This window comes from Pyxicephalus adspersus, chromosome 2, assembly GCF_032062135.1.
Source record: "Pyxicephalus adspersus chromosome 2, UCB_Pads_2.0, whole genome shotgun sequence".
Classification (NCBI taxonomy): domain Eukaryota; kingdom Metazoa; phylum Chordata; class Amphibia; order Anura; family Pyxicephalidae; genus Pyxicephalus; species Pyxicephalus adspersus.
In genome coordinates, this window is record NC_092859.1 from 47,276,326 (window position 1) to 47,416,006 (window position 139,681).

Below are 139,681 nucleotides of genomic sequence, written 5' to 3' on the forward strand. Positions count from 1 at the left end.
ACTTGGTATTGCAAGATTTTTTTTCCCCTAATGGGTAGTCCACTGACTGTTACATCACTTTTAGGAACTGCCAACATTTGACCTCAATCAGGAGCCTTAGACATCACCCTAACTGCTATGCCAACACATAACCAAGGTACTTTTGCAATGTGAATAGCACATGCACAGGATATAGATGTCTGAAGTTGGTAAGGGTGTAGGTGACATACCGTTCTATTCAAACACTGTTTCCAGTGCAACCTACGGCAACTTCAGGACTTAAAGAGTGGTTTTAGGTAAAAAGTCAGTGCAAAAATGGATAGCATTTTTCACAGACATTTCTTCTATATAACATGATTTGGGTAACATATGATAAAGGTAAAAGCTTTTGTTTTACAGGTCCTCTTTATATATTTTACAGGTCCTCTTCGGAAATAATATAAAATAAAAAAACATAAAACAGGGCTAGTGGGTTATCACTGAGAGACATTATAAGGGATAAGCTACTATTGCTGCTCTATTTACAGCAGATATGCAGATCGAGGGACTGCACATCAGGCTGATCTTTAAAGGTTATGGCAAGCTGATCACAATATCTTTATTGTGTAAGTGTCTAAACTCTCTTTTTATGATTATATCCAATATGCCAAGCAAAGGAGATGTTAGAGCAGTGGGTTTTACTTGGGGGATCCATACTCCTTAGGAATATTGAAACCAAGCCCTGTGTCAGAACATCGGGACGAGAATACAATATTTCACTGTACTGTGCAGATCGCCTTTTTTTAACATTCTCAAACTTGCATTAGCAAAATATAATGAAAAAAATATAATACAACATATAAAACAGTTACATTTTCTTGTTATGCACAGAAAGTCCTCAGGACTTCAGTGAGTGATGTTTCTTCTGCTCGGCCCTTTCCTGGAACAGCATCTACATCTGGCAGAAGGTAAGGAAAAATTTTAAACTTTTAGAAGTTGGTGATGTATCATATGCGTATTTCTGCTCTTATGTCTTGACATTGTAAAGAGTAGGTGATTTTTTTTGTATTGCAATAATACAATGTCAGGGATGTATACAGGCTTATATATTTTTTTCTTCTTGATAGGCTTTCACTGCCATGGCATGATGATGATTTATTCCACAGTATTAATGATCCAAGTTGTAAGGTAAAATCGCTATACCTTGTGTTCTTGTAGCAAAGGACCTGGTATGTGTTATATAGTGTACTATGTCTTTACTTCCTGAAATCTTTGTTAAAAATTCTCCCTGTCAGGGTTATATTTAAAGAGTAACTAAACCACAATACAAAAAGGTTTTATATTGCAATTTACCAGTCCTTAGATGTAGTGTCTTTAGTTTTTTGTTTCCATGGTGGTTCTCTTAATTTTCACCTGGTAATCGTGCAGATTATACTTCCTATTTTAGGGTGGCTATCCTAACTCATCCACTGGATCTATGGAGAAATCTGTTTTTTCTTAAAACAGTTTTTTTAAAACATTCTTAAGCTGACATGTATGTTTCTCAATTACGTGGAGAACAACATATTTAGTTTAAAAAAACAAGCCTAAAAATGCAGATAGAAATATTTCTGTTTTTCAGTTTAGCTGACAAGAAGTGAGCTTCAAATTGATCAAGTGATATTTTTTAAAGCCCTATGGAAACTAAAGGATGACTCCAAGATGAGCCAAGATGGCGCAAAAGTCCCTACATTTTTTGAAAAAAAAAAAACCCAAAAAACTACCTCATTGCTAACAGCTGGACCTATGGTCTTTTAAAAGATGGTATAAGCTTAAAAGAATTAAAATTAATAATTAACAAAATACTTCTATCAAATTTTGTGAATTTGCCTTCTTGTTATAACTTTCTTTGACAGAATAAATAAACATCTGCAATTTGATAAAGTCTTCAAACCAAATTGCTTGCATGATCTTCTAGAATTTTTTTTTCATTATCTATAAAGATCCTAAAAAGATACTGAACAGTTACCAGAAGCTTAATAAAGTCAAGGAGCCATATATATCATATGCCATTAATGTGGCAATCCAGGCAAAACCATTTTTTAATACATCAATTTTTATTTGAGGATGTAAAATATAAAGGAACACAATTACAAAAAGGTAAATTAATTAATGTGTTTAAGTGTGAACAAATAGCACAAGCACATACCAAACTGAGAAAAGATAAATAATGAAATACAATGGTTTAGTTTCGACAACAGAATCCATGAGTATAGTGGGTCATTAAATAACAGTCTAAACGTACCAGGAGATCATTAAAAAAGAATTAACAATATTCTACTTGGTGAGAGACAGTAGGGTATCAATAAATGCTCCTACACCACAAAGACAATCTGACAGCTCATTGTTCTTTATTTAAAAGGGTCACTATGCAGAAATAATGGAAAGGAGGCTTCTACTGCTACTGGTGATACAGGCGTCGTAAAATTAAGAGTTTTAAAAATAGCCCATTCTGGAGAATCTAAGCACATAATTGGCTACCGGACTCCAAAATCTTTCTGCCCAATCAAAACAATTTTTACATTTGGATAGCATGGGGGGCTGTTAGAAGCTTAATTATTTTTAGGGAGTCACTCTTACTTTATATTCTGGTGCACGTAATTTCAGAATAATCTCCCTATAGGGAAATCTTTACTAAAAATCCTAAACTAAACCTTAAAATCATTGAGTTAAGCACCTGGGGGATGATGGTTCTGCTTGGAGTAGTTAGGAGAATATAGTTGAGACTGTGGGTTTTAAATAATTCATAAACTTGTGTTATATGCTTTCTGATTAGGGATCTTTGCTTTGTTCCCTCTTTACTTTTTAAACTGTAATGCCATTCTCTCTGATATTTTTTTCACTATTGTAAACATTAGTGCATTCTTAAAGCTGCTTACATACTGTCTTCATTTTATCTAAATGAGGAATAAACAGGCCAATATACAGCCCTGGACTTTTCCAGGCTTGCAGAGGAAAGTAAAAAAACTTGTTTGCCTGCTTTCTCTAATCCCAGGCAAACAAGTTTATTAGCATACAGTACATAACACGTGGATACCAGTAGCACCTGTGCACTTCCTTACTCGCTACCTGGAATTGAGCTAGGGGGAAAGTCTGGCAATTCTTGCATTACCTGTGTGCAGCAATGCACTACCACTTCTGCTGCACTACTAAATAGTACTGAAGCTGAACCTATCAATAAAAGTACCAACATTAATCCAGCCTTATGAAGAAGAAGAACATATATACTTAGTGTACATTCTAAACAGCCCATGTCCAAAGACTTCTCTAAAGTCCTTTGCAATTCTGTTGCCAGTCCCCAACGTGCTTACAGAGTAACCACCCATTATTTGTATTAGGGCTTTTAGAATATTTGAATCTGTTTTATTGACTATAATAATCATATAAAGTTTCATATACATAAAAATATATGTATTTAATTATATTTGGTTTTGATTTTGGTTTTATCAGAGTTTTGCAGTGCATTGCCTGGGCTGGGTGGAAATACCTGAAGAAGATCTAGCACCTGGAAAGAGCAGCATTACTGTTAACAATTGTATTCAACAGCTGGCCCATACTAAATGTGACAGTAGTGACACTTCCTCAAATGAAGTGAGTTTCTATTTTAGACTATAATACATTAGTGCTGAAGTTATTATATGTTATATGAGCTCTATTGTCTTCTGAAGCTAGGAACCCCCGGATGTTTTTTTCCCAGAAAGGTATTGTGGAGACATTAGTAAAAGTCCATTACTTTAGTTCAAAATGTGGTACACCAATCAAGGAAGCTAATCAAAGAAATCAATGAACTCCGAATGTCACCAATAACAGAGAACAACTGTGATTATTATATTGTGAGTTCCCTGTAAAATACTACATCTAGCATCCAGATAGCACCTCTAAGGTTTGCCGGTAGTAAATATCGTGAACCATATGCTCTGTAATTTCCAATTTGCTCCTGTTAAAATAGACAACAACGAGCATGAATAAAGTGTGTTTGAGGATCCAAAGTCACTACCTTAATAGCAAAGCAGTAAAGTAGATTGGGCGCTACAGTCTGGATAAAAATTTAAAACGTAGTCTGAAGGCTTAATCCAAATTTTTTGTCTGAAGAATACTTTTAGCAGCACATAGTTACTTGACAGTTGACACAAGGAAAAAGGGTATACATGGTCTGAGCTATTTATGATTTCATCAATAAAGGCTCAATGTGTAGAAGGGCCCATTGCATTGCTGGCCTGAGTTAGTAGTTGGTCAACAGCAATGGCCTGCCAATTCTGTAACCATTTTAGGTGCCATAAGCAGCCAGCCATTCAATGTTGCACTGCTGTCCTTTGTAACTACTTGAATACCCGCAGCCATGAATTATAACGTTAAGGGTACTGAGCTATCGTGGTTGGAAAAGTTGTTGGCTAAGACAGTAGTCATCCTAGTGACTTTTATTCTTATATGGCAACGTGTAGGCCTCAAACAATTGTTTTTCTACCTTCCAATCTGATCACCGCTTCATCTTCTGTTCTGTAAACACGTTTTGGTTTATGTACTGCATATTTACATTTTATATACGCCTCTAAAATATCAGCAAAAGGTCTACCGGTATTATTCACTAGTTTTTTCTTCCAAGTAACACTATTCAAGGTTCTTAGCCGTCGCATTTGGCTTATAAACAAAAGTTGAAAATTGTAAAATTTTTAGTTCCAAATTACTTAGAATTTTTGACAAATAACAAATGGCAGCTTTTTGATATTGATATTTACTTTAATAATGCCTTATGTACAATAAGCTACACATGTTCATTAATAATGTATGCACGTTTCAACAATTCATTTGTATTTTAGGGGGAAAATATGGTGATGATTTTAAAAAAAGATACAATGAGCTTGGTGGATCCACTAGATCACAGTCTGATACACTCGCAGCCTGTCATCAACATTCGAGTCTGGGGTGTTGGCTGCAATAATGGAAGGTACTATACATATTTGTTGGTGTGAATAGTAATTGCCCTTCCCTTAAGTTGTCAGAACCGTTAGAAAATAAGGTTCAGTAGACATGGGCCCTGAAATACAACTAAATTCAGATTGTATATGTAGTTTAAAGTTATAGTTTCTGTAGGGCTTGCTGGTTTCTTTGCTGTCTGTGCCTCCAGTGTAATGAACTTCTAAGATCTAACTTATTCCTGAGATTGCATAAGGTTTTAGGAAGATAGATGAACATATGTGCAGACATCTCTAGACAGCTTCAAGAATCCAATATAATACAATTTAAAATCTTTTAAATACACTAAAACTTTTCAGAATAAAAAACCCAAAGGAAATACTTTTTTGGTCAGCCACGTTTACCATTTTTTAGCTGTTCTTAGCAATATTTTCATTGGTTCCTTTATACAGCAGCAGAAACTTACCAAATACCTGCAGAAGTTTACTTAAAGTACCTTTGAAAGTTGGTCAGCACCCTTTAAAAGGGTATGAAATATTTTTAAGCCATCCTTTTTGTTTTCAAATAGGTAAAGCATAGCTACTAAAATGTATTGATTACAAAGTTTGTAGTTTTCTTAAACTTTAAAATTAATTTTTAAGATTATTTGAACATGCATAAACATTGTCATAGGTACTGCTTAAAGCCCCTTGTTATAATACCATCAACAGGTTCAAATGCAATGTAAACAACCCTTACCTTTGACCAATATGGAGGTTGTGTGGAAGTCAGGATCCAACTTTGAAGATCGTATTCCAAGACTTCATTAGGGCACAAGAAGAAAAATAGACATATGTGCATTTGTATTTCTTGTAAGGTTTATTTGCTGAAACTTTAAACTATAGAAAGATTATTTTAACATACATAAATACTGTCAAAGGTACCTGTTAAAGCACACTGACCAGTTGTTTGGTACCTCTGCAGTACCCCATTTTCTCCAAAATCCAAATGCAGGATGTTCTCCAAAGTAATCATTTGAAATTAAAAATTCCTAATAACTGCAAAACTTTTATCATTTTAGTAATAATGAAAAAGAGCACGGATGCCAAATTATAACATCTGATGATGACTGATGAAAGATTATTATTTGTTTGGAAACAGGTCAATTGCAATAACATTGCTCAAACATTAAATATAAGATTTTATGCTCCCAATTAATTCCAAAAGGTATTGAAGTGACAGAGAAGAATTATGATCCTGTTTACCAGTCCAAACTAGTAAATAAGGTTTGGCAAGAATCCACTTTCTTTGCCAAATGTACATGTTGAAAATTAAATTAGTGGCAACATCAATGTTTCAGGAGTTTTTCCTTATTTTTTGCTTTAAAATGTTTCTAATGTGTATAAAATAAAAGTGTATAAGATTTAGATACTGATGTTGCAGTTTTATTTTTCTAAATATTTTTTTTTTCTTTAATTTCTTACAATAAAGTGATATAATTAATCAATTTTTTCACTAGCCATTCCTCCAATGATAAACACCAGAATATAAAACAGTCAAAGTGCTAGTTCTTATGATATATTGGGTCTGAACAATTTAAACTATCCAAAACTGGAAATGATAGACTATCTTGGGTGAACACAGATGATCCAGCAAACCCAAATGGATTTAGTCCAGAATTGAAAACATTTTTCCAAATAATAGCAAATGATTTTAGGAAATCCAATCCAGGTTTGCTGAATTACCCATGTTCACCTATGATAGTCTAACTTCTCCAGTCTTTGAGAGATTCAGTAAATCCACCTCACTGTGATTTATTAAAGTCAGGAGAGGATACACTTACATCAGTGAACCTGGGTGATCCAGCTCACCTGGAATAAATTTCCTAAAAGTAATTAGGTATTTGTTAGCAAATGTTTTCAATCCTGAACCATATCCATTCCAGGTTTGCTGGATCACCCAGGTTTATTTATGAAAGTGTATCTTCTCCAGCCTTGGTGAACTTTTATAAATCCAACCCATTGTATGTAGTTTAACAAATTTTGTTAAAAAACATAAAAGCTTTTAAACATCTGTGGCTGTGGCGGGTCAATGCACTAGGTAATGCAGAACCATCAGCTGTTAGTAAATTGATCAGCTTCGGGGCTTGTGATTCTAATTAAAAAAACTGTATACCGCAATGCCCATGCATTCTGGTTACACTGGAAAACCTGTAATTCTTAATATTATCTGTGGCATCATCAGAATTTCTTGTAGAACTGCTAAATTAATTTTTTGGAATCTGTGGACACCCTTGGCTGATCATTCTACAGTTGTATAAAATAACTTTAAACCTTCATTAAAACCAAAATAATGCCAAAATTGAAGGGACGAATTTTATAAGCCATAAGGATAATTGAATATAAACAGTGTATATAGGAAATGTGGTATACACAATACCTGTGTTATGGGCAAAATGTGCTTGCACACTGTGCTACATATTATTTCCGCTAATTTCTTAATGCAGCCAGTGGGAGAGTCAATCATGTGTAACACCCAAAGAAGGAAGAACAAAAGATGCCACGCTACATTGCCTAGCACCCCTACATTACAGGAAAACCATGTGTCTGCATGAACAGGCAAAACTAGCAGTCATGGGTAGTAGGCGCTGAGCAAATGTAATCTCTCTATGTTAAAAGGAAATTAGAAGTCATGAAAGGTCATGTAGCTGCACATCTACATGCAGGCACCACTATACAATGTGTTGTTTAATTTCAAAAGTTCCAAAAGGTAATAGTTAAGGTAATTCTCACTCTCAAAACACTTTCTACACAATTATTTGAAAATATTAAATTATCACAAAAGAAGTATATGGGATGCCCATTGCGGCAAAAAATGCAGGAAAAAGATACAATGATCTAACCTTGCTGCTGTGTTTGGATTTGTATATGGGAAAGGATAGCATGGATGTAAATCTTATAACCTGCTATGACGGTAGTTCCATCATCAAACAGGACTAACAGTTGTGAGTTAAGGGTGGGGGCTGTCCATGAACATTTTATTTTATAATATGTGCTACAATCCCAAAATAATTCAGGCTTTAGGACCTAAACAGGAAGGAGTTAAATGTTGGGTTCTTTTGTTTGGTTACATGGAGGTAATCGTCATGCAGTTGATTAATGGTTTTGTGTAAAATTGTCTTTGTGACATATGCAATGTAGAGAAGTAGATATATACCTACAATTTCCTTGCTGTGCTCAGATATTTACAATGTCTGAGACTGCAGTAGTTAACTTCCAGTATAGGATTTTGACCTGTCCACAGTACATGAAAAGAAGATGCCCACAGGGACCTGTGAGCTATTCATAGATTCGTCTATTGTCAGAATGAATCAAAGTTCAGAGGATCCTCCAAGAGTATACACAGTGAGATGAATTATAGAAGTATCGAAGTGTCCTTCGAAGTACAGCTGTTAAGTGCTCCATTGCCTTTAGAGACAGCAAAACACATGAATGAGCATGATATTTTCCTTTTTCAGGTCTATGTAGCTCCTTTGGGAAAATAACCAAGAAAAGCTGCATTATAAATGGGGAACTGTAAACAGCAGCCAGAAATAGACCAACATTACCTCGTCCATGGCATTTTCACAAGCTATGTTTAGTTCCACTTTTGGGGTTATCTTGTATTAAATGTTTAAAGCGTAATGCCTTATACTGTATTCCTTTGTCAACTTTTTAATATGTGGTTTTCTCGTTTATCCTTATTGGCTTTCCATCTGTGAATCCTAAAGGGACAGGTAAGCAGATTTATTATATATAATGTTAGTAATACACTGTACTTAACGTGAACATACTTATGTTTTCTGGCCAAGTGGGAAAAAGCAACAGGTTTACTTTAAGAGGAACTGAATTTGGGTAGTTCTGGAAAAAAAAAAGCATGGGATCAAGGACTAGTTCCCAGAACTGCTTATAGACCCCATACGGCCTATCTTTTCCACATTACTGACTTACCATTTCTTGTTCCGAACAGAGTTTTCAGATGGAGACATATCGGTAGATGCAAAGTTTGCTTTTTCATGTCAGAGCCTCCAGAAGGGTGACAGTGAGGAGCACAGAAGTGACATTTTCAGGGTACTGCTTAGGCAAGACTAGCGTCTTAAAATGTTTCCTATAACATAGCAAATCTTCATTATATTGGCCTGATTTATTAATGCGTTCCAAAGCTGGAGAGGATACATTTTTATCAGTGAAGCTGGGTAATCCAGCAAACCTGGAATGGATTTATTTAAGTCATTTTCTATTTGTTAGCAAATGTTTTCAATCCTGGAACAGATCCATTCTAGGTTTTTTGGATCACCCAGGTTCACTGATAAAAGTGTATCATCTCCAGCCTTGTAGAGCTTTAAAAAATCAGGCCCTATGTTCCACCTTAAATTCTACCATCCCTAGCAGCACATACCTACCTTCTCCTGCTGTCTTATAGTGTAGAAAAGGCACTATAAGACTCAAAGCTTACCTATGCAGATAACATCCTTAGAAATATACAGACTTGGCTTCTCAGTTTTGTGGGGAAGCATAACTTAAGTTTCGTCATTCTAAAGCTACGTACACACTTCCAATTATTATCGTCGGAAAACGAACGACGAACGTTCCTGCACGATATATATGAACGATCGTATAGCACCGATACTGCACATAGAGGTAACGACACGATCGTTCGTAGATATTGTACACACAATAGATACGATCGTTTAAGCGATAGAGGAACTATGTGCACGACAGGAAAGTGAACGGACGTTCGTTCATCACGCATGCTCTGAACATGGACGATCAACGAACGACCGTACACACGAACGATGTTCAACGATCGTCGTCCAATCCGATCCGCCGGTCCGGTCGTTCGTTTCCAGCGACTTTCCTCGTTCGTCGGCGTCGTTGGTTACTTTTTTACGAACGATTTTTTGCCCAATCGATCGTTCGTCGTTCGATTGGAACGATAAAAATTGGAAGTGTGTACGCACCTTTAGACCTAGTTGACCAGTGGTTCCAGTGGGGCTTTGACGACCTCCAAGCCTTGAATTCTTTGCTTCCTTTGTTTTACATTGGAACACTGTGTAAATCATTGAGGATGTGAGCCTGGGGCTGTGTAGTGTTGTAAACTTTTAGAAACATTATATTTGCTGCTATTGCTTACGTCTCTTTTTTTTAAATTGTCAGCGGTCTGGCTGTCACAATGACCATAATGGCTTCACTTCTTACGGAGTCACCAAACTAGAAATAGTATTGACTTTCTAATCACTAATTCATCTTAAAAATTAAAATGATATTGAAGTCAGAGACAGTGAGGCACTTTGTATTCTTAGAAGGTGAGGAATAACAGATTCCCTTACTACAGGTTCCATCCTAGTAATTAGAAAGCATCTGAACTGATTAAAAAGTTCTCTGAAAAATGCAAATGCACTCTATTTTGTGAAAAATCCCTATAACTGATTCTATTTACACAAGGTATACAATGTGTTTCCTAACATATACTTAGCAAAGATGTATAGTCATATTGATATGGACACAAAGTTATTAAAACATCATTATATATTAGAAATATACATTTGATCCTTTTTAACCTTTTAAATAAATGTTGATATAAGTGAAATAAAGGAGTTCAAGTGTACAGAAAGAAAGGTAAAACTCCACTGACATCAATAAATTACTATTGTACTTTTGTACATGTTCTTTATCATTCTTCAAACTTACTCTTAGATGTCTGCTATTATTTATGTTTGGCTATGTTTATTTTAGGTGTATCCTTCATTAAGTTAATATTATATATTCATATATGCAAATTAAAAAAAACATTTGCATGTTGTGATTTTGTTTTTGGACTAAAACCTATTTCCAGGATGGAAAACCCCTAGACTAGGGAAGTCTTCTTCTTTTACCAGTCAACCATTACAAAACTTACTTGTACTTCTTTATTCAGTCCTAGTATTCATCCTTTGTAGACTATACCATCATAAACATGTAGTCCTCTCTAAAAGTGATTTTGTGTATTTCTATGTAATAATAAAATGTTACCCTGAATCTCATCTTTCCTAGGATACTACAAAAAAAAAATGAAATGCGTTTATTTAGCATTGTTGAGAGCAGTGACATTGCTGAATGACAAATTAAGAGGGATTTATAAGGGGTTTTAGCTTCCCCCACTCAACAGTCTAGCTTTTCTTCTTTATTTGTGTCACATATTAGCTCATGGCATCTACCCTTGGCTATATTACAAATGTGTTTTTCTTGCTGATGAGTCATGGAAGTAATACCAATGATGCAAACTTGAACTTTATGTAGCTATAAAAATACTGCACAACTGCAGTACAAAAAAATTGAACTCTTACTTAACTGATAATCATATTTTACTGCTTCCAAGAATATTCTGATTGTTTGAAGTTGATTTGGAATTATCCACATACTTCATCATACATTCTAAATAGCTATAAGAAGGTAGCATCAAAAATTAGTATATGTCATGTCTGAATAAATTGCTGACAGGGACCACAAAAATAACAGCAGGAGGTAGGTTAAACCACTGAACTATCCAGGTAGTGAGCCTAAACAGTCCTGGGTGTATGGTGATAGGAAATGCAGCAATCTGCTTATAAATATATAGAGGGTATAGTCTTTAGTTCTGAATACCAGTTAGAAACTATCATTATAAATTATGTCCTAGCCACCATGTTTGTTCTATCCTCATTTCCATCTTGTAGATCACACTTTAGGAAATTTCTGCTTTCTCTGTTGTCACCCAGTAAACCATAACTTACCCAGATGTAACTTTAACTAACTCTGCCTTTTGTTTTTTAAACTTTTGCAAAACCAAAAAATAACCAAAAGCAACCAGGCAGTAATTAGCACAGTATAGTTAGACCTAGCAGTTTAATATTGGCTTCTGGACTTCAAGTGGAAGTGTGGTCTATAGACTCTGCCCTAGGTAGGTCTGCCATGCTAACTCTCCAAAAAAATGTGGTGGGTGACTGTAGTCTGGAGTATGTGAGGTAGCAAGAATATTACTTCTTTGTGTTGACAAGCATCGGAAGTGAAGTATCAACTAGAATAGATTCACTAGATTTAGCAAAATTAGACTCAACCAGTTTTACTTTTAGGTTGTACAAAATAAAATATAAAAAAATCAAAGAAAAAGGAACTTGACTTTGCAGGTATGCTGTAAAAAGTGAAAAAGGGGTGATCTTAACCTCTCCAACACTTTTCACATGAACATGGTTATTTAAAATACTCTAAAATACCACTAAAGTAGGTATCTTTCTTCTGTTTTAGAGACTTTGCTTTTGTAGCTAATGACAAGGATACCTGCATGCTGAAGTGTCATGTATTCCGTTGTGATGTCCCAGCTAAAGCCATTGCCAGTGCGCTCCATGACATGTGTTCTAAGGTATGAAGTCTCTGAGCCAAAAAATATAAAAACAGGTAAAATAGATCAGCTTGATGTACAAAAATTCATATCAAATTGTGTGTGTGATTTTAAACCTTTTTTTATATATTTTAAACCTGATTTTATATATAGATAGATAGATAGATAGATAGATAGATAGATAGATAGAGAGATATTTAGCCTATACATACATACTTTGTGCTACACATTCAGCAAAAAAATGTATGAATCTTATGTGTGTATTTTGAGTGAAAACGTTAAAAATAGACCACAATGTGTTCACTTTGTGACTAATATAATAACAGTTGACTATAAAGAAACAGAGTAATGGTCTCATTAGCTCCCTCCAGTGGCTAATGAATGGAAAACTTAATGCAAGAAGAAGGTGAAGAGAAAACATATTGAAATGACCTAAAGCTAACTTCTGAAATAATAATTTATGACTGGCAGCTAAAGGCTTACTTGTTATTAATGCAATCATTTAGGAGTAGGTGGCCATTAGTTGGAAGATTCATCCCCTAGTTTCTTTTTTCTCTTATGGACCCTTTTACATAGGTGATGTAAAGTCTTTTTTTTTGTTTAATAAAAGTAATCATTGTTACTATGATCATGAAAAGCTAGCCCCATGGCTGTCATGCTGTAGCAATTGTCATAAAGCTTTCTTAGTCAATTACCTTAAACTCCTAACCTGCACCATTGCTCTGGATCAGATTAAACTATTGAAGCTATTGGATCAACATGACAACTGTTGGGAACATAATACTACATAATTGTTTTACCTATGCGTTGATGTCATACTGACCTTCTTGCTTTAATAATTTAGTTTACTGACCCTGAACATGTTTGCAGATAACATATTTGCAGGCTCAGCACATTTCTTGATTTGTATTCTTGTTCCAGGTCAGTAAAGCTCCATTCACACTATGTATGGTTCAGTGTGGTACTGTGGTTTTCCCTACATATCTGGTCTCGGCCAGAAATGGCCTTTTTTATTATTAGAAGGTCACTTATAAGATTTATTTACATTAGCCAAACCTATAAATCTTTCTATCAAGTGTATCCTCATAATGGTGCTGATTGTAGGCTCAGGTAGGTTTTCTTCATATCTTTTAGTTTTGTCCTTAAAACGAGCCTTTCTGGCAGGCCTTGTCTTGCAACTCATCTCCACTCATGTTAGCCCTGCAATATATATCTTTGCTTTTTAGGAGTGCTAAAAGCCTTGGCCCCTAATCTAGCTGGAGGTTAAGAGAGGTAGGTGATGGTAGTCCCCTGGGAGATCAAACAGGTCAAGGGACACTCCTTTAAAAGTATGTCAAAAATAGAGAGAGACAGAGGGGGTTTTATGTGGTCAAAGGTATTTATTATCTGTGATTGTTCGCTTCCGGTACATTAGTATTTACATTGTGGATACAGTGATCAACAAAAACTAAGATACAAACATATAGAAAGTATGTATACAATCACATTAAACACAACTTACAGTAACATATTGCTTGAACAGCATGGTAAAGTATTGAATGTTCACCTATATACATTATGAACAAAATGATTGGTGCAACTAGACAGAAAAGCTTCTAGTGTAAGTTAGCTTTCAAGCTCAAATCAATCAGGAAAGAAGGTCTCTTTAACCCGTACGCGTTCCACCTCTTACGGCTTCTTCAGGGTTAATGGAGAGGCCATGAGCGTAATATCTTCATAAGAAATTACCCAAAACCAGGTAATCCATGCTCTAGAGGGAACAGAAGAGTCCAAATGGAGGAATAATTGTTAGAGGCAGTGGTTAGGGTTAAATTGTACACCCAATTCCACCGTATGAAAGTAACTCAGGATGTCCCTTTTGTCTCAATGATATTGTGATACAGCATCCTGTGGGAAAGATTGAAGATGTTGAGGAGCAGAGCAGCAGCTATTGGTATCACTTGAGACTGCTACAGTCCACCAATAGCTCCTGCTCTGCTCTTCACAAATGGCAGACTTATATTTCTCTTATGATGAATTTACTTTAACTTTTTTCTTTTAAAAAAAGAATATTTGTTTAACATTTGAGTGCTGTAATATGCAAAATAAAGATTAGACCTGTTTCCTACTATGTCTCTGCAATGTATTTATGTAACGTTGGGTTGGTATGCATTGCATTGGGGCTTAATTTGCTGCCCCCACACAAAAAAGTGGATGCTGCTCCCTTACAAGTACAATGCACAGCAACACTTGTGCATTGCATTAAAAAATGCATTTCAGCTTAAAAATATGTGTGTTAACACAACACAATAGTAGGAACAGACCCTCAATGATGGGTAAGTATTTATATAGCTAATGCATAAGTTTATATACCCTAGGGACACTTTCTGGTTGTATTGTGAATTAAATTACTATTAGCATATCCCAATATGGCATTTGGAGGTGTGCAAACCTTTGTTTTCTGAAAATATTTGTATACCATCCCTGTAAACTGTTTAAATATTTGTGTTTAAAGTATAGTAGAGATATACAATTTTAAAGTTCAATGTCATTCTGTCTTTACAGATCATGGCGGAAAGAGCTGTGGCCAATCACACAATCACTCGTTCCGTTACCTTAGAGACAATTTCACCTGAAGACTTACCAGTGCAAGGTTGGGAAATAATTAAAATGCTCATAGAAAATATCTGCATTGTAAGCAGGGCAAAACAGTTTCACTATCTATAGCACAACTTACAGGTGTAAGCACCGAATATTTTTCAATGCTTAGTCCAGTATATTGGTGACATTTGTTACTAGTTTGAGCTAAAAAGTTTTAAAAGGGTTTTGTACCTTTATTTTCCCAATTTCCCCATTGGCCTGCTGACCTAAATAACTGGGAACAAAAAATAGTGGATCCCCAAATCTTGATATCTAGGTTTCTTGATATCTATTCCTGAAGAAAAAACAGGATGCAGACACCAGTAAGAACCCTTTCTAACTCTGACCAAACTAGAAAAAGTTTTGTCTAGAGCCCCCTTTTAGCCAAGGTAAACATGGCATAGGAAGATTCTTTAGATTCTTTAGGGTTACATGCTAATGGTATTTGTATGTGAACTGCATGTTCTTCGTTAAGCCCACTTAAAAATGTTTTATCTTAGTACAAACTTAAGTTAATGTTAGAAAACAAATGTGTTATTCCCTCTTATTAGGACTGGAAAGATGCCCAACGTTAATGAGCGAACATTTGCTTCAGCTTCACACTTTGTAACACAAACAGATGGACATTTTATTTCATGTGTCTCAATTTCATATATTCATCTTCATGCAGTTGCCTATAATGCCATAATGGAAAAATATATTAATGTAATAATGTTTCCAATGTTTGGAGGGAGCTACATTTATGCCAGTGATTTTGACAGTGTGGACCACTGGCAGCTAAAATATGGAAGAATGCAGAATGTTACAATACAATGCAAGCATAAATTAACTTTGTTGTTTTTTATGCCATTCAAAGTTAGATCTGCTACCAAAAACAAAGGGGTCTATTTATAGAGCAGCAAATTTGACAATTACACATTTGAAACATTCCCATATACTTCTAGGTCCATGTCTTTTAGTGGCAGTGATTGATTCTCCACCAGGGAATGTTTTGGTGATTGACAGATGTACTACTTTATAATCTTATTAGATCCCAGACTTTGCATCTGGTAAGAAATGTAGGAATATAGATGTAATAAAGCTTTGCCATGTGATTATGGGTGCAGGGTGCAACTACATCTTCATCAATGTCTCTAGCAACAGCAATGAGTGAATAGGCAGGTTATACCCGGATTCTACTGCTTCTCCTCAATATGATCAGAAAAAAGAAATGTTTTTAAACATCCCTTTTACCTTTAATCTGAAACTAAACAATACCTGCATCTCTCTGCAATTTTGCCCAGTGTTAATTGTCAATTTTTGCTGCAGAAAGACTTTGATATTTATATCAGTTACCATGACCATTGGATTATTGCCATCCAATCTTTTTTAATCTGAAGCTGTCAATTAAAAAATTTATAGCAGAACACCAATTGCAGAGGGGGATTTTGAAAGACAGTGTTTGAGGTTAAATCTATTACCTGAGATAAGTATCAGACCAGGTTAACCATATCTTGACTCAGATCCAGCGGCTGCAAAGGAGACCAGGATGTGCCCGGCATCCTATACTTACTTGCATATGACAGGTAAAGCTGGAAATCAGGCAAGTAAGTATGTTTTATTGCAGGGGACATCACTCTTTCTGCAATGAAGACCTACTTGATCACAAAGTGGAACTCTTCTTTTGGGATTCTTTTTCTGATTGCCACCTAGTCAAAATGCCTGACTGTATGGTCAGAAAGGCTTGGACACAAGCACTATGCATGTCTGTACATACAATCTGTCTCCTAAGGAAGGAGCACTAAAGCACCTACCTATCTACAGTCAGTCCCACACCTGTTCAGGGATCCTTCCACTTCAAAGATAGGCTCTAGTCCTGTTACTATCCACATCCTTACACAGCCGAAACCCATCAATCTGTCACACTTTCTAAAAGAATGTTTTTTGTTTTTTTTTAAAAGCTAAATTTATAGACTCATGTTTTATATGTTTTCATTTTTTATATATGTCTTAATATTTGGTTTGTTCATGTTTACAGAGCATGAACAAGCCTAATAACATTGGGTTTCTAGCCTTTCACTCTTCACCTGCTGGTTGTATGTAATGCATATGAAATATTCCGATACAGTATATAATACCCTAACTGAAAAGAAATAAAAATAACATTATGTTAATACTGAACATAATGAATAAATAAAGAAAAAAATATACATTTACTTTAAACTTGTGGATGGTTTATAGACTTTTTAGACTTTATAGAGTAGAATAGAAGCAGTCATACAAGGACATACAACAGCCCATCCTCTTATGAACTCATGGTAGATATAAAGCTCAGACGTGGCGCTAATCCATCAATTAATCGGCATATTGTCATACATAGGCCCTTTGGATGTGTTTTTAGCAAACAATTCAACTACTGAAATGTTAAAAACTCCTCAATGGTCAGAGAACCTTTGTCATATCATCAGCAGAAATGTATCACATTTCTGTAGCCATAATATATTTCACATATAAAACAAAGCCTTTGACTAAGATATATTTCTCACTATTTTCAGCAAAGTATTTGTCTTTATTTGAACAAAAAGAACTCAGAAAGCTAAAAAATGCCCTGATGGAAAAGTAAAATATAGTAATGAACACCCTTTGCTGTCTTTCCACAATGATAGTCAGAATAAACCGTTGTTTAGTTAATGGATGACAATTTCACATACTTTTGTTTGTTCTAGTTGATATTCTGGATACTGTGCGGGAGTCCATTCAGAAATATGAACTGCTTTTCATTGGCAGCCTTCCCGTCTCAAAACCAATGGGTGAGTTATTATAGAGACTGTGCTGCATCAGCTCCTCCAGGGAGCAACTAATAAATACTTTGTAAACAATGTATTCTTCTATTCTTACCCTCTGCGGTGTAATGCTGTATTATATTTTCCTGTGGAAAGGTCTACAATGTAATTGCAGATGAAAACTTATAAGCTTTTTAAAAGTTAATATGTCCAAATTTAAATGCTGCACTTTAGCCAGATTTAAAACCACACATAATAATACAGTTCTGTATTTTATAATACTGTGTAAAGAAGAAAAAAAAAACAAGTTTTTTTTAAGCAGGTTATCAATTGGAAAAGAAAAAAATCTTCAATAAACTTTGATAAAAATCACCAATTTATTTCACAATAGCATCTAAAGAGCTATATCAGTTAAAAAAATCTAATGTACCCTTGTGATAATAAAAAGATCCTGGCGTGATTGATTCCTGTTCATGGAATTATGACTGCTTCTTCTGAAGCATAATGTCTGAGGAGGAACATGCATTCCTAAATCAAAAACGATCATATACAGGTAAGTCACTTTGAAACCACTTACAATAGTTATAAAAAGAGTACATTAACTTATCTGCTCCAATGACTAGTTAATAGAGGTGGGCAATCCAAAGCCACAGACAGGGATGGAGAGGCTTGGAAAAAATCAGGGAGTCAGATAAGTAGGCAATCTGGCTATATTATCATCTATAAATATGAATATTGTATATATAAATATTGTTCCAAAATGCCTCTCTGCAACTTGATGACCTTCCTTTTTAATAAAGTGACTACTCACAAGCTTGACATTGAGAGCAGGAAGCTTGCAATAAGTAAATACTGGGTAGTTGGATACATGCTATTTGTCCTAATTTCTGATGTTGTCTGGAAAGCCTTGTAATAAATTTAACCTTATTGTCTCCCCTATTCAAAGTGCTGGTCCTAGATTTTACCTATTGGTATGCTTTTTTTAAGATTCTTAATAACCCTTACAGCGTAACCCATGTTGAAAAGCTTTAGCTTCCTTTTCTAAGTCTTCCTCACTGGAACATTTGCAATGTATTCTCAAAACTTATAGTAGTATGCAGTACTCCTCTTTAAGGGGTAAGGTGAGCACTATCTGTGTTCTGTATAGTGTTTTCTGCCAAGGATTTTCAAAACAATCTGGATAATAAAACAGAATTTTGTAACGAAATCTTAGATTTATTATACTCTATAGTAAATTTCAAGGTTTACTTATTTCTCTCAATCATTTCTCCAAAAAAAATTCCAGTAAAATGTTTTCTGCACCTGCATAATAACACATGGCAGAGGTATACATTGCAAGGTTCTCATTTGAAAATAGCTCTCTTTCACAAAAGTTTTGCATATGTGGGAGCACATTGTGTCCCTATTGCAACCCCCTGTATCTGGAGGTTGGAAAGCAATAGAACATTAACACATTCCATGTGAGTATTGCAATAACCTAAGTATGAATTCATTGAATTTCCAAGTAACCTGACTGGCCTCATTCAAAAACATTTGTTTTAATATTTGAATTCCCTTTGGAGTTTGGAGGCCTTATCACAATGTTATTATTGTGGCGTAAAGTTTGTAACTTTTTGTGTATTGGAGGCATATTCTCCCCAATACTGGATTTAGGATTAATACTGAATTTACCATTAAAAGGTTTTTTGTTTTGTTTTGTAGGGAGTATATTGTTTTATAAGATTATATTGCATAAATCGTTGTAAATTGTTAAGGTGTTGATGTTTTTTATTGTATTGTTGTACTTTTATATTCTTTGTGTTTCTAGGTAACTGCACATATTGGGCCTGATTTATTAAAGCTCTCCAAGATTGGAGAGGGTACACTTTCATCAGTTATTCTGGGTGATCCAGCAAACCTGGAATGGATCTGGTCCAGGACTAAAAACATTTGCTAAAAAACCAAATGACTTTTTAGAAATCCATTACAGGTTTGCTGGAACACCCAGCTTCACTGATGAAAGTGTATGATCTCCAGTCTTGGAAAGCTTTATTAAATCAGGTGAATTGGGCCAGATTTATTAAAGCCCTCCAAGGTTGGAGAGGATACACTTTTATCAGTGAACCTAAGTGATCCAAAAAACCTGGAATGAATCTGATCCAGGGTGGAAAACGTTTGCTAACAAATAGAAAATTACTTTAAAAAATCTATTCCAAGTTTGCTTGATCACCCATGTTCACTGATAAACGTGTATCCTCTCCAACCTTGGAGATCTGTATTAAAGACCCATTGTGTTTTGGTTACTATATTATATATATACTATACTTTAGATGCTTGCAGGGGGGCACAAATCCATGCCCATCACACTGTGTGTATGTGGTGGTCGTGGTTTACTTCTCTTTTACCTGTGGTACATATCCTATTTGGTTAGGATTAGTTGCAGCTTCTAGCATCCTAGAAACCAAGGTCATACCAAGGTCTTTTTCATGTCACAGGTGTACATAGTATCACATAGTGATTTTTTAATTTATATTCTGTGGATGCAGTTCTGAAATAAATTAGTGTTTTTTTTTGTCTATTGTAGATTATTTGTTTTCCAACTGAATTTACCAATGCCTAAATTACCCCTTGTTTTTATTTTCTTTATTTACAATGTTATTGCCTTTAGGGTGTGGCACAAAATGGGTACCAATAGAGAGTACCTCTTTATGATATGTTATATACTTTACTAAATATATATTTTTAAATGTAAGCTGCATAGGTATCTAAGGCTTAGGCTACATGGACTGTTTCCCCAGCGTTCAACCTGAGGCTTTTAAAGCCCATGTTTGAAATCCCCATGCATTCCAATAGGCTAATCTACACCAGGACTTTTCCTTCAGGCACGCTTATGAGCATTATCCTAAACGTTGCTTGCAGGGGTACATAAAACCCCTTACTTGTATGTGTTTGTGTAACTAAAATCACAGAGCACTGAAGGTGAATGGAGAGCCTTGCCCCCATTTAACCCCTAGTGCCGGGGGATCCCTCACTGTCAGGAGGAGTCCCACGGCTGTGCTCATGTCATGATTGCAGCCGTGGGAATCATCCTTTCATTGGGATAACCTGTAAAAAAAAAGTTTAGGTACACAAACACACACACATTTAATAAAATACTTTAACATTAAAGACTCGTCCAATTTTTTACACATATTTTAACACTTTCAGGGAATGAGTAAGGAGTTTTATGTACCCCTGTACTCATTCCCTGAAAAGGTTAAAAGGTAAAATTTTTTAAACGCTTATGTAAAATTGCAGCATTTTGCGGTAAAACGCGTCATAGGCGTTTATAAAATTTTTTTAGCATATTAAAGTCAAGCTTTAAAAAGATTTATATACGTTTTTATAACCGTCCATGTAGACCCAGTCTAAGGTCTTATGGGCATTGTCCTCTGTTGCAGTCCATTACGGCATAGCTCAGAGTGAGAGATGAAGAAAAACACAAGTAGCCAATCAGTTCATGTGCTGAAAAGGATAATGGTAGGAGGAGAAATTAGAGTAACAGCACTATGGGCAGAACCTTTAAATGCAATAGTGTAATGTAAATGTTTTACAGGACAGCCTATCCACCCAAATATAGGATGCCAATACCTAAGCAGCAGTACTGTTACTTAAGACTAAAAAGGGGTTTATTAAAACAGATTAACATTAAGTTTGTGTGTGTAATCGCATAATCCTACTTTACCTTTTTAGTTAATATTTGTTTAGCTGAGGAGAGATAAAAGAATGTTTTAGATATTTTTATTTCTTAGCCCTGAAAATAATAAAATACAAAAGTACTGTAAATGCACACTTTGTAAAGCCTGAGTGGCCTCTAACTACTGGTGTAAAAGGATGTATTGAGCCATTCTGCGTATCAGACACCATGTTGTCTTGCATTGATCCAAGCATTGTCTTCATTCAGGCCTTCCAATCCTTTTTATTTGATCCAAGCATTGTCTTCATTCAGGCCTTCCAATCCTTTTTATTTGATCCAAGCATTGTCTTCATTCAGGCCTTCCAATCCTTTTTATTTGATCCAAGCATTGTCTTCATTCAGGCCTTCCAATCCTTTTTATTTGATCCAAGCATTGTCTTCATTCAGGCCTTCCAATCCTTTTTATTTCAATTGATTGTGATGGTGGATAGTGATAGCATGGTATCCTGGACAGTGGCTGAATCCCTGGATCTTCTCCATTGTCTATCAGCCATTTGAGCAAACCTTCATTTATAAAAACTTGGTGTAAGTTTTTAAGAATGCAAAATGTATTTAAAAGTCTGAGAAGTCCATAATGCTTCAGACAACACTTGCAAATAGTAGGGGAGTGCAGTCAGATAGACTGAATTAAGGTCATATGAGAGGTTTCCTCCCCTACGGACACATTCATCCTTAATTTTTGGTGCTTAAAATGTAAAATGCATCTATGAAGCACACAACTGCTTTATAAATGTGCCAGGTTTTTTTCTATGCAGGTATGGAAGTACTGAATGATTCTATAGAAAACATGATCAGCACTACACTCAGGGAACATTGGACAGCTGCTGTAATTGAAGTGACTGACACATCTGTGACTGTACACCGGAGAGAGGTAATTCAGTTTAGCATTTATGTTTTTTTATATACAGTGGAAATAATAATAAGTGTAAACACCCCTGGTAATGCTAGATTTTTGTCGTGAAAAATGAGACCACAAAAAATCATTTCAATACTTTTCCCAACTTTAATGTGATCTATAACTTGTACAATTTAATTGAAAAACAAACAAATCGGTTAGGGAAAAAATATAAGGAATATTAAAATTACAATAAGCTGGTTACATAAATGTGCAAACCCTTAAACCTTTACTTTAGAGGCACCCTTTGATTTAATTACAACATTCAGTCTTCTTGGGTAGGAGTCTATCATCATAGCTTAGCAATTTTTTGCCCACATTTTTTGTAAAAATACTCCAAGTCTGTCAGATTGCAAAGGCATCGCTTGTGCACAGGCCTGTTAAGGTCCCCTCACATATATTCTATTGAATTTAGGTGTGGGCTCATTCCAAAACTTTCATTTTCTTCTCGTGAAGCCATTTTTTAATTGATTTGGATGTATGCTTGGGGTCATTGTCATGATGAAAGGTGAAATTCTTCTTCACCTTCATCTTTCTAGCAGAAGATTGAAGGTTTTGCGCCAAAAGTGAACTGTGTATAATTTCCTCCACCTTGACTAAAGCACCAGTTCCAGCTGAAATAAACAATCCTAAAGCACTATACCACCACCATGCTTCAATACAAAATGTTGTTTTTGCCCCAAATGTACCTTTTGAAATTGTGGCCAAAACAATTAACCTTTTAAAAGAAGTACAACTAAATTTCATCATAATATTTTCTTGATATTATACAGCAGTAATGAGAACAGAATCTTAATGTTATACAGCAGTAATTAGAACAGAGTCCTAATATTATAAAGCAGTAATGAGAACAGAACCTTAGAGTCACATGAGTCAGCACCTTTAAGAAATTCCTCCTCCTACTCTACCAAGCGTAATTCTATCAAATAAATTAATTTGTAATTGGAATGTTTTCAAGATTGTGGTGAAAGAGAATAATGAAGTTGCACTGCAGATGTCTGCATTGCTTGTATAACATTAACATAATTCTGAGTTTATTGAATGTTCCTCGGCTTGTTCTGAATACTGTATCACGTTTATTAATTTAAAATGAGTGATTTTTCTACAGTCATGTAAAAAAGTCAGTACACCTTATAAAAAATTTTGACTTCTTCAAGATATTTAAACAAGAAAATCCTTGATCTTCATTAGAATCTTAAATAACCCCAAAAATGACTTCAGGTTCCTTGCAGTTGGAGTCTATAACCACCTGCCTAATTCACCAATGTTTAAAGTGGGACCTAAAGCGGAACTAAACTAAAAATAAAAATATCACACACCATTAATCCCACGAACCCGTCGATCCATGAAGGGTTTCTTTGATTGGGTCCCATGTCCTCATGGTATCCTTCTTCAGCCCGGCGCAGCCATTTTCTTTAGTCACCTTCCTTCTTCTTCGTACATCACCCGATCTCACACTGTGCAGGAGATCGGGTGACGTAAATGAGGGATAAAAGAGTGCTGCTCGTGCAGTTTAAGCTGTGATTTGTCAAACGAATGCATTATAGGAAGTGCCACTAGGTGCAGGGCAGCCCCAGCTAAATTAATTTTTTGCTGGGGCTGATCTGAAGCCTAAATTTGAGCTGTTAAAGTAGTTGTGGGTGTAGAATTGGGGTTTTTTTTAGGCCCTAGAGCATATATGAAGTTAAAATGTAACTGAGGGACAGGAGCTGGCAAATAAGTAGCACAGCTAATCCTACTCTTTACCTTTACTGTATAATTTTTTGTTTTACCATCTGTTTTACCTTTCTACCAACAGAACTGAAAGGGATAGTTGGTAAGTTCAGTTTCCACTACCTCTGCAGTCTTGCAGCCTTAAAAATATTATTTAGAGCAGTGGTCCCCAACCTTTTCTAGCTTGCGGACCACTAAATGCATGGTCTCCGTACTGCGCATGCGCGGGGGAGCCGTGTGTAACTCAAAGGGGAAGAAACTTCCTCCAGAGTGAGGTCATGATGCCAGAAACAACCCACTCTCCCATCGCTGGTCTAAGCCTGTGATGGGAAAGTGAGTGGATTGTGTCCACTGTCCGCAGCCTGCGATCTTTACAGGTCCCTTTCCATTAGGGCCAGAGCTGCAGACTATATCGCCTGTACAGATTGCAGGCTCTGGGGGTTGGGGATCTCTGATTTAGGGGACTGCTGGAATAACAATATTCTCCTATTTGACTGTTAGCAAAGGCATAATCTATAGGGTTTTTTTTATATATTATACTAATATGGTAACAGCTGTAAATTGTAATTTTTCAGGTAGCTGAAGAAGAGCCTGTCTGGCAATGCTCAGTTCGGTATGTGACATTTATGGGTATTGGTAAAGATCCACGTACATTTGCAATAATCGTGGATATAGGCAAGCAGAGTTTCCAGTGTACAGTATTTTGGTGTGAGCCAGATGCGGGACATGTCTCTGAGGCCGTACAAGCTGCATGTATGGTAAGTGCTGTTCAGATGTCATGGAAAGATTACTGACACTTGCCTATAATCTTTATTTTAAAGAAAAAAGACTCCGACTAGTCATTTAAAAAATATTTCTGTAAGATTATACGTGCAAATATGTACACTTATTTGTGTATAGGTTTTTTGCCTGTACAAGTCTTACTTGTGTAGACATTGAAAAGGAGTGAGACTGCTGCTGGGCCCACCTTCTTGGATGTGATGTGAATAGCCCCAACAGATTCAGAGCTGTCATCCAGGTTTCACTATGTAGTATTCCCTTGTACTCCTCCACTACATGAAAAGGTTCTGTATGTAGCAGAGGGGGTGGGGGAGGGAAGGGCTTGGATCAGAAAAAAAGAACAGTTAGAAGAACAGAGGGAGGGAGCTATGCTAGTTAATTCCTTTTGGAGTAGTCAAATTTTCTAGTAAATTCAAGGGCACATTGCAAGTGAAGTTTAAAAAATAAATTATATTAAAAAAAAATAAATTATATTTAAAAAAAACACTCGAAAGGAGGATTTTTTTTGTGTGATTTTTATGAAGTTGGTGACATGGTCTCTTTAAAGTTTAAGTCAAGGACAATGCTGTAGCACTACTTGTCTCTTATCAGTATTGTCACAGTGCATGCCCGCCGTTCATTTGAGGCCTACATTTGCAGTAAAAAAATTACCTTAATTGTTAAAATAATTGAAATTGACTAGTTCCCTAATCATGTGCTTCTTTATTTTTCATCAGGTTCAGTATCAAAAATGTGTGGTAGCATCATCATCACGGATGAAGTCCAAAGGTGGGAATGGCAAATCCCTTCTGAAAATAAAGAGGACTACATCTGTGGACTCTCCAATTTCTCCTTTTAACTTGTCAGGTCATGGCTTTCAGAAAAATGGGGGAACAAGTAAAAGAAGAGGAGTCATGGCTTTCTTTGAAGCATTTAAGCAAAAACATGTCAGGCATACCCAATAGACTAGAAAAGAAATACAGGGAAGATAGCTTTTTTAGTTTTTTTGCCTGTTTTATAGATATTTTAGAAAGTATGTTCTTTCTGTAAATTCAGAACTAACAATTGTTTACTATAACCTAATTCTGGGATAATTCCAGGTGCTGAAATTCTTCTGTGCTATATCTGTAAAGTTACAAGCAGGTAGAAGTGTTTGATGAAAAAATGCAGTATGACACTAAAGATAAATAATTAGCATGGAATTGTATATGCACCCCAGTGATGAGTTACCAATCAGATTGCAGCTTTTGTACAAATAATAATGGATTCTGATATCCAGTCCTTTATGTAAGCTATAATACCATGATCCAATGTGTAGGGTGCTCAAAGAAAACTACTAGGGCAAATGAATAACTTGGTTTTAGGAGGAGCGTGATTAGGATAATCTGTAAGTAAAGTTACACCTACCTCTGAGTTTACCACTGTAATCTTCCTCCCATTGCTTTTTTTGTGCATTAGCTCTAGTGATTAAAATAAATTGACAGACAAACGGTGAAATCAGAAGCAAGAGAGAGAATGCTGAAGAAATTTGGGATTTCACATATTAGCAAGATTACCTATAATCAAAAATATATAGAAGCCTACAAAATGTAACAAGTATAGCTCAATAAGCAACGTATAGTATATATAGCACTCGAAGAATCAATTGGGTACTTCAGTAACCTGAATTCTTTTTGTTTGCTATGAGTTACTGTACTTTGTTTCTTGCACTATTTATTCATAAGAACCTTTATATTCTACGTAGACTAGGGATTGGTACAGTATATATTTTTTTAGTGCTACCGTCTACCAATTTTACAAAACCAAAACAGAATCAATTTGCAGGACTTTAAAGGCTCCAATTATTGGGTATATTGGACATTGTTAAGTTAAAATATGATTTATTGTGTAATTAAGTATTAAAAAGCATGTTGTCTGTTACAGAAACTTTGTACATCCAACCTCACAGTATTTAACACATTCCCAACATAGACATCCTCAGGACTGATGAGACCGGTATATCTGAAATCATATCTGCCAAGTATTAAAAGCAAAAAAAAAAGCCACAACAACTATCACAATCTTTCAAGATAGCAAATCTAAAAGAGGAAGCAGACCAGGCAGAGTCCAGCATCTACAGGACATTTCAGGTTGTATGTAAATTTTTAGGAAGGCCAAATCATAAGGTGACTAGATGTGTTAAATTATCAGGGCTTAAAAAAATGTGTGATATACTCCATAATTAGTGCCTTTACCGTCCTGAAAATGTATTCTATTCATAATATACTGGTTTATTCATAAGCCTAAATGTGCCCTAAACTACCACTGCACAAACCAAACTTTTTTTTCAAAGATCATCCACTTTTCAAAAAAATAAAAAAAATAAAAATATAAGCTTTGCAAGCCTTCTACTAAATTGAAATCCCTACATGTATTCCATGCAGCATAGAGTATTGTATTAGAATTTAAGGATTTTCTGTGTATAGAAAAAATATCCTACTTTGATGCTATACCATCCACGGACTGCCAGCACTGCAGCAAAAGCAGACAGTGCATATTGGGACCAATAGGATGATAATGAGTTGTCATATATAAAGTAGATATAAAATCTATTGAAAGTATGTAGTAAGCTAGGTCATTTAAATGTTTATCCTCACTTTGTGTTCAAGGAATGAACTGCACTGTAAAATATGCTTTAATTGTAAATATTTAATAGCACCACTAGTTTATCAGTGGATCTGTTCTTAATAAATTTGATGCATTGACAAATTAATTTGACAAATGAAATGAATTTCTCATGTCATACATCTGAAGTGAATGTTAATATAATAAAAACACATCTCTTATACAGTACTATCTGTCTGAACATTGATAGAATCTGTCAACCAAAGAATGATGGTTTTTAAAAGACATTGGTGGACATTATTTCTTTTATTTTTGGACAAATGCCCCTGTGAGAGCTCCCAAATCTCCCTAATTCTGCATAGTGTAGGTGGTTTGCTAAAAGTTAACTGCTGGAAAGCATCTGCATACACATTTTAAATACCTTTATGGCAACTGTTGCTAAAATATTTTTTAAGTCAATCTTGTGATTCAAAAAGCACTGTGTGACAGCACAGCCATTACCTGAACCACCACTTCAGCAGCTGGGTAAAAAACACAGCCTTAGCTTGCTGACTGGACACTAGGCAGCAGCAAAATGAAAAGTTATCACTTGTCTCTCCCCGCCTATCACAATGATCCCTGCCACTCCATCTGTAATAGAGCATGTCTGGATTCTAGTAAGCCTACAGTAGCAAAATAAATAAACACAGGTATGTACTTACACTATCTGCATTTATAAATACATTTTAGTAAATACAAATATGCATTTATTTAAAGTGTATGTAAAGTTTCTAACCTAATTTGCTTAGATTCCAGGCAATGCAATAGAAACTTTCCCCCTACCCCAAAAAAGCCACATTTCAGATACCCTATGTGGATCAATTTTACAACATAGTCATGTGACCTCCATTAGAAGTCAGATGTTTGATGAGCTGGGTGGTACTAAACCTTAATACTTCATATAGTATGCATGGCTGTACAGGTATTTCCTCAGACAACCAGGAGATATACCCTTCTCCTTTCTTCAAACATACCTGTCTGTCCGCCATGAAAAATCGGTGAGTATTACGGTGGGATAGGCAGGCCCAACACATTCCCCATCCCAGGGGGCACTGTAAGAAAAACAAAAATATGCTTTACTTTTTTCTGCAGCACAAAACCCATTTCCCTAAACCTAAACATGGGGGGGACATATCTGCTATCCACAATCCTCCCCTGGAGTCCTGTACAATAAATAAATATATATGAAAATGGAATTACTGTTAAGGCTTTTGTTATCACATGATCTTTTTGCTTCCCCAGGCACTTTTATCACTGTTTTCATTTGAAGCTCACCATTAAAACTGTGTTAAACAGATACATAATTTATTCAGATTTTGCAACTTCAAGCCTCTGCACCTACTTTTAATAATAATTCCCGATAAAAGTCATTGTATCCGATTACTGAAGATCATTATGAGATGGCTGTTTTCAGCCTACGTTGGCAGTAACAATGCTACATTTTATGTGGCAGCTTGCCTCGTCAAATTAAAGCTAAGCCTAATGATGCAGAAAAAGCACTTAAATTAATTACTGTAGAAAAAGTATGTATGACAATTCATGTTATTTATTACCTAAAGGAACCTGTTTTACATTTTTAAAGTAGAATTAAAATATCTATTTTCTGCATTTTGACTGGATGCAGTATTGTACCTAGATTATTCTGCTGCATTGACTTCCATGAGCCCCCCACTGACCTTCCATATTCTAAATTACAGGCGGTTCAAATAAGTCTATGCAACTGACTAGATAATACTGAAATATTAAGGGTCTGTGGCTATTGTAATGTAACAATTGCATTTTGCTGCAGAGGATGTGTGTAGGCTATATAGAAATTAAATTACAGTTTCAGTCCACTTGTATGTAGACCAACCTACAGTCCTATACAAAGTAGACAGTAACACAGCCCTTGTAATCCTGGAGCAGTATACCATCATGTATCCATCTCCAATGGACAGGTGGGGGAAGCCAATTGGAGCTCCTGCACAAAGTATGCTTTTCATTGTTTAGTGGAAATCAATCTCTTGTACATGCAAAGCAATTCAACAAGTTTGCTTTCCACCTCCTAAAGCAAGCAAAGGTAAGTTATCCATGCTGCTGATAGGCAGAAGTTCTTCACCTACTGACAAACCTCCCATGTATATCATATGTACAATACACTCAGGCATTCACGCTAATCCCTTATTGATCTAAATTTGAACATCTGTAAAGTGGAAAAATATGTTAGCACAAAGTATAGTAAGTTGTTCTAATTATTCACTAGAGCTGTTAGAAAACTGTCTACACCTGCAGCAACCAAAAGTTTTTATTTTTTATTGAATTTGCTTGGGCAACTGTACCCAATAAAAATAGGTTTGAATTTGTATAGATTTTCATTAGATGTGTTATCATGCTGTTAGTTGGCTAGTTTATAGCTGTGCTTACATTCAGAAGATTGGGGTCTTTCAAATGAATCAGAATCAGTTTGTGTGCACAAAAACATACCTGTTGAAACATATTTGTACATTAAAAAAAAAACTATTCATGCAGCAAATTCAATACAAACATTTTAGAAGTTTAAGAGCAGTGAGGACCTTGGTGGTATAGAATGCCCTCTAAATTGGCTAGGATCCACCCCTATACTGACAATATGTGCTGGAAATGTGGATCGGCTCCTGGTACGTTATTGCAGCACATTCAATACAAACATTTTAGAAGTTTAGGAGCAGTGAGTCCCTCGGTGGAGATGTGGGTCGGCTCCTGGTACGTCATTGCATATCTTTTGGGAGTGCCCTTCTTTGTCTACTTACTGGTCTTCTGTGGCAGACCTTGTCCATAAGCTCAAGGATATATTATTATAATAAGATAAACCCGCTTTGGCGTCACTGCATGTCCCTCATATGTTGAAAAAAGCATACAAAAACTCTTTATTACGACATCTTTTGAATGGTGCAAAGGCATGCATTCCTGTAATGTGGAAGTGTGACAAACCGCCAACCCTTGGCACGGCCTAAGGTGGGTGGCGGATGTCTACCATATCAAAGACCTGATGACAGCTGGGACGGAGCAGACCGATAAATTTATCCAGACCTGGTATTATTGGGTTCAGTTTAGTACATCTGCAGAGTATGGTAGATTGCCGGTGACTCTTCTAGTGAAGAGTGAGTTATTGTGGCTGATTCATCAAGCAAAATCGGAAGCTCGCTCGCGCATTCGTATTCGCGATCCGAAATCGTACGCCGTCGCGCAATTCAGCAACTGAAAGAGCTCGCGGCCGGAGTCCATTAAAAGTCACTGTTCCCCTAAAAAATCATTCTTTCTAATGGCACATATATTACCCTTAGCCCTAAAAAAAAATGTTTGTGCTGTTCAAATGTTTAAAACATGTATGTGCGCCAAGAAAAAAAGCATATTTTATAATCACTTATTTCTTTTCTGTTAGGCAAGAGTTAGCTTAACAGATCCTCCCTAATCGCGCAGCTGAAATCTAATCGCCTTAATTGGCGGATGCGCGACCCCTATTGCCCATTTTGTTATGAAGGCAAGCATCCGGCTTGGCAGTGAGATGCGACTGAACGAGCGCATATGACTCCAGCCCGCAGTAAACCAGCTCGATATAACGGCGCGAAAGTACGTGCGACCAGCGAGCGCGGATTTCATTGATAAATTAGGCCCATTATGTTTGATTGTAAAGACCGAACTGACACATGAAGTTGGGACATCCCTACTTTTCTTCTCTTTTTTTCTTTTTTTCCTTCTGCAAATATTTTTTTATTTATAATATAAATAAAAATATTTATAATATTTCTCTTTTTTTTCTTATTCCATCATTGCATTATCCTAATGTGTCTGTGTTTTTGGCTTGTGTTTTCTCGTGACATTGTTTTCATATTGGTTTTTTGTACATTGTGTAACATGCCATTTAATTGTCATGTAAACCTCAGAATATCTCAATAAAAAATTATTTTCAAAAGTAGCAGTGAGTCCAAGTTTATCTTTCAGTTAGCTAAGAGCAGTCTGTGAATAGGTCCAGAAAATATGGACAAGTAAGAAACGGTCCATTACGTCAGTAAATCAGACTTGTCCCATCTCTATCCAATCTTCCGCAGGCAAGTATAAATATACTATACAGACTAATTCTTAAAAAATGTGCAATACATTAGAAACAATTTTGAAAAGTGATGGATCTAGCAATCACTGGTGTAGAAACAGAGGTTGCAAAGTTATCGATTGGGACTGAGCCTCATACTATATTCGGCCCACCGGGGTAAAATTTAGAAGGGTTAGGCACAGTGTGGATGAATAGAGTTTAGTAGAGATGGTTTGGAAGTATTTAATTTCACTTGTAAATTTTTAGAGATTTACTCCATGAAAAGATTTGGGGGATTAGGTAATTGGGTTTAGGAGTTAAAATACTACAGGGTTCAGTTTATTTTAATGGAACTTAGTATATGTAGGGGCATTACATTTAGCACATAAAGTTTCGGGTCTGTAGGGGTGACATTCCTCCTAATATCCAGCAATATAAGTTGCATTATTGCCACTGACCACCACACTAACATACTGTGAGCTGTGAATTTAGTACAGTTGACATTCAAAAATCTGGCAACCTCTGGACCGGAGGAGTGCCGGATTTTCCAAAATTCTGGAAGTTATTACCTACCTGGCCAGGCCAGCCTTCCTCTTTCAGCACCCGCAGACATCTGGCACAGTACCAGGGAGCAGGCAGCAGGGACGTCTCAATGTGTATCTAGTGTAGCAAGACCTAACAGCGCCATAATAACATAAGTGGCCAAACTGTGTACTACAGTCCATGTATTGTAAATGCGATCTAAAATTCATGCCTGAAAACTGAAGGAAACGTATTATCGATGGTTGGATTTTCAATTATCAATTCAGTTGTAATTTTAGCAGGGGTTCCCTGCAGACCTGAAAAAAATATTTCAATGGTTCCCCTATGCTAAAAAAAAACATTGATTTAGACCAGAAAAGGATAGGGCTACAAGGTATAGGGGGGAGAGAGCTGTGCTAGAGAAATCATTCTTCCTGAAGAAGTAAAATTTTTGAGCAAGTTCAAAGCACATTGCAAGGCAATAAAACATTTGTGGGAAAAAAATGAGCCAAACAAGTATTTAGAGTGAACTTAAAATTAATATAAAAACTGACAAGCTGGTAGGACCTTTATCTCAGAAAGGGCAGGCAATGTGATGTCTACAAAAACTTACCTGCTTGATCCTAATTTTTTAAAATAAATTTACCTGTCCTTGTTCCTTCATGGGTGCCGCTATCTTCCCCATGCCATGATTCAGGATTTTTGGGCAGGCTAAAATGACTTAACTTGTGGGGGTAATACCGGGCAGCCAGAGGTACGCCAGGATACCCTCTGAGCTGGGCATGTGCCAGCATACACACGTTTAGTGTACTCCTAGATTGTAAGCTCTTCGGGGCAGGGTCCTCTCCTCCTGTGTCACTGTCTGTATTCGTCTGTCATTTATAACCCCTATTTAATGTACAGCGCTGCGTCATATGCTGGCGCTATATAAATCCTGTTTAGTAATAATAACAATAATGTTTAGTGTAAGATTATTTTATTGCAGGAGGGCCATCACCTTCTCCTTCCATAATAATGAACCTGTTATTTGCAATTTTTTATTTTTCTGATTTTTCTGTGTTTTTAACCTCAAATTTTTTAAACAATATGTATTTTAAATTGGAAATAGCTGGAAATGTAATGGGGGAGCAGTTATTTGTAGTCCTGCACTGTCCCTGTCAGTGCTAGATTCTTCGCTGCTTCTGTAAATGGAGAATAATTCAGCAGCACTGTAATCACTTTGCCTGCACAGTGTTTTGATCGTTCGTACAAATAAAGCTTTGAAGAAAAAAAAAAAAAAAAGCAGCCACGAAGCAGCAGTGAGAGAGTTCCTGGAGAGGGAGGGAGACATGGCAGAGCTGTATGTGAAGCCGGGTAAGAGGATATGGGGGGTAATATGTGTTATGTACATAGGATTGTTAGAGCTGAATAATGTATATCAGGATAATTAGACTTTATTGTACACGGAGGAGATACTAACAGGCATGGTACAAATATTAGGGGAGTGTAATAGAAGCCCCCTGACCCCTGCAGTAACTTCCCCCAGTCACAGAAGGGAATTATTATGTATTTATTATGAGGTGAAATGTTTGTCACACCCAGCAGTGTCCCCAGCTGACCTGTGTAAGAAGGTGTAACACCTCACCCAATAATAGGTAATCAATGCCTTCTATGTATATACCCTTATATAGACCGGGTGAGGGTGTAACACCTGGTACTGGTATGGAGCGTGGAAGCAATAGATCAGCAGCACATCTGTTAGGTTGGAAGTGATCACCTTTGTATATCTGACACAGGGTCCTGCATGCCTCCATACATTACACTGGTATGCAGGTTTTATAAAGCAAATGTTTTCTGCTTACAGAGCACAGAAAAAAAAGTTTGGGAAGTTTAAAGCGGAAATAAACTGAAAATAAGAAAAAAAATAACTTTACCTTTGCATATCCCTCAATCGTGCTGGAGATGCCTTCATTAGGGTCCGGTGCCGTCCTGGTGCTGCCGTCTTCTGGGTACGTCACTTGATCTCGCACTGCGCAGGAGTGAGATTGGGTAATGTAACCTGCTGTAAAGGGGAAATAAAAAGTGCCAATCTCACGCAGTGAAAAAGAATAATATTTTTACTTTATAATAAGGGGTTGTCTACCCTTTCATGTAAATTAACAATAATGTAAGATCTGCAGTGGGAACAAGCGATCAGCTGACATCTCACCGCCTGCTGCGCCTGTAACTTTTTACAGTTTATATAAACCCTAAACATTTCCCTTGTTTAATTTTAGTCTGTAAAGTATGCATTTTGCCTTCTTTTATAAGTATAGGAAATACCGGCTAATCCTGCTGGCAACTTGTCCACATGGTTCTCCATTCTCCCTGAACTACTAATCACCTTCCATCTGTTCTATGTCAACCTAGGACAGGTGCTGCTCCCCCATAGACACGGTAGTATGAGCGAGCTTTGTCATACAAGGACATACCGGTATTACTGACAGGATATCCAAGTGAAAATTGGAGTGTTCTCACCTGGCAGGATCACCAGTTGAAAATAAAGTAAAAAAGTCTGCAAAGGAAACCAGTGCAACTTCCACATTGAAGGACAGGGAAACAACAAAATATCACATTTTTGGGATTAAATACTTTTTAACCTCTTTTCGTCACTGAAAGCCCCGGGCTAGAACTGCTTGTGGCTTTATCCAGGGTGCTGTCTTGGTTATTATAAGAACAACATCCAAGTCTGCTGTATGTTATATTTAGAGCAATGTTTTGTGTTATGAAATATTCAGTAGCTATGGTAACACTGTGTGCAGGTTTCTAATTTTATAAATAAGACCTGACACAGAGAGCTGATAAAGTATGAAAACTGCTGGAAAGAAAAATTCATCATTAAAAAAGAGCTTATTGCCACTGAGGCTTAGGAAATTACCATGAAAAGTAAGCTTCATGTGTTTTCATTTGTTTTGGTATTATAATAAATATATGGAGAATTTCTTGTAGGTCACACAGCGATTGTGTGATTGATGTCACATGCTTCTCTATATACAGAAGTACAGAGCGTTTTCTTCAGCTCCCAGTAATAAACATAACCGTGGAAGAGCTGAAAAAAAGTTTTTTTTGTTATTTTATGAGGGCAAGAACTGTTTTTTTTTTTATTACAGGTGTAAACTGGTAATTAAATCCTACATATATATATATATATATATATATATATATATATATATATGTATAACTCATCAAAGTATAGGAAGTGTCTTTTCATATTTCATTCATCTGTCTTTGTGGCAGTGAGTAAAACATCACGGCTGACATTTTCATACAAGTAAGCCATGAAAAAAACAGATTGTGTACTGTGGTCTAGAGGTTGTTGGCTGTCAATCCCCTGTACAGGCTCAGGAGTGTCTCCTCCTGCTGGTTCATTGGTATTTACTACCATAAAAAACAAAAATGTGTTACATGTTTTATACTTAAAGAACTGTTCCTATTGTTTTGTTCTAACAGGGAACCAAGAAAAGGGCTGGAATGACCCTCCCCAATTCTCATATGGCTTGCAGGTGTCTGGAAGTGGAAAACGAACACTGCTGAATAAACGAGTACCAGCGCCTTTACAGGATCCCCCAGCAGGTAGGACACGAGATAAGATTTACGCTGTGTTCTTCCTGTAAGCTTAGTGGGCAAAGAATATATTACTTCCCTAGAGATCACTACAAAGTTGTCTATTTACTGGTGTTAAGGTGACAATATTATTAAAAGATACAGTTTTTAGAGTGTATGTATGTTTGTATGAATACATATTTATAGTGATAACCCTGGGTCATTATGTTACAAATAAGTGAAATATATTGTTTTTGTTTTATTTTAGTACCCTCAGGGCAATCACTTTCGTCTTCCACGCCTCCAAAGATGCCACCAGCTGGTTCAACAAGCAGTATTGGTCCTCCTCCAATAGGACAAATCACAACACCCCTCAGAACAGACAACTCAAAGCCAAGTTCTAGTCAAAGAGAATCGGAGGTTCCTGTAGATGTAAAGGACATTCTGGCCCCACTTCATAAGATCCTCCAGGCCTGCAAAGACGTAATAAAGGTGTTTTCTCATGATTTAACTGGGAACTTCCCCATATAAAAGAATGACACTGATTCTTTATTACAAAACTTTTACTATTCTTATTTTTCTAGCTGTTAAATTGTTCAGGTATTGCTAAAGCCTATAGCAGAAGCAGTGTGAAGGAATACATTACTTCCTCACTAACTAAAGACAGCCTGAGGAAGAAGAAAAGGGGGAGAGGTGATTGTAGTGTTTAGGATCTACTTGTATTGTCAGCTCTGTTGAAAAGTCCTGATCTGAGTGACTTCCAGGTCTACACACCTGTATAAGATTTTCCTTTTATGATGTTATATTTATGTAGACTGAGACTTTGGGACATGGGGGGCATTAGATGAATGTGATTTACACATTTCACCTTTCATTTCTGGGAACAAGACGTGGCGAAATAGCTTACAGTTTATTATGCATTTTAAGTAGGTTCGGGAGTTGTAGGTTGAAACAATCGCTTTTAATAATGGACAGATATTGTCTGCATATTTACCAGACTGTTCCTGTACGCATTAGACATACCAGGATGTAAATGTCATGTATCCTGTTACAAGTAATTGCTGTGTACCTAACGTAGCGCTGTCATTACAGCATTTCATACAACTAAATAGCATGTATTCCTAGCAGTACGTCAAATATTTGTTAGGTAATGACTGCAGTTTTCATTTATCTGTATGTATCATACACACGGTCCCTTACATGAAACTTTATATCATTAAAGTCTGTAAAGTGGTGTGTTTGATATTATGTAAGGATCCATGTATAACACACTGTGATATACAATGATATACTATAGCTGGTACAGTAGAATAAAATCCCTGTGTACTCAGGGAAAGAAAAGTTTTTGTAATAAGTAGTTTTGCAATTTTTAGCATTTTATTTCAAAAAGCTGTTATGGGAAATCCATCAGAGCTAAGCTTCTTATATTCATTTTAGTTAGCCTTCTCACTTAATCTTCGGGTTTAATAACTTTTGGTTCTCCTGACCTGGAATTATTAAGCATTCTGACATCTTTGACTTGTTAGAGGCAGCCAAGGAACTTGAATTTTCAGAAGATAAAAAATTGCATGAGACAGATAGATTTAATCCTAAAGGTCAGTTCCAGCTATACAATAAATGAGCAAAATCTTCTAGTGACCACCACCTGTCACTGTGAATATGTAGAAAGATACGCTGTCTAGTGCTAAAACCGGAAGAGAAACATACTCCTCTGTCCTAGCAAATGCTTTAAAATTAATATGTGGATATTTTTTTTTACAGAAACAAGTGTTTCTTGATATAGGCAGGAGACTTGCCACCCTGGAAGAAATGTGGAGCAGTGGAAAGCTATCAAGTCCTGTGCAGAGAAGAATGGTATTATTAGTGAAAGGTAGGTGCCCTGTTCACATAACTCTTCTAACTTTTTATAGGTAATTAGTTTAATGAAAATACTAATCATATAAAGTGTTTATATGGTGTAAGTGATTATAACTTGTAATGTGTTTAAACTTTTTACTAATATGTGTTCGTGATTGCAAAAAGGGGCAAAACCACAAGGCAGAAGTTTACTGGGTAAATTTATTTTTATTTGCATTTTAAAGGGTTCAAAATTAGAACAGTACAGTTATTGGAAAGAACATATATAAATGAAATATGATATGAAAATAGAACATATAAAAATGAAATAAATATGTAAATAGAGTAATTGTACATCCAATAAGGACCATAGTAAGAAACACATTTGATATAAAACAATAATAATACCGGGGGAGGGGGTTGGGGAGCTGGGGGGGGGGGGGAAAAAGGGGGGTGGGGATACCTGGGAAAAACGGAGATACTTGTTTTTGTTTCTCCTCCAGGTTTTCCCCAATTGTTCACTATATAAGAGTGGCTGTCCTGTACTGCAGTGAATTATCTTTTCCATTTTCTCTGGTACTCATTTCAGCTATTAGTCATGGGAAATGATAGAAGACACCTTGATTGATCCTAACTTTTTTTTTTATAATATTTTTAGAACTTGAAAGTCAGCATTGGAATTCTGCTGATGAAATACACAGATCTTTGATGGTAGATCACGTAAACGAAGTCAGCCAGTGGATGGTGGGAGTGAAACGCTTAATTGCTGAAGCAAGAAACTTACCTCATGGGGAAGCATCTGCAAAAGATGAAGCTGCAACAGAAAACACTGACAGTGTCCAGCAGGACACATAGGAGGCGATTTTAGTACACAGTCATATTGCTATGCAGTCTATCAACAGTATCAAATGACTTTTTTCAGTTGATATGTTTTTATGGTATTTTTTTCTGGATTTGAAGGCCATTTTTGTTCCATGGCATCTTTTAGTTATGACAGCCATTTTGAGCAGTGAAACAATGTTAACAGTTAAACAGCTTATCGGTTAAACAGGAATCATAAATAACCGGGGCTGTCTATTGCTCATCTTCCACAATGGCTCCCTTCACAGTGCACTTTAATTGCCAAGTTACTGTATTATCTGAGCCATGAATGGCAATGAAGTGGAAACTGATAATACCTGCAAAAGGTAAACTTTTGTGCAGTATTATTAAAGCAGTGACTATTATCTTTATCACCAAATCTTCAGCTACACAATCAGTACACTGAATTTGACATCTTTTATTTGACAAATAGACCTTATGACCTTATGGTGTTTTTTTTAAATAAATTTGGTTATATTCGAAATCATATTTTGTGATGTTTATATACAAAAAGTTTAAAAAAATCAGTTAATACAAGATAAAGAATACTGCATCTTTGTATTACATTAAAACATTCAAGTTGTAGCTCGCAACATAATATATCTCACCAATATGTTAATATTCAAATCACCACATCTATATTGTTTTTTTTTTGGTGGAATTTTGCACTCCCCTGCATATCCCTTTGTCCTTCTACTGATATTTCAGGGCTACTTTCTATACACAAGCAGACTGAGGGGATTAAACAAATACAGTGAGCAGGAAGATCTACCAAGCAACAACTTGGAGTCACAACCAATGTATCAGACATGTTCTATGCAATTTGGACTGCCCTAATTGGATGTTCTACCCTGATCTATGTTCCAGCTTTCTCCGGAATGCCTCTTAACAAATCATAGCTGTTTATTCAGTAGTTGCTTAGGATTTTTAAAAAGCTATTGTTGGCTTTTTGTTTTAGCCTTACTGTTATTTGCAACCTCTATTTATTATACAGCGCTGCGTAATATGTTGGCACTTTTTAAATCCTGTTTATTAATATTAATAATAATAATAATAGTGTAAAGTTTGGCTCTGTATGTGTGCTGCATTGCCACATACAGAATCAGCCACCATCATCACACTGGAGTAACATCATCAGTGACCATCCAAAGGGGATTGTCATGGAGTTGATGGCGAAAAGGGTGGATTCCTGGGACATGGTGGTGCAGCGCACCTGCAAACGATGCTGCATACTTGCTAATTATGGCCGAAGCTCACCACCCACCAAGTTCACTTTTGCTTTAAAAGTTAGTTAACATTTCACCTTGTCCCTAAAAACTAAAGTAAATAAACCCTTTAGTCTCTCCTGAATACTACCTTGGGGAAATATGTATAAAGCAGTGAATGTAATTTTTACTAATCCTCTGATTAATTGATAGTTGTTATTTAAAACACTCCCCTGACAGTTTAACTTGCAATGATTGTCCAAAGTCAGATTTAAGGTGCGTACACACTTCCAATTTTTATCGTTCCAATCGAACGATCGATTGGGCAAAAAATCGTTCGTAAAAAAGTAACCAACAACGCCGACGAACGAGGAAACTCGTTGGAAACGAACGACCGGACCGGCGGATCGGATTGGACGACGATCGTTGAACATCGTTCGTGTGTACGGTCGTTCGTTGATCGTCCATGGTCTGAGCATGCGTGATGAACGAACGTCCGTTCACTTTCCTGTCATGCACATAGTTCCTCTATCGCTTAAACGATCGTATCTATTGTGTGTACAATATCTACGAACGATCGTGTCGTTATCTCTATGTGCAGGATCGGGGCTATACGATCGTTCGTATATATCGTGCAGGATCGTTCGTTTTCCAACGATAATAATTGGAAGTGTGTACGTAGCTTTACTGCTCTTAAAGTGTAAGTAACCCCTTACAATGAACTTTTGTTTTGCGTCTGTTTATTATGCTATTAAGACTGTTACAGGATGTGTTTTGTAAGTGCAAATAATACCAGTCTTGTGCACTCATCATTGTTATCAGCCCTGCCTGTTTCACCTTTGTGGGCTACAGAACACTTCCCCTTTCCTCATCTCCATAACGTAGTCTTAACATACACTTTCTGTTTTAGGATGTTTACTCTGATTCTCCATAGGTAAAGAATGGTTTTTGAGTCTTGTCACCCTATGACAGGGAGAGTGTTACTGGTAGGATTACTAGGTGAAAATAAAGGGAACACAATTTTAAAAATGGTAAGCTGCATTATATTTTGTTACTGACTTTGAAACACTGTAAAAACTTTAAACCCTAATTCAACATTATATAAGTACTTCAGAGGTATGGCCACAGTAATGTCATAACAAATAGTATTTAGCAAATTAAAAACACAGTAGTGCGCTTTACAACTTTGGTGTAGCAGTATTTAAAAGGGTACTAAAATCTTGCCCATTCACATGCGCTGTTGATGTGGCCAACCTCTCCACCAATCAGAGTGTTCCCTGCAGCTCCAAGATAAGATTCGCTTTTTGATGATTTCTGATCTATCAAATTTAGTTTATATTACATTTTATGTCCAATTCCCTGCAAAAAAGATGACTGCCTGCCATAGTTGACTTTGCTATTGTTCTAAGGGACATGTGGCAAGGCTAAAAACAGGGTAGTTACTGTCCTGTGCATTTTTATCCTCCATAATTTAGTTATTTGAATTTCACAATTTTGTGGGGTAATTAATTGGCAAGAAGTATGCTTTTCCCAAATGCATTTGCCAGTTTGGCATCTTTTGACATCCTATTTTTTTAATATTTTGTTATAGTGTATCTAACCAAAAGAACTACCAGTCCCTAAATGTGGGTTTTATTAGATTTGTTTCTGGCTAGGAAAGTGCAGCGTTGTCACCCCAGAACAAGACTACAGATGACTTGTCCTCTACTCAGGGCAAAGAGAGTGCTGGGAAAATGTTATGTTAGCTATAGAGCACAAGTAGATATCAGCCCATTGGTAAAGTTTTGAGATTCATGTTGGTTTTAGCAGAAATTAACACTTTGTTCTGGAGGAGTTTTTAATGTTTTTTTTTGTTACTAACTGAAAATTTTTTGTTGTCACATATAGATAAAATTGGCTCTCACATACTAACGGTTGAATATTTTGAGTCTACTGAAAGCCTGAAAACATTTTGAAATCTGCGGTTTCTTTAAAAAAGTCAGGTAGAGGTTTTGAAAGGCAAGAATGCCTATTCACTGCAGTTCAGCTTACACCTGCTGTTTCCTTGATCATGTTCTTATTATTATACTTTATCTCATCAATGTATTCTTGTTCAGGGTAGATAAGGAAACCTGTAAACAAACTATCTGTCCAGTATGGATCATAAAAAAGTCCATTCTGTTCAGAGTAAAATATCTGAAGCCACACTTCATCTCCAGCTTTCAAAGGAAGAATGGTGGACCCTGATGCTATGTCGTGGTTCCCAGTGTTGGCATCAAATGTTTTTATTTTGTATTGACCATTGTGAACCAGTCCAATAGCCAAGTGCTTGTTTGCCAAAGTAATGTCATATGTGAAGAAATAAATACCAGGAATGCTGCATATATACTTCCCACTACTGGCATTGTAATGTCCTCCTTCATTCATAAGGACTTTATCAAACTTGATAGGTAGCCGTTCCTTGGGGTAACTTTTGGTGACAGCCACAGAAAATGCAGACTTCGCTTTTTTTGAGCCACAAGTACATGGGCCAGGCATCCCTGTATCCCCCTTCTTTCCTTTTGGTCCTTTATTTCCTGTTTTCCCTGGTATCCCAGGATCACCACGAATACCTTTTGGACCTCTTGGGCCAGCTCGTCCAATTGCTCCCTGCTTCCCCTTACCACCTTGTTTTCCTGCATTTCCAACTCTGCCAGGGGTACCTGAAGAACACAGAAGAATACTTTTTTATTGCATTATTTTATGATAATTTACAGCCTAATCCAAAAGTTCTGGTGCTACTGTTAAAATTATACCCTGAATTGGCCCTAAAGGCCAATTCACACCAGAAACACTAGTATCCATTTTGCTGAGGTATGGCAACACATCCTAGCACGTGAACTAGAGAAATCCCCAGTGTACACCAAGTAATGTGTTAGCTTGCTTTTGGTGAAAAGATTGCATGCTGCATTTATTGTAGTTTAGTGTATTGGAAGGTCCACATCTGTGCAGAACTGTGTCTCCACAGTGTCCTGGTGAAATAAAACTGTATCCAACCAGAAATGCCTAATATGGCTTTTGAAACAGAAACATGTTAACAAACACTGGAAATTGGTGGCATACCATCATCTCCTTTTTCTCCTTTATCCCCATCTTTTCCATCTTTGCCATCTTTTCCTGGAAATCCCATTCTTCCAATGGTACCAGTGGATCCAGGATGACCCGGAACTCCAGGCGGTCCAGGAGGTCCTGGCATGCTACAGAGCAGCTGAGAGTTGTCTTTGGTATATTGTAACTCTCCTTTAGCAGAACTGGTGAGCAGGTTATTGGCTGCACATGGAAAAGTCCAAATCAGAAGCACCAGTGAAATCATTGTTTAACCCTAGATGTGATGAGAGAAAAGGCAAAAATAAACCCAGGGAGATTGCAGGAGTATTATTTCTGGGGGTAATTAGCATGGCATGTATAGTTAGCTATCAGGCATTTGTTGCATGGAACAGATATGTTAAAAAGTTTGGTTGATTGGTGTGTCTATTATAAATGATTGAGGAAGGAGGGGTCACCATGTGTAAATTATCAATTGAAAGTATTATTTTAATGGGAATATACTGGAACTGGAATCTGTCAAATTAAATGCTATTTTCTGGTCATTAAAGGAAGATCCAAGGAGGAATCGGGATAGGTAGTATTGTTAACTTATGATGGAAGACTGTCAAAGTGCCAAAATAGTTCAAGGGACAGATGCAGGTCCCACCATAGATCTGGAGGGGGATTTCCCCAGATTACCCCCATGGAACAAAAGCTTTGAATGTGCTATTTCTATGCAATAATATTATCAGTAGCATCCTCTAGACCAGAAGTGACGTGTATGATCTAAAGGTAAATCTGTCAGGGTAGTAAGGGGGAAAAAAGTTATTTTCATGGGCTAAAGGGAGTTATTTGGGGGCTTAATTATACAAGTTTTGTCCGTTTCTTTGTTCAAATCTGTTAAACAGCCTTGGTAAACAAAATATTTTGTGAGAAATTTTGAAGTTAAACTAAGACACCATTGCATCACATTAATTTATTCCCTACCTCAAAGCTCTAGGAGGTAGGGAATGTACAATATGATAGGTAAGGGAATTTGATGAGGGCCATTTATCAAGGTAAAGGTGGGGGCTTTTAGGCTTAATGAGGACCTTACTAAAAGCCAAAGTTGTGTGACAATTAGAGAGTGAGAGCAGCTCTGGATAATGATTTTCATTTAATTGCGTTAGAATTCATATTTTCCGAACTGCTCAGAAGTTTCGATCGGGTGTCAAGTCTTCCTTAAATGCATAACTTTTGATCTTGTGGATGACAGTGGTCATTTTTTCAAGTATGCTTTGGGAGCATAGAATGCATTTGGTCATGTTTAGCACACCAAAATTTATATAGGCAGTGTTGAAGACAGCAGTAATTTTTTTTTACTGCACACAAATGTCACATATAGATAATAAAACAGTAAATACACAGGAAGCCTACCTATAAAAAGTACGGTAAATGCAGAATTTTACACAACATTTCTTTTTCTGTTGTTACAGGATTCTTTGGACTTTTGTTACATTTTAATTAAAAAAAATTTAGACTATATTTTTGACTATATAATTTTGACAATTTTGACTATAAAAAAACACCTATTAGAAACCAGTTGAAAATAACTAATCACAAATGTTTACCTAATAATGCTTGACCAAACATTCTTTTTAATGGCTGTATGCTCTAGCATACATTCTAATAAAATATAACTCCAGGCAAATAACTTAATGTGCAGAATAAAAAAATACATTTTCCATTCCAAACGATTTGAATATCTGTCCATCCATTTCTAGAGTTTGTGGAATAAACCACTTACGGTTAAAAAATACAGGGTTCTCTTTCCAACCTCAGCATAGCAGAAGCCAGTTAATGAGGTCATATTCATGTTTTCTTTGCTGTCTTTTCCTATAAATCCCCAATCTGAATTCATCTGTATGGGTATTGCAATTGATACCCCATCAAACTCAGGTACTTATGTACCTAGGTACACTAGCTGCATTTTAAAGTAAATCTGATGTAATGATAAATACAAGGCTAGTTGTTTTTTATAGTGCCATCTACAGATATATTACAGGTGCATAACTTTTTTATTTTTTTTTTAATGTCCCCATGTATGGTTGACTGCACTCATTTAATCTATTAAACTAAGGTATTTTATAATATAAGCAGAAAGAAATTATAGGACTGGTGAATGCAAAGATGTAAAATTGGGTGGGTATGAGGTTAAATATACATTATTTTCCATTATTTTGCTGCATACTTTTGTATTTCGCTTTGATGCTGGTACTTTGCATTTTGGCTACCGGTGTGTATGGGAACTAAAGCCTAAAAGCAAAGATTATTGTTCCTTATAAGCAGCTCTGCTGAACAGGACGAGTGGGTCATACTACTTATTGGTAGGTGTAGAACTCTCAGTGAGTATACAGTAATTGCTTGCTTGCAGTGATTGCCCTGGATTCACTGTGGTAGATCACTAAAAGGCTGTCTGTGGACAACCGCTGTACTTGCCTATGATAGAGGGCATAATGGGGTGCCTCCCACTTATCCTTTCCCTCCCCTCTCTATGGATCTGAACAACAACGTCTGTACCGCAGTCGTTCATTCTAGTGTTGCTAATAACGATCATTAAATATTTCCAGCAACATAAATTCAGTATAAACGTGTTCATAACTTGGGAGTTTCATCAATTTTTCCAATTTAAATTGTATTATTTGACATTGGGAAAAAGTCTGATTTTTGTTAATAATAGAATTACCAATCATGGGAGCCTATTCATTTTGTCATTTTCAAGGTTTTTCAGAGACAGTTCTTTTTCTGTGAATGACTACCAACAAATACAAGTTTGTAAACTCCACTACTTAAAACAATACTTTACTTTTGTTAGCTAATAACTCATCCCAATGGCTGTGAAGCACTTACGCTCTGTACAGATTTCAGATGATTGTCGTTGGAAACAATCTTTTGTGATTGTTTTCTGTGACAGGAGAACAAACGTGTGCTGTACACACAGCAATGTTATGTTCAATGGAGAGGGCAGGGGGGATGATGACCAAGTGGCACCCAGCTGTGCTCCCCTCTATAGGAATGCATAATGGATATTCATCACCCCAGTGTGGTGGGCCGATAAATGATGTTGGGGGACCATTTTACACATGTCAAATTCCCAGAGACAAACAGTTTTTCTCTGGTGAGAATCATCTGATGTGCGGAGGAAGCTTTAGGTAGAGCTTTGTTTAATAGATAATTTACCCTATTTCTAGAGGCTAAACAAGCACTGACATGTAATATAGTAAAAAAAGGAAGAAGAAGCAAAACAAATACTTTCTTTTCTATTTCTTTTAAATCATCTCAATCAATTATCAGCTTACATAAAACACTTGACACTGGACAAATTTGGAATTATTCCAGAAAGCAAATTTATTCTTTCATCCAAATCAGTTGATTTTCACTCCAGCTGTTTTCCATGAACTGGCCTTAACTAACAACATATTTTTGCTCAGCTCCAAATACCAAATTAAAACCAGAGACACAGACGTGTCTGTACTATATGATGTGTAGGCCTTGTCAGGGAAAGCCTACAATGAAACTAAATTTTTCATACTTGTAAGTCTGCACACATGTAGGACACTTGGCAACAATTTCTTGGCAGGAAATTACATTTCACTAAATAGTATACTTTGAAACCAAATACAAAAAAGGAATTCAGTGTTAATTATTAGATAATTAAAATTTAATTGAAGCCAAAAATGTTGCACACATGATTCCATGTCTGTGGATATAAATACACATAGTAAATAAAACAAGTGGAAAGACTGAAATGTAATTTTTATTTTGTAGTTGTTGATCTTATACACAAATTTACTTAAACCTTGTACTTATTTTTATGTTCCCACATCACCCATAGTGTTACTGAGTGTTAGTGATTTAAACCTTGTACTCATACTATATTCTCCTAGCACTCATATGGGTCTATTTATAAAGCAGTGAATCTTACATTCACTAAAACATTCCTTGGTGGAGAATCAATTACTGAAATTAAAACACATGAATTTGGAATATTCTGTGCCATGGAATGTTTCAGTGAATGCCAGATTCACTGCTTTGTAAAAAGATATCATAGTGTTACAAAGTTTCTTGAAGCATGTACTTATACTATGCCCCCCACCAATCATTCTGGTCTGAACATAGACACATTAAAGGCTCTCTCCCCCTCAAATCCATGTAAAATTGCTGGTGCCTGGTGTGGTGCATTGGGAATGCATTACCACAATATGTTTAATGCATTTTCTATGAGAGCGTTGTATTGCTTTGCTCTGCTTTGCTTGAACACTAGTGCAACAGACCGCTTTACATTTTAAGAAATTAAATAGTGCCATCAATGGAGACTTACAAAGTGTTTTCAGTTGATAGCTTCTTCAAGGCACACATTGGGCTGAGTTATCAAAACTCTCCAGGACTGGAGAAGATAGCCTATCATGAAAGAACCTGAGTTTGAAAACATTTACCAACTAATAGCAAACGATCTTCAAGAAATCCATTATCCATGTTCTCCCATGATCGTCTATCTTTTCCAGCCTTAGCCCGCTTTATTAAATCAGTTCCAATGTATTTGAAGCAAAAACAGAGGAGACTGGGCCTAAGATGGAAAAAGAAGCGAAGGAAATTTGTTATTTTCTGATGTCCTTTTGGCAAAAATGTACTTTCTGCTATCCTTTACCCTAAACCACAGCCCTAATAAAAATGCATCAACATGGTAGATGCATCAATAAAGTGTCATAGCACACAGTTTAATAAAGAATTATGTGCAGAGCACGTATTATTTGTTCTGTTACAAATGCAGAATATACTTGTTGCTAAACTAAAGGACAGGAAATCAGCAAATTAAAAGTCCTTCTTTCATGGTTATAGCTGTAAGAGAAGGTATGACTGCAACTTTTTATTTACAATTCCAGAGCAGATTGTATTGTATTTGGTTATTACACTTCCCATTTGAAATGTTAATAAGATGCACATGGGGCAGGTATTGACAGGCTAGTAGTATCAGCTCCTGTATTAGCACCTTTTATCTGAAATTTCAAAACCTTTATATTTGCTGCAATGGAACCTATTTATAATGCAGTGAACCTAGCATTCACTGAAACATTCCTTGGTGGAGAATATTTTAGATCCAATAGCAGGAATTACTTCTGCACCAAGGAATGTTTCAATAAATGTCAGATTGCTTTATAAATAGACCCCTATGCGTCATTGGTTTGTAGTAAACACATAGATCTGGACCTAGTGTAACTAAATTTCACAAAGGTTCCAACTAGAGATGGTCAGATAGTTCTGCTCGGAGCTGATTTCGCTTTTAGATTCTATGTGTTTTTTGAAGCCTTTAAATCCAGCAGATGTTGTTAAACACAGATAAACGGTATCTTCCAGTACCATGTGTTTCAATGGCAGTAATTAATTCCCACCGGGGAATGTCTGAGGGAGTGTCAGATTATACAGAACCCACAAAATACATAGCAGATCTAATCATTTTATCTTGGCAGAGCTGATAGTGCAATCTGAAGAATCAGTCCTTACATATAACCACACAGGTTTATAAAATCTTGATTCATATTTCCTTCTGTTTTACATACTTTAAATCTGACACTTGACTATAAGAGACAATTTTTACCTGTCAAGCACCTGTCCTCACATGCTGTGCACTCAGAAGATGAATAGCAGCATGTGAGGCCAGGCAGCTATCTGTTTTCATATATGTGAAGTAGAACCTCTGCAAATACTAAAACTTTTAGGTGTAAATGGGCCACTAGACCCCACGTGACCTCTGATCTTCTGAATGGCAGCCCCCCTTATTATTTTTCAGATATGTTCCTTTTAGCACCCCTCTCCTTATCTGATATATAAACATACATAATTAGATTTGTCCTCATTTATACTACTCTCTGTGTCCCTATTTGTACTATTGAAAATTACAAAATATTTTAAGAAGCAACTATTTAACTGCAGAATTTTAATATAAGACATTTATTAGGAATTGTGGCTTTACAGTCTGGATCCAATATGACATTTTCCACTGAAGATGCCAAGAAAAGAATCTCCAAAAAAATGATAGAAGTACTAAACAATTCAATAAATGTATTTTAAAATCTTTTTACAGAGAATAGTTCTGAGAAAAGAAGCAATTTGGGACAATCCACAATTTTAACATAAAAGTATAATAACAAAATTATTATAGAAAGGTAAGTCCCAGAAATGAGAGTGACCTCTAACGTGATAGATTAAATTGTGATAATTACTGCAGGCACAGAACAATGTTTACCCCACATTCCCCAAATCACCCCTCTCTGTACTGGGCTTCACTACTTTTTACACTGCATAATAGGTGGCATACTCCAGACTGCAGCATTGTGCAGGTAAAACACTTAAAATGACATACTATTCATTATGGAAATCACACAGCAATGGGTCTATTGATTCTGAGGTAATTATGCGTTTACTACTTCTACACTAAACGTTGCCGCACGAGGAGACACTTGTGAGATAGATGTAGCATCTCCCTGTGGAAGCCCCCATAGGGAATAGGGGAAACTGAGTGGTACTAATACCCCTCACTGCCACCAGCTGTCAAATGTGCAGATGCTGATTCTTTTTGAACCAGTGCTGCCATGCAAATCCTCGAGTGGCTGGCAAGGTGCCAGCCGCAAGGAGCCGCACGAAACTGAGTAATCAAGCAGCTAGTGTGAACCTGCCCTAAGGAACAAATACATTAAATAACTTAAAAAAATGATGTTTTTTAAAATGTATTTAGAAGAAATAGCAGCTTATTAATAGCTAAGGACAGAAAGGGTAGAATAAGATTGATTGGGGTTTGCTAAGAGTGTATAAATAAATGATTGACCTGTCAATCTGGATGAGATTCAGCTGCTTATTTGTTAGAAGATATAGTGTTTGAAGCGAAACTAAACTAAAAATAAAAAAATTACACTTACCTTTAATCCCATAGATTCCTCGATGGCGCTGGTTCTTCCCACAATCCGGTCCCGCGTTGTCCTGGAATTCTTCTTCATCCCGGAGGAGAGGAAGCACCAGGCATCGCTATCTTCTATCTTCTCTTCTGTCATCTTCTTAAGTCTTCTTGCTCCATCACCCAATCTTACACTGCGCTGGTGCGAGATCGGGTGACGTAGCCTATGTGAAGGGGAAATAAAAGGAGAGCCAATCTCACTGCGCATGTGTGAAATCAGCATCTCTTTCCCTTGGTGGAAAAAATGCCCCTTCTGCACATAAAAAGCAGTGATTCACTTAAAAAAAAGTGTCTATGTAAAGTAAAAATGTTAAGTTTAGATACGCTTTAATAGAGTGACTGCTTTGCTCCTTTGATAACTAGCCAGAACGAGGCTCAAAAGGCTGTGGACAAAAAAACTGCCAAATTGACAGGGGAATAATTCATAAATACAGTCCCAAGTGTATAACAAGAAACACAGCTGGAATGTGTGTATGGTGCTTTAATCAATACTAATATCATATGCTAATCAAATCATCATTGATGATCATTATTTTATTCTGCTGTACATGAACCAGAGTAGCAATAATAACACTGCTATAATGTAACTGTTCTTGATACCACAGACTCTGTTCACAGAAATCTCTTCTTTTTAAATAAAACATTGCCAGCACATACACCCAAACAGGTTTGTGTAGTGCACTTCTATACAAAATCTGGATCTTGCTGCAACATCAAAAACATACACTTCGGTTTAGGTTGTCATTTGGGGCTACTGATAAATGATTACCTATTTCCATAAAGCATGAATGGTGTCACATAAAAATATTGTTCCTTTAAGACACCAAATAATTTTGTGGGGCAATGCTTTTTTAGCACTTTTTTAAAAATATATTGGGCCTGATTTAATAAAGCTCTCCAAGGCTGGAGAGAATACACTTTCATTAGTGAAGCTGGGTGATCCAGCAAACCTGGAACAGATTTGGTCCAGGATTGAAAACATTTGCTAACAAATAGCAAATGCTTTTTAGTGAATCCAGTCCAGGTTTGCTGGATCACCCAGCTTCATGTATGAAAGTGTATCCTCTCCAGCCTTAGAGAGCATCAGGCCTATTTTGTCAATTTAAAGTCCCCCTCCAAATAAAATTTCCTATATAATATCTCCACAAAAAGGCTTCCTTACCCAGTTTCAGAATGACATTTACATCCAGCTTCGGCAAAGTCTCTAGCCTGATTCCCAGCTTTTATTATTTTACATAAATGTGCATGGAATATGTATACAGGGGGGGCATCTAAACTTTTCAAGGCTGTGAAGCAAAATCTAAACACAAATTCCTTCACATAAATGTAAAAAATGTGAAGAAAAAATAAATCTTTTGTTATTCTTATAATAAGTAACTTGACCAAATGGCTGCTGAACCCCATGAATAGAACAGTGGAACGATGAAGTTAATCCTTCTGTGCTGGAAAATAATTGAAAATTTCTGCAAAGATTGCTGTAGATTAAGAAAGATAACCAGCACCATCACTAATTGCCAGGTCCACTGTGGGAGTACTATAAAGTATTTTGGATAATTTAAAATGACTCCAATACCTGGGGCATGAGCAGTAAGACAGGAAGGTAGTAACACTGTGTTGAATTTAAGCTAGCACCTCCATTATGGTACATTAAAGCTGGCATGCTAGAGGTTCGGTTTTAGAAAAATATTTGTCTTTATATAATATGCAAAATAAAATGGTAAACCTTCTCATAATTATTTTAAATACCCCTCCTGAAATTAAAAAAAAAAAACAGACCTCCATATAGCAGAGCTTCTATGCAACAACATAGGAGCAATGGTAATGTCATGGAATGATGATATATTTATGGAAATATGGAAAGCCCCCATTATCAGCCCCAACGGAGTACACGCGGGAAATACTACAGAACAATAATGTGACTCTGGAGACTCACATACAGATTCTTAGAGGTTTGAAGCAGTCTATTAGTTTTGTTTTTACCCAAGATGCACACAATCCAATACTTTCACATTTGAGTGCATCTTGGGTGAAAGTTGCTGGAAAAATTTGCTTAGGTAAAAACACTGATTTTAGACCCCCAAATGATCTGGGTATTTTTGGACTGGGTAGCATGTATTACTTTGAGACAAAAACTTTTTAATTTTTTATAGGGAGCACTGTTACTTTTCAATCCTATATACTTTTTCTAATGGGAACGGGCGTTTGGTAAAACACATTCTGCATCACAATCAGATCACCAGAATTTAGAATTGAAGTTGGGTAGACTGGTACAATTCAGGAACAACTGGCTGAAAAAATGTAAGTACTGAGCAGATAGCCTGGTCTTAGGGTTGTCACCTGGCTGTTTTTTTTTTACCAACCTAGCCAGTAAAAACTAGACTTGTCGCCAATGGTATTATCAGGAATATAGACCTTAAATCTAGCATTATTCCTGCAAAAGGTGGCAGCAATAGCTGTATTTTTTATACTTATTTCAGATTTAATTTTTAGTTTTTATTTAATTTATTCCCCAATTCCCAAAAACTCTTGGAGTGCTTGAGTTATCAGATTCAAAACTTGTGATCCTGGGATGCTACACAATGGGCCTGATTTCTGAGAGCTCTCCAAGGCTAAAGAAGATAGACTATCATGGGATAACCTAGGTGATCCAGAAAACCTGGAATGCATCTGGTGCTGGCTAAAAACAGTTGCCAACTAATAGCAAATGATTTTTAGGAAATCCATTCCAGGTTTGCTGGATCCCTCAGGTTCTCCTGATAGTCTTCTCCAGTCTTGGAGAGCTTTAATAAATCAGGCCCATAGTGTGCACAAGTGATATAATCAGCCCAAACATTTTAAATGGGCTGTCAACATATCACAAAAATCTTTTACCAGAAAAACATACAGAAGATTTGCATCTGTGCATCATAGTCTACACATGATCATGAGAGTCTCATGGAGCACTCAAGTCTAACTGAAGAAACATGTTACGTAGCGCTGAACATTAAATGGGGAATTTAAAATCAAAAACTTGCCTTTCCGAGTGACTACACTTAAAGTGTAAGGGTTAAATGCACCTTTAAGTCTGGGAAGGATGAAAAAGAGCAGGTTTACTTACCTTATCCCTTGCTCTTGCTCCGTGCAACTAGTCCCCCACAGCCTCTTCTAAAAGCTGTTTTGTGCTGCAGTCACAGGCATTGATTTATGTCTATACCTACCATACAGGACCAATAGTATTTTAACTAAGTATCCTAAAGACCTGTCCACACCCCAGAGGTGGCATGGAAGAAAAAACATTTTGCAACTGGGGGAACAATGGATAAGGTAGGTTAACTTGATCTTTACATTCCCCGTAGACCTAAACTAGCACTAAGCTAATGTAGCTTCACTGCAAGGCAAGTTTTTAAAAATTATCTGAGTGTTCATCTTTAATTTAAATTGAAGAATTAACTTTCCACCCTCTAACAATCACCCACAGTTACATTCTATCTCCAGTATACATTCTAAATCCATCCAGCTGACCATGGGCATGTGCTCCTGGTGCCCAGGTCCAGCAACACCCCTTCTTGCCCAATCTTCCCTTTTCACTTGTATGTGTAAATATAACAAAATGTTACAAACCCTGCAATGTCACTGGAAGTCTGAAACAGTTGGATAAAAAAAGTAAAACAGTAATTTTTTGTACAATTTTGATGGATCCAGTGGATGCTGATAAACATCCTCTACATTTTCTGGGCTAAAACATGGGGCAGTGGATACCATAGCCTGTGTTCATTCACAGGTCACTACTGGTGCCATATAAAACACTTGGGTGTACAGAGAATCAAGGCTTTATATTGTTGTCCTATAATACACAGGATCTTATTCTATCAATTCTTCTATAAAATAATTCTAAAGGTCCTGTATAGGGCCATTCTAAGTACACAAAATATTCCAAAAATGATATCACGAATAAACGCTTGTAAAGATTGAATGAGGATCAGCCTGGGAGATCAAGATGTTGAACATCAATAAATTCATCTTTCCCGCAGGAAAAATGTATAAAGAAATCAAGATAAATCTTTTACAGAAAGGTTTTTGAAGGTTTCTAGGGGTATCATAACAATTGCATGTCTAAATCAGTTTCATCGAAACAAGTAAAAATAAAATTTTGATAACTTTTTGTGCTGCAATTTATTTTCTCATGCAATATAAAATACGTATTCACTGTTAAACTGTATTAAATCATATGAAACATGATACTCATCATCTCTGTACAAACTGTGGACAGAATGGGAATGTTAGCAGGCCCTGAAGTCTTATAAAAGATACATGCTGTGATCACATACATGGTCTACTCACGTTTAATCAGCTTTGTAATCAGTGCAGGAAAAATTCAAATGAACAGCTGTACAGTTTTAGAAGTGTCACTGGAGGAGTATGTGAAATTCTTTAGCTGAGTGGGGCGTCCTGCATCTCTGAGCTGTTTTCTGTAAAATATGTAAGCGTAGTCCCATCTGCTGATACTCTCAGCTTTTACTCAGTCTGAACTTTTTCATTTGCTTTTGCCAAAGCATATTTTTCTAATGTTGTCATTGGCCCAGGGCTCTCTTTTGCATGTTACGTCACAAAGGAAATCTAGCCTCTAAACAGATGGTTGTACAGTACATTGACCCTATCTATACTATAACAATGTAGCACAAAGGAAATCTAGCCTCCAAACAGATCATTGTAAAGACTTCCAACACCTAGAAGAGACGTGCACCAATGAAATGCTATAACATTTAGATATTTATTTAGATAGGAAAAAAAATACAATAATGAGCATCCTGAAGGCAGCAAAATGTTCAGTATACCAGTCACTGATCAATACATTTTGAGTCACCCCACTGCTGAAACCATATGATCAGGTAGCATAGTAGCTATATACTCCTTACAATTCAAATGGGTTAAAGTGCAGGCAATTTGTGGTTCCTGGAAATACTTGTGTTAGATTCCAAGTTGTTCCCCATGGAACACTATCAACCTTAAACTCAGGCTATACACAAGTCTTCTGAATAAGCTAGTCCAAAACTAAGCTCTACAATTATAATTTAGTAGTCAAATACCAATATCAGAAGCTTTATACAGATCCTGCAACATAACCTATTCTATAAGGTACAAAATGAACCCTTGCAAAAAGTCTAGGAGACAAGTATTCTTCACCTAAAGCATGGTGGTAATGTTAGAGGTTGTTCTCCAAAGTGCCTTCTGCTACAAAATAAATATAGTGGCTCAAACTTAGAAAAATTGACACATTTAGGACATTTAGGACAGATCTCCTTCACTTAAAAGTAGAACAGCAAGGAATGTTTTTTTTTCTATGACAGCATGTTTTCCAGCTACTTAGTCTATAATACAAAAAGTGCCACGTCCCTTAATACAAATATACAAAAAAGCAACAAAATTATTTGGGACTTCTAAGGCACATGCTCTGGTAAAAATGTACAATTTGGTTTACAAATATTAGAAAAATTATTACCTTATTACATAATCAACAATACATAAATAGTTAAAACCATACTATTAAAAAACAAATTGCTCACAGCAAAAAACAGTGACATTTAAAGTTCATTTACATTGTAATACAAAATTATTTTTAACAAGGAAAAAAAATATATGAATACATGTTTTATCAAAAATAAAGCTTACTTTAGCCTGGATAGTTTCTAAAGTGTATAGAGCTTAACCTAGTTCTGAAATTGGCATAAAACAGCAATGGAGGACATCGGAAACAACATCCAAGCAGCAAACAAACTTCTATTCCATATGTTTGTAGGTTTCCTCCAAATTGGACAACCAACTGCCTAAAACATGAATAATTAAATAACAGCACATTCTTAGAGATTTTTTTTTAAATCTCTTAATAGACAAAGTAGAGTTTCTGTTAGGGAAATTCACCTAAACATTCCCTTACAAGGGTACTAAGGGTAGATTTCTTTTGAATTCTTATTATGTATCTGGAATAAGAAGTAAGGAATGTATATCCTTGTGGTGCAGATCCAAGGCCAAGCTACATTCACATACTCTACAGTACTCTATACAGAAAAATCCATCAGCCCCCCTTCCCTTCTCTTTTCAGCTGTGTTACCTCTCATAGCCACATTTCCCATTCTACCCTTAACCTTCTCTTCACTTACCTTGGATCACAGGATGATGTAGACCAGGAGCCTACACAATATTGCATGGCTTTTCTTAATTGGAATGCACTCCTGATATTGCATCTTCCTACCACCAAGCACCATGGACAGCTACCCTCTGCCATTCAGCAGTCTGGACAGTGAACCTCTCTACCACCCAACATATTTACCCTACAACTACCATCCTATCTCCCTTCTCCCATATGTCTCCAAACTTCTTGAACGCCTTGTCTACAAAAGACTCACCCATTACCTGAGCACCAACTCTCTCCTTGACCCCCTCCAGTCTGGTTTTAGAGTTGCCCACTCCACTGAAACAGCCCTTACTAAAGTGGCCAATGACCTCATCCGAGCTAAGTCTCAAGGCAACTTTTCCCTGCTCCTTCTCCTTGATCTTTCCTCTGCTTTTGACACTGTTGATCACCCTCTTCTAATACAAAACATGCACTCCATTGGTATCTGTGACACTGCTCTCTCTTGGTTTGCTTCCTATCTGTCTGTCCGCTCCTTTCAAGTTTCTTTCAATGGTAACTCCTCCTCACCCACTCTCCTCCCTGTTGGTGTTCCCCAAGGGTCAGTCCTTGGACCGGTTCTCTTTTCTCTGTACACCTCCTCTCTGGGTAATCTCATTTCCTCCTTTGGCTTACAGTACCATCTATATGCTGATGACTCTCAAATTTATCTGTCCACCCCTGACCTGTCTCCCTCAGTCCTGGATAAGGTCTCATGCTGCCTGTCAGCCATCTCCTCATGGATGTCTGACCGATTCCTGAAACTCAACCTGGATAAAACAGAACTCATCATCATCCCCCTGACATATATCTAACTGTTAAATACACTGTTATTCGGCTCTCTCCTCAGGCACGCTGTCTTGGTGTCACCTTTGACTAGGCCCTCTCATTTACCCCCCATATTCAGAACCTTTTCAGGTCCTGTCACTTTCACCTACGCAACATCTCCAAAATCCACCCCTACCTGTCCCCTGAGACCACCAAACTCCTTGTACATGCTCTTATCATCTCCCGTCTGGACTACTGTAACATCCTCCTCTCTGGTATTCCACTAACCCGACTCTCTCCTCTACAATCTGATATGAATGCTGCAGCCAGACTCATCCATCCTTCCCTCCGCTCCTCTTCCTCTGCATCTCTTTGTAGTTCTCTCCATTGGCTTCCATTTCACCTTAGAATCAAATTTAAGCTCCTGTGCTTTGCCTTCAAATCCCTACACAGTTATTGTCCCACTTACATTTCTGACATGGTTAAAAAATACTCCCCCTGCCGCTCTCTCCGCTCCTCCAATGACCTACTAATGACTTCCTCACTCATAACCTCATCACATGCACGGTTACAAGACTTCTCTAGAGCTGCTCCAACTCTCTGGAATGGTCTTCCTCGTCCTATTTGGCTTGCTCCTACTTTCTGCTCATTTAAAAGAGCGCTCAAAACCCATTTTTTCAAACTTCCCTACCCATCTTCTTCTGTCTGCTAAACCCTCACTACTTCCCACCACTACATATCGCCCATCCTATTGTGTGTGAAATTCCCCCACCTACTAGATTGTTAGCTCTTCGGGGCAGGGTCCTATCCTCCTGTATCACTGTCTGTATTAGTCTGTCATTTGCAATCCCTATTTAATGTACAGCGCTGCATAATATGTTGGCGTTATATAAATCCTATATTAATAATAATATTTGTCTCTGCACCCAACATTGCACCTCTCTGCCACCCAGCAATATTTAATAAAATTGCTGTTACTCATCACCTGTGACATTGCACCCCCTACCACTCAATACCCAAGACATTCTTCTATCCAGTACCTATAAACCCAACCAATGCACCCTGTCCTCGATCTTCTTACCCAGCACCCCTGTCAGTGCACACCGCCATCACTATACCCCCTTACTTGATATCCAGCACCTCTGTAACTGGTACTTTTGTCCCCCTACACACTGCTAACCACCTGTTACTTCCTTCTTGGTACCTTTGTTACCTTTACAGTTGTAGGCATTGTGGAACAGCTTATTCTCAAAGAAGCAGTTTCACTTAACTAGGTGAAGTAGTAGGTGAAGAGTTCTTAGACACAAGAAACTTTCTCATTCCTTATTTAATAAACATTGGCGATAAGTGCTCTTCAAACAAAGAGCCTGAAATCCAGCATTCTCCAGACAAATTGGAATAAAGTTGTGACAGGGGTCCATTAAAGAATATTTTTGTCCATGACCAGTCCTCAGGTTGACCTCTGTAGGAAGTGGAAGAGACCTGGTAATTATTGATTCTTTAGCTTAGTTATTTAAACTTCTAAATCAACCCTGCGTTCTAATCTCTACAACAAAGCTTATTGTTCTGCATAGCCCAGGTAAGAATTAGGTGGACTAGATATGTTCCTTGCTAGGAAGTATGAAGAGAACAAGGGAACTTCTGACAACATTTACAGCTATGTTTTGCTGTGTAACACTTTTCTTTTAACTGTACATATCAGAACAAAAAAGGGTTTACTGATGGAGTTTACATACACTTTAATACTGTTTGGAACTTATTGTAACCATTTTGAGAACATAACGCATACAGTTATAAAAAGTAAATAAGATACAAATGAGAATTTGATACAAAGGTGGTTGAGGTCCAAGATGACATCACCCCTAGTAATGGAACCTGGTTTTTATAAACTCCAGTAATAAACAAACACGAATCATAGCTTTACTGAGTAAATACTAATGTCACTGACGAAGAGCAGCACACATTCCCTAAACTCTAACATTTTATAGTAAACCAATCCACTACATACAAGAGCATATTAAATCCATTAATACAGTTTATACACCACCTGACTATATGTAACAATGTCACATCCAGAGAGTTTCTTTTCACAGACCAGCCTGAAGCTCACATACATTTTTATTAGCAGTCATAAAAGTTTAAATAATTTTAATTGTAAAACATGCTCGTTTCACTTCTTAGACTCAGGCCCATAAGGTATCAACAGTGTATAGCTGGTGTTATCAAAGATAGCACTCATAGAGTGGTGACCCTGGAAATCGGAAGTCATCTAGAAGAATTGTAGAAAAAGTGCTAGGACAGGTGGCCATGGGTGAAGTTGAACAGTCCAGGATGGCAATAGTTGGACAAGCAGATGGTAGTACAGTACCAGGTGGAGGACATGACATGCTACATGGGAGAACATAATAAAAGTGAACAAGTCAAATAGGTGCCAAGTCCAATGCTCAACAACATATTCCATCCTTCTACTTTCAGAGCCGACCATCTCCACTGTTGGTTGCTGGCCTGTGGATATTATATTAATAATATCCACAGTCCAGCAACCAACAGTGGAGATGGTCGGCTCTGAAAGTAGAAGGATGGTAAAGAAACTGGCCAATGTAAATGCTAGGAACATCCAGGTCAGTAATTTAGATCAGAAATCAAGATATAGTATTTCAAGCCGGGTCAGTTTCCAGAACAGACACAGTAATAAAGGATATCCAGAACTCATATTACCACTAAAAAATGTCTCAACGTGTATCCGTAACGCAGAACTTTTCTTTGCCCATGCAAGGCTCTCAGTTTGGTAAATGAGTACTGGGTATGGGTGAGCAGTGAGGTAATTCACTTCCTTACTTCTAACCCTGCCAGGCTAGAAATTCATACCCTTATGTAAAAACCACCAAGCTGCATATTCATTTGCACATTGCTTTCTTTTTCTGATCCCCATGGCCACATAATGACATTTAAGCCAAGGTGTGTACATGACCCTGGGCAGGAGTTAACTGAATATTTTACTTTTTTATGTGAAAACGAAAAAAGGCCACTTTAGTACAGTCATTCTTAATCACGGTTCTGCAGAACTCTAGAGTTCCTTTCCAAAGTTGCTGGGGTCTCCTTGAGCTGTGCTTGATTGACCTGATTTTTCCTGCATAGTTTCAGCACCAGGCTGCATAGGGCCAGCACCAGGCAGCATGGCACCAGCGATCCTCTTAGATGCTTGTATATGAATCAACAAATACCAGTTAATACATTAATTAATAACTTATTTACAAGGTCCCACAGAACATTCTCCAAATAGAGTGCAATGTATGATTGGTGGAGTCTTCTGGACATATGACTTTTCATGCCCAAATGGATTTCTGAAGACAAACTGGAGTTGGTCTTCAAAGTTTTGGTTCAGTGATCACATAGTCTTTTTTAGGCTAGGCCAGGCTGTCCACCTCCAGTTCTTAAAGGCTCAAAACGAGCAATCATTTTTTATAAATAGAGTCATTCTTTGTACACCACATCTGTACTGCTGTCACATATTGTGGATCCACATGAGTGGATGGTCCTCAAAGACTGGCTGAACAGCGCCACGCTAGCCAAATATTTACAGAGATATTTCCTGTAAGTTTGTGTGCAGATGTAACATTTCTACAGCTGAAAACAATCTTTTGTGACACACAAAAGTGACACTCGAATGAATGATTGGGGGGGACAAGTGGGAGTCACCCCGCTGTGTCTCCCACACAGAAATCAATAGTATTATTCTGGTCAGTTGTTTAGTGACCCACCATAGTGGATAGCTGACGAACATTGGGAGACTGCTGTATACCAAATGTTAACCCAAGATGACCACGATCATTTGCCAGGGGCAATAGTTTTTTAGCTTGTGTGTAGCTTTAGGCTGGGTACACACGTGCAATGGTTCTCGGCGGATAATCGTCTCAGGGCCAAGAGTCTGATGTGAGTACAGCCCTCGTTGTCCATCATATGAACGACCGTCCTGACGGATCCACGGACGATGGACGAATGATGGTAATGGAAGTGAAGGGGAGAGAGCGCAGCAGGGTGCCGCTCTGTCGTTCTCCCCCTCCCCTCCATAGAGCAGAATGGTTCACTGTTCACTGCTCATTCATGCATCGTGCAGTCGTTAGTCGTTGGAAAGGATTGTGAAAGATCCTTTCCAATGACAATTATTGCATGTGTAGTCTTAGAGAGATGCTGTGGGTGATGGGTGTATGATTTTAGGAATGGAGCCAGGTACCAGGAACAATGCCAATTCTGTGTGCATGCAGACGTAGCAGGGATTATGTAGATAAACTTTAGTAAGGCCATCCAAGCCCTGCTTGCATCATTCTTTGCTGTAGTGCTGAGTATCCACAAAGATTTGTTCCTCTACATACAGCAATGTACATCTGTACTCCTTATGACTGCCCAGCTGAATGAGCCGAGGGAGACAAAGGAGCACCCACAGCGCTGCCTGATCCAACGTAGGCGTTCTCCAAATATACGGCAATCTGAATCAAGGCAATTATTTGAAAGGATATTATTGATGGTTATGTGCAAGAATATACACAATTTACATAGAAATCATTCAGCGTGTACAGACATTTTTATAAGTCTTGGCCTGAGAAAGATAGAGAAATCTATTTTCCACGAGTTTATATAATAGTTTGTTTCCTTCAATCCCTGTCTTGGGGAAACAACTGGAAGTTACAGGAAATCTCTCCAAATAAGGGAAATTCTCCTCCTAGTTGTCAGATTTTCCCTCACCTCCTGTTCTGGTGACAACTGTAAAATGTAAGATTTCCCATCGTCTAACGGTAGTCACCAGGACAGAGAGGTAAATGTATACAATAGGGACACAAAATACAGATCAGGTTTTCTAGCCCTCAGCCTTTTCCCAAACAAAAAGGTTTTGGGTTTCCATGCATAGCCTCCTAAAATAACTCCAGCAGAGTCAGGAGACCAGGGTGGTCTAGCTCACCCCCTGGACTTTTATAAACCAATGACCTAGGGAACATTAGTGTGACACCTATGCTACGTTTAGTCATACACTCATTGGTCCTGAGATCATTTATTGGGTGAGATGTTGTCACGTGCTTAGCGCACAAATGAGGGCAATCCACCAAAATAATAATACGGCCACATTTGCGCATGACTTAAAGCCACGCCCTCTTCCACCAGTGCTGGGGTTACGGCTTAAGGGGCGTGGACAAGCTGCAGTCCTTCCTGTTTGTTGTCGAGTTGTCACTTCCGGTTATTCTATTGTTTCCGGGTCATTTCCTGTCGGTAGTATCGAGTTGTGAGTCGTGTGGCGGAGTGTCCGGTGAGTTTGTGGGGAAATATTACCTTGTGTATATAAATATATTTATCTGTGTGTTGGGGGAATAGCTGTACCTTATATGTACGTGTATGAGGGGCTCTTGGGACTCCGGTCTCTACAGCTCGGTGTATTATCTATATTAGATCCGTATTGGTGGCTGACAAGTGATTGGCTGCCCTCATTGTATACCATTTGTGCCAGGGACAGGCTGCTGGTGATATTGAACCCTGCGAGCACTTTTCAAGTGGTAAAGATTGTGTGTGCTCACATTGTTTGTATCCAAAGCTTTGTTAATGTTTGTGTTAGCAATGTGTAGACATAAAACTGCTGTCAGGGCTTCCCACCTGTTTCCATTCACTTTCTACCCCACAGGTCAGATGTCTGAGGGTTATCTCCTCTTGGTTTCCCCATTGGAAGATTTCCCTTTTTCTTCCTGATGATTTGGTGGTCTCTTATTCATTTGTGCAACACCCTTTTTTTTAAAAAAAAGAGAACTAGACCGCAGAGATGGAGACATAATCCTGCCCTTGTACAAAGCATTGGTCAGACCACATCTGGAATATGCAGTCCAGTTTTGGGTTCCAATTCACAGAAAGGACATTGTGGAATTGGAGAGAGTGCAGAGAAGGGCAACTAAACTAATAAAAGGAATAGAGGAGCTCAGCTATGAGGAGAGATTAGCTGAACAAAATCTATTCTTCCTTGAGAAGAGATGTTTAAGGGGGAATATGATCACCCTATATAAATATATAAATGGTCCATATAGAGAACTCTCTTCTCAATTATTCACTTTGAGATCATTACAAAGAACAAGAGGGCACTCTTTGTGTCTGGAGGAAAAGAGGTTTAAGCTCCGCATAAGGAAGGGATTCTTCACTGTAAGGTCGGTGAAAATGTTGAATCAGCTCCCTCAGGAAGTAGTTTCAGCAACTACTATAGATTGCTTTAGGAAAAAGCTGGATGTTTTACTAGAAGTACAGAATATAACTGAATATTAAGGATTTTGAGTAAAGATAACAGAGACTGTTGATCCAGGGAACATCTGATTGCCTCATGGAATCAGGAAGGCAAATTGTACCAGGGTTAGAGCAAATTGTACCAGTTTTTTTTTGCCTTCCTCTGGACCAACTATGTTCATTGGCTTTTATATCTAGGATATGTTTATTTCCCCAAGTTTACCTTGATGGACTGTCTTTTTTTTTAACCTGACTTACTATGTAACTATTTAGCACTGCCCCTTGATGGCTGCGGCAGTCAAGATTTAATGCGAGTGCAGAGCCTCCCGGGATAACTACGTCACGCATCCCGAGGGGTGTGGGGGGGGTTGTCTGTCTGGTCCTTCTTCGCATGCCCTGAGCTTGGGTATGTGCAGAAGGAGCCTTTTCATCAATAGGGAAAAATATTGCCGATCTCACGCATGCGCAGTGAGATAGGCAAGTTCTTTCCTAATCTATGTCACTCGATCTTGCGCCTGCACAAGTGCATATTCATAAATCGTAAAAAAAAAAAAAAATTCATATTCCTAAAAAATGTATAAGATAATTTAGCAGAGTGTGGCACGGACTCAGATGCTGATTGGTAGTTTTGTATTTATATTAGGTAAGATTTCACTGTTTGTGTGCTCGTGTTTAAATTCCCTGCATAGTTTGGTTTTATTGTATGTCTGAATTACACTATGCTGGTTCTCTTTTCAAACAAATTTTTTTGTTTTGTTTTAGGGGATAACTTCAAAATGTCGGGAGGCACAGCTATCGCTGCGCCAGGAGAAGCTTCTGGCATGGAAGAGCCAAAAAAGATGACGAGGGAAGACTGGAGAAAGAAAAAGGAATTGGAGGAACAGCGGAAGTTGGGTAATGCCCCGGCAGAGGTGGATGAAGAGGGAAAGTAAGTATTGTATTGAAAGCTTTATTTGTATGAACATACTCCTATTATTGAACAGTACTACCTTCTTATGTTATTTCATAGAATGCAAATACTTCTACCTGGCCAGTTTTCTATTTGGAGTCAAAAAACTTCCATCTAGTTTTAAACGAAACATTGGTTTTGCTCAGCATACTGTTGTGACCCACAATAAAACATATATGTATACTATATTTTCATTTCCACAATGTTGAATTGATGTTTAACCTGATAAAATTGATTGCAAAAATATGTAATTTTTTTAATGTTTTTTTTTTTAAGGGACATCAACCCTCACATCCCTCAGTATATTTCCTCAGTCCCCTGGTATGTGGATCCTTCTAAAAGGCCCACACTAAAACACCAGAGGCCACAGTCTGAGAAGCAGAGAGAGTATACAATTATGGGAGATTGGTACAAGAAAGGTGTTAAAGAGGTGAATAAAAAGCATTATTTAAATATACAACTAATAATTTATCTTTTCTAATATTGGAACCAATATTTAGCATTCATTTATTTATTTTTCAATAAGGGGTCAATTGCAACAAAATATCGCCAGGGAGCGTGTGAGAACTGTGGTGCTATGACACATAAGAAAAAGGACTGTTTTGAGGTAAGCGACATCTTATGCTTTTATTACATTAATGGGAATATATATGCGCAGCTGTAGGTGCCAGAGAAGATGAATGTGAAACGTAAATTACTTTCACTTTAATGTCACCTGTCCATCTCCATTTCTTGTTGTAACACATGTGCAGATCTCTCCCATTCACAATAGCTCAAATGGCTAAACCCCAACATACTTTTTTGGTTAAATATATAATTGAAAGTATTGTATCTGTTAAATATAGAAAATGTGCTGATCATACTTAGTTAGTTTGCACTTTGTTTTCTTAACTTGTGCCCAACTTAGAACACCAATGTCCTGTGTTATTTAGACTGAATACATGGGAGATGTCCCAGGGTGGAAACACTGCTGCTCCATAGATGCAGTGTGGTGATGCAGGGTCAAAAAATATAAAATATGTATTGGTATGGTCAAAAAATATAATGAATAAAATATATAGGGAAAAACAAACTAATGCAGCCACCACATCTAGGAGCTGCTATGTTGCAACATAATACATTTTTGTTCTTGATCTATTTTAATATGTTTGCGACTGATCTTCACCACATTTTAAAACCTCTGTATAAGTAGTTGTGTGTTTCCAATGGCTGAAACAACTCAGGGTGGATGCTCCGTGTAGTAGCTGCAGTACTTTATTTACCAGCAGCTTTGTTTTGTAATTGTTCATTTCAGATGTTTTGTTTGCTTTGCAGAGACCTCGTAAAGTTGGAGCAAAATTCAATGGTATGAATATCGCGCCAGATGAGTTTGACCAACCACAGCTTTTGTTGGATTATGATGGGAAGAGAGACCGATGGAATGGCTACAATCCAGAAGAACACCAGAAGATTGTGGAAGAACATTCCAAAGTGGACTTGGTATGGCATTATTGCTTTTCATAATATAAGGGTCTCCCTTTAAAAATAAATTAAACCTTATTCATCATGATGAATCTCATTCATTGCTCATTCAACTCATGTCCTACTTCTAGGCAAAACGTACATTAAAGGCACAGAAACTGCAAGAGGAGCTGGCCTCAGGAAAGCTTTCAGAACAAGTGGTAAGTATTTGTTATTTCATAAGCAGGTCATCTGATGCCTTCTATGCAACCAATATGCTTCAACCTATGTATACAGATCAGCTGTTCATAAATCACAATTTGTACAAAGGTCCATGCTACCAGTAAGGATGTTTTAGCAATGTGAAAAGTTCTTCAAGTTATTTTTACTCTTTACTTAGTTTTTTTATAACATTCTTCCATTTTTAAACTTTCAGTGTTCCCTTTTAGGGAATTTAGACAAAAGTAGATGTTTTTTTTTTGTCATGTTAAAATTGCTGTCTTCATTCTGGTTTATTAGAAATGTAATAGGTAATAGGACTGTACTTTTTTTGTCATGTTAAAATTGCTGTCTTCATTCTGGTTTATTAGAAATGTAATAGGTAATAGGACTGTAAAGGGGTGTCTGACATCTGGTTCCTTATACAGTTAATACATTGTAGGATCATGGCAGCATACATCCCGAAAAAATTGATCCTATAATCTTCATGCAGAAGCATAAGAAGGCACCTGGACTTGCAGGTTGTTGAGGTTAACAGCTGTGACATTCTGATTTGGTTAAAGTTGCAACCTCTTACCCCTATACATGCTATATTGTTTACCAATGTTAATAGGATGTAAGTTATATTTCTCTAAGCTTGACTCTGTATTACCTTTGTCACACATCTTGCTTTCTTTACTTCAGAGCTCCCCAAGACACCAGTGGGGAGAAGAGGAACAGAATACTCAGACTGTAAGCTGTTTTATTCTACTGCAACACAATAGTTTTACCTATGTGGTTAATATGTATACCGTGCTTGATGATAAGCAAGATGAATGTTGTATTTGCTATTTCAAGGAAATGGTACATTAAAAAAGGGCTATTGTACACAGAGCAGAGTTTTCACTTCGTAGATCAATGCTGGTAGGGCCCTGAAATCTCAGTTGAATTCTCTTGGGTACTGTGGATACAAATTCTCTTCATTTATTAAAAGTGATGAACTAGTTTGCTAAAGTCAGCATATATAGCTAAAGTTTTTTTTTTTTTTTTTAAATTCTATTGCATGTTTTTGCTGATAAACATTTTATTACATAATATCATATTATCATCATTTTAGTTTGAGCTGGCTGTTTATCATTTATTTTTTTATTTATTTTTATATATATATTTGTTTATTTATTGGTTGTTTATCAGTGCACCCCATGTTTTTACTTTAAGATGAGCAGAGTTTGTAAATATTTTTGGTAGGTGCTTTTATATGCACTGAAAAGTGTATTTACAAACTGTTGAGAAACCTAAAACAAATTTAAGTGTAATTCCAAGATTAACAAAAACAAACTAGCATCAAACTCTTCTCTAGTATATCCAGAAACTAAATTGGGTGGTGTAACCACTGAAACCACACTCAGACTGGTGTTTAGTATTGTGTAACATTAGTGTTGTGATTTACCAGCCTGCTTCTAATGTGTTTTTGAATACGTTAGTGGCAACACAAATGCTCTTACCAGATGCTCATAATGAAGTTAGGCAGACCATACAGTATATAATCTGTTTGTACAATATTTTAGTCTTAACAAAGAATAAGATGAAGAAAACCTCATAGAGGCCCTTTCACTATGTAGTGTCTAGTCTTCTTGACTCTCGTCCATGTAAGGCTTAGTTTGCATTATGAAACCTTTAGTTAGTTGTAAGTGACTTGAGAAAAATTCAGGTTTGTTTCAATAGGATGAGTTTTGTGAAGTATTTGGAAGTCTTAGGTAAAATCCTAAGACTAAGGAAAGACTATAGGAAATCAAAAATTGCAGACAGTTATGTTTTTATGTAATCACATTTTGGATGACCGAATATTATGCCTCGAAAGCTAATGTCTGGGTATATAAATTCTGTATTAATTTGATAACTAGATCCTAATATTCCTTTATCATACTTTTCAGGAGAGAGACCGTAACAGTGAAGACGAGGATGAGGATAAATATGCAGATGACATTGATATGCCCGGACAAAACTTTGATTCCAAGAGACGAATTACAGTCAGAAACCTGCGTATTCGTGAAGATACTGCCAAGGTAAATTAGGGATGTTTTGTGAAACTTACCAGTAAAACTTGTTGTATTTGTTTGCCTTGGTATTTTAAAGTACTTTTTTACCTTTATAGTACCTGAGAAACCTGAATCCAAACTCTGCATACTACGATCCCAAAACGAGAGCCATGAGAGATAATCCATATGCTGATGCAGGAAAGAATCCAGATGAGTATGTGAATCTCTCCTTTCCTAATTCCCTGCCAGCCTGGTTGTTGGATAACAAATGCAGACATAGTTTCTTTTTTATAAAACATACAGCTCTCCTTTTCCCTATACATTAAGTACAGTCATCATTTCTACTTTATAGTGGGTGTAGCCATCTCCAAACAATATCTTATGTCATTTGGCCATTTGGCAGCTCAGTATCACACGTTAAACCATTGTAAGCCCCCTCCCCCCCACCTGTTCTCAGTTAAGGTATGCAATCCCTTTCACCACTGTACTCTGTTGTGATTGCTGCTTTCCAGTGAAGCAAAGGAAGGAAAATACACCCAGGGAAATGTTGCTTAGCGGGCAAACTCGTGTCAATGGGCAAATATTATTAAACAAAAGTCCGGCACTAACAATATCAGTGGCCCACAGGCCTTCTAGAGCAAGTGGACTGGTTGCAATGTGATGTCATTGTTCCCATGCTACCAGTGTCAAAGTTAATGAATTTTGATTTTGTGCAGTTTTAGCATATTATATAATAAAAACCTGGTGATCACACCACTTTGCTGCTGTATACTTTGTATTTAAAAACCTTTACATGTCTTTATTGTGTTCACAACAATGAGACAACCATAGATGCAATTATGGCAAAGCTTTAAAAAAAATAGAGAGAACACTGATTGAATAATATTAGGACCAACCATTAAAAAATGTTTGTCAGTACATAATAAAAACCTACAAATCTGCATTCAGTTTCCACTGGAAAAGTGAGTCCTCAATAGTGCATATCCGCTATGATTGTATTTGAATTGAGTTACCAGGTTTAGGTGTTTTAGGAGAGAAGCAAGTAAGTTGTTGACCTTTAACAATGTTGATTTCATTTTTACTCATTGATAAATTTGGACTTCCTTTACAGCGTCAGCTATGCTGGTGATAATTTTGTCCGGTACACTGGAGACACAATTTCTATGGCACAGACACAATGTAAGTAATTTACCATCTCATTTTTCTTTTATAGATATCTATACGTTAATAAAATTTAGGGAAAGGAATCCACAATTCAAAAGCGAATGTCTTATGGTGGCAGCCAGTTGGACAAAATTTGTTACTAGTTGTGCATGTTCCCCTGCATTTTCAGTCATTTATTACTATAATGCTAGATATGAAATCAAAAGGCTCATATATATGAAATAAGCTTTAACATTTGGATTTAAACAATTGATTTCCTTTTCTGTCCCTTTGGGACACCCCTATTTTCTTTTCACCTTAATCACGGTTAACTTTTTATCTTTAACATACAGGAAGGATTCTTACCTTTCACTGTCTACTTGCAAACCTCCTAACCAGTCCCACATGTTTACTGTGCATGTGTATAATATGTACATTTTTGTCACTTTTTGTCATACATTCTGGCAGCATCCCTTATTATAGTTCACTTTCAGATTTTATCAGCAAGTGACTTTACTAAAAAATTTTATACTGTCTAGGTAGTATTGCTATAATTCTTATACCTATAGTCCTGTTACAACCCCCGCCCCCTTCCTAATCCAAATGTAAAAAGTTGTCAAAAAATATTTACAACACAGTTGATGATCTATTTTATATATTGTATATGTATGACAGGGTTTGCTTTTTTTTTTTTTTTGTATAGTGTTTGCCTGGGAGGCCTATGAGAAAGGTTCAGAAGTCCATCTTCAGGCTGACCCCACCAAACTGGAAGTTTTGTGCAAATCATTCAAAGTAAAGAAAGAGGACTTTAAAGAAGAACAGAAAAAGAGCATCCTGGAAAAAGTATGGTGGTCAAATTTATGATTCAGATAATTTACTGTTTTTTGCTTTTTGTTTGTAAAACTAAGGGACAAATTTTAAAAAGCAGCGGTACGGCCATCAGTTTTTTTTTTTTAAACCAGAACTGCACGTTTGTTGCATTTTATTGGTCAGTATATACATGCTTGGAAATATAGTACATTACCAAGTGTTTTAATTTTCACATATAGGCTGAGTTTCGGGGGTTTAGGAACAGCACCTTCATGGGACAACATTGGCTGCTTTCCTTTTTTGCTTTTGTGACCATTAAAGCAACTTCAGATAAGCACCATGTTGTTCTGATAATCTGCGTATCTGAATTAAATTGATGGGTGCCATTCATCTTGGTCATTCCAGAACTCTTACTCAGATGACCAAATCGCTGTAAGCAGGAACGTGCTAAAAAGTTCCTAATCTGCTTTGGGATTCTGAAGGTGGCAGAATAAATGAATGGGGTATATGGGAAAAAAAAACCTTTTAGGAAAGTCTGGTCATGTGATCCACCAGCGTCTCATGACCAGCTCTTTTCCAGTCACCGAGCCCTTTTTGTTGCTCAGAGAAAACTACTGGCAGCACTGTGGCCTATATTTTATGATTTTCTAAAGAATGAGACTGTTGCATGTGTGGTTAGTAAGAGCAGATTTTTATAATCACTCTATTGTAATTCAGCTCATAAATACACATTCAAAGTTTACTGGAGACACTGCAGACATCTGAGGGTGAAGTGAATTGAACAATGCAAGAAAAGGGACATAGCTCCTTGTTGGTCCTACCTCTAAACAGGAAAGGAATGCTTAGTATTAGCTGGGTGTTTTTGGAAGTATGAATCTGTCTTTTCTATAATTAGAAGGATCAGCTAATGCCCACTAATGTGATGGTGGAAATTGCCTAGCTTGGTGGCTGTTGCAGAGATTTATCACCATGTCAAGCCACCTACTTCACAGTATTTGTTCTGTTTCTCAGAAACTTCACTGATACTTTAATAGAAAGCACATATAGTATTTCAAGATGTTTGATGACTTTGCTATTGGAGATCAGTTCCTTTAAAAATGGACAGAATTTTTAAGTGTTGCCTGCAAGTGGTTGGAATTATTGTTAATTTTTACTACTATTACTAAGCTTAGCTTCACTTACTTTCTTACTTAAGCTACGTACACACGTCAGATTTTTATCGGGCGAAAATCTGCCGTGTGTACAGTCGGTGTCGTCCATCGTCCGGACGACCGACCTGCCGGATCCACGGACGATGGACGACAGCCGATCCTAATGAAAGGGAAGGGGAGAGCGCGCAGCAGGGTGCCGATCCGTCGCTCTCCCCCTCCCCTCTCCATAGAGCATGAATGGTGCTGTATGTACAGCATCGTTCATGCATCGTGCACACCCTTGTCGTTGGAAAGGATCGTGAAAGATCCTTTCCAACGACAAAAATTGCAAGTGTGTACGCAGCTTAAGTCTTAGGTTCACATACATCAAATGGATGAATAAAATTTTTGTGTTTTGTAGTTTAGAAATTTCTTTATTTGGGTCTCATCACTTTTTTAAGAAGGCCAATGCCATTATAGCCTTAGCAGAAAATATACTAAAATGGAAAAGAAGTAATCAGGTTTTTGTGTTTTACAGTACGGAGGGCAGGAACATCTTGATGCCCCACCTGTGGAGTTGCTTCTGGCTCAGACTGAGGACTATGTGGAGTACTCCCGACATGGCACTGTCATAAAGGGACAGGAGAAAGCAGTAGCGTCTTCCAAATACGAGGAGGATGTTCTTATTAATAATCACACGGTAAGTGTTGGTAGCCCTCTTAGTACATGGATGTAGGATATCTGGATTTGCATTGTTGTCCGTCCTAACCAGACCAGTGGTCATGATGCTACTGCAAAGTGCTTAGAATACATTTACAGTGGCAATGCAAAGTTTTTTTTAGAGTTATCCTTAAATAGTTAAAAAAAAATTGTTCAAGATTCAACAGATATGTTTGTTTTGCTCCACTCTCTATATTAGGGCATTTTTTTTTTTTTTTTAGACTGTCTTTTTCCATGGTAATATAAAATATGCATAGTGCTTCATGTAGGAGGTGGCTAAAGTAAAATTATGATATGTGCAGTCCCTTCTACAATGGCTCTGCATGTAAAATCTTAGCTGCTACACACTTTAGGCCGCTGCGGGATGGTCATTATTTGTACATGAAACTAAAACACTGCACTCCATATGTGGTAATGTAAATGACATTATCTATATTTTGTGCTATATTTTGTGTACTCTGCACCCTTTGCATCCTGTAAACTGTGTTTGTACAGTCACAGCACTAGGGAGAGTTTCAGAAATGCTCAATTTCAACCCCATTCAACACGAACAACTTTGCTAATTTTATTTTCTTTTAGGAAAATTCCTCACAAGCTGATCAGCACTTTGTACTGCAAAGTGGATATTTGCTTTTTGTCTGCCCCCACTGTTAGTTCACACAAGCCCTGTTACCTATGGTTTCCTTTTGGGTGTAAATATATAATTTGTCCAGCTCTAATAAGAGTTTCAATCCTTTTGGGACCTTTCTAAAACCTTGATTTGACCTTAGCAGTGCTACAATGAATAGCTGTAACACTAAGTGCCTATCAGATTTTGTTTTCTCTTATTTGTTACAGGTACAGGTTAATGCCTGTACATAGTTTTATTAAAGGATGTACCTGCCTAGCAATATTACTTGATATCCCCTTATAACATAGTGCTCATATGTCCAGGTGTTTTTTTGTTTTTTAAAAAAATTAATCCTATGTTACCAGGTAATGCAGTAGTTTTATATCTCTCTTTTTTGTTTTCTAGTGTATTTGGGGCTCATACTGGAAAGATGGAAGATGGGGCTACAAATGTTGCCACTCATTTGTTAAGATGTCTTACTGCACCGGGGAAGCTGGAAAAAGCATCAGTGTAAGTGTCCATATTGTTTAGCAGACTTTATACTTTATTGTGTGAAATTAATCTAAATATATATATTCATTCAAATGATGTGTTTCCTAGTACACCTGTGCTTAAAAGTGGCCCTGTCACCACAGGGTTACTTGTAAATAAAGCACAGCCTTTAAAGGATCGATACATTTTGGGCAGTACTTATCTTCAATCTCCAGCACTTTGCTGCTTTCCAGAAGTTGGAGGTAAATTTACTTTGGGTGTAGTAGTGATGTTTGGATTGGATGGTATGATTTGTGCAAAACCTGCAGTGACCGGTAAGCCTTGATTTTAAAGAAACAGAAAATGCAACTCGAGAGGTAAATGTACATTCTCTCATTTAACATGAGGGGGATTTATTTTCAAGTCACTGTGATGGCTGGGTCATTTTAATGCAGAGCAATCTGCTATGTCATTTTCTGTCTTATTTAACAAAAGGTATTATGGCATATTTTAAAAGGAACTGTTAGAAATATATGTAGGATTTAACCCATGGGACAATAGCTGTACCAAACTTTTATGTGAAAATGCTTGCTCCAAAATCATACCTCAGTGCATTGCAACACACGCAAAAGCAAAAATTGGGTCATGGGCTTAAAATTTAAGCAGAAATGTAATGATTTGTCTGACATTTTATTATCTGCCTACCTAGAATACCGATCTGTGTGAAGAAGAATTGAATGAAGCTGAAGAAATGTCTAAACCAAAGACCCTGGTGGAGGTGAGGTTAATTTGTAAAATGTCATTGTGAATGTTTTTGCTCTAATTAGTAAAAGCCAATAATGTATTTTAATTGCTGTGACTGGGAAATAAGAGATGATCCATCAGGCTTGAAGAGTTTAGCTGGTTTATTGTGTTTCCAACAAAGATTAATAAATCATCCACAGAGTTTTGGGGGCCCAATATTTTTAGGTTTTGCTTTCCAAGATCCTAGTCTTTGAAATACTGATTTCAGCTACTCTAAAATTGCCTGTATTTGTGTAATTCCTATAATCTGTTGAGCTTTAGCAAATGATTTTAGCAGGGCTGTATAAACTGATTACCAAAGCTGAGGAATTTGAACATTTTATACATTGTATGTGCACACATTTTGTGTGTCTTAAAAAAATGCATCTACTTTTATCACATTGGGTTGCTGTCATCTTGTCATTTCCCAGTATTTACCAATATTGTGATCTGTGTTTTCTGAAAGAAGAACATGCTCATGTGCTTTTGAGGCAAAATTCCTTAACAGCTGTCTAGATATTATTCACCTTTTACTGTACCTGGTGGAAGATTCTTGCCTATAATGCCTGTCATTGTCCACAGATCCACCAGGAAAAGATGAAAAAGAAGAAAAAACACCGTAAGAGCGGAGATTCTGATAGTGACGGTGAAGAGAAGAAGAAACAAGAGAAACTGAAGAAGGTAGGGTAGACATTAGAATGAACCAATCTAACTGCTGGTGCATGCTGAATATGTTGTACTGAGTGTACATCTTCTGTGTGTGCTCCTTAGATGGAAGTGTATGTATGTGGAGTCAGAAAGAGCAGAGGGTGGAAGCCTAAACACAACGTGCAGTATTTATTCAATGTGAACAGTTAGTTTCCTTAGTTTAACATGCTCAACTACCCTTTTCAAATACCATCTTTTATAAGGTGCTCTGGGTACTTTAGCTGGTTTCATTAGTTCTTAGTGAAACAATATGCAGATGTATCCCCTCCCAAACCTTATCCAACAATACATTTAAAAACTTTGCAGGGTATAAGTAGCTTTTATGCCATTTATCTACTGTATAGTTTTATCATGGTTGTAACTGGCATACCCACATTTTTCTTTGTTTGTGGGTCTCTGAAGGGTCATACCTGTTTTTTATGTGCTAAGGTGAGCAAGGTGTCTATCGTCTAGATCAGGGGTCGGCAAACTCCGGCCTTTAGGCCAGATACAGCCTAGATGGGCCTAACACCCCCTAGCCGATCTGGCCTAATGCCATCCGGCAACCCGCGGCTCCGAAGCCGCGAGTGGCCAGCCGGATCGGCCAGGGGGCGTTAGAAACTACCGCCTCCTTGCTGTTGCTCCCGTTTACTGCAGCCGGCTTTGATATTTTGCGCCGTGGTAAATAGGGAAAGCTCCCTGAAGGTAAATCACTTCAGGAAGTTCCCTGGTGGTGGGTGGAGCCATTAGGGTAGATCCGGCCTAGCGTGCTCCCGCCTACCCCATAAACGGCCTAGTGGCCATAAAACTTTGCTTCTTTTAAGAAAGTAAATTCTTCTGCTAAGAAAGTTAAAGATGGGACTTTCTAAGCGGCCCAGTTTCGGCTGATTTCTATTAGTGTGGGGACTGAGGAGCTTAGAATTATTGTACTCGCAAAATATTTAAACGTCCTACAGGGAAGGGTCTGTAGTGTTGGTGTGAAGTGAACCTTTTATTACTGCAAGTATTGAGCAGCACTTCTGTAGTGAGTCTGTTTACTTCACCTGCATTGCAAAAAATATGTTTGCAGCACCTGTCATTTCCTTTATTTTGTATTTACATCCTTCCAATTTTCTCTCCAGGCTGCATGAAATGCCCTCCCCACATCTGTACATAGTTCCCCCTTCCTTGTAATAAGCAAAATGTTTCTTAGTCCTAAATTTGTGCTTCATTCTGGAAAACTACCACTGGAAGCTTTCAGTAACCTGCAGCTCCCCTAACTTTAGTTATTTGCTGCTGCATATTTGGTTCAGACCAGAATTCTCTGCTGTAATAGTTTGAAGTGCTGAGGCTCTGTGACGTGATAAACTCATTTGTTCAATGAGTAATGTAAGAATCCAGAGTATCATGCTGGTATAAGCAAACTCTGAACAAATATAATTCTGTTTCTATACCCATTTTATTTCCACACACAGGCTTTGAATGCTGAGGAAGCTCGTCTTAAGCAGGTGCAGGAGATGATGCAGATAGATGAAAGGAAGAGAGCGTACAACAGTATTTATGAGACACGGGAACCGACAGAGGAAGAGATGGAGGCCTACAGAATGAAACGCCAGAGGCCAGATGACCCAATGGCCTCTTTCCTGGGGCAGTAGTGGAGTTTGTCTCTGCACATTTTGTAGACTATTGCAATTAAATTTTTGTCTGTTTTGTTGTAAAACATCATAGAATTGTGCAAAAAGTATCTTAATTATACTGTGTATAAATGTATATTTTTGTTCTTAATAAATATTTACGCATAAACAGTTTTCTCCTTGACTAGAAGTTATAATCTTATAATTTTCTTCAGTAATATTTGAATCACTGACCTGGAAGAAGTGTGCACTTGTTCTTACTATTTTTTTACACTCTTCTTCCCTCTACCTGATATAATTATGTTTTTAATAGATTCTGATGGATTTATTAAGTCACTGGTCCTATTTATTGCTTTGTGGTCTCTGAAAGTGAAGCAGAGGTTTATTTTTTTCCATTTTATTGCTGCAAATTAGGTGAAAAAAGTGTAACAGAGTGGCACAAAAAACTAGAGGCAAAACAGTGATAATAAATTACTGATTCTTTATAAACACTACCAAATGCTTTATGTGAGGGTTAGGAAAAGCCAATATTTAGATTTGCAAAATCTGTACTACTGAGCCAACAATGCATACTAAATATCTCGACTTGTTCAGGTTTCCAGTTGAGGTGTTAAGTGTATCCTAAAATTTGTAGGCTGCTCAAAGAAAATGCTTGGCTTAGCATCATTTTATGCCAAAAAAGTTTTTAAACGTTTTGGTAATACATGAACCAATGGCAGCAAAACATCAGAACATTACACAATACAGTGGCTGCAAGGAAATCATTCCCAGGCTTCTGGGAAGGACAATACTATCAGATAAGCTGGTAGATATGTACAGTCAGTACAAACAGTACATATAAATACAATATAAAACAGTAATGTGTTAAAAAAGGTAAGTAGGGGAACACCCAAAAGGGTTGGGATCAGCATTGCTCATCGGTGTGTGCCAACATATGGAAGTAAAATGGCCAATAACTGGATTAAACACAGTTTATATGAGATGTCTTTTTAATGTTCAGACCTAGGAATATCCGGTGCTGGAACAAAAGGAACCTTAATACGTACATCCCTAAAAAACATAAAGTGAGATGGTAAGGAAGTTCTTGGTCAACTGTGCAGGCACATTGTACCACCGTCACAGAAGCTTAAAACTGTTTCTAAGGCAGATAAGTCTTGCAAGCCTTTTTTAGACATGACAATTGGACAAGGCACAGTGGGGTTTACTAAAGATATGCAGCCTGCTCACTTACCTGCAAAGTAAATGTTCACTAAGCTTGGCGAAAAAGGCAAACCTGTGTTTAATTTGACTACTCGATCACATGCAAGGTAAGTTAAAAAAAAAATAATTGCACACAGCAGGCTTTATGAACAGTCTTTGTTTTAGTAAATAAACCCCCATGAATTTTATGTATCTAGAAATTACCACAAACCAAAGCTTATGGTCATGCCAATTCACAGTATGAGATGAGTCTAAATGGTGGCTGTAGGAAAAATGGGCAAATCTTTGTATGAAACTTTGATAGGAGTGAATTTCCACTAATGAGGGGTTTTAGAACAAATGCTTTCCTATGAAATATGTAGGATAGTATATCAAATGAAATGTGTTCATGTTGAGAGTCACAATATTGTTTAAAAAATATATATTGTACAAAACGGGATGCATTTGATGAGTGCTTCTATTACACAAGTTTTATATTTTTTTATGATGATTTAAAGCCATACATCTCTTGGTTATCAGGGGACACAAGGGACTTGCCTAAACTGTGCTCCTCCAGACACTGGATCCCCTGTTTTAGCTTTGTGTTTCTGTGAGTCAGAGGTCCTATTGCCTTTTTTTCCCTTTTATGATTTAAGTCTCCAGATTTAGCTGCTGAAAGGTTCCTGCCTAGCATATATGTCACCTGCAACAGAATGTACTCATTCTTGTTTTGGAATCAAATGCCAATGTAGATTTAAAAGTAAATTACATTTTCCCCTATTCTTGGAAACTCAGGAACAATGGATGGGGGAAGCAGACTGTTTAATGTCCCAATCGTATATGTAATGCCACATCTACTTGTTACTTGTTTTTCTCTGTGCCACATGACTGCAGATTCCTAATGCTAAGGGTTCACAAGGATCTGCAAATCCCTTTTTATGCAGATCATTCAGTAATCTGATTTTAAAATGTTCAAAAGAACTGGAATGATTTGGGGGTTATCAGACAGCCTCAAACAACTGGTACTGGAGATTGGATTTTATCCTCTCTTCATGGTAAGAATGCAACAGCCTTTGGTTTAGAATCTAAATTATTTTATTGTGGAGAACCAGTAAAATACAACTATGTAATCAAAAAGAAACCTAAAAATAAGAGAATAGGTGATGCACAAGGTACAAAAACAACAACAATAATAATCGTTTGCAAAATAATTAAAAAAATTAATTCAATCAATGTTCCTCTGTGTTATCCACAGTCATTCAAGACAAACAGAGCTGAAGGGATTTTATATTTTTTAAACTCACAGATATGTCACCAGCACACATTGGTAGGTTTGAAGACCTCAGATTAATTGGAAATGCTATAAAATCATTAAGCAGGCAAATAAACATGTTTCCTTCATCCACTGTTGAAAGATGATGGAAAGATCATGACTTCTCCATAAATATACTTTTCCTGCGAACACTGTTGGGTTCATTTAGCTTTTTTTAGGTTATTAGCTTTAGTGATGCTAATGTGAGCCAAACTGCAGGACTGAGCCCCACAGGTCTCATAGTAAATATAAAATCAACCTATGGAATTCAGTTCTCACAGCTTGGAACTCATGACTGAGGTTTAACAAATCCATGGTATTTTCTTTAATACTGGAGATACCTTAAAAAATAAAACATGAAATGTATTAAACCAGCACTTCCTATAAATACATCAAGGGATCTTGTTTCCCACTTTACTGTGGAGATACAAAGTGAATAAATGACAAAAACCCATATACAGAGGTTACTTACATATCTAAATGATCAATAGATATAGACAGCCGAAATGTTATTCTAATGTAGATTTTTCCTGCCATGTTGAGGGTATCAAAAGATCAAGATCAGCATCTTATCTACTGTTTTATATTTGTATGCTATTTTCATTAAATTGGAGGAAATCATTTTATGGATGCTTAGCAGATTTTTGATAAAGGGGTGCATCAGACAAGTACCTTTCAGTTTATGGGTTTATTTTAAGGGTCATGCTGCTTTACTGGATTCATTTTCCTAAAATAAAGAAATGGAGAACATACTGTCTAAAATCAGCATTTTTTAAAACCATAAGCAATACCCTCAGATTTGTGTTATACTGGAATATTTATGCCCATCTGCTATAGGTTTTTTTTAATGATGATGAACATTTATGCATTTGAGGTATTGATCACTTGTCTGTTGTTTTTTTAGAGGCAATAGAAAATATTTGGATTGTGCACACATTATAAGACTAGGTAGAGCTCTGTGTGTTGGTCTACAGATTGAAAGGTAATAGAAGCAATATTATCCTTCAGCTGACAAGTAACTGGTCAGTAGGTGAATAATAGTTAATGAATTACAAGACAACCATTCAAGAACTAAACAATGCAAATGGCACACCAAAACTGATACATAGGAATGTACTGCATTTGTGGTGTACAGGACCTTAAAGCTTACTTCTTGGCATTGCAATCACATAGGGCTCTGTTTTTAAAACAGTGAATCTGACATTCCCATAAAAATGCCCTGGTAGGAATCAATTACTGAAACACCTGGACCTAAAAAATTCTCAGGGCATGTTTGAGAGAATATCTGATTCCCTGTTTTATAAAAAAGAGTTTAGAGTTTCTATAAGATGTGTGATGAAGAAAGCAGATAGAGTCATTCTTGATATAGATAAAATATTAGTAAATGATTAAATACAGAAAAAATACAAAAATAATAACAATTGACAGTAATATATTATTTAGGTATGTTCAGTGAACATACCAGTGATAATAATTAATACATTTACAATATCTCATTCTTTTTACTAAACTTGTGCTGTTGAGAAAGATTTTTTTAATAGCAACATATAAAGTGCCGACAATATTATTACTATAATTTTAGGTAAACCAATTACCATGTTTTTTTTATGATAGGTAACGCAGAGTATGATAACACAATTTTAGAAAAATGTAGAAAAAAATAAAAAAAAGTAGGCTTCACAGGCCTTTATTATTTAAAGATGTTGCAAAAATGAAATATATTACATAAAAAAATTATTACCGGTATGTAGCAAAAACATGTTACTGGTACACGTAGCTTAAGAGAATATTACATATGTAATGTATGTGTATATGTATACATATATATGAACCAACAAAGGTCCCCCAACCATCAGAAACTGACCATGCGGTCAGTAAATCTAACATCTTAGTACTAGGACCGTCTGAACCTGAATTTAAAAATAAACGTTATTTAAAAAAAAATATTTACAGTATATTTTATGCAGTTGTATTATTATTATTTTTAAAACTGTTCATTTCTAGGGTTATGAATATGCCAGTGGTCGTAATAAGAAAAACAAAAAACCATAAAACAAATTAGAAAACAAAATATTTGTATGGGATTATTATTATTATTGTTATTAATAATAATAATAATAATAATAATAATATTAAACTCTATTTTTTAAAGCACCAACATATCATGCAGTGCTGTACATTAAATAGGGATACTGGATAGATTTTAACAGGCAGAACACCTCAAACTATATTGTCTTATTTTATCTTACATATTTAAATACTGATAAGTTTGCTATGGCACCTAAAAATTACTATAGAACAATTATTTTCTATGATAATCTATTATTTTTTTTCCCTAATTAGAGAACAAAATACAGAATATCTACATGGATATAAGTAGGAGTCATCTAACCGTGAATACTTTTTTTAACTAAAACCTTGTATCTTTGTAACCTAATGTACATGTGGTATGCTATGATTATGTCTTTCTGATCATCTCATTGCAGGTCCTTTCTGAACATCAGTCCTTTCTTTATCCATAACCAAATTCTTTATTTTATTATACCTAACATGCAGAAAATCCACTTTTTAACCTATTTAGATTGTTATACTGGTTTCTGCTAGAACTGAATGGGTCCTGAATGGGTCAAAACGCACTAGAAAATTTGGTAGGTTTGGATTAATAAAATAATTGGTGCTTCCATGATGGGGTAAAATACATTGTACAGTACAGCAGGTCCATTTTAATTTACTTTGCTTAATCATAATTGTCTGATCATACATCCTGTTAAAGTATTGTGTAAAGTTTAAAAATAAAATGTATTGCCTAGAATCTATAATATACCACAGACAAACAATGGTTTGGTGCTAGACCCCAGTATTTTATATATAATAAATAAATATATAATAAATCCTCAATAGCATTTCATACAGGTAACTCATGTCTACACATTATCTTTCTGTATAAAGAACACCTTTATAGGTTTGACCTAACAAGGCACCTACACTCCTTTTCCTATTTTTAGCAAGATATATTCAGCTACTCACCATGTACGCCTACTGTTTCCTTTTCCATGTTTTTATTTGTCTTTATTTGTTTTTAATTTCCATTTTTGTGCATAATTAGCTTCAGTCTGATTTGCATTAAATAATTAATGTGTATGTTCTGCCCAGAAATCCATAGACTGAGCTATACCAGAGTAGAAGTATTCATCTGTCCTTTGTAGAGGATACTCAGAAGTGTCAGGCTGCAAGTATATAAAGAATATAGCACTGCTCATTTGCATAAAGACAATTTATTCCACTGAGTAACTGGCACGTTTACTGCTCTGGAAAGTCCCTTTTACTGTATATTCCCTTCTCTGATAAAGGAACTTATACAGTAATGTGACTGCATACCAGAGTGCTTTTTAGTGTTAGAGGTCGGCTTAAGTCATGCATGTTTAAGGAAATGTATACCTTTAATTTCTGTCTACAGGATCTATCTATCTATCTATCTATCTATCTATCTATCTATCTATCTATCTATCTATCTATCTATCTATCTATCTATCTAAGACAAACAAAAAACTTTAGTCAATTTTGATGATCTTGACACTTTTTTATTTTCTGTTTCATATTGTAATAGTATTAAACAAGAGCTTTGTAAATAAGTGCTGGACCAGAGGGTGCTTTCAAGGGCCTTTTTTGCTTAAAGAGGAACTAAATCCATAAATTAAAAAAGTCCTGTAAGGAAGGTACCTTACCTGTCCCCTTCTGCAAAAAAATTAGCTTACTTGTCTGAATGCAATTTTGTAATTGTATTTTGCTTTCCTTGCTCTGGCATGGGTTCCTCCATATTCACCTGATCTTTTTCCTGGAGTAGGGTCTGTGGCCATCCTAATTGGCCGGGCCGGGACAACACAACTCATTTGGTCCTGGTGAAACACATGCAGATGAAGACAGCTAAGTATGTTTTATTGCAGAGGAGACATTCTGCAATAATGATCTGACTGATCCCTGATTTTCAAAGCAGAACTTTAGTGCTTTAACACTGAAATTATTATTTAAGAAAATGTAAATGTATTATTTACTTAAAATAATACAAATATTTTAAAACATTAACACAAGTTTTTAAGCCTTTGTATATCAGGGTGATTTCTTGTATAGAGATATAAAACATTGCTTAGGGTAAAAAAAATTTTTTATTCATCAGTACTAAATGTGTGTATACAGAAATGTTCATCAGTACAATAGAGTCAGGTGTAGATGTGCACATTGGTGCAGTCATTATGGCTTCTCTTTATCTAAGCTTGGTTATTGTCTGCTTTTTATTCCCAGGAAACTGAAGTCTAGGAAAGTACTGTTCTGCCTGGTACAATATGCTTTTTCAAAAATATGTTTATACTGTCATTATGGAAGTTTACACAACAGGATCACTATCACAGGTCACTCTATTTATTGTTGGCTAACTCACTATAACAGGAGTTGCTTCTGAAAAAGAGATCATGATGATGCTGCTAGTAAAAAAAAAAGTTTGAGAGACTTTGTTGGTCACCTCAAAAAAATCTGTCAGATGCTTACAATTGAATTGAGTTATTTTCCTACCTGTCTGGAGTCCCACATCCTCTAAATCCCCTGTTCTCAAGCACTGCACCCCTAGTCAGGCACTTCTTGGAGTGTTGAGTGCTTGTATCTCTGACATGCTCCATCGCCTTTCTTCAGACCCTACATCACAATAGTAGTAATGTAGAGGTTGGAGGAGCCATAGGTCTTGGCACACAGACATTTAAGACCCGTAAAAGTGTAAATGCTAAAAAGTATAAAGGCAGGTTGTTCCTAATCCTGCTTTAAAAATGGCATGCAGTAGTTAAAGTAGTTTAAGAATCATAATTTTGCTTAGCCTTAAGGAAAAACTACCACTGGTCTCCCTGACTTCTCTGGCAATTTTTGGTGACAATATCATGTTTTGGGGCTTTGCAACTAACTTGTAAATTAAGCTAAGTTAAATTTGTGAATTTCAAAACCAAAGATAGGCAATTCCCCTTCCTGTTAAGCTCGCCATCTATGTCACATCCCTAATGTATTATTGAACAGAGTAAAAAAAAAAATGATCACAATGTATATAAAACACTATATAGATCATTAACACAGCACATTTTCGAATAACATTACAGTTTATTGAACAATAAAAATTTATATTTATCAGCTCCCAAGGACCGTGCCCGGGCTAGCAAGGTAGTTCTTTCACAGAATGGTGAGTAGGACAGATTGGGAATATAGCAGCAGAACCAATTTATACTTTTCATACAAAGCAGAACAAAATAACAATATGTAGTATGAATATATATAAATAAATAATGATTTAAAACAAGTTTTATTACCACTAATATTTAAATATAAGATACCATAAAGTGACAAATATTTTCGCCGCTATAGTGGCCCCTTAATTCCACTAATATGTGCAAATCATGCAACAATTGTGCCAATACATAATAAGTGCCAAACACTTGTGCTAAGCCAGGCTATATATCACAGCCTTCCCAACCACTGTATATCCAAAATCCAAAACGACTTTGTGATTTATAGAATCAAATAATATATTCCTCAAAGAATAAGTGAAACCATATTGACCCATAGACATTACCCATACAAAGATACAAACTCCACCATTAAAAAAGCCCCAAATACTGCTTTTTATACTTATTAAAAATTAAATATGTCAATGGCTAAATACCTAAACTTATAACAAGTAAAGACCATATTATTCCATAATAAAACATTACCCACATATTAAACATTACCCACACAAACGTGCTAAATTATACAACAATTAAAGAGTAATCAAAAAACTGCTTCTTATACTTACTTATAATAACATATACCAGTGACTTGATGCCCAAATATTTGTATAAATACTAAGTCCGATCGCTAATGAGTCCAATGATCCTAATGGGACAAATTCATCAGTAAATTAAATAATTCTCCAAACCAGAATAGCCAAATTCTTTAAACTTTATCAAACTGTTTCTTACTATCAAGGTATTTGAACATAAAAACACCAGCAGACTCAAACGATACCTTACATGACTCATATTGGACCTAATTTAACAAAGCTCTCCAAGGCTGGAGAGGATACACTTTCATCAGTGAAGCTGGGTGATCCAGCAAATCTGGAATGGATTTATTCAAAGTAATTTGCTATTTGGTAGCGAATGTTTTGAATCCTGGACCAGATCCATTCCAGGTTTGCTGATAAAAGTGTATTCTCTACAGCCTGGGAGTTCTTTCTTCCTGATGAAGTGGACCATGCTTCACGAAACGAGTAGAATATATCTGTAACACTGATGTAAAAGAGACCTAAAACAGTGGATAATGTGTTTTTTAATGTATTTTAATCATGTTTTGAATAAATTAGTATTTTATGATGTTTTATATACATTGTGATCATTGTGAACTGTTGAAAGTGCCTAAAAAGTCCCAAGAAATGTTATTTGCGTTCTCATTCCTTCTTTTGTTCTGTTAAATAAATTTGTGAATAGACATTATATTAAAATAGACTTTTAATAAATGAACTTTCTTCATTTGACTTGTTTGTACTGAAAGGCTGGATGGGATTTTTTTAAACACATGTTGTATATAGTAAAAATGAAAAAGACTTACCATAAAGTTGTAGAAGGAAACCAAAATATTGACCATCAGACAGGGAGATTGGATTTGACTGAGAAAATGTTGAGCATGCTTCATTCAAGGAAATGATAACAATCAAAATGAGTTAAGAATTTTTTCACAGTCATTGAGGGAAATGTGGTAATAAAATATTCCAATAAAGGGAACAAGTAGAAACAGAAAATAGAAGCTGTCATTTACAACTCGTATGTAAGGTCGGAGTCTTGGGACACAATCACTGTTTTTGAGCAATTTTACAGATTTGGAATCTTATTCCAGAAATTGGAATCTTATGGAAAGAATAATTGCTTCTAAATTGTGTTTTACATTTACAAGCAGAAGTCAAGGTGACCTTGGAAAATATTAAAGTGTTACAGTACATTTACATTACCCCTTTAATATGAATGGCTCTACAACACTCATCAAATGTGTGTTGTGGTACTGGTCCCCTAAACCGAGCATGCCAACATTGTTGATGAGCTCATTCTTTTCTGGCAGCCCTCTGGTTAGTAAAATGATGAAAAGGAAAGCATCATTAAAAAAAGTTATCTTACCTGCCCTATAAGTGAGCAGTGGCAAGTTGCATATGACAATGGGAGGTTGTCTTGGTTCTTAAACAACTCTCATCTCATAGAAATGGGCCCCAGGTAACAAAGGGTCCACAATCTAAGTTAGTTAACATGGCTCAGAAGAAAAAAAAAAGCTTGCATAAGTGGTGCCAATTTAAGGTTCAATGTTAACTATTTTTTGCAAGTGGTAAAAACCTATTGGGTTGGTTAGTACTGTGTAATTACCAAATTACCAATATGAACCGCCAATAAAAAAAACAGGGTGCACTGTAGATAAGTCTTTCTTGAACTGTTTAATTTGGGGGAACTTTTGAAACCATTTTTAGGTCTTAAAGCGGAAGTAAACTAAAAAAAAAACAACTCACCTTTACTTACCGCAGATCAGTGGATTCCACTAAGGTTTCATGGATCGGGTCCTCCTGTAATCCACCTTCGTCCCATTGGGAAGTTCCTCTTCTTCTGCCTTCTGCCACCTGATCTTGCACTGCGCAGGCACAGGTTAGGGAGATGTAGTCACTGTAAATGGGGAAAAAATAATAGTGCTGATCTCACTGTGCATGCTTGGGATCGGCAGTTTTTTCTTTTTCCCCATTAAAAAAAAAGCTCCTTCTGTGCATGCCTAAAATCAGGTGGGATACCTGCCTTCTAAACATGTACCCCAATTCTCCAGAGAGAAGGAGGTACATGGGGGCTTTGGTCTTTTCTCCAAAGTAAAATGCTTTTGAATTATCCCTTAAAACTGCGGTATCAAAAAGTCTTCATAATTACCTTTTTTCTCATTCACGGTTATCTTTTAACATGGAAATTCTTATTCATTCATAAACTGTATTGACTTATTCTTTCTATAAAATGTCTTCTATACTAGCAATTTAAATTCCAAGTTTGTCTTTGTTAGTAAGGGTGGCCCACAATCCAGATATCTAAGACGCAAGTATTAGGTAACTTTTTTATTTTTTTACCTTGGCATGCACTTAATTCTTAAAATACTAGAACAACTAAGAGCCTTATTCATAAAGGATTGCAATTTAGAAACATTGTTACTCCATACTTTATTGGCTTTTACATTTAATTTATAAAATGCAGAGCACAGTGTGGAACATTTGATGGTGTGATCTCTGTGTAACATACAATGATAGAGCAATGTCATGTGACCCTGAAAAGTTTACGTGTCAGATTTTCTGTTTCTCCCAGTGATTTTTTTTTCATTTTCTTTTCTTAACCCAGTGTGTTATCAGGAATGTGCATTCGTGTTTCACATATTTTGGGACTTTGAAGCAAGTACGGTGCAAAGCCCTTTCATAAAGCATTTAGTGCAGTGTGTTGCTTCGCTTCTAAACATGACTAACACATATTTACCCATTACTAATTAGTTTGGGGTGTAGTAGCTTTGATTGAATTTGATATATAAATGGGTTAAGAAATCTTCTGTGACAGTGTGTTGTGTAGCTTCTAATGGAAAAATATCATAATGCCTACAGTTATGCTTTACCACTGCAACATAAATGGGCCCTAAAATAAATATTTAAAACATCATTATTTTTTTTAACTTTTATCCATCTACTGAAAAGTGTATGATATCATAGGTTGTTATTTTATATAACAAAAAGGGCTCCTTTAACTGTCCATAGATACCACCTAATTATGCAGACTATTGGTATTTTAAGAAGTAATATTACATTTGATGTATTTTGTAAATTTATAATTTACACATAATTAAATGTTTGGCCACAAAGAGTTGGCTGGAATTGTTTAAATATATATACTATCCATACATCCATAACTGGAAATAGACCTGGGGTCATGCCACAATTTTGCTCTTGACAACTTACCATTATTAGAATAGCTTTACAACAGGGATTCTTCCATGAATGAACATGGCATTACTTCCTGGTGAATGATTTTTGCAGCATTTCCCTATTCATCCAACCAGAGAGGCTGCAATATCATGAAAGCAGGCTAGTATTTATTTATTTTTCATAGGTAAAAACAGTTCAGTATTTCTGCCTTTACCCTACCCCTTCCTATAATAAATTACAACTATCATGCAATGGTGGTGTCCGGTGGCTGTTGACCCATGTGAGCAGCTCCTTATAATTGTTCATTAACACTCCAAAGTACCAGAATGCATCTCTCCTGCTTGCAGGACTGAATTCTGTGGCAAAAGCCCTTAAAAAAGGGGCAAATGCCAAAGGGAATGTAATTATTTATTTTAGCTAAAAATAGATTTTAACCCACTAGCGTTCTAATTCTGTTCATATTTTCATGCAAAAAGCGTTACATTTTTTTGCATGGAAATTTATTTTACATTGTAGGTCTATAATACTTAGGCATAACTGACTGAAATAAGTCTAATATTTAGTACATTTAATAATAAACTTAAAAAAAAAAAAAAAATCTGTTAAAAAAATACAGAAACCTGTATTATAACTGTACAGTAGCATGTATAATATATATGAAATATATATATATATATATATTATATATAAAGATTTCTTTGTATTGGAGTCAATACAGCTAGTTTGTATTGAATCCAATACAAAATTATTTGAATTTTCTCCCACCCGCACCAACGTCACCGGGAAATCCGGGAGATCGCCTCTGCAGTTGCCGGCTGAAGATTGAAGGAAGAAGACGTGTCCCGAGGACCTGCAGGGACAAGCAGGACGCCGGGGGACACCAATGGAACAAAGTAAGTTTTTTTTCATGTTTTTATCAACCCCGTAACCCCAACTCGGGATTACCGCTTTTAGCATGAAAAATCCACCCCGAGTCACACTCAAAATTACCGCTAAGAGGGCTAAAGAAGTAAAGACGATTGGAACAGTGAATTTACCATAATTTAGGTAATTACTTAATATAAATGCAAATTATAAAAGGGATTATACTTTTCTGCTTTAAGGATATACACAGAATAATATTCCACAATAAAAGACACAGATATCTCTGTCTTGAGGTCTAAATACAGGTAACTTGACTCTGAGATCAGCTTTGACACTACCACTCCATGCACCATAGTTGGTGCCACCATCATTCTCTGCGTTTGTTTCTTTGGCCATCTTGGTTGTTTCAAGTGACGTAACTCCTGCTCAGGCACACTTCTAGGATATGCTGGGATTTTCATGCACAATCTAAGTTTTACAGAGAGTGGTCTGTTAAAAGGTAAATATCCAGTGAACTTGGCAAAAATTCCTAGCTGATGCCAAAGGTTAGAAGATAATGGCAAGACTGGTTCATGCTGAACTTGTTACAACCGAGGTATGCAGAAGAACATCCCTAAATACACAATACCTCAAGGCTGATGGGCTACAGCAGCAGAAGACCACATCATGTACCACTCCTGTCAGCTAAGAGCGGGCACCTAGAGCTATTGGTAAACTTCTGATGAATCTAAATTTCTTCTGTGATATTCAGATGGTTGGGTCATAACTTGAGGTCAACAACATGACAAAACATGACTCCATTCTACCTTGAACTAATAATTCAGATTGCTGGTGGTGGTGTAATGGTATAAAAGATATTTTCTTGGCACACTTCTGGGCCCTTTGTTCAACTAAGCATAATTTACCTTACCTTACACTACTTTAGTTTTGTTGCTGACCATGTCTATCCTTTTACGACTGTAGTGTACTCATCTTCTGATTCCATCAGGATAACACTCCATGTTCCAAAGCCCACCTCATACTGCTTTCTTGAATATGACAATGAGTCCACTATATTCCAATGATCTCAGTTCAATAGAGCACCTTGGAGATGTGATGAAGGGAAGACCGTCATCACGGATGTGCAGTTGACAAATCTGCTGCAACAACATGATACAATCATGTCAATAAGAACCAAAATACTTGAATGTTTCTAGAACCTTGTTGAATTTACATCATATAGATTTACAACAGTTCTGAGGACAAACGAGGGTCCAAACCAGTACAAGTAGGGTATACCTACTGTAACAAAGGGGCCAGTTGGTGTACAGTATATAGCACGCATTTCCCTGTTTCCCATTACAATAGATAATTCACCTTTAGCTGTAAACATTGTAGAATATTTGTAATGATTATAGACAAGACTTATAGATAACATGTGATACATTAGGACAGGAAATGTGAATCATGATGGAAGGAACTTAATAATAATGTGCTTCTGTTTGTGAAAAGAGGAAACATAGGGCAAGCGTTTGACTTCTATATTCCATTAACACAATGTCTGTGCACAAGCTCCTATTTGTGCTTTTTGAAATGTAATATATGGCATAATTGTGTTAATTTAGTGTTATTGGATGTCCCAGAAGTGGTGTGATCCAAGTGATCAGAATTCCCCCTCCATTTACATCACAGACATTAATTGCTGCCTGCTATCCGCTACAGATCTCTCCCAGCCTTTTTCTGTATTAATAAAGTTCAAGATAAAGAGGGCAGGGTGGGATGTAAGATAAAAAAGTAAAAGTGGTAAAAAGAAGGTAAAGGATTCCAAAATACAATGGAAGGTACACGAGTGCTGGTTGGGCTTGTAGATCCTGTAATGTGAGGAAGAGGAGTACAAGCTGTGGAAGATAAAGAGGTACAGCTTGGACTGTGGAAGATAATGGGGTGTAATTTGTGATGCAACCGAAGGGGTTCCAGGCTTTTGTAAAATATAATGGAGTACAGGTGATGGTGGAAGGTAAGTCATGTAATTTATATTATAAGTCTCGTTCTGTTATCATTATAAATAAAGAATGGCGAAAGAACTGACACATTCCAGGTAAAGTCACCAGCTATGCTTGTAGGTTAAGGGCGAAAAAAGTAGACTGTTTAATCAATGTGGTTAAAAAAACAGCTTAAAACATATATATATATATATATATATATATATATATATATATATAGATATATATTTCAATTTTTAGTTGAGTTGGGTGTTCTGCAATTTTGCATTGTTTTTTTGTTGAAAAGGGAAATTTTCTTTTAACTTTAAAATGTATTGGTACAACATTGTATTATTAAAACTTGACAAAGGGAATTTATATTAAAAACTGGAACTAAACATAGGAACTAGAAATTTTTCCAGAACAGTTACAATAGCTGAACTCCTGACAGATTTAAAAAGCGTGAATACCCTAATTTGACCCAGTATCAATCCCTTGCAGTCCTTGGTAAATAGAGCTCATAGAGTGGGAAGGAAAGGCAGCACAATCAGCCAATCAGGTGTGTGGCAGTGAGGAGGACAAACTAATAAGAGGACAGAGCGGAGGGACCGGAAAGGTCAGCTCATCGCTGATTTGCTCCTCACATCAATGTCCAGTAACTGAGGGGAGGGGACCTGTAGGTGATAATATAGTGAAACCAGAGCAGAGAAAGGTCAGGTCTTCTTCCCTGCCAGGTATGACTGTACTGTGTGGAAGAATTGTGTAAATCTCAAAACTGGAAGACAGAAATACAAATCCTAGGACAAATCAAGCAAAGTGCACAATCAGCTTTTATTCATGATCTCAATAACTTTTAATAGAAATCTCTGTCCTGATAGCTGTTTGGAAAAAGTTTTTCCAGAACATAGAAAGATGTTCCCTACAGGTAAAGAGGTTTTATACAGAGAAATGGTGGTGTCGGTATTAGTGTTGGTGTTCGAATTCAGTTTGTCCTTCTACTCGACCCGAATATGGCAGTTAGAATTTGGATAGACCCGACCCAAAAAGCGCAAATTCGTGTGTAAAAAAATGTGTTAAAAAAAATTATTGTTAAAGTAATTTATTGAATCTGTGTGATTTGTGTAACTAACTTTTATTTTTTTACAGGTTATCCCACAATGACAGGATGATTCCCACAGGAATCCTCCTGTCAGTGTGGGATCCCCTGGCACTAGAGATTAAATGAGGACAAGTCTCCCCATTCATCACCTCTAGTGCTTTGTGATTGGCTGAGGAAAAGTAGCCCTGATGACCATTTAAGCATCATCAGGATTTTCCTTTCCCCAGCCAATCACAGAGCACTAGAAGTGAATAAATGGGGAGACTTGTCCCCATTTAGCCTCTAATGCCCGAGGATCCTGTGGGACTCCTGTGTTCTTGGTTAGAGAATCTCTATCTAGAATCTCTATCCAAGAACACATACTATAGTTACGCTAGGGCTGCAAGAGCAATCAGGGGAGCGGAGATGTCCTTTTTTTTCTGCATCAGCTTTGCTTGCCAGGATACCTGGCATTCCCGACTTCCTCTGCTCATGCCAGGACTGAATAAACATCATCCAGTTCTGGCCAATCTAGATAGCCAAAGATCGATAGAAGGAAGCAAAGGAAGAAGAAGATGGTGGTGCCCTGCATGGGAACGAGAACAGGTTAGTTCTACTTCAATTGAAAATGTAGGCTATAATAAGGTGGTAAGTTAATCAATACATGTAAAGAATATGTGGTTATTTATGAGGTATACAAGAAAGTATATGCAAACAATAATGGTGCTGTAATGCGCCTGGGCACACAAACCACAACCAACTCCAGATATCCTTGAATCAGGTTTATTCAAAACAGCACAGCACAGCAAGGGTTAATTTCAATCAAGCAAGGTACAGAAGGATAAGGCAAATGCAGGTCAGTAACAATCCGAGGTCAGGGCTGGCAGCAGGCAGAATGGTCAATAACAATCCGAGGTCAGGGCTGGCAGAGTTCAATCAGAGTTAGTTTCAGACCAGGTCACTGAGGAGATGACAAGCAGATAAAGTTTAACATACACAAAGACACACCCAAGCACACTGTGGTAACAGAGGCTATAGCGGGCAATGGTGTAATGGACAGGCTCTCCTTAAATGGCCAGGATGACCAATCACCTTGCGCCACCTGGCACTGTCTGATAGGAGACTGAGTAAATCCCCTGCAGCTGATTAGCTGCAGGGAATTCAAACTAACTCTGTCCCGCCCTAGGGCGAGGCAGCCGAGTGCCAGGCCCTCGGGGGGTACAAGAGGGACGCATGGTAACACGCGCACCTCTTCCCACAGTACCCCTAGGACGTGCACTACTTTGCACTTGCAAAGGAGTGCTGGGAGCAGGAACCACATCCAAAGGGATGCAAGGGCTGCTGCCTGGCTGAACAGTACTTTGGCCAGGGCGGATCCCTCCGCCTGTAGAGACAGACAAGCTGCGAGCAGGGCAGCAGCCTCGGCCATGCTGCCTGCTACTGTGGCGTCCCCCTCTGTGGCTTCCCCCTCTGTGGCTGGGAACCCCAGGGACACCGCGGGCTCGCAGGGCGGGTAAGTTCCTTACAGGTGCACACATAAAGTTATTAGATATATAATATTTTATAATTTAAATACATATGTTATTCTACCATAATAAGTTCTAGGGTTGTAGTACAGTGTATGTAGGACAATTCTCACTGTACGTAGTCCTGGAACTGACCCCTGAATGATATAATTACAGTAATACAACAGTTGATATGTAATATGTTCCAGTAAATACCATCTGGATCTGCTAGAAAGTGAAAGAATTTGAATAAAGAAGTTTGAGTAGGTCAACAAAATGGGAAGTAAAAATAATGTTATCTTCACAGCAAGAAAAGCTGATTTCCAGTCACACAGTTAGAAAATGTGAGATATTACATATACTTAAAGCATGCCACAACATACAGTACACACCTAGGTTCATTCATTGCTAACCATACCCCAACAACATATTACTAACACATTATACTTCAATGCGAGATCATTATTTGCCATGTGATGCGCAGCATGCACAACATTAGTGAAGAGAAGAGAAGATAGAACTAGATAGATACTAGTCTGGAATGACTAAATATAATAATTCATGGCTAACCCAGGTAATACTGACCCTGGATCTGGGTACCAGATGCACATAACACCATTATTCTGTAGCCACCATTTTAGTGTTTTAGCACCTAATATCAGAATTTATTTCAATACATTTTAATTCAAAAGAAAATAGAAAATGTGAGTTGTACACAAAAAACACATACAAACAGAAAAGCACAGGTAATGTTTGAGCATAAAGAAGTCAACGGGTTTAGAGAGTATAATATCAGAATTTATTAATCAGATCTTAAAATAGATCTCCAATTTCCTGGCAAGTCTTTGAAATAACCCGCACATTCTCATTTATATCATTTAAATCTCTTGACATAGTACAAGAATAAAATATAATATTTTCTAATAACTTAGAACAGGTGGAAAGTTGCAGAAATAGCCATCTCTTACTTTTTTAGTTCTATCCATCTCGAGAGGGACAAACCTGCAGGCATGAGATTTTGATGGTTCTGTTAGAAGCAATACCCAGTAGTAAAGTCTATTCTAAATGTGAACTCTAGCAGAAGTTTTTCTCTGGATGCTGGATTTAACACTGAGATAGCTGCTAATTTTGTTTCACACTAAGAAAGACTGCTGTTTGAATTGTATTTCAAACTTTTGTGTCATTCAAGGTAATAATTTATTCAATTAATAATTATTAATCTAGCAATACATCATCTACAAAACACTAGATAAATGTTTTGGGTGGATTGAGCTTTAAAAATGTTAGCTAACAGGCCACATTTAGGCATCTTGGCTGCATAGGAACAAATTTAGACTAAAAAGCTGCAGATAAGGGGAGTTACTGGGGGGAGTTTAAATAATTTAAGACAACCCTTGGGTACAGAGCGCTAAGCCATTAAAATAGTAATTTTACATCTGACAATTCCATCATTTTCCATTTCCTCCTATGAATGACACATTATTTCTGGATATATTTGTCCACAGTGTGACAACAAGGCATATGATGTTAAATGCTGAACCTGCATGCAGGCGAATGTATATTACCTTATATATAAATTATTTTTATATGTGGTCAACATTTGGAGCTCTAAATTGCTTTTTAAATATTTTAGATAAAACTGAAGCCACTCAGCACCGGGATACTCATCCACAAATATTCTTTGACACTTGGATGGCTTATTTGCAGTACACCACACGGTATGATCGCAGGGCCTTAGGTGCTTCTTAAATAGGGACGGGTCTAGCCCATCGCTCCATAAGAAATTGTTAACCGTCCAGTAAGGTGATTACCTAGTTTTTTAATTGATTGCTCAAAAATGTAAAGTTATTTTGACCATCTTGTATTAGCGAGACAATATGTTTTGGTAAAGTGTCTGATTTTAGTTAATTGGTTTTTTGAAAGGGGTTTTTATTTTATGGTTTACCCTTTCGTTTAGTTATGTTGTTTTCTGGTAAAAATGTATACTGTACTCTACTCTTGCTGAAACTACTATAATAAAAGGCGCATTATTCAAAAAATTCAAATTTCACAAAAAAAAAAAATTTTTTTTTGGAAACTCTATATTCAATATTTATCTATTTGATTTGGAATTATATATACATTACAATCCAATGTAGATGCCACTTCTTCCATTTCTATCCATTAAACACATGTTCATCCAGAAGGCTGGAAAGCTTCTAAAAGAGGGAACAGAGTGAAATAAAGCTAATCCGATTAAGCTGACTACAGAACCTTTTTTAATTTTAAGGATGAATTGCTTTATAAGTAGCTACAGAGCTGAATATATTTCTAGAACTACGGTAGAGAGAAAATTCTATAGTGTGGTAATCCTCTAACAAGTAATATTCTTGGCTTTATGATGTCATGTTTTCTAGCAAATATTAGGCTACGCTTTCATAATTTTATTTCAGCAAACAAAATGTAATTGTAAACTTGCCAAGGGCTAACAAAGTGAAAACAAATTAGCAAACTGCCCCAAAAATGCTCCATAATCTTGGCCACAGTTGTGAAATAAATCCACTGGCCATTATGTCATAAAGAAAGGATTTCTATGGCTCCAGTTATGATCCTTACACTGTAAAATCTAGTATTAATTTGCTATTAAAAGCAATTATATATGAATAAATTGTAAGTCAAAATATTTTAATGGCGTGCCGTTTTGGTATAAGTAGTCTGACTGATCATTTTACCTCATTTTTGGAACGCTTTGTTTCATTGAAAGGGAAGTGGAATGGCATATATCAATCACCTATTATAAACCCCTCATATAATCACATTGATCTCCTGGATACATCCTCTTTATATTTCTCTTAAAAGGAACACTGGTCAGGTGCTTGTTGTAGTTTCCTGTCTGTAGACTCCACAGTCTTACTTGGGGAAATCCTGAGAGCAGAATCAGCTGCCCTAAAGACACCAAACATTCTACAGCTGGTTTCGTTGAAACCGATATCTACACATTCATGCTGACTTTAGGTGACTGAAGAAAAAATGTGCTGAATGGCAATGATTCTTTTCCTATGGCATGGCTATTATACGGCATATGCAATATCTGCATATAAATGCATGTAACAACAAAATAATATTATGGATTTGTAACCGTTATACTTTAAAAAGAAATTGTTATAACAAAAATGTATTTCAATATTGCAGTACCATAAAGCGATTATTCCAAGCAACAAAAAGTGTGTATGGGCCCTAACACAGAACCAATATGTTTACTGACAGTTATGTAGCTATTGTGTGGTATTATGAAATGAACATAATACGGCCCATGTTTTCAGTAAGAAAAGTCTGCTGTCATTTACCCAACTAGAGAAGGGTAAATAATGCACAGACAAAGGGTTTGTTAGCACTGAACAGATAGAAAGAACCAGGGCAGTACCACTGGAAAACATGCTAAGAATGTGCTATGTGGACAGGCGTGGAATTCCTATGAACTGACATATCCAGTGGTAAAGATTGCTGCCTTTATTTTTCATTGTTATACAATTTATCTACAGTGGATCTTCAGAAGAAAATGATTACAGTCATTTGGGACTAACACAACAAGTTTTCCGCAGTGACAGCTATTCTCGTGGTCCTTTGCATTATTTACAGCTTTTTAATATAACAAATGAAGCCATTTAGAAAAGTTTTATTGTAGCATAAACTTTCTGCTACAGCAGACCAAAAGAGGGCTAAAAAAGTGGACCAAAAAGGGGAAAGAGGGACAGCCAAATGAGGGACAAGTTGGAGCTATGACACATGTATCCCCATGACATATACTAATAATAGCTATTAGATAAACAATTACAGTACATTTAGCCAAAGTAAAGTTAAAACTTTTTTTAGTGTAGGGAATATTTAAACAGATTTTGTTTTGGCCATATGTGCCCTGTTGGGGAGATTTATCTTTTCTTTCCCATAGACACAACAAAAGGAGAGAGGAAATCCCCCTAAAATTAGGGAAATCTTATTTTGGACAATTGTCACCTGAAAAAAAATGACTTCCCTTATTATTTTTATGGGATTTTCCTTACATTGAGTATTGGTGACAAAGGTTACGTTTATAGTGAGATTTATACAGAAACAGGAGCCTGGCAGAGGATCTTATCTTTTTACTATACAAAACCATGAAAAAAATAAACGTTCACCTGCATATTTGGATGGGTCAGCAATAAACAGAACTAGTCTCGGCAGCCTATAATATGAAAGTTTTATTTTCAATATTGCATGTGATATCTTTCACAAGATTGTGGGAAACTGCCTCACTGACATATTATCGGTGCCAGCACCCAAAAATATGAATCAGCCTATGTTGTAACTAAATGACAAGCAGTGCACTGTGTCCCTGTACATACCCACCATGTGAAACCCCTGTTCTAATCATTAGACACTTACACAGCAATTTTAAGGGGGAACAATGAAATCTGTAATTACTAACATAATAAGGGATCTGTGGTTTCTGTCTTCTACAGGGTAATAGTTTCTCACTCAGCTTCCATATTTTAAAACATAAACAGTTTTTTAGTAATAGGGAAATGCATATAACTGTCTTGTTTTTGGATGGGCAGTCCCTGTTCTGGAACCACATCCCTCTGCCCTCCTTTCATTATTAATGTGTGCTGATTTAGTTTGCTGTATAAACTCTTGTGCTTTTTTACCAGAAAAAAAGTGTTTACATGCAATAAATCTTTTATCAGTGTATTACAGTTATTTTCCTAATATTCTCTATTGCTATGCTTAAGAGAATGTATGGTGAATAGATTGTTTTTGTGCATAATTCCTCCATGGTCCATGTAACAGGCGGTGTGGATTTTTGCCTACACACACTGGCCCTGATACATTGATTTAACATTTTAGGGACCCTACACTATGTTGAATAGCAGTTTAAAAAATGAGATAAACTAGCTAACCTTATCTGTTGCCTCCTATGACTAGGTGAGAATCATGTCACAATCTTTCTGGTGAGTAGAATACTAAATCTCCAAACTCTGCAGATGATGGCCCAGCCCTGCATTGGAGAACCTCATTTAGATGATTTGGAATACTTAGCATTTCTCACAATCTCACAAGAAGGATGATGATTCAACATTCTGCAGTATGGAAGCTGGAGGAAAGGTAAATATAATTACTAACTTTTGTCCCCAAAGTTTTTTTTCTTTTTGAAGTTGAATTGATATATAGAAATTAGACCTTTATTCTTGAAGTCTGGTTTAAGGAGACCCTGTCAGTAAATTAAAAACTGGAGGTAAAAGCAAAGAATAAATATTTTTAATGCTTGCTTTAGCATTTTCCATTTCCATTATTTTCTGAATGTATATTAGGATGCACCAGAAAGTAATGTTAATTAAAAATGCATCTGAACTTGCTAAAACATTTATTTCTTCTGTAAGGTCATGTATAGTCTTCTCCCGGGGAGAAGTGATGAGGAGTACTATAGATTGTACTGGGGGATCCTGGAATCACATTGAAGATGACATGGCAGTGTCCAGCAGCAGTCTCTTTGGATGTCTACACATGGGTGGCTTTTACAAGTAAAATGTAAAAGGTAATAGTCTGATGGCATGGACAAATACAATCTGTCACTTTATTCATGGGAAAATGACAAATTTCTCTTGATATATCTCTCCATTCAATGAAACTCACCTCCACCCCATTTAGCTGCTGCTACTACTACTACTTGGTAGCCTGCAGAAATATCTTCCAATTATTTAGGAACAGGTCACTTTCGCCACCAGGATGCACCCCCAACACCAACAAACAAGAAGCTGACGTAGAATTTGACTGACAGCTCTAAAAATGGTGGTGAACTTTTAAGAGAACCTGTCATTTAGCCTCATGTAATCTTTGATCAGACACTATGAGACATGGTGTCTCTTCACACCAGAATGGGGGAGACAGTCACCACCACAGATTAGTGATTCTTTGCTTTGAACAAAGCTTTCATTCTAATGCTGTGAATATGCTTACACAAAGGTTTAGCACATGCATCATTATTCTGCTGCTCCTTTTGGTATTCAGGCAAAGGTTGGACTGGCTCTTTGACCAACTTAAGATACAAGTGCTGGAGAAACAGTATAGAATGAAAATGTGTGTGATTGGGTTCAGCAACTCTTCTATAATCCAGACATCCCAAACTCCTAACACTACACAAAGTATTAACACTTTTTTTTTATATCAATACATTTTGGTCAGTATGGTGATTGAATAAGCATCAGCTCACTCTTGAATATCTTTCTGCTCTTTACTCCAAAGAGTCAACTTTGCTTTAGTGTGGAAAGCAGTAAGCTCTGATTGGTTTACAATGCTGTACCTCTTAGGTGATGTGCAGGAGGAAAGAATAAAATACTGTTTAAAATACATATAAGGCAGCTTTACACCTAAACCGTCACTACTCCCCACCACTACATATCTCCCCTCATATTGTGTGTTAATTCCCCCAGCTCTTTGGGGCAGGGTCCTCTCCTCCTGGGTCACTGTCTGTATTTGTCTGTCATTTGCAACTCCTATTTAATGTACAGCGCTGCGTAATTTGTTGGTGCTATATAAGTCCTGTTTATTAATAATAATGTATTGCTCTTACACATTTCTGCAACACATGTAGCACCATAAATTTTGAATGGAACCTAAATACACTAAAGCAGAGCACCTCTGATACAGCTTATTTTATCTCTGCCTACACTTAAACACTCCACTGCAAGGAAATATTATGCAGAGATGCCCATCACCCAACTGATTCCTACTATTTAACAGCGCTGGCGTAAACATACCCTTTAGGATGAATCATTGCCTGTTTGTTAAACAAAAAACAACTGTATTCAGGGAAAATTGTAAGAAGACATCTGATCTTTAATACAAAATTAATATGATATATTTCCATCCAATAACAAACCAGTAAACAACTGACTAATGCTCATAAGCCAACTTCAAGATTTTTTTTTTGAGTAGTTTCTATAGTAGAATATTTAAAGCTGAACTTGGGTCAGCACCTAAAAGGTACCATCAAACTTACCTCCCCCTTCACCTGTATAGAGTCCCTTGGTACTGTTTCTTTTTTTTTTTTTTTTTTTTAACTTGAGCCTTTATTGCAATGTTTCTCAACTAGGGTTCCCCCAGATAATGCTGGGGGTCTTGTGAGCAAAGAGCAGTTTGTGGCTTTGAGGTCAATACCAATGATCTTTTTGGTTATCTGTAAGGGTGCTATTGTTCCCAATAACCACCACACTAATGTACTGTCAGCTGTTGATATAGTAATGATTCTCTGAAGACCTCCCCCCATGGAAAAAGGTAAGAAACACTGCTTTACTGTAATCTTCCTCTTCTGCCATTACAGGAGCTGCAAAACATCTATACTTAGAAGCCATCATCGCCTAGACTTTGCAACCAGTTAGAGGCAGGGGGATGCGTCTGTGCAGGAGCCATCTCTCTACTGTTCAGCAGTGTCATTCTGCTTATCTGTAGTGCTTTACATGGATGTTAAACTCTGCAGGGATGCAGTACACTAGTGTGTAGGCAAACTTATCTCTCCCAGAATCCTTTTCTCCTGTGTGAACACTGAACTCCAGACAAACTTTAATTTTGCTCCACACCTACCTCCCCCACTTGAATGAATTTGCCTCCAAACAGTTTCTCACTAACCTTTGTCATCAGATGTCCTCTTCAGCTGCTGACGGCACAATAAATCACAAAACATCTATGGTCATGTATAAGAGGTGTAATCCTGTACTATCACTTAGTGAATTGCTTTGTGAATAAGCCAGGTGTAAGTTTAGCAGCAGCTTGTGTATAATAGGGGTTATGAGATCAGAGGTGTAAATGTCAGCAAGGAGAGAATTGCTCAGCTCACAGCCTTGCTTCTCCCTATCACTCAGGCATTCTTGTATTTCAATATTTTTATTAAGATTTTTAGGACAACAAGAAGAAAAACAATACGAATAAAACATAATCAAAAACCAAATATGTCCAAAGTATGAGCGGGTAAAACATCTTCTAAAATAGAGCTATATAGGCAACATTCGCTATAAATAGAACCTGATATCAAGCTCTACCTGGAGTGATATCCAGAACATTTTATATCGTAGAAAATAGGGTTCGTTATTCCAAGCAAGTTAGTAACCATGAATTATACACCGACGAACATTGCCACTCTACTTCCCATACCTGGACCATAACTCTAAACAAATAACATACAAGGGGGAGGACACAAAAGGACAGAAGGGGAGGGACACCAAGAGAACAAGATAAACACATCAGGAAAGAGGGAAGGGGGGGGGGGTAGAGGAAGTACAAGAGCAAAATATTTAAATCCCATGTTCCAGGATAGTTTCCCCAAAAACAAGAGCTATAGGGTGGGACTCCCAAACCTCCCATGCGTTTGGGAGCTAGCAGTGTATCTTTATGAAACCTGGCTTTCTTCCCTGCCCATATAAATTGTAATAATCTAGATTGGAGAAGTATAATCTCTCTCATAGGTACCGGGACCGGGAGCGTACGAAATAAGTTGAGCAGTCTGGGAAGTAAATTCATTTTAACAGCCGCAATCCGTCCCAGCCACGACGGGGGGGACAAAGACCACCTCTGAATGTCTGCATACACTTTCTTAAGCAGCGGACCATAATTACATATGTAAAGGCTATTGTATGTAGGGGTCAACTGGATACCTAGGTATTGAATGGAGTCTTTATGCCAAATAAAATCAAAATTCCCTTGGATCGCCGACAACAATTCAGTGGGGAGATTTATATTAAGAGCCTGAGATTTGGATTTATTACCGTCAGGCCAGAACTTAACGCAAACTCATCTAGAATTCTCATCAAGTTAGGCAGGGTTGTAATTGGAGAAGTAATGAACATAAGAATATCGTCAGCAAAGAGTGCACATTTGTGTTCAGTTTGGCCACACTTAATACCCTGAATATTAGTATCTGCCCGTAGGGCTATCGCCAACGGTTCAATTGCTAGGGCAAACAAAAGTGGGGAAAGGGGGCAACCCTGTCGAGTTCCCCTCTTAATTGGGATGGCTGTAGATAGGAATCCCCCTAGTGAAATCCTGGCTTCAGGTGAGTCATATAGAGCCAACAGGAGATTGGTGAAATATGTACCAAAATCCATTCTAAGAAGCACCTAAAACAGATATCTCCAAGATATGCTGTCAAATGCCTTCTGAAGGTCAAGAGAGAACAACATAGACTGACGCGAGGGGCCCCCATCCCAGCCTGAGTTTATTACTGATATGAGATCAATAGCCCTCCTCGTTTGGTCTGGAGCCTGCCTATGTAGCATAAAGCCCACCTGGTCTGGATGTACATAAGCTCCCAAAAAGGAGCTTAATCTAATTGACATAATCTTCGTCATAATTTTTAAGTCGCAATTAATCAGGGAGATAGGTCTATAATTAGCTACCTCCGAGGCATCCTTCCCCGGTTTAGGGATCACACTGATAAATGCCCTGTTAGCATCGCCCATCAGGGCGTTCCCCTCCCGTAGGTAGTTGAAATATGCCACCATGTGCGGGGTCAGTACAGGACTGAACGTCTTGTAGTACAGATTGGGGAAACCATCTGGACCAGGTGAGCTACCCACCCTGAGCAGACCCATGACTCCCTGCAACTCCTCCACTGTGAAAGGCTTGTCTAGAAACGCCTTGTGTTTGGGCTGTAGTTTGGGCAAATCCAGCCTGTGAAGAAACCTTTCTATGCCCTGCATGCTGATTGAGTCATCAGATCCATATAAGCGACTATAAAAGTCCTCAAAAACTGCTAAAATCTTTTCCGGGTTTTGTGATAGCCTACCACCCTTAATCTTAATTTTAGGGAGAGCGTGAGTCTTGGGTCTGGGATTAAGTTTATTGACCAAAAGACTTCCCGGCTTGTCACTCCAAACAAAAAATTTGTGGGCCGACCAACGCAATGTTTTTTCAGCTCTAGTAGTTAGCAGCATATTAAGTTGCGTTTCGCCTCTAGGTGGGCTTTCAAAACTACATGTGGAGCTGTTTTATGTTGCATTTGTAATTTATGATAATCCAGGAGGCAGGTATCTATCAGTTTATTATTGGCCCGTTTGCGCGCTGCTCCTATTTTAATTAACTCACCCCTAATATAGGCCTTGTGAGCCTCCCAATTTATGGCCGGAGATGTATCATTCGCTATATTAATCTGAAAATAGGTGGTCAACAAAGACTCTATTTCACCCTTCACCATGTTATCAGAGATAAAACTCTCGTTAAATCTCCACCTAAACCCAGGTTGCAGTCTGCTAAAACCCTTCAAGTATAAGGCCAGGGGGTCATGATCCGACCATGGAGTTGACAAAATTCGAGCCCCAATTAAGTTGGGTAGCATATGGGACTGGATAAAGCCATGGTCTATGCGGGAGTACTGTTCGTGGGCTGACGAGTAATAGGTGTAATCCCTAACCGAAGGGTTCATCTCCCTCCAACCATCCACTAAGTCAAACTTTCTCAGCAAAAGCGAGAGGTTGTGGCTTTTTTTTGGAGGATCCCTATATCTGCTAAGTTTAGATTTATCCAAAATGTGATCCAAGGCCAAGTTGGAGTCACCTAGTAGGATCAAGGAACCTTTCACTTTAGGCCAAATCTCCTCCAAAAGAGCATAAAAAACGCCACTTGTCCCTCATTCAGCGCATAGTACGATACTACAGTAATTAATTGCAAGCCAATATATCCAACCACTATTAGAAACCTGCCTCCTGGATCCCTAAAAACCTCTAGAGGCGAAAAGTTCAAACTTTTCCGAAAACATAGGAGAACTCCTCCTTTCTTTTTGTCGGAGGTGGCATTATAGAACAGCGGGTAATTTTTATGTAAATAGTTGGGGGCTGAAGTGTTGGAGAAATGTGTTTCCTGTAAGGCCAAAATATCAACATTTAAGGAATTATAATAGTGGAATGCTTTAGAGCGTTTAACAGGAGAGTTAAGGCCCTGGACATTATGTGATAACAACGTCAGCTTAGAGTGAACTACCGGGGCCACTGGAGGATCAGTCAGCATAGGGAGATAACATACACAGCATCAAGTTAGTACTTCCTCTGGGGGCGGGAAAGACAAGTTGGGGACAACAAGACAGCACCAAGGACAGACAAGACAAACTCAAAAACAAAAACCAGCACATGAAAATTATGAAAAAAACATCAACAAGGTTCAGGCCCCACCCCGGTCCCCGGGCCCAAGGAGCAGCCCCAACCCCTGTGCCTTTAGGAGCTCCCAGGAACTCCATCTCGGCAGGGAAAGTCCCTCCGGGCCAAATCAAATAAATACGACCCGAACTGGATTCCCTGTAATATGAGGGCATGTGTAACCCCCCGGATCCCCACACCCCCACCGAAGTAAACTTTGAGACATAAAATACCCTCAACAACTCTACTCAAAATTCCAAACATGGCTGAGCAGGGGTACAATATGTTTGAGGTAGGCTCGGCAGCCATTAAATAAACATAACATCACATCAATAAATCCGCATAGGATAACAAAGGCATATGCAGCGGTAAAACAGGAAATGTAATAACATGACCATATGACTCATCATTAACTAAACATAGCTCCCCCCTTTGGGGAAACAGCAAACGAAAGATCCAAGGATGGGGGGCAGCAGTATCAGCCGATGCCCCGACCCAATCCGGTCATAAAAGTAGAATCCCCAAAAGTCTACTTGTAAACTTGCGAAGACATATAGTTAAAAGATAAAAATAAAAATAAGACAGCATCGCGTCCATTGTAAATGTTCATGGTGTTTTCTGCAGCTGTTTCCCCGTTGCCTTGGTTTTATTCCACAGTGGATACAAGGACGTGGACGCCTCCTTGTCTGGGGATGGCTGTAGTTCTGCTCTCTGGAGTAAGTCCAGATCTCTGAGAAGTTGTTCCCCTTCCGCGAAAGACGAAAAGGAGAAACTTTTCAATTCAATTTTTCAATTCCAAACCCCTGGTCACTTTCAAAAGCGCCTCTTTAGTAGTAAAGTAGTGGGGTTTAACAATTACATCCCTGGGAGGGCCATCAAAGCTCTGTGTGCCCTATCAAGTAATAATTCTGACTCTGGTAATTCAGGTAGAAGATTATGCAGGAAGCGCCTTACTGCCTCTGTAATATCTTTAACCGATTCTGGGAGGCCCCTAATCCTGAAGTTGTTTCGGCGGGATCTGTTTTCCATGTCATCAAGCTTAATCTGCATGGCGTCCAGCTGATCATGTAATAGTGTTATCTCCTTAGAATTCTGATTAACACAGGACACTGTCTCATCAACTTTTTTCTCAAATATATCAATTCGCGCACCCAAGGACTGTAAGTCCTGTCGCACTTCAGAGGTAATCTTCTCTGTGACTTTTGCTAACTCGGATTGCAAAAGGCCAGCCAAATTCAAATACAGCCTGTTTTCTGCTTCCGGGAGTAAAGAGGGGGGAGAGCATGCAGAAGGTTCCTGCATTAACACAGAATATCTGGAGCCCTGATCAAAATGTTGCAGGTCATGGCTGGATAACAAAGAATCCTCTCCCTGCAAACTTGTACAGCTCAGAAGCACAGGAGAGTGTCCTGGAGAGGGGGGTTGCTGAATAGGCTGGGGGCTAGAGACATCTTGGTCAGAATGGCCAGTCACTGGAGAGAGCTGGGGCAGGGATCTCTCCCCTCTCTTGTCCCCTATATCCTGTGTGGGGGCCGCTTTCTCCCCTCAGCCCTGCTGGAGCCTCCTCTCCACGCTGCTCCCCATCTTGAGAGCCGGCTGAGATCGCGATATGCGATCCTTCTGCTTTGCGCCAGCCTTCCCCACCATCATGCCTAGAAGCCCGGAGGATCCAGGAACACAGGCCACCCGCGGAGAACGTGGCTGCCGAATAAATCTGCTGCGGGGAACTGTAAAAGGGAATCCGGGGAGCGCCGAGCCATTCAGCAGGAAACCGGCATGAACGGGCGGCGCATGCGCACTCCCCACTCAGGCATTCTTGAAAGAATTGTATTTACATACAGATCACTCAAATAGCCCACGAGATTGAGACTGAATGATTAACAGAGCAGATAAATAGCTGAAAGTGGAGGGCCAGTAAAATACAGTTGGCTAAATAGAGTGTGCTAGATTATCCGGTTATTTTGGACAGGAAATGAAGTAGGCTGAACATACCCACTGCAGCTTCTAATGTTATGTGGAAGTCAAGGGTACAGGAAATGGGGAATAATCACTTTCAGCAACAAAGCTAACCATCTCCAAGGAAGGGGGAAGTCCAAGTGCTTAAATAAGCAACCACTTCTTGCCTTCCATGTACTGCAAATACCTATTTAAGAAGCAGTGGTAAGGGAACGCATCCCTTCGCTGGTGAATTTCTGCACCAATACCCATGTTTGGATTTTGCTGCTTTGAGTGGCATAATACAGATGTATCTACTGCTGAATTCTGAAATTTTTGGACTGGGCATGATTAAGGTGCCCTCACTTACAGGTCAAAGGTCTGTCCTAAATATAAAGTACACACAAAGTATATATAAAAGCCATTTTTTAATCATTAGGGATATTTCCCTTCCTGACTACACAAGGGAGAGGATTTCTTGCTGATGTGAGGGGGACATTTCACTTTAGTTATCACATAATCAAATGTTCCTATGGAAAGACTTTCCCCATTTTATCCTAGATACAGACCAACCAAAGTGCTTTCCCATTAAATAAACATCCCCTTAAGTATGTTAATTCATTTTTTTTCCCATACTTGCATTTTAAATCTTAGTACATGCATTTAAAATGCTTGCAGCACACAAGTCATTTTGGCACATTTTACATGCACTGAACAGTTATAAAAAAAATGCAGCATACAGGAGTTACCTATTCATTTAGGCCACATTTAGCACAATGCCTACCCATCAAAGCCAGCTTCCTTTATAGGTCCAATTCATGTGATGTTCATAAAACTTGGGCAGAGCTGCACAAAAATTCATTTTACGAGCATTACATCAAACACCTAAATTAGTTGCCGATTTAAAAGAAAGTACCAAAATGGAATTGTACTATGACTAAAGTACAATGTACCAGCCACTACAACAGCAGAATTTATTTATTTATTTTTTTAATTAGCAAAGATTGTAATCAGATAACATACCAGCATTACATTCTCTTCCCTTTAAGTAAGCAACTTAACTTTCTGCATCCTAACAGTCTTTAGATGGGTGGTGGCATACAGTTTTGTTAAATTTACAGTGTTTTTCCCCTCTGACCTAAAATTCATATGACTGGTCTGGTGATTGAGGCAGTCTTTAAAATATTGATATTTTTCAGCTCTACACATTATCTTAGCCAAGATTCATGTTTATGATTGTGGTCCTGTTACTGCATGATTACTCTGCATCAATAGCGCCAATAACTAACCACTAGTTAACTCTTTCAATTCTGCACATCCCTACAACCGTCATTTTTAGACATGTGAAAAAAAGCTGCATAGGTATTATAACTACAAAAGAAGCAGTCTATGGCCTTACACCTGAAAAAACCCCAATTTAAATGACCTTTATTTTACTCTGCACTGGGTTGGGGTTGATCACAGTACTGCAAACACCTACTTACTAGTAATAGACTAAGCTCCCCTTCCAAGTCCCTGTAGGTGTGGACTATACAGAAAATCAGAGCACTCAAACCTCAGTGGAGATTTACCATGTACTGGGATGAACAATGTCTGCTTCTTAAAATAAATAAAAAAAGCGCTGGGGAAGGGAGTCCTCATTTAGGTATGTATCTGATATGGTTAAAAAGAGGTGTTTCTGAAGGCTAGAGTTGTTCTTTAGGCAAAAAAAACTAAGATTTATTTAGATTTTTCAAGTTTATTTAAAATTAGTTGGATTACAAAAGCAAGTTTATTTAAAATTATATAGACGAGTAAAAACATAAATAACCCTAACATGTCACCATTTCAGGTAAGCCAAGTGTAATCTCATCAAGGGTTGTCAAGAAAGATGGAAGTGTCCTCCACATATCTAAAAAAAATAAAAGGATAAAAATAAAAAGCATAAATCAAACAGCGCAATTTAATGTCAGTTATCAGTGGCATGCATAAAGCAGCAACTGGATTTTTTTAGTGTACATTCTAGTCTGTTCCTAGGAGATAGGTGTCCACCTAGTGGTACAAACATGCAAAACACTATACAGATTTTACAATTGGAGTTTCTCATGATTGGGTATTCATCACACATTTTCTGTTAGAGGTACATCCAAGTCACAGTAGCAATACCATATACAGGGTAGCCCCCAGGTTACATATGAGATAGGGACTGTAAATTTGTTCTTAAGTTGAATTTGTATGCAAATTGGAACAGGTACATTATTTTAATAAATGCAATTTGGACAGATGTTTGTCTCAACATAATAGGCAGTGTGGTATCAGTTACTGTATAACATCCTCACTGTGAGCTAATTACAAACAAAGAAAACCTTTATGGAGCCTAGACATTCATTAACATCTGGAGCAATCTGTGCCTTGATATACAAGAAAATTGCAGAGTTTGTCTTGGCCATTAAAGATTACAAGCTCACCCACAACCTCAGCTGTGTTTATTTCTGTGAGATTTCTTCTGCAAGCTATGTGCCTCATCTTGCACAGAGCAAGCAGGGAAGCCCCCTCTGTATCTAGGAGGCGTCCCCTTAACCTGGAGACATATATACAAAAATCACTTTACACAATGCAGTCAATGAATGACTTCTGCATTACCTCCATCACTATTCATTGGGGTTGCCAGAACTGCATTTTTTGCCATTACAAGCTCTATCCCTACACAAACCTTATAAAATCACATTTATACAATTGTATTTTATTTCAGGAGGCAGATGCACTTCACTCCTCTGTTGACCATTGCTATTCCTGCTATTGGAGCTCATTGCATTTAGTCACAGCTAAGCAGCTTTTGTTCTAACATACAGTAAATGTATTGCCCAATTTTGATATAGATTTGTCTCAGGCTAAAACCTAAACCCCCAGACCAGTTAAGGCAGTGATGGTATTAATTGGGTAAAATTACTGACAAGATGATCCATGGTATGCAGATGTACATACTTTGCTTTAATGTTAAAAATACACACCCCATTGGGAATAACGATTCATTCTGAATGGAGTGGGAAGGGGGTTAGAATCCCTGTCTGGTTTTTACCATTATCCAGGGCTCTCTATTACACCAGTGTTCTTGTTAGTAAGCAGAGGGAAGACTATCCAAAAGCCATTCAAAGCAGGAGCATCAACCCTTTCCCCACTATTCAAATCCTCATTTTTGATTGGAAATACAAGCTGCATTGCAGTTAAACACCAACCTGACTCCCAGCCAAATACTGGAATATCCATTGGAGCTGGCTCCTGTGTCAAAGCATCCAACTTAGCAGCATCATTCTCATGCACAATGAGTGGAACTCCAGCAAGGTAGAGATGGCTCAGCTTGTGCTCTTCTGGGACATCAAAAGTTTCAAACTCTAGGAAGAAAATGTATTGCTGAACAAACGAATATGACCACTGCTGTTCCTGTACAAGGTGATTACAAGAACAGTTTTTCTTAGTTTCACCAAGAGGATAGGCTAAACCTGTCAGGATTGTCACCCATATGCTCAAATGTGTAGATCTAAAGTTTTACAATTGTCAACCAACCACCTGGTTCCAACCCTTCTCTGATGTTTGAAGGTTTGTGGGAGATACTTATGTCATGGATTCCAGTCATCTCCGACAATGTATTCCTTCACAACTGAATAGAGACCTTTTCCACCATTCAGTATGTGAATCCTGACACCAATCATTTAAACCTGGGAACATTCCCAGTTCTTGGCCATGCTTACAAATTTCTGACAGGCCATGCCACCTGCTACAGATACTCTATGTGACTTCATATTAAGTTACAATATCAGTCACTGGTGCAGGAACAGCCATTCTGCTCTTTGCCTTTGGTAAACAGTAAAACCTTTTTTAAATTATATTGCTGCTGTACATCATGCAATGATTTTTGCAGATAACAGGGGAAATTAACTATTTATAGTGGATAAGCAGGAGGGGTGGGGAGTAAACACTTGCCTGATGGATCATAAGGAAGACACATCTCAATCTCAGGGTAGCTTTGTTTTTTGGGCTTGACACACACTTCAGAAATCTGAAATTAAAAGATATCACAGTTAGGCTTAAGCAGTAGATTTTACCAGCTATAGACTTGTTACACATTAGAAGCATTTTAATACCAACTCTGCAATTCATTTTGTTTTTAGGGTTACAATTGTTCAGGTTTTATTCTGTGGGACCCTCCAAGTGTGAAAGAGTATGCCAACTTTCCCAGATCAGTTCTGTAAAAGAATAACCAGCCTCTTGGAGGATGAAGCCTACACATGGGAGGAAAGTCTGGACAGCTTGTGATGATATACAATGTCCCCCCAGCAGTTGCCAGTAAATGATAAATGACAGATACTCTTTATACACTAAAGTCTAAATACACAAAAACATTTCATTGGCATCTAGGGGTTACAACTAAACATCTACAACTTCAGGAACTAGCCAAATCCACTGCACAGCTTAGTCCTGGTACAAGGAAAGCTTATTAGAAGAGTGGAAAGTTTAGAGACACTCCCGTGTTTAGCACTGCTTGTGTCTTTGGATTTCTGACAGCAGAAGCAAATCTACTTTGAGACCAATTCTAGAGTAACTTGGAGGAATCATCAAACACTTATCTGAACTGTAAAAGACAGAATAGTACCTGCTTGGTAACTGGTGCAGACTTCTTCACCTTAAGGGCATCTTTCTGACTAGGAACAGCTGTGTTGACATTTCCCAGAGCTTTCCTCAGCTTCATAGTTCCAGAGTTGCCAAACACTTTCCCTGAATGGCTTCTGAAAAGTGTTTTTGCTACACAATAAAAAAAGAAAAGATACGATAAAGTCTGCAGCAAAATGTAGAGTGCACAACTCCAGACAAACACTTTCATACAGTGTGATTGAATTACCCCAGAAGCCCTCTAAGCTCCACTGATCTATAGAAGTATTGAACAGCAGGGAGAGGTACTTCTGACTCCTGGTGTATGGCACAGACACCCAATTCCATGTGCTGCTCCCCTCTGTGCCATTCACAAACCACAGTGATGATGCTTCAGTTAATTATGTACAGATGGGAACAGAAGAAAAGCCAGACAGCAACACTCAACAAGCTAAGGTGCAGCTTTACAGAGAAGGGAGTCCAGGCATAGCAGCTGATGTTTTTTTTTTTTTTTAACAGTAACAAGTGCTTTAGGAAAGCTTAAAGCTTTTTAAATGCTTACTGGGCCCTTTAGAGAAAGTATGGGAGCACTGCCAAGCAAGTGTTGGGGTCTGAGCAGCCAATCAGCAACCCCAGGAGTAAGAAGTTGGCAATATTTACCTAAATCATCACCAACATCAGAGCTTTCTTCTGTGGCAAGGGGTAATACACATACATATTTTCAGGGTACACTTGCCAATCCTAGTAGTCTTAGGATACTTACACTGTTAGAAATCTCCAGATGTAATTTCTATAGCTAAAAGTATGAATGGGTAGTGTGAAAAGATTAGAATGTTACTGCCCTCATTTCCCAGATCACCTGCCCTGTAAGTGAAGGTAAAGAAGCTGATAGGGGTAAAAGGGGCAACATTCACAACACCCACAGAAATCCAGGATTAGGTGGGTACAGACTGAGTACAGGCCACCAAATCACTCACCAGGTTTAGTTTGTTTGAAGCGATCCTTAGACAGGATAGTAGAAGCAACATCTCCATTCTCCTGGTCAACAAAGATCACAGTTGCCATGTTCTGCAGAACTGCAAAAAATTGGAGCGGTTTATATTGGTAGATTTCTATAAAGACATCAGAACTATATCAGCTATTCCCCCACATGGCAGGCAGCTTAGGTCACCTGGTTATGTGGTCTGGGCAGCAGGTGATGAAGGAGTTTGGAACTATAGAAAGTGCTAGATGATATCTAGAGACAATTATGATGGACATTTTTTCCAAAGGACTGCTTATTCTGCACACCACCACAGCAGAAAAAAAAATATATAGTGATCCTCTGAATTACCATTTATAAATCACAGCCCTAAAGAGACACCACAAGCCCCAGCATCAGATAAACAGTCACACAGGGAGGGGGGGGGGCAGCCATGTCTATTAACAGCTAAAAACCCTCTTAATATGGCTGGCTGTGTCCCCAATATTACACTATGCCGCTAGGTGCGAGCTTCCCCCTTGTAGAACCGGTGTAAGCTCCTTCATGGGCCTCTTGAGTCACCTACACAGCCCTCCTCTATCTTACCTGGACGCTCCTCACTACACAGCCGCCACACCACCGAATACCGTTACCTGTAACCGGTTGCTAACCTGCCAGATCTTAAAATCACAGGCTCCTCGCTGATTGGCTACACGCCGCGCCACTTCTTTAATTGGTCAAATTCTTAATTGCCCTCTTGTTTCTATTGGATGAGCATCGGGGCATTGCCGCACCTGATTCGCGGAGATCACACGTGTCAGTGTTTATATTTCCAGCTGTTTTATATTAAGCTGCAATGGGGAAATGATCTGATCCTTTCTATATATATTATCACTGTGCTAGGATGACATTACTGGGGGGAGGGTACAGAGCTATAAGGGATCCATGGACAGGAAGGAAACAGATTTCTCAGAATAGGCTGCAGAAGGGATTCCCTGTAACCAGGGTATTATTATTATTATTATTATTATTAATAAACAGGATTTATAGGGTACAATATGGAATTATCACTGTGATATGAAGGATGGGCATAAGATTCAAGATCCAAAAAAGAAAGATGAGAGGGCACTCATTTTATATATTATATAATACATCCATTTATTGTCAATTTTACAAAAAAAGTTATTTTGCATTCATGCCAATGCTTTCTCAATTTCCTGCCCAACACAGGTCTTCTTCATCCCTCTACCTCTACATATAAAGTGCCCCCATCCTTTGCCCCCCATCTTCAGATGTATATTGCGCTCTCCACCTGGAATACGTTTAATGGATATACTACAGGTGGGGCAATTCATATCTGTATTTATAAGTTATCCTTTGACCCATGGTGTATCAGGCACCCAGTACCCTGCTCAGTTATTACACAACTTCAATCATTGTGGTATTTCAGTTTTTCATTTTTAAACCTTGGATCTCATACAATTCACACTTTTTAGAATAAAGAGACTAACTTTTTCTTGCATTATAAGAGCACCGGTTCTGTTTCACTAATAAATCATTTTGGGATCCCAAAGAACCAATTCTTCATAGGAGATCAGTTTTCTTGTTTTTGGACTTATTATTCCTTTGTCCATGTTTATCACCAGATATTAATCTTGGGGCTCCCACCCTAGATATGACTTTTATGAAATGTTCTGATCCTGTTTTATGGATTGTCTTCCTAACCCAATATAATCTGCATGTGCATATTATGATAATATAGACAACATGTGTCCTCCTCTAATGTAATGTGTATATTCTCCTAAAAGGACAACTTACCTGGGTTGACATGAAGGCAGCATGAGGTACACTTCTCCAGCACTGACGCTTAATAAATAAATTTGTAGTGCTGAATAAAAGTAATAGACAATTTTCAGCTGGCTGCTCAGTTTATCTAGAAACTTTGGATAGAAAGTAATGAAATCTCTCCAAAATAAGAGGACTCCTATTGTGGACATTTGCCACCTGATCAAGTGTCACTGTTGGAGACATCACTTTGTTTTTCTGTGCATTGCTCCCCCGTGGAATGTCATGTATAGAGTATAGAGGGCATCAAGGAATCTTGACATCCAGATCTGCTCTGTTAGCTGTATACATATATATCTTTCCTTAGACCTATTTCCTTCCTTATCTTTCCTTAGACCTATGCCAGAAGCAAACTATTCTGTTCATTATTTAGCAGCTGGCACTATGGCAAGCACTGGTTCTTAAAGGTTCTCTGCATGCACCTGGCTCCCATGCTTACTATTCCAAACCCAACTTGGCTTTTTTGCTGGTTAGCCCAGGTGCTGAACTTTTAGAATGATGGTGCTAAGAACACAATCTGACTTGGATCAAATCTGTTTGGAATGGTTAAGAAATCTGACTGTGTTAAGTATTTTTTTTATGATACATATTATACCTGTCAATTACAGGTGGAGTACAGCTCAGCTGTCATCATCTGGTGGCCTACTATACTTGTCAATGGTATTGTAATGTCAGATTGGATTGCTCAGATTCTGATTCAATGTTAAAAGAGCTTTGATTTAAGTCAAAATCAACTCGGATTGGAACTATATTATTATTATTATTATTATTAATATTATTATTAATAATAAACAAGATTTATATATTGCAAACATATTACGCAGCGCTGTACATTAAATAGGGGTTGCAAATGACAGATACACACAGTGACACAAGAGGGGAGGACCCTACCCCAAAGAGCTTACAATTTAGTAGGTGGGGGAATTTACACACAATAATGAGAGATATGTATATTGGTGGAAAGTAGTGACGGTTTCAAAAGACAGAATAAGATGGGTAGGCAAGTTTGAAAAAATGGGTTTTGAGTGTTCTTTTAAATGAGCAGAAAGTAGGAGCAAGCCGAATAGGATGAGGGAGACCATTGCAGAGAGTTGGGGCAGCTCTAGAAAAGTCTTGTATCCATGCGTGTTATGAGGTTATGAGTGGGGAAGTCATTACACACAATAGGAGGGAAGATTTGGAGTGGTGGGAAATAGTGAGGGTTTAGAACAGCGGTCGCCAATCGGCAGAAACTGCAAGCTGCATACCATTTCCCTTGTATGGATCCAAGGCTCAGGGATGTGGACGGGATCTGGCATCATGACATCACTAAAGGGGAAGTTCCTCCCCCTTTGAGTTACACCCGGCTCCCCGCACATGCGTGGTCTGGAGCTGGTAAATTTAGTGGTCCCCCGGTCCGAAAAGGTTGGCGACCACTGGTTTAGATGACAGAAAATTTAAAAGTTTGAAAAAATGGGTTTTGAGTGCTCTTTTAAATGAACAGAAAGTAGTAGCAAGCCAAATAGGACGAGGAAGACCATTCCAGAGAGTCGGGGCAGCTCTAGGTTTTTTTCTTATTCTTATTGTGTCTTAACTCACACGGTTGTGTGAAAGGGGTTTTGGCTGTTTAAAAGAACACATATGGAAGTAAGCTGTTATTGTCTTCAGCTCTAGAAAAGTCTTGGGAGTGTGATGAGGTTATGAGTGAGGAAGTCATCAGTAGTCATTGGAGGAGGAAGGAGAGCGGCTTGGGGAGTATTTTACTACCAGGTGAGAAATGTAAAAATGGCAAGTACTGTGGAGGGATTTGAAGGCAAAGCACAGGAGCTTGAATTTGATTCTAAGTTTAGAGAAGTTGTGGATAGACTTTAGTTTATTACAGACAGATCTGGCAATCCATAGACTGCCAGATAAAGGAAGAAAGAACCTATGAGTAGTGTGAATACGTATGAGGTTAGAAGGAGGGCGAATCTTGCTGTGTGTGTAAGAAAGCAGGAGAGCACAGGAACAGTCAGGAGAGGGTTAACAGACTGGGGAGGAGGAGAGGAAATAGAGTCAGCAAAGAGTGCTGGGTATATAATATATTGTAATAGATATTTGTGAATCACAGGAATACATTAGAACTTATTAAACTGAAGTCTGTGTGAGTGGCAGCTGTAGTATAGGCTTGTCAGCTGGTTGAGTCCCGATGTGGAACAGGATGAATCAGTCAGCGAGGTGGCTTGTTAAAAAAGCAGTTCAGGACGGTAGCAGCAGAGGTTGTGTTGGAGTCCAGGTGGATACCTAATGCTGAATCACTCCCAAACCATGACATGGGAGTTGCAGAGTGTAATTATGTGTCAAATCCTGTTCCAATTCCCTGGATTAATTCTCAAAGCACTTATATTATGGCACTATATGACCACATTAGCTGGAACTTTTACACATTAAAGGGGGGGGTTGCCCAGGAATGTTTAGTGGCAGCCATGGTGGCTCATTCCCTGCATACACTGGCCTCGATTTTATTATTATTATTATTAATAAACAGGATTTATATAGCAGCAACATATTACGCAGCGCTGTACAATAAATAGGGATTGCAAATGACAGACTAATACAGACAGTGATACAGGAGAGGACCCTGCCCCGAAGAGCTTACAATCTAGTAGGTGGGGGAATTTCACACACAATAGGATGGGAAATATGTAGTGGTGGGAAGTAGTGGTATAGGGAGAATTATGGCATGTTTAAAAGCTGAGGGGTATTTACCAGTAGAAAGGGAGAGGTTGAAGTCATCATCCAGTAAAAACAAGAATGGCCTAATTTCTCAGACACTCTAAAAAATTAACACATAGACAATAATTTCCAGGTATGGCAGAGTGTGCATGACAGCAGAGAAAGTCACATACAACACACACACTGATTGATCTGGAACCTAGGCAGAGTTTGACTGTTCTAATGCATCAACTTTTAAGCTTATAGGAGAACCTGTCTGTTAGCTCCCTGGGACAGGAGAACTCAGCAGACTGGATAGGGACAGTCATTACTCTAAACAGGCCACAGCTTCTTTACTTTGCATGACCAGACAGTGGGGAAAGACTAGAGTTGCTGAGTAATCACAAGCAGGACAAAGGAGTTACTGGTAAAAGTAACTAAACATAAGATTTATGTCCTAGAAATGGTCTTAAAGTTTTTCTAAGATGTATTGCAGCCTTTCCCAACCTTTTTACCATGAGGGGACTAATCACTATATTCTCAGCTCAGAGTACATTATTATGGTAGTCAGTAGGAAGCTTTTAACATCGTTTTCCCATTTACTCTTACTTCTGTTTTTCTCTGCCCTTATCACTCTACGGACACCTACTTTAAAATATACAGTGGCCCCAGAAGTATTCAGACCCCCTTTTTTTTTTTTTTTTTTTTATGTAGCAGCCAGAAGCTAAAATCATTGAACTTTTTTTTTCTCTTCTCATCAAGATTCACTCCATGCCCCATAATGACAAAATGAAAACAGAATGTTAGAAAACTGAAATGCTTTCTAAAGCCACTTATGCTCGAGCCAACAGTGGTTAGATTGTGAGGGACAGTTAGTGGGATGTTGGCACTAAATAACTACTGGCCAATAATAACCAGCAAAAGGACAGAGGAAATTAGATAAGCAATAAGGCTTTGGAAATGTATAATACATACACATGCCATTTGGCAGCCCCACTAAATTCAAGATTATTCATGCTGCATGATTCAGGAATAATAATCCTTGCTGCCGCAGTGTTATGTGTAGGGCAATTTGTACAAATACCATAAAATGAAAGCCCTAAGCTCAGGCAGGGGTCAGGTCTGCCAATGTTTTGAGAGGGGTATCCTGAAGTCTCAGTTCCACATGAAAAACCCATAAGGGAAGATTCAGATTCTTACAAAGGCCTATTCCTAAACTGACCCTACAAAGATACCACCTTGCTCATGCAAAAAGCAACATTGGTGAAGGATTATGAAAATATTAAGCAACAGACAGCTGTATTAAAAAAGCAATTTTATTTAAAAGTTTTATAAACAAAAAGTAAAACCATACAAAAAAAAATAAATCAAACTAACATGTAATCTGGGGCAGGTCAAGTGTGATCTCATCAAGGGTTGAGAAGAATGATGGAAGTGTGCTTGACATGTCTGAAGACAAAATAAATAAAAACAAATATCAAAAACATTATAGTAAAAATTTGTTAATACAAAATTACACATAAAACTGTAGCTGGATTACACACATCTATATAAATATAATATAGCCTTAACCCATTGCAGCAATTAATCGCTGGTTCCAATAGTCAAAATAACCTGGCAGCTTCGATACTCAAAAAGCTCCTTGCCTCCCAAGTACATCCTAGTCATTGCCAATAGCATTCCAAATATTTGTTGCATACATGTCTACCGTAGGATGAATTATCTTAAATATAAGACCATTCCTTCTAGTATGTTTTAAAAACTAGACCACCGAACAGCCTGATGATTCTTATATCACAAAACTGAACAAATATTATTACATGAAGATCTATTCTTCAAATGCGGGAGGGGGGTGGAACCCTCCCATATTTTCATTACAAATGCATCCTATTAGTCTATTACACCATACTTTAGAGGGAGGCAGGTCTTATCCACCTATAGTATACAAAACACTTTGCAATTTATAAAACCAATTGCTAGACCTCCATGTTCTTGTGAGAATTATAGTTGTGTTATAGTACAAGGTAGATGCATTTTTCAGCTTTCTACGCCATTTCTATCTGCAGATGGAACTGCAAAATCATTGCTTTAAGTTACTGCCAAGTGATCACTGTGGCTTTTGCTCTAAACCTTTCAGCAGTTTCAATACATTTGTCTCATTGAACCCAAGGCTCTGTATTGTATATGTTGTCCATAAGGAAGGGTAGGTCTCTATTTTCCTTCCAAGAGCTCCAAACCCTTCCCACTATTCAAAACTAAAGTAAAGATGTGAAACTATATTACAGTAAAATACCAACCTGACTCCCAGCCAAATACTGGAACATCCATTGGAGCTGGCTCTGGTGTCAAAGCATCAAACTTAGCTGCATCATTCTCATGCACAAAGAGTGGAACTCCAGCAAGGTAGAGATGGCTCAGCTTGTGCTCTTCTGGGACATCAAAAAATTCAAAATCTACAAAGAAAAATAAAAAAAAGTGTTGCTGGGCAAACTACTTATGACAATTACTTATAGATCAGGCAGCTTGCGTTCTGTAGTACCAATGTGTTAAGACATTTTTTAACACATTGTAAATCCCTAGCAGACTTTCCAACTCCCTTTATGCAACAAATCATGAACTGCAGTTATAAAAGATTAGAATTGGCTAAATATTTGCGTGTCTTACTTGTGGTGAAGCATTGGCAATACAAGATTAGGTGTTTGAAGGATCCTTAGCAAATTCAGTCACTTTGCCCCTTGTGTACAAGAACACCATTCAATACTTTTCAACCTTGACAAATTGTGAAGGGTCAGAGCATGTCAGGTTTGTCACCTTTGTGTAATCTAAAGTATTACAATTTTTACTCGGCTGGGAGAAAGGAGAGATATCCCAATGGAGGAAGAAGTTGTGTTGATCTTTCAAGAAGTATTTCCCCACAGCCGTTTAAGACTGTGGCAGGAAACGATTAAGAGACAAAACGAATCTGGTTCCAACCTTTCTCTGGGAATTCGTAGGAGATGCACCAACCCCAGCAATGCATTCTGCTACATCTGATTTTTGGCCATGTCCTGAGGTTTCTGAGAGACATTCACCCTGCTACAGACTATTTGCTTGTAACATCATACCAAGCTACAGTATTGCAGTCACAGTGATTACTGGAGCAGAGAAACCAAAGTCATCCTTTCCCTGACAGTCTGGTTATCAGCCAAAACTTGTTATATTTTTTTTTAGGATATTGTGACATGATAGGCATTTGCCACATCACAGGAGGGATTAGTATGTTTAATGTATTCAATGAATAAGCAGGTTATGGAGGGAGGTGTTGGGAGTAAACACTTGCCTGATGGATCATAGGGAAAACACTTCTCAATCTCAGGGTAGCTTTGTTTTCTAGGCTTGACACAGGCTTCGGAAATCTGAAAATATAGAATATAGATATCACCATAAAAATAAGCGGTCATTTTTACAGACTATAGATTTGTTAAACATTACAAAGATTTTGGTCTCAACCCAAAAAGTTCTATTTGTTGACAGAGTTTAGTGTTACACATGTTCAGGTAACATTGTGTCCTCATTAGAAGTTGCTCCAAATTCTGACAAACTTCTTTCCGAAGAACTATGCCATGCAAATGTTGGGCATCAGCTAACTGTGGGAAATCTGTTCAATCAGCAATTTCACATTTAAAAATTCTGACCTGACTTTAAACACCTTTCCTTACCTAACCTTCTATTAGGAGACACCTGTATACTCTCTAGCCTGTATCATGTATCACTCAGGTTTTTGAACTTCAGGTGCCTCTAAATAAAGTCTGTGGTGGCACAAATGCAAGTTATCTTGGCATGTGCTGAAATTGTTCATTGCCATAGACAAGAATCCATAACAAAGCTAGAACTTAAAGACAGGTGACAGAGCATCAAAACCTATTTGGCTTGTATAGCCATTTACATCTAGACGTTATAAGAAAGCATCTACATATCTGGTAAAAAAACATTTTTTATAAGAGTGGAAAGTTCAGAGCCAGTCAGAAGAGGATATATCTCCAGGTGAGGGGCAGAGGCTAGAACAACATTTTGCCTTGAATTACAGATCTGGTCACTTAAATTCGGATGACTGAAGCATAGTACCTGGTTGGTAACCGGTGCAGACTTCTTCACTTTCAGGGCACTTTTTTGGTTTGGAACAGCTGTGCTGACAACCTGCTTATTGACAATTCCCAGAGCTTTCCTTGGTTTCACCGCAGCTCCAGAGCTGCTGAACACTTTCCCTGGCTGAGTTTTGAAGAGTGTTTTGGCTAAAAGGGAGGGAAAAAAATATTAACAAATGTGCATTTGAACTTCTACCATAGCCTTGTGGATTCTGAAATGCCAGCATTCCAGCACAAAAGATGACTGCACTATCAGGTATGTTCCTGCTGCAATGAAATACCTGCCTGGTTGCATTTTTAAAAAATTATTCTCTGCTTTAAACTTCAGATACAACAGTTTATCTTTAATGCAGTGTTGATTTTACTACCCAAGGGCCCCTAAGCTCCACTGATCTATACAAGTATGTTAAGCACAGAGCTGCAGTTCTAGTTAGTGCTCCATCTGAACATGGTCTATACCAGCACCAATCCTCATGTTCTGTCTCTGCTACCTCATCCTTCCCTTTGTGCCATTTACAAATCACAGTGATGCTGCAGCTGCACTTTTAAAAGTGTGTGTAAAAACCAAAATGACAACCAACATTAAAAAGAGAAGTGGGCAGCCTCCAGCCATACCAGCTCTAATCTATTGCTATAGTTGTTCCATTGGAAGGAAATGACAACTTAGACACCACACTTTAGAGAGAGGACCATAACAAAAGGCACTATGGCTTCCAAATATGTAAATATATGCAACCGAAACCTGTTTTTAATGGCAACAGCTGAAGCCAATGGTCCCCTCCATCAAGACAACAAACAGATTTTTCCATGTAAACACAATAAGAAGCGGATAGGGGTAACTGTCCACAACACCCTCAGAGATAGAGGATTAGGTGGATACAGACCGGAAATTGGCCACCAAATCACTCACCAGAATTGGTTTGTTTCAAGCGATCCTTAGAGAGGATAGTAGAAGCAACGTCTCCATTCTCCTGGTCAACAAAGATCACAGTTGCCATGTTTCACTTTATTTAAAACTGGAAAAAAAATGACAACATTTATAATGGTAGATTCAGAAAAGGACAATCAGTACTTTAATTAGAAATTCCCCTATTTATCAGGCAGAAGTTTAGTTGAAGAAATTATGTTGTAGTGGTGTATGTGGTCCAGTCATGATGTAATTAGGACATTAAACACCACCACATCAATATTGTGGACAATAGAATGTGGCAGGTTGATATTTGGTGACAATCATGTTAATCTCCAGATTTTACTTAGACCTGATATACATGGAGAGGAGCAGCTATGCCCACTTAGACCTATAACCCTCCCATTAGGTGCATATGGCTGGTTGTGGTCTCATTATTACAGTCTGATCTGATCGGTGTGGTTACCAGGAACAAAATGAAAAAGTCCCAAAGAGTTAGAAGCCTTGGACCCAGCATTGTCCCAGATTGTTTGCCCACCCAAGGGTGACTGATCTGAGATTTCCTGGGTGTGGGTGGATAGTGACAATATTCAATGACAGGACAGACATCCCCAATAATTAGAGGGGAGGCAGAAAGCAGAGGAACTTAAGGAGGACCCTACCATCACCAACACTACCATAGATTCTATAACCCGACTCCTGGTTTATATTAATCCATGTACAGACCTAAAACCTTCTTACCTCACAGGAAAAAGTATAAGAAGATTACACAGAGCACAGGAATAGAATTCACACCTAACCTCACAGTACTAGCACAGAGGCAGGCAGACACCCAGGCAAGGCAGCACTCCCCTCACACAGCCATCCTCTCTCTTACCTGTGAAGACTCAGAGTACACCAAACACAGTTACCTGTAGTGGTTGCTCACCTGCCAGCTCTTAAAATCACAAGCTCCTCTCTGATTGGCTAATTAGTCAAACCCTTAATCGTCCTCTTGTTTGTATTGGATGAGGGTCAGGGCATTGCCGCACCTGATTTGCGGAGATCACACGTCTAAGTGTTTATATTTCCAGCTGTCCCATAATAGGCTGCAATGGGGAAATTATCTGATCCTTTATATATATATATATATATATATATATAATCACTGTGCTAGAATGACATTACTGGGAGGAGGCTACAGAGCTATAGGGGATCCATGGACAGACACACGCAACTTCTGAGTAGTTATCCAGTTCTCTTTCCTCTCCCTTCTGTAGTCACTATTTAAAAAATGATCTTGGATTGTTCTATTTTTGGAAGGGAAATCCAGTTTTCTCTGCCAGTTTCCCATCTTTTTGTAACATATACCATTGTCATGGATTACTTTTTAAATTTGGGTCTCTAGTGTAGAGTATCTAAGCTCAGGAAAGATATTGTCATGTCATTCTGTAATTATTACCACATTGTTGTGTATGATAATGCAAGTGGTGGAAGACCAAAAAAGTATTGTGGGGGAAAAAAATCATTGATCATTGGATTGAAGATAAAAGTGGATTTTGCTGCACTGTCATGAATTTATTTTAGCCTACAAAATGGCAACTTTATCCTGACAAGCGCTATCAAAATGATAACATACTATATTGATACATTACCCCAATAAATGTCCTGAGACCTGGGCTGTGATGTAAATCCACCGGTCTGAATGGATTTATGTCATGAGAAAATGTTTTCTGTGGCCCCAGTTCTGTAAAGAGGAATTCCAGTCCTTTCATACATCTCCCAGGTGGGCAGTGCAATGAAATCTAAGCCAAGTATCCTTACATGGTGAACTTGATCTTCCTCTTGCAAATTAGAGGTGCCATGCAAATGCGATCTAAGGTTCCTTTGCACGTTATATAAATATATAAATAGGCAAGTTCCATGGTTTTGTTCCACTTTAATGAAAAAGGCTTTACCAAAGGCATATTATTTTTAACCAGGCCAAGGGGGTTATGTCTTTTCCAATTTTCTCTACTACCAACTATTTCTAACTAATCTGACAAAGGTTTTTTATGCACACAAAAGTTAATCTAGAAAAAAATTGAAGAACTGGGATCTGTGTGTCTTTAATTTTGGTATAAAATAGTAAAACTCTGAAACATGACTACTTTGTGGACACACATATATGGAATTATTTACAGGTCTGCTGACCATGGGAGTATCTGGTGTACCTAGTGGAAAAAACCAGGTCCTTTATTTTCAATAGCTCATTATATTTAGTGTACCTTTAAAATCATGTGACTGAACAAGTATTCCCACAGCAACAGCTCTTCTTGTGGACCCAATTTGTAGACAAACAAGTGAAAGTGTGTACGTATGTGCCAAAGGATCATGATAGTAATAGCGGATAAATAATCTTTAAAACGAAGTATTCAAACAAAGTAATGTAAAGCCAAAAATTGTTTGTTCTGCATAGTGTAGGAAATGATTACAAGTGTTTGCCACATGCCCCAATTGGAAGACCAATTTTTTTTAGGATTCTCTTTATGCCAAGTAGCAGTGACAATATATTTAAAAAGTTTTTCATGTTTTTAACTGCTTATTTGAACAGTTGCATCAACCAAACATCTCTGGTAATTCCCACAAATCCCTACATAATTTAGGCAGATTCCAAGGAAGGTGAAAGAAAAAAAATTTGAATACTATATAGTGTCCCTTGAGTGACAGCCGAGTCTCCAGGGGCTGATGGAATCATAGCAACACTCCGCAGCAGTCTTAGGGCTTTCAGGTGTCTACACAAAACAGGTGACTATCAAAAAAAATAAATGCTATATACATTTTATTAGGAAGAATTTTAAAAGATATCATTTGGCAACAAGGTCTCCTCAAAGAAAAATCACTCACTTTATTAATGGTTGTGTTTTTGACTAGCACATAGTGGGTCATGGAAGAAAGGTTTAATGGGTAGGTATGTTTTTGGCATCATAGATTTTATTGAAAATATGTCATAAGCAGTTTTATGAAGATGTATATAGGTATATTCAAGAGGATAATATATAATTATGAGTGATATTATATCAGTGTATCCAAACATTTAATACAAGGTGTACAATACAAAGGAGTCTTTGAGCTTAGGTTAAAGTTATTCATTTGCTGTTACATTAAGCATCAAAAGTAAGGTATTGTATGGATTATTTCAGTCCTTTTGGTCCATCCCCAGACTCCCCTTTACCATCTGCTGCTGTGTTCATTGTAGCTGCTGTTGATTATGGGCAAGGGGGATGATGATGAATTAGGAAAACATGTAGGATTTATAACTTATGCTAGTGTTTTAACTATGGGGGGGGGGGGGGGGGGGGGGGGGGGGGGCGGAGAATACCTAAGTAATCTTTAGGTCACCTGTATTACTATATCCACAACTCACAGAACATAAAGTGTGGTCAGAAGGAAGAATGCCTCTGACATTGCTGGCCAGTGAGAGTAAGGTCATCCTTCCAGATCATCAAGAAGAAGATCATTGGTGACTGTTAAAGACCCAATAGGCACAAAATGTTCATTACTCAAGAAACCCCTAGCAACCTCTGGAGCAACTCTAGAGCCAAACACTGGTTTATGCATTTTATCAGCCTTTACATTTTGAATATATTTTAAAAACGCATGCATTTATGAGCTCTAGTTTATTTCCATTCCTTAGTAGAAGCTAAGTTTAGTGCCATAGCCAACAGAACTTCTTTTGGGCCCAGGTTATAATGACCGCAGCCCTGTGATGCTTCTCTGCATTGGCCTGCGGCAGTACACCCATACAACTAACTGACATTAGTAAACTGCTGATTGTTCATATTCCTGTATAATGTGTGCGCTACATTAACCTAGAAGATTGAAGCAGATCAGTTAATTCAAACAGTCCCCCAGAATAGACCAGGGGTGTTTCTTCATATGGAAGACAAATGCCCCCCACCCCTACCTTATTGATTCAAGATTGTTTTAGTAACTGGAGTTTTTTTTTTTTTTTAAATTAAGCAGCATGGGTTACCAGTCTAGCAGCATAAGAATGATTATGTAGCAGATTATTAATTAAATTTCACACACCCCATCTGACCACCATAACCATCAAGGGGGGGGGGGGGGGGATGGAGACAAACACTGGAAAGGCAGCTCTGAAGTCAGCAAACAGACAACTGGATAACAAAAAAATAAAATTTATTTAAAAAAATATACAAGAGTAAAATACAACTTAATAAACTATGCTAAAAGGTCACCATCTAAGGCAAGTCTAGCGTGATCTCATCAAGTGTTGTCAGGAAAGATAGAAGTGAGCTTGATGTATCTGCAAAAAAAGTAAATACTTGCATTATTCATGGTGTTAATAATTTACACAGTTTAATGAAAAAAACTTTTCTGTCCATAAGGAAAGGGGTTACTATTACAGTAAGATTAGATCTCATTTTATAAAAGTTACAGCACCACTGTAGTATAGCTTTCTTTTACACCTGACCAATGACTCCAATAGTAGCCAAGTTCATGGTTGTAAAGCTTGGCTTCACATTCTTTCCTAAGCTTGGGAGCAATTGCATCCCTTACCCTTAAATAAAGCAAATCTGAACACACATAACTGACCTAAAGTAGAGCCATTTCAGCGTTCATGGGAAATAGTGTACACAGTAAGCTGTCAAATATTGACCCCTATTCCCTTTGGCATTTTAAATAAATAAGCTGATTTGTACATAAACTAGATGCACCATTAGTGTTCTAGGTATTAGCCACTTTATGTAAATCACCAAGGCCTTTAATTCCTAGATTGTAAGCTCTTCTGGGCAGGGCCCTCTCCTCCTGTGTCACCCTCTTGTCATTCGCAACCCCTATTTGATGTACAACATAATCTGTTGGTGCTATATAAATCCTGTTTAATAGTTACAAAGAATCTTTTAGTCTATATATAATTTAGAGGGAGATGTGTCTCCCTCTCAAAATAATCATTAACTTAACATATGTGGCATGTATTTTCTGCTAAGGTACATTTCATTCAATTATAGTAGTAATGTTAGAAAAGTGACTGTACACTGCTGGTCATAGGCATGAGGTTGCTCCCCCCCCCCCCCAAAAAAAAAAAAAATGTTCCACCCAGTATTCACACATTACTTCTAATGGATAAATTTTCTATTTGAATCCAATATGAAAAATCAGCAGGTCTGTGTGTTGTATTTGTGTTGCTGCTAGTAAGCAAATGAAAGTCTCAAATGTAGCCCTTCATAGAGAAGCTCCACTACCCCCCCCCAAATCAAAAACTTACTTGTGAAAATAGGAAACCACATTAGGCCATATTGAATTTAAAAGCCTACCTGACTCCCATTTAAAGTCTGGAATATCCATTGGAGCTGGCTCCTGGAACAACAAACTAGCAGCGTCATTCTTGTGCACAAGAAGTGGAACTCCAGCAAGGCAGAGATGGCTCAGCTTGTGTTCTTCTGGGACATCAAAGGTTTCAAAATCTAAGAAGCAAAATAAGGAAACGTGAGCATTACTTAATGAAATGAGCAGTTTATGTTCTCCAATACAGAGTTAAGAAAATATTTGGGTCCCTTTTCCCCTGGATTCCCTATAGGCAGGAGGATAAACCTCCAAACAAAGGAGTGGAGCACTGGCAAGACTAGGCATGTTGAGCGTATCATTTGCAAAGTGTTACACACATTGCCCATAATGGGCAAGAAGAACTCAATCCAAAGCTTTTCTATTACAACAATAGCAAGGGTTAGAATTGTCAATTTAGTCATGGATGTTCTCCTTTGCAGTCACATGTCCAGTACCATTTCCCCACACTTGCCCAAGAGTATAGGACGACTCAATCCTGGTGTAAAACTTGGGTGGGAGATTATAGGTTGACTTTGCTTCTGTGAAATAGTATTCCTTACTACAGATTCTAGTACTAACCACAGCAATGCATCCCTCCCTTACTGTAAGGCTTTTCTACAGCCACTTTTTGAATCCCAAATGTAAAATTCTGGTCCCTGTCCAGGCCTCAGCCTCAACCCAACCAAGAACGCTTCATAAATGTAGCTACTTGCCTGATGGATCATAAGGAAGACACTTCTCAATCTCAGGGTAGCTTTGTTTTCTAGATTTACGGCAGGTTTCAGAAATCTGGAATTGAAGATTCACCAATATCAAGCACTAGTTAAATTTTACATATTAGAAAAATCTTAATCCCAATTCAGCCATAATTTAATTTTGTCAAAAGAGTTTAGGTTCCACCATGTCCCCATTGGGGATACCAAACTGCCAAGTTTGTACACAAACCCAAATCATAAGCTGGCATCTAGAAATTAATTCTGACAACTCCTTTACTTATCAAAGCTCCAGCTATGGGACATCCACAAGCTCCCTCCACTCTTCTCTAAGTTTTGATTGGCTGTGATATCATAACTTTAGAATTTGCTGAAATTATTCTGTGGCAGTTAAGAACCTGCAGCGCCAGAAGAGCTAGCATTCTATTCTGAGCCAACAAACCTGCCTGTTTATTAATTTTCAGACTGGATGTTAGTATGAAATGGTCATTTCATAATGCTGCAAATTTCAGGACTACTTTCCTGACCTTAATGGGATTTTTCTTCCATTCTGGTTCAACATAAAACCCAATTACATTAGCTTGCTGTTATAACAATTGTGAATATAAATCCCTTACAGGAGTTTAATGCTTCATCACCCTCTAAGCACTGTGTTCTCCCCACACCCTTTTAGCCGGGTGCACCACCCGGCACTTTTCAGTGACCTAGCTGTTTTTGAATGGTTACTGAAAAGTTGGGTCACAATACAAGGGCTGCCACCCACCTACAATTTCTTCCCACCCAGCTTTAACATTTTTCTGGGTTTAACACTGACATCTTAAATATACCATGAGCTCACAAGCTAGCAAAATCCATTGAATACTTAGCCATGGTAAGAAAAAAAAAAATTGTTATCAAGGAGCAAAAGGTTTAGAACCACAATATTTGTATACTGCTGTTTGTGTAACTTCTATTGTTGACAGTAGAGGATAGAGGTCCAAAGGAGGCGTAAAAGCTGGTCATCCAAGTTCAGATGACAGAAGCATAATACCTGCTTGGTAACTGGCACAGACTTCTTCACTTTAAGGACATCTTTCTGGCATGGAACAGCTGTGCCGACAACCTGTTTGTTGACATTTCCCAGAGCTTTCCTTGGATTCACCACAGTGTCAGACCTACCAAACACTTTTCCTGGATGGCTTTTGAAGAGTGTGTTTGCTTTACAATAGAATAAAAAAAAAATATATAAATATGTGCATGATTGTGTACACACCATAGAACAGTTTAAAGATATTAACAAAGAATAACTTAAATCCATTACAGTTTTGTTAGACTTTTTTTGTTGTCCCAGACAGCTACAAACCTTCACTTGCAGGAAAGGCCAAAGGCAAGTCATGTTTAATACAACAATACAAGTGCTACAAAGTAAGCTAAACAAAGCTTGTGTGTTCAAAAGATCCTCGTAGTTAGTCTCTGGCCCCAAACACCATCACTGGCTGCAATAGCCACCATATTTAGCACCAATACTAGCACTTAGTCTTATGGCAAGCAGCAGTAAGCAAAGATTGCATCTGCCCCGAGACAGGAAACACTATCTCGAACAAACCACAAATTGTACAAACGTTCACCCAAAACCCTTTTGATAGTGGGAAAGCAATAGAAACTTACTGTAACTACTGTAACTAAAAATGAGCCATTAGAATACTCACCAGACTTGATTTGGTTCAAGCGATTCTTTGACAGGGTAGTAGAGGCAACATTTATGTTCTCTTGGTCAACAAAAATCATAGTTTCCATTTTTCACCTAAAGAAAAAAAAAAAACCATGTCCAATTATGGCAAGGCATATCCCTAACCTGAAAGTAGTTACTCACACATGAAGTTTCACTTCTGAAGTGTAACAGTAAACAAATAAAAATAACTTTCTAAGTTTACTTTCAGGTGACTAGTGCTTTAAATAAGCTCAAATAACTTAATTGGCAATTAGAAACTCCATTAACTTGAATAGTGTAACAATTGCCATGCTTGGGAGATGTGTAGGCAGCCCATGACCATCTATCTCCATTGTAGCCTTTAGCATGCACAGCTAATGACCTGTAAAATGGCAACCATACCAATAACCACAATATAATGTGGCAGCTGAAGTAAGGAAAGCCAGGTCAACTATGAAATTGACATTGTCACTTTACCAAGCAAGTTATATGATCATATTTGTGAAATCCAAGAACACCACAAACCCAATGCTTAAAAAACCCCATGTACATGATGATCCTATGATTAGCCTTTCCATAAAATCATCTCCACATGTACAACCACCATCATGTTTTATTTACAGTCAAGGAATAAAGAGGTATAAATCCTACAAATCCTGAACCCAATCAAGTTTATTTGGCCAGCCATGTACCTCATTAGGATACTGTGGGTGTCCCAGATCCCATAGTCCCAAGAGAACCTAAAATGTTCAGTTGTCACCCCTCCAAGCACTGTTTTTGGTTCCTTCAATAAAGCATTTTCCTTCTGATACATATACTTATATAGAGTATAGAACAGAAAGCAGAGGAAGCACCCACAATGGGGTAAAACTTAAAGGGAAACCCATCATAACCAACACCTGTCAGGTTCTATAACCTGAGCACTGCTCCAGGTACAAAACTAAAACCTTACTTCCTCTTTCAATACAAGGAGTAACATGACAGTAATAAAATTCACACCTAACACTACTAGGACAGTAAAGAGACATGAAACACCCATAATGGGAGCCACTAGCCATCCTCTTACCTGGAAAGACTCAGCCTACACAGCCACCAAAACCCACACACCGCTTGTCCAAAGTAACCTATAATGAGAGTGCTATCCTGCCAGCCTTTTAAATCACAAACTCCTCGCTGATTGGCCACACGCTGGACTGCTTTTTTAATTGGTCAAATCCTCAGATATCCTCTTGTTTGTATTGGATGAGGATCGGGGAATTGCCGCACCTGAGTTCACAGGTGTTTATATTTCCAGCTGTCCTATAATAGGCTGCAATGGGGAAACAATCTGATACTTTATATATGCATAATATCATAGTGCTAGAATGACATTACAGAGCTATAGGGGATCCATGGACAGGAAGGAAACTGAGAATAGTGCTGTCATATAAAGGGGAGGGCATGGGGTAACTATGTGGTTTGTAATATGAAGAGTATATTGCAGTATATATTGCAGAGGGTAAGGTCATAGATTGTGCAGTGCAGGAGAAGGCATGGAATGCAAATTCAATGAAAGAAACAGGGAACTATGTAGTATAAATCAGTTACATGTAGTTAAAGTGAATCTATCACCTCATATGTATCATTAAATAAAACTGTGATTTTCCTTTTTTTTTTATTTAATTTATATTGGGAAGGTTAAACGGAAACATACAGTGTACAGAAACAAACATAATGATCATTTAGGTTCTAGACAATATAACAATCATAAATTATTATTAATATTATTAATAAACAGGATTTGTATAGCGCGAACATATTACGCAGCGCTGTACATTAAATAGGGCTTGCAAATGACAGACTAATACAGACAGTGATACAGGAGGAGAGGACCCTGCCCCGAAGAGCTTACAATCTAGTAGATACAACTAAGTACTTTTAAAAAAAAATGTTTGGGGAAGACCCCTCTTCTTACGCGGCAGTAAAAACTAAATGGGAAACCTGCATTCTCCTGGGATAGGAGGGCTGCTCCTTACTTGTATGCCCAAGATCGGGCATGCATCATCAGGGGCTTTCTTATAATCTACAACAAATTCATGCAGCTCGTTTGTTTAAAAGTTTTTCAGGAAGACATGTCATCTGATCCAACGCCTGCACAGTACTGGTTCGGGTGACGTGAGAAGAACCCAGTAGATGGCGGACCTGGACACAAGGGCGAGTGCTGGAAAAAAAGGAAAGCATTTATTCTACATGCTTTTTTTTCAAGACATTAGTTACGTGCCCAATACATGTCTTCTTATTAGGAAGGAAATTCTGTAAGGATAACTACTTATAAGTAGAGTACTATCATCCTTTGCCCCCCCCCTGCACTTAAGAAATGTAAAATTCACTCCCTATATAGGTTGGATAATTTTCTACATATAATATTTATGGCTCACTGCATCCCTGGCTCTGATCTTCCCAGTAAACAAACAGCAGTGTGCTACAGGGCTATTTGCCAGGAGTACTTCCAGGTGTCATTGAAACCCCCTTTATTGTTTCCTAGGAGGTGGGGTGGATGGGGCAATGACTATCTGTACCGTATAAGTAGAGTTATTCTTTAACCCATGATGTATCAGGTATCTAGTATCCTGCTCCGCTTTTTATATCTCATTCTAAAATTCTTACATTTTGTTACATTTCGATCACAGTTTTAACTCTTCAGTATTTCAGTATTTCTTATATAAGCCTTGGATCTCTTGGGCTATGTTCACACTGGCCAAGAAGATGCAGTGTGTTTACAGCTTTCTCATGTCTGGGAACTGCTACCTACTAGGAAACTGTCAAATGTGTGGATGTTGATTCTTTAGGAACTAGTACTGTGATGCAAGTGACCAAGTGCCATCCACAGGGATTTAAATATTGTACATTAAGGGTGCCACCCTATGGCCCGAGGAGCTGCCAGATCCAACCCTTTGCTCCTTGTCTTGCAGGAATGGGGCGCATACATATGCTGTTTCTCCAGGAGACCGTGCTGCCAACAGAGGGAACATGCTCAGTGTGAGTTCCATGACAGTGAACGTGTACTTTAGACCTGGCTATGGCTGCTTCCTGCCCACCTTGTACTGTGAGATAATCCCAGCAGCAGCATGGGAGCTGTCTCTGTGTCCCAATGTATAAACCTTCACATCTCCTACACCCAGTGTCATATGAACATAAAATTTGCAGGGTACACAGGGGTTCCTAAGAGCTGTTACTAAATCAAAATTTCAGTTCCCTAAACATAACAACTTTGCTAGATATGGGGTCACAAGCAAAAAATACTAAAAAAAAACAGGGTTATTTTCACAAAAAGAGGGGATATTTCAAGACCAGGGTCCCCAAATTGAGTTTGCATGTTAGGGGCCCCCGGGGAACACTTCCACGGCAAAGAGATTTAGGATACTCTCAGTTTGCACTGAGCTGTGGTGCCCCAAATATAGACTTGCTCATTCATAAAACTTCAAAGCTGTGTTCAGACTGGCGGTGAGATGGTGTGGTTACGCCTTTTTCATGCCATGGATCCCTGCCTAGAAGGAGACACTCAGTACTACTCACTGCCGCCTGGAGTCAAATCCGCAGATGCTGCTGGGCGAGGGACTGAGCGGTTGGTGGGGTGCCTGTTACACATAGCTGGCCACTTACCTCCTGTAAAGCCCAATTTCTCTGGAACAGAGTGATGTTGACAACTGAAAATGTAGGAGCCAGTAAGAAAATGTTTTTTGCCCCTTCCCTCTTAAATTTTATACCCATCATATCATGCTACCCTGTCACACATAGCTATCCCCCTACTCTATTTGAACCCCAATTTGTCTGTAAGAAAAGGAAAATGTAACTGTAACCTCCTAAACATACATCACTTCCGTGCCATCCCATGATACAAAAACTATACCCATCATACCGCTCTACCCTGTCACACATAGCTGGTCACTTACCTTCTGTGAACCCTAATTTCTCCTTACCAGTAGAGTGAAATGAAGGATAAATGTGGAACTCTTGTGGCTACCCCCCCTCACTAAAATGTATCACTCCTACCATACCATGGTGCCGTCACATACAAATGACCGCTTACGTTCTTTGAATTCCAATTTCTTCTTAAAGGGGATCTGTAGGTGTATTAAAATGTAGAAGCCACTCTTGTGGCCAACCTCCCCTAGCAATTTATTGCTGCGGCGCCATCACGAGATATCAAAATCTATACCTATCATATCGTGCTACCCTGTCACACATATCTGGCCACTTACCTTCTGTGATTCATAATTTCTCAGGAACGGAGAGATGCAGGGCCTGAAGATGTAGTAGTAAGAACATGTACCCTTTGATTATCTGTCACATGAATTGCATTTCTCTGGAAGTACTCATTGCAAAGATTTTGGGGTACAAAGAAGGTTAGTGTCCCCCTATAACTGACAGAACGCATTGTATGGTGTAGTCTCTGCTCTTTGGTACAGGAATGGTGAGCAATATGACTGGCCAGCACTTTATGATAGATTTAGTTTTGTATCGTTCAATAATAAAAGATCACATTAATAAAATGAGCATTAAATGGTTTGTGCAACCTGAGGTGGTATATAGTACATGTGTCAAAGTGTAACTAAACTGTCCCCATCCTTTTGTTCCTTGTTGTGATTTTTGGCCATTTGGATTGGCCAGGCGGGGATGATGTAATAAACGGGTTCATTTAGTCCCGGCAATCAAAGGAAAAGCCGGGCTGAGCTGTGCATGGTAGACTTGCTGTGTTTTGACTGGTAGGTCATTTTTAGGGTGCATTATTTTTTTATTGTAATCCTGTAAATGTAAGGTTCTACTTTTTATGTAACCGGTATTCTTTAATCCTAAATCCTAAGTAAATTAAGCTTATAATTGAAATGGCATTCTTGGGATTGTTTTCACATATGGTTGTGCTCTGTGCTATAACTGATCACTTCTGCAGGCCCTGGTGGTGATGCTTCCCAAGCAAGGCACATATATCACATGCGATTATTGCTTTCTTTATTCTAGTTACTTAACTACTGTTCGCTCACAGTTAGATTTGCTTATTCTCCATTCTGTTTATACTAACATAGCAAAGGTCCATGTTATAGTCTTGTATGTATGAAAAATTTCTGCCTAAGATACAATAGGATGCCTCTTTGCCATTTTTAGTCACCACTGAAAAGCAGTAAGTTACGCCATTCAAGTCATGATTGTTGTAATTATCACTTAAAAAGGTATTACGGTTCCTCTGTTCTCTATATGTAGAAACCTGTTGTCACTTTGATAGATCAAGCTAGTTTTTTTTAAAAGCAAACAAGGTGTTAGAAGTGGTGAACAAATTCAAGGGATTTGTTGTGTCTATGCTGCACCCAGAAAATTATTTTAAATTCCTTATAATTTGTGCACTTCCTGAACTGCAATGTTACCTCTGCCTCTGAAGCTGGTGTCACTGTTGTGGAGTAAGCATTTTTGTGAGATCAGCACTGCTCGATGTTCACCTTGCAGTGCTGGTCCCTGTGCTACTTGTATTCATTTGCTTTAAAGGACATTTTTTTCCCCTTCCCTCCCACCTAGATCTGTCTTCTCCCCTCCAAGAGCTATTGCCTACTTTGCATTCTAGTAGTTTCCTTTGGACCCATACCATGTGCCTCACATTTACAGTATTCTGTAATACCTTGACCCAATACTATGGTACCTCCATTATAAAAAGTGATTGAAACTATACAGGGTGTCCCAAAAGTCACTAAAAACTTTCTGAATGATACTTGGAAAAAAAATAGAAATAAAGCGAGACTTGAGGCCACTTAGGCTTTGCAGTTTTTGTAGGTGTATCACTACCTTAACCTCCCTAGTGGTCCGATTCCGGCCGTATTTCCATGCAAAAAGCAGTACCATTTTTTTTGCATGGAAATTCATTTTACATTGGGGGCCTATAGTTCTTAGGCATAACTCATGGACAAATGTCTAATAGTGGATAAAAGAATCCACACGGCCCGCAGCAAAATCAGGAAAGAGATGCTGCAAAATCTTGGGAGAGGCTTATGTCCAAAAGGTGATGGAAGTTGTCAAAAATGGAGGCACCCATGTGAAGGAATACAACTAGTCCATAAGGTGTTTGAACATGATGGCAAGCCTATCAAGTTAAACTGCAACAAATCTTTTGTTGATGCTAAGAATATGAATAAACTGCTAAGTAATTTTTAGGAATTCATTAAAAGTGTATAGTGACATTTGTCAGATTCATAGTACTGTTCTAGATACCTCCTTTTACTCCCCCCCCCCCCCCCCCCCCCTCCATGTTCCATATGTACTGTGCTGTACGTTTTGATATGTCAATCCTTGATTGGATCATGGGTAAAAGGGAAAAAAAAAATATAAAAGTTTTACACACAAAACTGTCCCAGGGACCAATTTCAAATGTATCTAATCCTTATCACATGCTTGTACTGTATATTTTTAATATTAATAGGCTGGCAATTTTGCATAGGAGTCTATAGAAACTGGGCCCCTAATGATAAGCAGGAATTGCTTGATCACTGTTCTATTAAGTGAGCACCTCAAGTTCAGATATGAACACCCACAAATTCCAGTAATTTAAATGCCCCATAAGAACTGAAACTCTATAGACCACAAAATGTGTTCAGAAACTTGAGTTGTCTGGCATGGGCAATGAGATTCCCTTACAAAAGTATAGCAAAGGCCATTATGGTTTATATAAAGTCAACATTTATTTAAAAAAATATATAGAGTAAAAAGAAGGCATACAAAAAACAAAAACAAACAATGCTAACAGTCTACCATCTCAGGCAAGTCAAGGGCAATATCATCCAGTGTCCCCAGGAAGGATGGAAGTGTGCTTGAGATATCTGAGGAAAAAAAAAAAAAATAGATTTTACTAAAAATTAAAAAAGTTACCCTTTAAGCTTTGCCAAAGGTTCAGTAATTTTTTGTATTCCTACAGCACAATTATGCTTACTGAAAGGTCTAGCAAAAACCTATTTCTGTTGAAATCAGGACACATTGCATACAAAATACCTATTCAGTTTTAATTCATGCAATATGAGGTCAGTGCCCCACCCTCATGCAATTAGTCAAGTTTGTTTGTGCTATGTACAAAATGCATGCATATGCAAAATAATAATCTTATATTTGTGGCACTGCAGTAAACTTATGTTAGTGCAGATTTACATTTAGGTGTATCTAAATAATCAAGCCCACATTGGAAAGGCAGTTAGTTACCAGGTTTAGACTAGTGAAAGTCAATGGAGCCCCAGATGTTCTCAAAGATGCCAACTCAAAAGTTAATTGTTTACAGCCCTGGCAGTAAAGGGGTTAAGTAGTTTTTCCAATGTTGGAAATGAGTGCCACAAACTGATTTGCAGGTATATACACAATGGTTTAGGGGAAAAAAACCAAAAAAAAACCCTTACTATTGTTGCCAAGTTGAACAATAACAGAAAACCTTAGGATAGGCTTGAACAACCATTACTTTGTGCAGAATACAAGCATAGCTCATGCAGCTGGTAGCTAGTTCATAAACATGTACACATGTTGTTTCACTTAACCACAGAGCCAGATAATATTTATTCTTTTAACATGCAGAAACATTTGTTGTGTGCAATTTGTCATTTATTGGCACTGGTTAACCAAAATATGGTCAGTTGACAGCAGGTTCTGAGAACTAAAACCCACAGTTGAATATGTCTGGTATCCTAAAGAGTAATTCTTGCATGAAATATCATGGTACATGATTTTAAGTCATACTGAAGTTAGAAACCAACCTGAATCCCAGCTAAAGAGTGGAATATCCATTGGAGCTGGCTCCTGAGCCAGCAATGCATCAAACTTGGCAGAGTCATTCTCATGCACAATAAGAGGAACACCAGCAAGGTAGAGATGGCTCAGCTTGTGCTCTTCTGGGACATCAAAGGTTTCAAAGTCTAGAAGGAAAATAAAGTCACGATAGGCAGCATGTGTCAACCTAATAAAATAAGTAGCCAGTGATCCCCATTACTGATCAAGACTGAAGTTATTGCAACATTACTGAAGTCACTGGTAAGCCATCCAATCTGTCCTATCTACTCAACTCTAGTGCCAAACTTTGATCGGACGACAGATAAAGCTTTAGTTTCACAGTATAAGCCTTTGTAAAATTCCAAAAGTTGGGATTAGCCAGGAAAACGTTAATTGTATTGTAAAAGAAAAAAATTAGTACTCGCCTGCAGGATTGTAAGGGAAACACTTCTCAATCTCAGGGTAGCTTGGTTTGCTAGGCTTGACACAAACTTCAGAAACCTGAAATTGAACAAATGTTTAGCATGGGCAGTACTTTACAACTCCAGATCATTTACACATTAGGAATATAAATGTTGGATACTAGAAATGTTTGTGCCTTTAGCTCATTGAAAGTGACAATAAAACTTTGTCCAATCTGGCAGTTTCTAAAAAGTTAGCAAAAGCTGTAGAAACCATGGTCAAGGGACTGTTAAACAGCCAACTTTGTTTTGAGCTAGGAGAAGCTTCAAAGCTGAACTTAAGACACAACTAACAATATTGCACTCTGAATCTTGTCTGGATCATGGTGGATGGAGGATCCTAGAACAATGTATTTAGAAACTTTTACAGCCAAGAACTAGAGTTTTATTACCACCTACCGGCCATTCATAAATCCACAGCTTTAGGCTTCATTTACCAGCGGTCAGGAGGATACAACCACAGATGCTGGATGTATTCAATTCACTAAACAGCAGCCCAGAAGTACTGATACCACTCTACTATTCCTGGCCTTTTAGTATGTCAGGTAGGGAGTTACAAGCTTTTGTAATATTAGCCGAAACTCATTTAGATTAAGTGTATCCATCCCAAAGGACAGCTTCCATACATGAGAATATATATTTTATTATAAACACACACAGAATAAAACTAACCACTCATTGATAAGGCGAGTGCTCAGGCCACTATCCTAACCTTACCAGGAAGAGCCCATTTAACTTTGTTAGTCCAGTAACCAGTACAAAGCATACCCAAACCTACAGAAAATCTGTTTGTATGAACCAGGAAAGGATTAGAAAACCTGTAGTTTATAGTTCTGTCCCCACTGGAAAGTAACGCAATCATTCACGAAGGACATTCAGAGTCTGGAGAACTTCCCTACTCTGTTCTAAATACAGGAGTCCTATTACCTACATTTTAGGCACAGACCAGCATTATTTAAATGATTATTTCCAGGAAAAGCCAATGCTGAAAGGAGAGGGGAAGGTTACAAACAATACTCCTAGTGAGATTGCCAGATCAGCAACAAAATAGTGTTGCTAGATCTCCATTGGGGGGCTGGGGGAGTCAGACAATTTAGCTGGTGCCACAACGACTGAACAATCAAATTCAGATAACAGAAGCATAGTACCTGCTTGGTAACCGGAGCAGACTTCTTCGCTTTGGGGGCACCTTTCTGGTTTGGTACAGCAGTGTTGACAACCTGCTTATTGACATTTCCCAGAGCTTTCCTTGGTTTTACCACAGTTTCAGATTTGACAAACACTTTACCTGGTTGAGTCTTTAAAAGAGTTTTGGCTAAAGAGGGGAAAAAAAAAAACAACAACAAACACACACGTTAACAAGCATGCATTTGAACCACAACTTAAAGCAGACAAACTTTTTTTTTACTTTACATAATAAATAAAAAGAAAATCATCTTTTTTAAAGAATGAGAGCCCAGAGCCTCCAGGGATACTAACATCACATATCCCAGGAGGCTTCTCTTTCTTTGCATGGCTGACCTCAGGCAAGTGCAGGAGCTTTTTTCTTCAAGGGGGGGGAAAAAAATGCCAATCTGACAAATGCACAGGGAGATCAGGTGACACAGGCAGAAGATGGCAGTGCCTGGATGAATACAGATAACAGGACACATCTAGGAAAGCTCCAGAGGATCTGCAGAAGTAAATGTAAGTTCTTTTTAAGGGCATTTATTGGCCTGTCCCCAATTTACTCTCCTGAATTATGAAATATTCTGCACTGAAGTAATTCCAGCAAAGTATTGTCATCACCCTGAGCTATGAGGATGGCATGCCCTCCCTGGCACAGCAGTGCCCAGCTATCACACAAGGTCACACTCACCAGAGCTTGTTTTCTTACTGAGATCCTTGGGGAAGGTAGAAGCAATGTCACCATTTTCCTGGTCAACATAAATCAAAGTTGCCATTTTCACTGAAGCCAAAGCTGTAAAGTAGCCAGCAGAAGATATATTAGGACCTAGTACACAACAGACAGCACAGAATCCAAAAACACATTAGCAGCTGGTATGTTATTTAGTGTTGTGTCCATGGCATTACCTTCTAAGATGCCACACAAATACTAGGTCAGCTCCCCATAATTATTATATAGCGCCAACATTTTACACAGCGCTGTACAAAGCCCACAGTCATGTCACTAGCTATCCCAACCATAGCTATATGCCTGGAACGCAGTCTAGGGTCAATTAACCTAACTGCATGGTTTTGGGATGAGGGAGGAAACCAATTTACCCATAGAAAACCCACACAGACACAGGGAGAACATACAAACTCCATGCAGATAATGTCTTAGCCAAGACCCAAACCTGGGACCCACCACTGCAAAGACTAGAGTGCTAACACCCCAATACCCACCCGACACGTCACCTACACACAACCCCACTTAAAGCATGCCATGCCCTCGTCTCACGCCACCCTCCATCTTACCTAAGGCGAACCAACACTTTCTGCAATTCGAATGCAATAATCACTGCGTCAAACCCGGCAACCCTTAAATGAAAAGCTGCTCGTTCATTGGCTGTACGTGGAGGCTGTCTTCTTCTTGATTGGTCAATTCCTCCAGTGGCGGCTTGTTTTTATTGGATAATTAGGTGCCTCTTAGCCGCGCCTGATCTACGCAGACCCCATGTGTCTGTGTTTATTATTACGGCGAAGCCTACTTCCGGTCTGCTAGAGAGAGATGTAGAAAATGCCTGTGGAAAAGGAACAGAAAGTGGGCGGAGCATATACGCATTCTCCCTATGCCTATTGGCTAGGTGATGAGAGCGGCGGCGGTTTAAATTTGAAAGTAGTGAAAAGAGATTGGTGAATAGGTGAAAGTAGAGGGGTGCCGGGCGTATAGAGAGCTGCGTATTGGATTCGCTGTGGGTTCTCTCTTGTTATCAGCATGATGTCCTACAAGGAGAATCTAAACCCCATCTATAAGGTGAGCGAACACTGACAGCTCTTCTATGGTCTTCCTCAGACAATAACATTTGCTGTATAGTGTGTGTATAAGGGCACGTTCACTTAAAGTGTATCTGAGGCAAAACTTTTCTGTTAGTTATAAAGTGAGCGGGAAAAGAGGTCCAGTCAGATATTACTGCATTCACGGGCCATTGGAGAGATGTATTCATTTCCAGTCTGCTGAACAGATATATATTTATATACATGTATAGGATAAGTAGGGGAATGCTACATCTGCCAGCTTTTCATTATTCCTGCTTTCCCAGCTGTTGATTTTCTCTCTGGTTGTCTGGCTAAGGTTGTCACCAGAACAGGAAATGGAGGAAATGTATGTGTCTTTCTTTCTGTGCCTTATACAATTAAGCTGCGTACACACGGCAAATTTTTCTCGCCCGATAATCGGTATCGGCCAATTATCGGGCGAAAATCTGCCGTGTGTACAGTCG

General features: G+C 37.8%; 8 protein-coding genes and 1 long non-coding RNA gene across 10 annotated transcripts in view; 4 read left to right on the top strand and 5 right to left on the bottom strand.

The window, feature by feature from the left end:
* Positions 1–27,639, top strand: part of APBB3 (amyloid beta precursor protein binding family B member 3) — a 52,016-nt gene extending 24,377 nt beyond the window's left edge. Inside the window, exons 3-13 of the mRNA XM_072400695.1 lie at positions 850–926; positions 1,086–1,146; positions 3,448–3,588; positions 4,815–4,942; positions 8,660–8,665; positions 12,192–12,306; positions 14,830–14,917; positions 17,610–17,693; positions 22,137–22,252; positions 24,565–24,747; positions 25,486–27,639. Coding sequence (XP_072256796.1) covers positions 850–926; positions 1,086–1,146; positions 3,448–3,588; positions 4,815–4,942; positions 8,660–8,665; positions 12,192–12,306; positions 14,830–14,917; positions 17,610–17,693; positions 22,137–22,252; positions 24,565–24,747; positions 25,486–25,713 — 1,227 coding nt within the window. The 3' untranslated portion in view covers positions 25,714–27,639. The remainder of the gene's footprint in view (positions 1–849; positions 927–1,085; positions 1,147–3,447; positions 3,589–4,814; positions 4,943–8,659; positions 8,666–12,191; positions 12,307–14,829; positions 14,918–17,609; positions 17,694–22,136; positions 22,253–24,564; positions 24,748–25,485) is intronic.
* A 5,596-nt stretch (positions 27,640–33,235) lies between these two features.
* On the top strand, positions 33,236–38,703 carry SRA1 (steroid receptor RNA activator 1). Of its 2 annotated transcripts, none has more exons than XM_072400697.1 (5): positions 33,236–33,314; positions 35,430–35,552; positions 35,791–36,014; positions 37,284–37,392; positions 38,017–38,703. In XM_072400697.1, exons 1-5 carry the CDS (start codon positions 33,290–33,292, stop codon positions 38,211–38,213), a joined length of 678 nt encoding a protein of 225 aa, XP_072256798.1. In that variant the 5' UTR covers positions 33,236–33,289; the 3' UTR covers positions 38,214–38,703. The 2 variants fall into 2 exon arrangements, with proteins under 2 accessions (XP_072256798.1, XP_072256799.1); XM_072400698.1 differs by having other exon boundaries at positions 35,791–36,005.
* A 1,741-nt stretch (positions 38,704–40,444) lies between these two features.
* On the bottom strand, positions 40,445–53,932 carry C1QTNF2 (C1q and TNF related 2). Its single transcript, XM_072400696.1, has 3 exons — positions 53,778–53,932; positions 42,506–42,764; positions 40,445–42,105 (listed from the first exon to the last, which is right to left on the bottom strand). The coding sequence occupies exons 2-3, from the start codon at positions 42,753–42,755 to the stop codon at positions 41,447–41,449; spliced, it is 909 nt and encodes a 302-aa protein (XP_072256797.1). The 5' UTR covers positions 42,756–42,764; positions 53,778–53,932; the 3' UTR covers positions 40,445–41,446.
* Positions 53,933–61,567: 7,635 nt separating this feature from the next.
* On the top strand, positions 61,568–75,387 carry SLU7 (SLU7 homolog, splicing factor). The gene is made up of 16 exons (XM_072400699.1): positions 61,568–61,672; positions 63,388–63,553; positions 63,851–64,004; positions 64,101–64,181; positions 64,889–65,053; positions 65,167–65,235; positions 65,918–65,965; positions 67,147–67,278; positions 67,368–67,465; positions 68,363–68,430; positions 69,098–69,237; positions 70,873–71,034; positions 72,070–72,174; positions 72,845–72,913; positions 73,501–73,599; positions 75,060–75,387. The coding sequence occupies exons 2-16, from the start codon at positions 63,402–63,404 to the stop codon at positions 75,237–75,239; spliced, it is 1,722 nt and encodes a 573-aa protein (XP_072256800.1). The 5' UTR covers positions 61,568–61,672; positions 63,388–63,401; the 3' UTR covers positions 75,240–75,387.
* Positions 75,388–77,469: 2,082 nt separating this feature from the next.
* LOC140321990 (uncharacterized) lies at positions 77,470–81,041 on the bottom strand. The gene is made up of 2 exons (XR_011919088.1): positions 80,737–81,041; positions 77,470–78,050 (listed from the first exon to the last, which is right to left on the bottom strand). It is a non-coding gene; the product is annotated as an uncharacterized lncRNA (long non-coding RNA).
* A 25,855-nt stretch (positions 81,042–106,896) lies between these two features.
* Positions 106,897–111,476, bottom strand: LOC140321991 (securin-like). The gene is made up of 6 exons (XM_072398668.1): positions 111,373–111,476; positions 110,783–110,881; positions 109,810–109,958; positions 109,140–109,215; positions 108,395–108,550; positions 106,897–107,070 (listed from the first exon to the last, which is right to left on the bottom strand). The coding sequence occupies exons 2-6, from the start codon at positions 110,868–110,870 to the stop codon at positions 106,991–106,993; spliced, it is 549 nt and encodes a 182-aa protein (XP_072254769.1). The 5' UTR covers positions 110,871–110,881; positions 111,373–111,476; the 3' UTR covers positions 106,897–106,990.
* A 5,116-nt stretch (positions 111,477–116,592) lies between these two features.
* On the bottom strand, positions 116,593–121,075 carry LOC140321992 (securin-like). The gene is made up of 6 exons (XM_072398669.1): positions 121,057–121,075; positions 120,319–120,424; positions 119,389–119,555; positions 118,604–118,679; positions 117,582–117,737; positions 116,593–116,733 (listed from the first exon to the last, which is right to left on the bottom strand). Exons 2-6 carry the CDS (start codon positions 120,404–120,406, stop codon positions 116,657–116,659), a joined length of 564 nt encoding a protein of 187 aa, XP_072254770.1. The 5' UTR covers positions 120,407–120,424; positions 121,057–121,075; the 3' UTR covers positions 116,593–116,656.
* Positions 121,076–124,470: 3,395 nt separating this feature from the next.
* LOC140323538 (securin-like) lies at positions 124,471–138,858 on the bottom strand. The gene is made up of 9 exons (XM_072400702.1): positions 138,717–138,858; positions 138,115–138,216; positions 137,405–137,571; positions 136,221–136,296; positions 135,783–135,941; positions 134,800–134,867; positions 126,339–126,414; positions 125,616–125,765; positions 124,471–124,603 (listed from the first exon to the last, which is right to left on the bottom strand). The coding sequence occupies exons 2-9, from the start codon at positions 138,197–138,199 to the stop codon at positions 124,539–124,541; spliced, it is 846 nt and encodes a 281-aa protein (XP_072256803.1). The 5' UTR covers positions 138,200–138,216; positions 138,717–138,858; the 3' UTR covers positions 124,471–124,538.
* Positions 138,859–138,984: 126 nt separating this feature from the next.
* Positions 138,985–139,681, top strand: part of LOC140323537 (aurora kinase B-A-like) — a 10,005-nt gene continuing 9,308 nt past the window's right edge. Inside the window, exon 1 of the mRNA XM_072400700.1 lies at positions 138,985–139,215. Within this exon, the coding sequence (XP_072256801.1) occupies positions 139,177–139,215 (39 nt within the window). The 5' untranslated portion in view covers positions 138,985–139,176. The remainder of the gene's footprint in view (positions 139,216–139,681) is intronic.

What these genes read in the sequence shown, in the direction of transcription:
- C1QTNF2 (XM_072400696.1), bottom strand. Translation starts at nt 42,755, where the DNA reads ATGATTTCACTGGTGCTTCTGATTTGGACTTTTCCATGTGCAGCCAAT. An exon ending in AGGAGAAAAAGGAGATGATG is followed by an intron (nt 42,106 to 42,505) that starts GTATGCCACCAA and finishes TGTGTTCTTCAG; the next exon opens with GTACCCCTGGCAGAGTTGGA.
- SLU7 (XM_072400699.1), top strand. Translation starts at nt 63,402, where the DNA reads ATGTCGGGAGGCACAGCTATCGCTGCGCCAGGAGAAGCTTCTGGCATG. An exon ending in TTCTTATTAATAATCACACG is followed by an intron (nt 71,035 to 72,069) that starts GTAAGTGTTGGT and finishes TTTGTTTTCTAG; the next exon opens with TGTATTTGGGGCTCATACTG. An exon ending in AACAAGAGAAACTGAAGAAG is followed by an intron (nt 73,600 to 75,059) that starts GTAGGGTAGACA and finishes TTCCACACACAG; the next exon opens with GCTTTGAATGCTGAGGAAGC.
- LOC140321991 (XM_072398668.1), bottom strand. Translation starts at nt 110,870, where the DNA reads ATGGCAACTGTGATCTTTGTTGACCAGGAGAATGGAGATGTTGCTTCT. An exon ending in CTTCAAACAAACTAAACCTG is followed by an intron (nt 109,959 to 110,782) that starts GTGAGTGATTTG and finishes TTTATTGTGTAG; the next exon opens with CAAAAACACTTTTCAGAAGC. An exon ending in AGTATTTGGCTGGGAGTCAG is followed by an intron (nt 107,071 to 108,394) that starts GTTGGTGTTTAA and finishes TATTTTTTTTAG; the next exon opens with ATATGTGGAGGACACTTCCA.
- LOC140323538 (XM_072400702.1), bottom strand. Translation starts at nt 138,199, where the DNA reads ATGGCAACTTTGATTTATGTTGACCAGGAAAATGGTGACATTGCTTCT. An exon ending in CAGTAAGAAAACAAGCTCTG is followed by an intron (nt 137,572 to 138,114) that starts GTGAGTGTGACC and finishes TCCCCTCTTTAG; the next exon opens with CCAAAACTCTTTTAAAGACT. An exon ending in TTTCCCTTACAATCCTGCAG is followed by an intron (nt 135,942 to 136,220) that starts GCGAGTACTAAT and finishes TTTTCCTTCTAG; the next exon opens with ACTTTGAAACCTTTGATGTC.
- LOC140321992 (XM_072398669.1), bottom strand. Translation starts at nt 120,406, where the DNA reads ATGGCAACTGTGATCTTTGTTGACCAGGAGAATGGAGACGTTGCTTCT. An exon ending in CTTGAAACAAACCAATTCTG is followed by an intron (nt 119,556 to 120,318) that starts GTGAGTGATTTG and finishes CCTCCCTTTTAG; the next exon opens with CCAAAACACTCTTCAAAACT. An exon ending in CTGCACCGGTTACCAACCAG is followed by an intron (nt 118,680 to 119,388) that starts GTACTATGCTTC and finishes CTATATTTTCAG; the next exon opens with ATTTCCGAAGCCTGTGTCAA.
- SRA1 (XM_072400697.1), top strand. Translation starts at nt 33,290, where the DNA reads ATGGCAGAGCTGTATGTGAAGCCGG. An exon ending in TTTACAGGATCCCCCAGCAG is followed by an intron (nt 35,553 to 35,790) that starts GTAGGACACGAG and finishes GTTTTATTTTAG; the next exon opens with TACCCTCAGGGCAATCACTT. An exon ending in AATGGTATTATTAGTGAAAG is followed by an intron (nt 37,393 to 38,016) that starts GTAGGTGCCCTG and finishes TAATATTTTTAG; the next exon opens with AACTTGAAAGTCAGCATTGG.